This window comes from Haemaphysalis longicornis, unplaced genomic scaffold, assembly GCF_048455015.1.
Source record: "Haemaphysalis longicornis isolate Haplotype H1 unplaced genomic scaffold, Haemaphysalis longicornis Haplotype H1 scaffold_6, whole genome shotgun sequence".
Taxonomy (NCBI): Eukaryota; Metazoa; Arthropoda; class Arachnida; order Ixodida; family Ixodidae; genus Haemaphysalis; species Haemaphysalis longicornis.
The window spans coordinates 70,460,767-70,604,945 of NW_027526407.1; the positions used below are offsets into that span (position 1 = coordinate 70,460,767).

General features: G+C 46.6%; 2 long non-coding RNA genes across 3 annotated transcripts; one reads left to right on the forward strand and one right to left on the reverse strand.

Annotated features, from left to right (window-relative positions):
• Positions 1-6,086: 6,086 nt before the first annotated feature.
• LOC144142025 (uncharacterized) lies at positions 6,087-12,258 on the reverse strand. Its single transcript, XR_013316797.1, has 3 exons — positions 12,123-12,258; positions 11,972-12,051; positions 6,087-6,131 (listed from the first exon to the last, which is right to left on the reverse strand). It is a non-coding gene; the product is annotated as an uncharacterized LOC144142025 (long non-coding RNA).
• Positions 12,259-36,341: 24,083 nt separating this feature from the next.
• Positions 36,342-70,193, forward strand: LOC144141631 (uncharacterized). Of its 2 annotated transcripts, XR_013316658.1 has the most exons (7): positions 36,342-36,445; positions 48,946-49,072; positions 51,402-51,544; positions 51,610-51,692; positions 61,940-61,981; positions 67,672-67,782; positions 69,591-70,193. It is a non-coding gene; the product is annotated as an uncharacterized LOC144141631 (long non-coding RNA). The 2 variants fall into 2 exon arrangements; XR_013316659.1 differs by lacking the exon at positions 67,672-67,782.
• Positions 70,194-144,179: the final 73,986 nt, after the last annotated feature.

Sequence of the window (144,179 nt, forward strand, 5' to 3'; positions counted from 1 at the left end):
AGCGGAAGGTAAAGCGTAGAGCACACCACGCATCTGACAACCTGTTCTTGCACCAACTTGATGACATCATCTTCCTTCATACCCTGGTTTGTGACTCGACTCACCATACGCATTATTTGCGAGGTAGTGTGGTTGAGGCGGTGGGTGGTTAGGATTCTTCCTCCGTCTTGCTGGATGTAAAGTCCCAGTATGCGGATGGTTGGTACTATGTGGATGTCGCTAGGCTGGAGCTTTATTTTTATTGTGGTGGGTTCCAGTGGCTTGCCACGTGGCTTGCACCTCAGAATGATGAGCTCGGACTTTTCCGGGGAGCATTGAAGACCGCGTACACTGGCGTACTGTTGTACTGCGTCAGGGGCTTTCTAGAGTGCATCCTGCATGTCGCTTTCTGACCCACCAGTAATCGAAATCGTGATATCGTCTGCGTAGAGCGCATCTGCGTAGATTTCACGGGATGGTGTTACCTTGTCGCGGGAGCTTCATCATAGCTATGTAAAATAATGTTGGCGAAAGCACGGCTCCTTGCGGCGTTCCTTTGTTGGGCATGGTTTAAAGGGCCGTTTGTAGTGGTCCGATGCCTACAGTTGCCGTCCGATCCGTGAGGAACGCCTGGATATACTGGAACATTCGTTTTACACCGTTAGTGTTGCTTAGGTTGCCGATGATGTTCCTCATTGAAGATGAGCCCTGAGATGTTCCTCATTGGAAATGTTCGTCATTGGAAAGAGGAAATGTTCCTCATTGAAGATGAGCCCTGTCCTTTTCTCGCTCTCTTGCGCTTCACTTTTTTGTCTGATCAATATTAATGAACAATCTTTGCAAACGGCTGCAAGCAGGCCCGTCGTTTAGAAAACGCTCTAATATGATATGCATGTGCAGGCGCTCTCATTGAAGCGCGAACTGCTCGATTTATTGCTATCGTCATGAAAGGAGACTTACTAAAGTAGATACCCGAATAGGTGTTTCGTGCTGAGAGGGATGCTTACATAGCACGTGCAGGGCATCGAACATATTGGTGTTATAGATTTTGGACTCCTAATTGGTGGCAACATTAGGCTGAAGCAGCAAAGAATGGTACAAGGGCTAGACGCGCAAGACAGCGACCTGACTCCTGACCATTTTTATCTAAGCAGCAGCTAAGTATACCCATGCATGCAGGATTCGCAATCCAGGCATTGCTAATGTACAAAGTGACACCGCCTTTATCCAAAACGATAATGCTTTACGGAATGTTTTACGGACTTCTTTTGCTTTTTTATTGTTTCTAATGCAGTGCTGTTTTTTCCCTTTCAATAAAAATGTCTTTTCAACTCTTGAGGTCTTCTACACATTCAAGCAGTAGCTTCAACTTGGGGCTGGGCACCAGACGCTGTTACTAAGGCATTGCGCAGCCCAGCCCAAGGACTTTTTTAGTAGAAGAGTAAAGGAAAAACGGCGTGTGTTGAAATTTCAGCACGATATGAAATATCCAAATGTCAAGAATAAGACGGAGGCGAGGACTATGTCACGCTTCAAAGCCCAATGGCTGCTTTGGTGACATAAACTTCCAAAATATAGTTGTTTAACATTGCCTTAGCACCACTGGTGTGAGCACCGGTGCTCGTCCTAGTTCCCCGTTATAGAATTCCTGAATGATACGTGTACCCAGTTATTTTGCAACTTTCTGTCTGACCATTCTGTGACAGCTGTTCTGTCGGATACCCTGTACGCAAACTGCTTATACGTTTGGGCAACACAACGCAGCTTGTTAGTTAAGGAGCAAATTCTACAAGTATCAGCCATCATATGGCTTTTTGCAAACTTTCAAGACAGTAAGAAATAAACTTCGCCTGGAAATGATGACAGCAGCAAGTTTAGACTTAAAACCACAACACTAACATAATCCCTGTTACCTTAAAAAGTTGCTGCCAATGTCACTTGAAACATCATGTGTATTCAATTGCAGGTTCTGCATGCCGCTATATTTCGCTGAAGGTTCGAGCCAACCGAAATGTTTCGAAAGCAGGCTAAAATTACTTTCATGTGTCTATTAACGTAGCCAGATACGGGAGAAAATACGCCACATATTTTGAATTTCTATTTATTGGACCTCTCTGGGCTGGCTCTAAAAATAAGTATTTATTCCTTGCTTTTGGTTTTGCACATCCTGGCCGAGAAATTGGGGAGTTTTCAGCCACGATGCTTTGGGCATGATGCGGGATGGGCACATGAGAAGTTTTATTTGTATTAGGGCCTATAAAACAATAAATTAAATTTGTTTTAAAATTTGGGACTAATTTTTAGCGGTTTCACTTGCCGTACTTTGCAACATCAAATCTGAAATATGCTAGATCAGATTTTTAAGCATAGTTCTTTTTAGCTGCCCCAGCTTCAGTGGGTCACTTCTTTGAACCCAAACTCTTCGTTATTTAACGAGCGTTGCTTGAAGTTCATGCATTAGCAATTGATATGGAATTAGCACTAACATACTTTGTTTAGATTCATGAAGCATAGTGTTATAAAGTCCAGTTTTTAGTCAATGTGAGAACCTGTACTTGCTTTAGGCTTCAGTGACTTTTTTATCAAATGTCTTGAAGCACTACTCCAGTTTAAAGAATACTTGATAAAAAAGCCCCTTCTGTAGCTTGTTTTGGCGCAACCTTCATTGTAAAGGCTTGCACCATGCACGAGGTGAACACACTACTCCACACTCTATTGATATTCTTGCTGGCAAAAGTACGACCAGTGACGTTTAGCGTAGACAATACAGTGAAACGTTTGAAGCTCACTATCGTCACCACTTTTCTCCGAGGACCACGCATACACGGCGTGCTGCTGTGTTAACCTGAATATATATAGGTTGAAGTATACAATTACTACCTAAAGGAACTAACTGAATGCTTCAACCTCCTCATATTTTATCAGACAAAACAGACCGCAGTGTACGCATTGTCTTTATTGAAAAGGGGGACGATTTTTCAGACGGGGCATAAAATGTAAACAGCCATTTGAACGAAATTTGAACTCGCGTCGGTGATGGCAACTCGCTCTGTTACACAGCATTAGACATGAAAAAACAGCGGAATGACGTCTAATAGTTGGTGGAAGCGGAAACTGCGTGATACCTCAGTCCCATATAACCCGCACTAATACTATGACAACGTCTTATTTTGCAACTGGTGGGTAACCACCAAGAAGGTTATCCAGAAGAAACCGCTACTGCTGAAGTCCAAGTCTATCCAGATCTATTTTTTTTCCGAAACGTTGGTCAGCTATAATTTTTTGTATATGTGTAACGCCACTTCGCTCCAAGTCAGTAAAATGATTTGCTTGGAGATGAGGCCCTTTATTTGCTCCAAAAGAAAACACAACGGCAACGAATATCCGAGGTTGTGTGTTTGACTAAAAAACGTTATTGTACGGGCAGGATAACATTTCACGAGCAAAGCGAAAAATTTCCGATCCGAAAGGGAGTAATACAGCGTGACACCATATCGCCAGAACTGTTCACAGCATCTCCGTACGGAGTATTCCGAAAGCTTTACTGGGGGAAAAATATTAAGGGGAAGCAGAGAATTCTTGAGTCGTTTGAGGTTTGCAAGCGCGATAGTTTTGGTGAGTGAGACTGCCAAACACCTTCAAGAAATGCTTGAGCAACTGGAATAAGAAAGCACGGCCGTGGGGCTAAAAATAAATATAAATAAATGTAAAGTAATTAGGAATAAGCACGCCTAAGTGTCCTCTTCAGCTAAGAAAACGAAACTCTAGAAGAAGTAAAATAATATAACTACCTCAGACAGATGGTTAGTGGTGACCCCAGCCACGAGAGAAATCCTACGTAGAATAGGTATAGGCTCGGATGCACTCGAGAAGTAATGCCAAATAAAAGTAATCTACCTGCGTCACTCAAAAGAAAAATATACAACCAGTGAATTCTGCCGGTGACGACACACGGAGCTGAAACATGGCGCCTCACTGAAGAAATGGAAAGGAAACTTAGGTGTGCTCACCAGGCGATGAAGCGAATAATGTTAGCAGTAACTCTCAGGTACAGGAGAAAACCTTTCTTGATCACAGAGCAAACTCGAGTAGATGACACCTTAGTTGAAAAGTTGAAAGTTGAAGTGAAAAAAAAACGAAATGGTCTTGGGTTGGTCATGGAATGGACAACCGGTGGGTAACGGAGTGAATACCAAGAGAACGGGTCTGGAAAAAGGGGAAGGCCTGTAACACGTTGGAGGAATGAAATCGGGAATTCGGTGGCCAACAGTGGACTCGAGGGGTGCAGGACCTCAGCTGTTCGAATTCAGTGCGAGAAACCTTCGCCCTGCAGTTGGCTTGAGCAGGCTGTTGAATATGATGAAGAATATTAGATGAATTTGATTAAGTACAACACTGGCACCTTGTTCTAACACGACGACTGTCAGGTAGAACTCCGGCAATTTTCTGATAGTTATTACTCGAATTGTAGAATCAAGACATCCCAACACTGGGTAACAAATCTACACATATGAAGAGCATTTTGAAAATGTGTTTAGTAGCCGAAAAGTTTTTTGATGAAAAAGCGGATTTTAGAGCCCGTTGGCAGTGTGAATTTTAAAGTGTAAGGAAGTGCAGCACGCATTGATGTTTCGCCGTTGGCCGTTCAATATAGAAGTGATCCGCTAACAAAGGCATGTTCAATGCTCAACCGTTGCGTGGAAAAGAGAAATAGATTGAAGTATGCTTGTAGAAATGAGGATGCGACTGCATATGTTTGAAAAAATTCGTTTCGATGGTACGCAGAATGTATTCTAAGAACCAATTTAAAATTGTGGAAGCGACAGCAAACGACTACCATCTCCACATTTTTTAAATATAAATTGTTCCTCACGTCCCTTAGAATAAGCGTTAATTTCACTGCTGCTGGCTATTGTGTTTCGGGATCTGGTTGAATTAGAGGACTGTTTTGAACAAGGGTTTTAGGTTAAACTCCATAGTGGTCAGAACATCAATGTTGCTCGGTAACATCAATAACAATCACAAACTGGACTCCAGAGCAAACCTTGTGGCTTAATAATGTCCATATAGGCGCCGATATTTTGAAAATAGTAATTGATACGCCTTTATTGGCATTTATAAGGATATCGGCACTGATTTAAAGTAGGCAGTATAGAGAGTATAAGAACACCACAAAAGCCCTTGTTAATGTGCAACTCGTGCATATATACAAAATGTTGCGATAGGAGCACAATGAACAAAACAGGAATTTGCGCAAAATGCGGTGTATAGTAACGAAAAATATGTTGCACGCATGAGGGCGAGAATGGATAGGCACGCAATATTGGCGCGGAAAATAGCGAAGTTGAGAACGGTGTTAAGACGCAAACGGGAAAGTACGACTTGCAGGTTCCGGATTCAATGTCGCACAGGACACGCCTTCTATACTCGGGAACAAGTTAAGAACAGCAACAGCTCATGTACGGTATCACTCCGCCTAAGCGACGGATTCGGATGTCAACGGGCGCGCACGTTTTGAAAGGGGTTTGCTATGAATGCGTGATATCCTCTGCCTTGTCTCACGCAGTTGGTTTGTCGTCGCTGGAGCCGTTGATAAGCATATTAAGTCCAAAAAATCACGGGAACGGCTCACGCCATGTTCAAAATATTCCCAGTAACGCCCTACTTGCGCCGCGCGGAGTAAAATCCGGCTACGGTGATGAGGCACAGCGGCAACTTCCGGTGCCGTTCTTAAGTTGCAACCGAGTATAGGCGCAATGAAACCTGTTTATTGTTTTCAATGCGGAAGCATTCCGCAGCCCCAGGACAAACTTTACGTTTACACTGTGTTTGTATCGTGCGGGTTCGATAAAGACAGGTATTCGTAGCTCACAGTACGAAGTTGCAAATGGTCTTTGAACTGGTAATACACTCACTCAAGGGGATCGGCCATCGACGATCCCTGGCGCTGTCTGAATCTCTTGGCCTAGTCACCAATGCCCGTTGTCTTCATAATTTCGCATTCATAACACGTGAGGAGGCTCCATTTTCCCCAGTACGTACAATTATAGCAATCATAGCACGACGTTTCTGTACGCAAAAAAATATTTGTTTAAAGTAATACTTACGGGTGAGTCGACTATATAAGTGTTGGTTTTCTATATAGAAGTGCTCTGAAAATTAAACAGGACATCAATAAACTCGTGAAACGTAAGCGTTTTATGTAGCCAAGACTCGCATGCCAGAGGGTGCTAGTAGGAAAAGGATAGGCACCCCGTATTTCTGACAATATTATCAAAGAGAACTGACAGCGGACTATTCTATGGTATTTTTGTGAATTTCGTAACTAGGGTAACGGGAAAAATGTGCGTCGTTTAAATGCTGCTCAAAAATTGTTGTCATATTTATATAATAATAATGTAAAAATACGGTTTGCGACCTCAAAGATGATGTGAACCTATGAAGTGAGAACTGAGATGATGAAACACAACCAAGGATTTAATTCAACGTTCGTGCAAAAAATTAATATATTCTGGCTTATAAAAAGTGCCTCAATCAACCAAGGGAATGTGGTTGGAAAGCGAAGCCGTAAACGACCTCCCAGCGATTACCCACGCGACGTCACTTGAAATAAAACCCGTGGCTCTACAAAGCATCAAGCCAGAGACAAGTGAAATGCCCTGAACGAAACCCATTATTACTTCAAAGAGATATGCTTTGCTGCGTTCAAATACATGCATGATCCTTTATTGGTGGTTGGTTGAGTTGTATTGGTAAAGCACATGAGTGAAAACTCCTGTTTAATAGAATGAAAGGAAGCTCAAACTCAGTGTCAGACGATCTCAATTCACCTCCGTCTCTGCCGCCGCCAACGGAGGCGACGAGATCGGCGGCCGAGACAGAGAAGTGAGATGCCACGCGTTGGTGTAGGCTTCCTTTAATTTTACTAACTCCTTTAGCGCATGCGCAATTCGCGCACACGGCTATTACACCCGCCGAGGGCGGAGAACACGGCGGCGTGAGAGATCGAATGACGCCATAACGTGGCATTCAGCGAGAACGGAGAAGGTAAACTCGCAAATGTGCTAGGGGAGTGCACCGTCTGTCTGCCCAGCCTCCGCGCGGGCTCGTAGCTCAAAAGGGTAGGACAACGGGCTCTCGCTCCGTTTCACTGTTTGTTCCAGGTTCGATTCCTGGCAATGCCAGTAACATTTTTCGCCGGAGTTTTCTGTTGACACCAACGGTCGCGACAGAACCTTTGTGGGCTAGAGGTAGAAAGCTTCGCTTTAAAATACGAATTTAAGCTTATTTCCACGCATTGGGGTTTACGCGTAAGCTTGGTTTCTGTTATGAATAGGACTTCGTCGGTGGAAGTCGTCGCGAGTGCAGGTCATATTATAATTATGTATGCGTGCATTGGCTTTCACTAAAATTAGTTTCGAATGCATTAGGGTTGTGTTTTTTTGTTCTCCGAGCTTTTGTATTCTATGCTGGCTCTGAAAATGATATGCCACTACCAAATTCCGCGTACGTCAATTCTTTTGAAGAGGAGAACAAGCGTATGGTTAAAAAATACGACTACTGCATAGAGCTGTTATAGAGCTATACAACTTTGTGGAAAACGCTGTGGACCGGCACATCCCAAAGAGGTGAATCGCCCTTCTCAGTTCTCATTTTTGTTCAATCAGGAGCAGCGAGGCGCGCCTCGAAAAAAACGTCAATTCGACAGCCTGTTTTAGGCTCACAATTACCTGCCTTCTCTCGCAAGCTTCAAAGAATGGCGTTCCTCAGTGAAAAATCTTGCCCTGGACAAAAAGATATTTTCCGACTGCACTCAATCATCTCTCACGCGCTACCCTCCGCCGTTGTGCGGCCGCCATTGTGCGGCGTCCACACCCCCACTGCGCATGCGCATCCTCCTGCCCCTCCTCTCCTCTCCTTCTCTCATCTCCTCTCCTCTCCGCATTCCTCCTGTCCGGAGACCGTGAAAAGCAGGTGTTGCAAGTACCCGTGTATAGTGGAAAGCTTCACTGGTGATTCATGAGTACCTTGTGCGGGACAGTTGATCGAGGACGTTAGTACGCATCGGCCGCAGAGCTGGGGGTCGGTGGGGGACCCGGCCGTCGCTACTAAATAGGGTACTTCCTGTCTCCGACAGTTGGGGCCCAGTTATCGGACCCTATGGGTGAGCGGTAACCCGTGGCAGGGACCGCATATTTGGCAATTGGCACTGTCTGATGCCCTCGCTGAGCAATCAGTCTTGGAAGAGAGTCAGACAAAAGGATTGGAGCAAAATTGCTTCCCTCATTCCCACCCTTTTTCCCATAACCCATCCCGACGTCCAAGTTCCCGTTCCCAGCAACCCAGCCTATCCGGCTTTTTCCTAGGGGGGACAAGAGGGGTCCCCCCGGGCTCGTCCCCCTGGCGGTGGGTCGCAAGAAAGTCTTTCCCGTTAATTTCTCTCCACCTTCGTGTGGACAAAATTCTCTTTGCCGGTTGGCCGTATTTTTGTACTGTTGCAATTGGGTATAACCGGTTGTACTTCGTGTGGTACCGGGGAGCTATTGAAAGCTCCATTTACTCGATGTCCTCTCCGACCAAATCTAATCGGTGTTGCTCCGACGCTTCTCTCCTCTCCGGCATTCCTCCTCTTCTCTCCTCTCCGGGATTGCACAACGAATGGCAACCCCTGGGACTCCGCGCGCGATATTGCGAAGCAGCTTAGAGACGCGACGGCATACTCCGCGGGGGGCGCCACTCTAGCTCCGCGGTATAAATGACGCGCGCGCACGCTCCGCTCCCCTCATTCTCCTCGACCCCATGGCTGCTTCGCATACTACTCAGGGCTCTCCTATGGGAAGATGGTGAAATTTTTTTTCGAACTGCTCCGTCCTTCCTCTGACTGTCTCCGTGCAGGGTTTCTTTTTTTTCATGGGTGTTCTTCTTTCTGTTTTGAGATTCAGGCTTGCCTTGCGTCTAACCATCCAGTGAACGCTGCTCAGAAACTTACTCATAACCTCTACGTTCTGCACAATACATGGGCTGTCACTTAAAATGAAGTCGATTTTGTTTTTTTTGTATCAGCAGGACTTTTCAATAACCTGTTTCTATTCGTTTTTTCCTGTTCCATTGTTTGTAGAAGAACGTGTTCCTAAAAGCAGACTATTTCTCCTGCAAATCCCCCCAGTGTGTCTCCCCGATTGTTGCGATTACCTATTCCAAACTTTCCCTTTGAGTTTCCTCCGATTTGCTTTCTACCGACTTTTGCGTTAAATTCACCCATAACAATCGTGAACTGTGCTCTTCCCATCCTTATGGCCGGTATTCAATAGCGAGGCAGGCAAACATGCGAATGCGCCGTCACTGGTTACGTCGCGCTCCGCGAGATGGCGCTACTTGTCCGTGTCCGTGCTAAGCGCATGATATGGGTTGGACATTCCAACCTCTAGCCCGCCGAACGCAAATTAATGCCTCGACTCAAATGTGAGTGCGATAAATAACAACTCTGTTGGCACCACCGTTGCGAATCTGGTTGCAACGGAGCAGACGACGCACGCCGGTGTTATTTTGTTCTTCGGCGTGCGGCCGCAGTGGCATAAGCCGCGCCATGTTTGTGGCGCTTCGGCCATGTCCATGGCCATTTCAGTGTTGCCAAATGAAGAAATTGGCAGCTAAACGTTTCAATGAATACCGGCTATAGCTGATCACGTCCTCGTAAAAAATGTCTGCCACTTCATCCTCGTAGTTCGTTGTTTGCATATTGGCTCTATACTATCATTAACCTGTAAGGCTTTTTTAGCTAGATCGCAACGGCGGCGACTGTTTTTGTTAATGCAGAAGAATTATTCCACGTGGCGTGCTAATTCTTTATAGATTTCGAATCCCACTTGGTGTTCTTTCTTCTTATGGAGTCCTCTGCAGCACAAAAAATTCCCGCTAGTCAGCTCCATGAAACCTTCTCCGGCCCTTTCAACTTCGCTTAACCCTATGATATCCCACTCGATGCCCGATAGCTCCTCTTGTAGTACAGTTAAGCTTCCCTCGCTAAACAGGGTTCGTGCGTTGAATGTTGCAAGAGTCAAGTTCCAAAGACGGCCTGCCTAGACCCAGAGATTCTTAGTCCCTTCTGCTGTAGCGGTGGCCTGACCGCAAGAGGTGGGGGGGGGGGGGGGGGGGGCGGTCCGGTGCTTTACAGTTGCTGGAGACTGAAGGCCTAAATTTGCTAGGGCAAATATTCGGAGTTGTCCGCCAACTACTACACCAGGGTGGTCAGATCTTTTTCTGGCGCGGGAGTGCTGTTTGTGTACCCCTACTCAATATGCTTTATCGTCTACTCAATATGAAGTCTTTTATTATAACTAAAACGAAGAATTCAAGTGCAAGACTCAAAACTGTATATTGGGAACGGTAAGTGAAACTAGACGTAGGCTGTTCTGCCCTGCAAAATTTCCCTAGTAGCTGATAAGATAAAAAAACGGCAATCCACAGTCTTAACTGCTAACATAAAAACAGTGAGGCATATATTTGTGACTCCTCATTAAGAGAATATATATCCTTCAAAAGCAATCATGTATCATTTGCCCTTCATACGAGCATTATAGTCACCCTGGAATGATTAGTTGCTATAAAAGTTTGGGGTATTTAGAGCACTTTGCGTGCCTGTGAAACATTCTGGTTATTTCCAGCGTAATATCATGTAAACAATGCTTTAAATCAAATCAAATAAGATCAGATTTAATCAAATCTTTATTCAATATCTTTTTAATGTGTATTCAAGCCCTTCAATATCTTTTGGACTGAACAAGTGGCGTCGGTGTACAATACCATTTTATTGCCATAGGGGGAAATCTATCTGACGTGAAACTGTGCTTACTTTCGCTTAAGCAAGCTCTCCACAAAGTTTGGAATAAAAGACATACGGCGACAAGGTCTTAAGTTTTTATTGTTCTTTATCGCGGTGTATTCGATGGCTAACATATAGTAGAATTGTTATACTTTTCGGCAGTTTTAGCAAGCCGACTGTAGCCATATGTACCGATTGTTTGTAATAAGTGCACAGAAGTAGGAAACAAAATATGATTTTTTCTGGTACAGTACTTAAAGGAGCCCTGAAGACAAAATAGAAGTTTGTTTTATTCAAAATATTTCATGTTTTATAGTTTCCCCAGCGGTTTTCCGGATACAGACGATATTCAATTCACTGAGAAAATAATCAATTGAGGTTAAAATTTTGATTTTCCCGGTAAGTCGTGTGTTCTCGTGGTCCGCAATGACATCACGGGAAACCGACTACCGTGCAGCCGATTCGGAAGCCTTGTTTACCGTTAGTGAACCTAGATGGCGCCACCACACCGTTGCAAGCCGTTTTCTGCATTTGGTTTGTTTTTGACCGTATTTAAAGCTGGCTTGTTCTTGTTCTCGAAGAAAATAATTGTTTCGTGAAACATAGTGCTCGCTCTACAAATACGGTCACGTCAGACCCCGTGCTTGCGTAAATCGGCCAGTGTCGTCTGAGACAAACCCAAAGCCCCGCAGTGCTGTGCAGCTAAACCAAGCATAGTGCGCGCAGTACCAGCAGCAGTACGCATCAGCACTATGTTTAAGTGTGCTTTCGTAACTTCCACTGTTTGTCCCACCATTCTTACTTATATATAAAGAATGTGCGCTAAATTTAAGCGCAAATAGCTCGTTCGGTATGCTGATAAGCTCTGCCTAATTTTTGTTCGCTTTTGCCGGCCTCCGCCAATCGCAGAGCTGGCTGGTATGACATCATAGGTTCTGTTGCGGGAAATGGGCTAGTGGGTCGCATGGCCATTCCATTTTTTCCTAATTATGTAGCTTATCTGAGCGAAGTTTGCGTTAAAAGTGGCGTCAGCATGATTCTAACGAGGCAATCTTTCGAATGAACCAAACTTGTGTTTTGTCTTCATGGCTCCTTTGAGCAAACCCGTCAAGCTTGAAATAACCAGTCGTAACTCAAACTTTTGTTTTCTGCTGTTAACAATATTCATACCTTCTTTTACCTCAATCTCCATGCGATCTGGCGGTTGTCCATAGCGCCCAACAAATGTGCCCAGGAGCAGCTTCCGAACACTAAGCAAAGAGAAAACATTATATACCAGTGCTTACGAGCGAATGCGGCACTAAACTGGGGGTGTTCTTACTTTATTCTGTCGAAGCTGTAATTTCTCCAGAACAGCACACTGTCCCACTTCCATTTCTCGATCTTCTCCACCTTGCAAAACACGCACTCATCTTTAAGTGTGCCGTTCATGGCCCAGATGTAGTCGTGTTGAGTGTTCATAAACTGAGTAAGAAAACATAATCATTGCTCAGCAGATTTCATTACAGAAGAAGAAAAACATTTGTGATACGAGGTGGGGCGGGATACGCCTGAAAACCCGTTCTTTGCACTGGCATTAACATTTTTGACACGGAATCTTCCCCATTTTTCTCTCTTCGATGAATAAAAATAGAAATGCAAGTTGTAATTTATTGATCCTGCTTATCACGAGGTCAGACGCGGGGCTTTCCACATCGCGAGTTCTTTAAATCTTGTTTGGTTGCCTTTTTCGCAGGTGCGCTACCTTCCTCCACTCTCTTAGGACGTCTAGTATAGAAGTATCCCCTATTTGTTTTCTGTTATTATGTATTTATAGCCGTTAGGAGTATTTTTTGCTTTCGGTTCTGTTATTGAAGTTTGTGATTGCGGTGGCAAAGCAACGTTGGTAAGCTTGGCTAGGCAAGATTACACCGGGTTCTGCAGTGTCATCGAATAAAGGTTATGGCAGAGATAGGGAAGTTTCGCGGATCACACGTTCAGCATGTTAAAAATTTTGTTTGCACTAATGTTGCCGGGCGTTTGTCATCGTATCGAGTGCGGGAGACAGCGCTGTCTTCATGTAGAAATTAGTATATAAATGATGTAAAAACGTAAAACCTGTCATGCCCTAACGCTGCCCAAGTGTTCATGGGTTCGATGGCGCAATGTCGTTGAACATTATTTCTTCAACGACAGCCATGCTAAACCCGCGAAAGTAGATGCGACCTAATGCATAACTTTTGTTTATTGGTATGCGCTGATAACCAAGCAAACATGTTATTTATGTACTGTTAGGCTTTTTATCTAGACTGCATAACTTTACCTGCCAATGTCTGTTTTAGTTCATTTTTTTCGATATTCATTGATTGATTGATTGTGGGGTTTAACGTGACGGCGCTACACCAGGACTATGAGGCGCACCGTAGTGGGGGCTCCGGGCTAATTTTGACCGCGTTCGAATCTTTACGTGCGCGGAAATCTCGACAGGCGGGCGTTCTCGCTTTGCCGTCCACCAGAAAAGCAGCCACCGGGGCGGGAATCGAACCCGCAATGTTTGGCTCAGCAGCACAACGCCATAGCCACTGAACCACCGTGGCTTGGTGGTTCTATGCTCATCATATGAAAATAGATATTTATTCTCGACAGCCACGGCAATTTCGAATCCCGTGTCAATTAAGCATAAAGGTGGGTAGCAGAAGTTGAAACGGAAAATTATCCCTTATAGTAATCGTATTCAACACTGGCGAAATAAAATAGGTGCGAATTCCTAAAGACATGTCGATAGCTCACTTTTCTAAGTACGGTGTTTTTTAGCGTTTTTCAGCACGGGTAATTCATTCAAACACAATTACGACATACGCTACTGCTTCGAAAGATATAGCATATACTTACTTCTCTGACGTTAACGAGGTCAGGGTGCACATAGTAACCGAAGTTTCTTGCACAACAGATCGTCGTTATTATAAATAGCCACATAAGTTTTCTTTGTAGCCGATGAGTGTTCCTGAGAAGTGGCCAGGAATTTTGGCTGTAATAGGCTTCAAAATGGAAACACAGGTCACATCAAAGCAGATATTTTTTAAAGGCAGTAAATTTGTAATTGAGGTACGTTTCCGCCGACTAAAATATGTAAGCTGGAATACAATCAAATTATGCGATTTTTAACTCATGAAGTACAAACAGTATAATAGTTACAAGCGAAATTGCCAGTCTAACTTACTTTGACCGGTATTGTTTCTGAAAGATAATAAAAACGGAGAATTGTACCCGTATGCGAGCGAGGTATAAAAAAACCTAATGTTGACTGTTTGCGCACGTTTAAAATATATTTATTTGTCGTTAAAAAATGCGGGATATTTCGGGATTATAAATTTCAGTTTGTAAAAAAAAATACTAGATGGTAACACAAATATTCGGCAAATGCCAAATTTTTGTTTCACTTGGAACCCACACATTGTTACGGTTTAGTGCGAAGTGCTTCGCCGTTACCCTAACCGCGCGCGATACAAGTTGAGTGCACTGCGGTGAGTTTCCTGTGTGGCGGTGAAGTCCACCCCTTTTCACCTGTCAAACGATGCGTGCTCTCGCTGTCGGAAACTCGCACCAGCGGCAGCCGTATGACGCATCTCACAACTTTCTCCCCAACTTCTCCTGCCCAGCGTGTCTCCCCAACTTCTCTTCGGCGAAGAATTCGCTGACATTCGGACATCGCCGCTCATTCTAGGGACATTCCAACACTGAATCTAGGGAACCTGTGTTTTGTATATCGCTACTTTTTGTGTCGCCTATTGAACTGAGGGCCTTGTGATCGTTGGGACATTCGGTTGTAAATTATCGCCCTCGAGCGAGCTGAGTCAGTACGCCGTCTGTATCAGAGTGACACGTCACAGCGCCAGAGTGATGTAAGCACGCCTGCAGGCTGCCTCCTGTATCATCGTTGCTTTCTTCTAGACGTTCATTTAACAGTGGTGTTGCACTCGGCTCTTGGTCGTTCCCAAGCGCGTGAGCTTTCCTTCTCGCTGCTTGTGCACTACGCCGAGGAAAGTGACGGGGGTCGTTCCTGGGACGCCCTCGTCAATATACGCCTCGAGCGCGGCCTGTAGGGGCGCCACTGAAATCCCCCTAGCGGCCCGTTTCGAAAGCAGGCGCGGGAGTCCGCGCGCCGCTCCCCAGTGCCGTCGCTGCTTTTGCGGCACGCTAACGACTGCAATTTACCGTTTGTGGGCGTTTGAAATTCATGTTTGTGTGGAACAGTCACTCTGTTCGCAAATGGGGTGTGTTTACGAGAGTGTAAATGTTTCCGACGCGATCTTAGTGTGGTATTTTCGGTCTGTATAAGCGCCAGGTGTGTGTCACAGGCCAGCGTCGCGGAATCGGCGTATGATGGAGCCGATTGTAGTTACACTGACCTGAATTTACTAGCCGTGTCTCCGTAACCACCGCTTCCTCGGATGTTCATGCTACGGCTATACACTACGATTTAAATCGGTTTTGTGCGCTTACATAATCGGCGGAGCACTCATACCTGACAGCACACCAGTTACGTTTGCCAATATTATGCCTCAGATATTGATCACCACCATTTACAAGCCAGTCTGTGTTAATTTCGGGAATATTCAACAAAAGTACGTTGGACAATGCATAATTATACTCGGGGATCAGCACACGACAGAGTCGTCTTGTCGTGAGGTGCGCGCCCGCAGACCTTCATCTGCTACATATATCCTCTGCGAGCAGCGCGGAGACGGGCTTACAATATAATCCGCGTCCGCGACTAAATGCTTCTTAGAAATATCGTCACATGGCACAGGGAGCCTGCAGAATAAACCAGAAACTGAAATCGGAGGGCCTTATCACATACCACACTCTTCCAACGACACATTTCATCGCTTGTTGAACAGCCTACCCTGTATACTTCCAAAAATGCGTCCGCCGTACGATCAGCTCTTCGTTGAAGCAGAAAAACAAAAGGAAATTGAACGCGAGATTTATGTGTGGGATTACTAAAACGTTCATTGCCTGATTCCGCTCCGCATTTGTACACGGCGTCCCCCTCCCCGCCCCCCCCCCCCCCCCCCCCCCCCACCGATTTCTCGCGAAATAGCAGTGCATTTCGCGTACTATAGTTGGTCTAGTGAAACCTACCTGGCTTAAGTTTAGACGAACGTCTTTAGCATGCCAGAAGCTGCACTGTTTTTTTTTTTTTTTTTTTTTCATTTCCGTTAGAGCTATCATGTTTCTAAATTCCGCATTGGCACAGCATTTATTTTTCTGTGGTTTCATTTTCTTGGTTCTTGCTATATGTCGTGTGTGGGCACATATTTAACGACGCACAGGCTAGGAATATACTTTACATTGTCGCATGTTTTATATTCTTATAAAAGGCTTAAGTTATTGTCCGGGATTGGGTAATCACATCCCCGAAACATATTTTTCTGCAGCGTATATATGCGAAACGAAGCCGCATTCGTTGTCCACGCTGCAAAATGAAGCCAACCTCTCATTGTGCCAGTATCAGGTCTAAACGAGGCGTCAGTAGAATTCATTTGTGCCTGATGTTTTGGAGGTGACATGGGTGATATGTTGCTGCCGTCGCCGACGCCCGGAAGAGCGGCGACGAAGCGCGCAGAACCGCGTCCTCGGGTAACTCTTGCAGGCGATCGCGTACTCTACGAAGACTCAGCTGATTTTTAAGTGACCTAAACGTACTCTTTGCCAATAGTCGTCACCACAAAAAGTTTTTTAGGGCGCGGAAAGGCGAAAAGAAGCGAAATAGAACCAAAACACTGCACGAGCCCCTATCAGTCACGCAGCGCAAATCCCGTCAACGCCGCGGAAAAGCGGCGGCAGGCGGCGCGGCGATCGCGAAGCTCGAGGCGTATAGCAACTGGTGCGAGTGGTACGGATACAACTTCGTGGACTTCGTTGGACTTCGCAGAATTCGCGGTGGTCATTGCTGACTGCGGTACCATTCTAACTGAGTTTTTCCAGGCTTCAAAGGACAGCTGCTACAGCACGAGTCTTTGTCGCAATGGTGATTTGAGCAATATTATTTTGGTTTCGTGATAAAGCACTGTTTTATGCAGACATGAATTTGAAAGCGATAAAGCACCCGTGGTTGTAAAACTTGAAAAGGAGTCGCGCTTTGATGTTTTGGAAGCGCTGAGGAAGCCAGAGGTGATGAATGTCATATTTGCTGCGGGGGCTGACGATGGCGATGTGTCGGAATGCACTGAGCTAATCAATGAAACGGAGACCACTAAACGTCAGGCAGCGGAGGCTGGGCTCCAGAGAGAAAATGTAAAAGAACCCGAGACACAGAGAAACTACAGCATGGGCTCGAGAGAAAGAGATGAGAACATGAGCTCGAGTGAGAGAAACCCTAGCAGGAAGCAAAGAAGCGAGAATTTGAGCTCGAGATAGAAAAACAAGAACTTAACCTCGGGCGAGGGAGACCACGGAAGGAAGAAAAAAAGCGCGTCATCCCTATTTCATATTTGCCGCGCTTTCGAGGCGCTTTTTCAAAGAAAGTGCTACGAGTTGTGCCGCGCCTCCGCCAGATGGCGCCACGGGTCCCGCGACCGAGAGAAGACGCAGTGAAACATCCCCCTCGCGAGGGGCACGACCAAATGCAGAGCATTTCCGGGGGCGCACGACGTTAAGCAGTTTGCGTTACGTTAATGTTGTTGCACTTGTGGCAACTGCTGACGAGAGAGGGCCCGACAGCAGTAATTTGAATGAATCAACAATATAAGGCGCGTTCGCGGCGTCCCATTCTGTGTCGGCTTTGTGGCGCAGTGGGTTGAGCACCATGTACATTGCGTTCCGCCCGCAGGGTCGAGGGATCGAAACCGGGTGCCGGATAGTATTTTTTTATATAGTAGGGAGGGGTGCGGTGCGGACTACGGACGTCACCGCGGGTGACATCGTGAGTTACTGAAATGCTCTGCATTTAAAAAGCAAAACAGAGAGGTGAAGCAGCCGAAACTCTAAATGTCTTGATCTCAGGTTTAGAGTGACAGCTGGGTGCAGTGAGAAACGACTGAGCAATTCGAAAGAGTGACCCTAGGCGGCCCTACAATGTTGGACAGCACATAGGTCTTTATTTTGTACGAGCGTGTTTCGAGCGCACGTGCCAGAAGACCCAGCTTAGCCATGACACTTGGCCACAGCAATTGCTTATGCGTTTTCCGGACGACGTGTCCCACGTGATGTCAAGCTTGTCGAAACGGCAGGTGGAACATTGCGAGACGGTGAAGTCGAACCTTCTCCGTAGGCAAAGGCTGCCTGCGGAGACGTTTCGCGGGGAAGTTCCATGAGGCCCAGTAAGCTTAAGGAGAGTCATGCTCGGGGTTTTCCTGTAGGCTTATCGGGAGTCCGAAAAGTAGGGAGTCGGGAGTCCGAAAATCGGGAGTCCGAGTAATCGGGAGTGAAAACTAGGATTACCTTAAAACAAAAACCTTCATTGGCCTAATGGCCGGAAAAAATGTATTTATGCGCGTCTGTACACACGCAGGCCTACGCGTGACTAAGTCCGCCAGTGTTTGTTCGATCCGGTAGCACACAATGGCACTGTAAGGGTTCGCGCTAGATCAGTATTTGATGCCTCTGGCTTTGGTGGCACGTCATCATCGGAGTCGCTGTCCACCTGCGCCGGTTCGGGGACCTGGCGTACGATTTCGTCACCACCCAAATCGGCACTCGGCATGACGGCGCTAGTGATGGTGCTGCAATCTTCAAACGTAGCCGCACCAACATCGACACCGCCAAGCGGAAGTCGTCGAAAATGTTGGATGCTGCCGCAGGTGGCACCTCGGCTGTTGGGTTCTAGACTGTGTCACTATCCTAGTCCTCACAGCCAACCTTAAATCCCGCATGCCGAAAGCAGGTGCGTATCGTGTCCTCTATCACTGCCCTCCAAGCACCAGGCAAGATGCCGATAGAAGACAGCACATCCACAACGTAGCATTTGTGACTGTCCACACACAACAGCAAACGATTCAGAAGGCGCGATCGGTAATGCAGCTTTAAGTTCTTCATGAATCCTTGGTGCACTGATGGTATTCGGAGGCAAAAAATCCTAGAGCACCGCTGCTGGAGTCTGAAAAACCTAACGGCGTGCTCTGCGGCCTACGAACTATCGGTCGTGGATATACACGTACTTTAATGGGCCACGTGGGCGTGCCGCGAAAGTGTACGACTAAACAAGCGTGTCGGAATTCTCGACGTCCGAATAAACGTTGGGTGACTGTATAAGAGGGATGTATTGAAAATGTTACATATACCGAACGTCCGTGTTTTGTTGAACGATACATTTTTTAAACATTGCGACATTATACTTTTAAGCCATTGTATATGCCTATTCGTAATCTCTGACAAAAACAGCCTTACTTGGTCCCCTGTTGATAAACAAGGTATGGACGACCACCAAGAGTGTATTATGTTCCCGCTGAGTTCAACCAACTGTGTTGTGATTTTTCTATCAGAAATTCAAGATATAAACTATGGAATGTTGTGAGAAATAGATAATAAGTGTGTTTGCCAGCTTACTTCCTGTGCGTTTTTGCCATGAATCGTTAGGTATACTTCGACTGCTCGAACTTGTTCTTCTATTTGCTTTTTTTTGCCATGTATTTGCAATGTTTTGCCTTGTATGAGTGCCATGGCCTGCCATTCAGGCCTTACGTGGCCTTGGCAGCACAAAGGTTTTCGCTGGTTTCAAAAGGGAAATAAACGATCTCATCATTACCATCGTCTGTTCAGGCTACCAAGTGAACGCAGCGTGAGTCTACACAGTGCCGTAATATTTCGGCATTTGTTTCGGCTGTCTCGGTAGGGTGTTAAGATTCTTAAGATTCGGGGAAAGCCTTCGAAATGGCTACCGTCCTGAACAAGGAAAATTCGCGAGGGGATAGATAGGAGCAGCGAAAGTTGATGACGTCGCGACTGAGCACGTCATGTCCGTCCTGTCGCAAGCTGAGGCTTTCTACGACGGCCAGTATTCGGCTGAGCATTTAGAGATATGGCGTCGCATGCGGCTAAGCTGACGGGGCACCTTGAGTAATCTTGGTGACGGTATTGGCGACACCGCGGACCCTAAGCCCCCAAACATCAGCTGGAACCAACCGTGGCGATGCGTTTTAAGGTAAAGGGTAGAAACCTCAAACGGTGGCTGTCGGAGCCCAGGTCAAGCTCCGGCTGGTTGGCTCCCTGTCTGTTTACCCGGCAGGGAGCTCCGGGACCTCTCAGGCTATCAGGGTAACCCGAGCGAAGAAAGTACCCCTGTCCTCTGCTTCTATACTGTGCTATATGGTATTTTCTAAACCCCCCTGTTAAGTTCGGGCTCCTCATTGAATTAATGAAAGCCGCCGGTGGCTCATGCATCGGCGTTGCCTCCGCTTGTAGCTGCTATGCTGTGTTCCTTTCATGCAACCGCACGGACGCGAAGTTGGGAGCCGCTGAGAGCATGGTTTTTGTCCCTTCCTTTTGGGTGGCAAAAGACGCGGGGTGCTTAGCCTGAGTACCTCTTTTGGGTTGCTATGCGGTCAGCTCGACCGGGTGGTCTTAGCGAACGGCGGATGGGTGCACAGCAGTGAAAACAGGTCCGGCGCGGGTCTCCCTCCCGGATGGCGTGCACGCCGCTATCATGGCTTCCCGACATTGGGAGGTGGCTGCGTCGTTCGTCATGACAAGCTGACGGGAAGCGAAAGGATGGTGTCCCTTGGTGTCGAAAAGGCGCGCGGCGTGGTTTTTGAGGATTTGCGAAGCCGGCATCGGTGCTGTTTGTTTATGGGTCATTCGCCTCAGGAATACTCGCCTGGGGTTGAAGGAGCTCTTCCCGCTAGAGAGGCGGCGGGCAGCGGCGCCCCTTATATTCGGGGGAAGGGATTAGCTTATGAATTGCGCCGGCACGCGCGCAGACAAATGCGAGGCAGCACGGTGAGGACGCTGTAAGATGTTATCCGCGCGGAGACCGCTCTAAGCGTTCGGCTTTGGCTTTGAGCAGGTGTCGCCCGCTTAACGTAAAGGTTTGAACTCTCCACGCGGTCAGTGACTTTCGGTGGCAGATGTCTTGTATTTGCTTGTCGGTTGCAATAACGTGCGCAGGAAACGTACTATGAGTGCATGAGAGAGAGGGTTGGGTCACGTAACCGCAGGTGGGGACATGTGTAGGATTGGATGGTTCTTTTGGCCAATCAATGGCTCATGTAAATATTTTGAAAGGGGTTTTTGGTTTTTCTTGAACGCCCCCTTCGGAGGCGTGGTTTTTGGGATCAAAACCGGAGTGTGTCGGTCGAGAGGGACCTAGTTCAGTATAGATCTTGGCCGAACAGGATGCTGCGGGCAGAGTGTCAAAGTAACCATCAATCGGTCCGGATGTTGGAGTAATGTAAATAGTGTAAATAAACATAATATCCAGCAAGAAAGGCCGTTCTCATCCCTAACATTCTTCAAGTATCAGACGTCGGTCAACGGGGCGAGCCGAGATTCTCCTCTCGGGACGAGCATCAAAAGAACCTCCCTATTTCGTCTTCACCACTCATCAGGAAGAAGAAAAGCGAAATTCAACTGGCGCAGTCGACAGGACGACCACCACAGCGTGCTGAAGTTGGTGGGGAACTCGAGAGAGACTCCTGCAATGCAACGTTCAGCTCGGACCTACGACGGGCCAGACTCCAAGCCTCAATGAGGCGACACCTCAGCGGGAGGCCTCGTGAGCTCCAGCTCAAGGCCGCAGCAGCTGTGATCCGACTAGCCGCACCTCAGCGGGAGGCCTCGGGAGCTCCGGCTCAAGACGGTGGCAGCTGCGATTTGACGGAACAACATCTCAGCGGGAGGCCTCGTGAGCTCCGGTTCAAGACGGTGGAAGTTCCGATTTGACGAGGCGACACCTCAGCAGGAGGCCTCGTGAGCCCCGGCTCTAGCCGACGACAGCCGCGATTCTACGGGGCGACACCTCAGCGGGAGGCCTCGTGAGCTCCGGCTTAAGGCGGCAGTAGCTGCGGTTCAGCAACAAGACAACGCGTAGCTGCATTCATACTTGCAACCGCTTTTTCTTTTGCAAAAACAATAAAACAGTTCCACTGAACGTGAAAGCTGTAGGAAGTGTACTGCAATCATTCACCGGAGGAGGTGTGGCGCACGGCTTCTTACTACCACTTCTGACGCAATTCTCCTCTATCTGTCACTCCTGTCTTGATGAATGTAACTGTGATGGAATACAGGCTCTTCTTACGATCCCCAGCATTACGGACGGGAGAATAACGAGACAGGGCACCGGAACATGGCGAAGAACAGAAGATGGCACGCTTTATGGGGTTGGGTAGTAGCAGAAACACGCGGAGTAAGAAGCGTCGGGAAAAAAAACTAAACAGGGCTGCTAACTAAAAGAAGCACGAGTCCGTTTGAACGGAAGTCAAGTTGGCCAACTGCAACAGTCTCACGTGTTGGATGAGCTGTTTGGGAGTGTGCAGATTGGCTGGAGCGTCTTCGGCGCACCGGCGGAACTTCTTCGAACGTGGGCAGGTCGTGGGGCGCTGGTCCGTGCTGTCGTTCCCTGGCCGTCGCCTTCCAGGCCGTCGCAGGGGAACCACGGTCGCGCACCCGGTACTGGAACAGCGGCGTCCGGTCCGAAGGCTGCCCTCTCGCTCACGATCACCGCCGAGCAATCCGGAACACACCGTCCCCTTCGTCGGGATCCTCTCGTACCTCCTCTTCCTCTTCGTGGCACATAGCCCCACCATAAGGATTGGCCATCTTCTCTGATGAAATGGTCTTCAAATACGCGAAGTTACGGCTACTTCCTCACAGTAACATATGTTTGTTAAATAAAATTTTTCCGCACACACAGTGCTCACGCGCCTTCTTCTAAGACATCCTTCTTCTTCTTTGTTTCTGGTGCTGTCCGCTTTTTAGATGCTGCGCTGAGAGGAGCATCTCTTGCCGGTGGCCCTGTCCTGCGTGCGTCCGTCGTCCGCGTCCGCACAGCTACGTCTCTCCTCCGCTCGCCTTTTCTCCTCTCTCCGATAGCGAACACTCTCTCCCAACATGTGCGGTCGCGCCGCGTGCGGCGCTGCGCGCGGCTGCGCACTGTCCGCATGTGCAGTACTCTCTCTCTCCGCGGTCTCCTCTCCTTCGGGCACGCTGCGCATAGAAGCGGAGTGTCGTGCTCCGGCCGGTCTCTCAGTCGACGGTCGTCCGCGCTTGCGCTTGGTCTCTTGCCGTACCCGACGATTGCTTGATGCGACGCCAATGGAATCCCCTTCAGCGTCGCATCACACCACGGTTCCCACGAGGGGAGGTGGGCGTAATTTTTTTTACCTGCCTTTCTATTCGCACGTGCTGGAAGACCTTCTGCGCCGTTATGAACCCGTCGTGTTTTCCTTCGGCAGCCACTTTTTTTTTTCGCTCACTATCTTAAAAATCAACCTAATAAGCCTTCCTAACTAAAGTGCGTGGAGCTGTTGGTTATTTACATACTTTGCCTCAAATGAACCCGCAGTATTTTTTGGGCAAACGATGGGGACATGTATGACAAGTGCAGCTATTCGTGGAATTTGGAACTGTTGTGCCTATAAAAACCTCTTGTTGAAGTCTGATCTCAACGGGACAAGCGGTATATTTTCGAAGTTTCTGTTGGGGGGCGTGACGACGGGTGACTGCGTGACGACGGGGACGAGCTGCGGTAACAAGCCGGGCTCCTAAAGCGCTGTGCACTTAAAACTGCACTCGCACGGCTCGCGCGCAGAAGCGACTTCGTCGTAGTCTTCAGGCAGATCAACGTGGCAAACTTCAGCAGTAAAGCCCTTGCACAGCTCGCTTGTTAAAGGGCTCTGTCGTCGTATCTGGTCAGATCACCGTGGTACATTGAGGCGCGCTATAATGTGCTATGCTACCGGCGTTCTGGTTGACCAGTACGTTACTAGTACGGTACCCGGCGTACTGGTTGATAAATTTAGGCCTAACTTCGGACAGCCGAATATCCGCTTCTCGCAAGTCCTATACTCTTCTTCGAACTTTGTGCAAGCAACACGTGGGCCGCTTGTAAGCCACGTGCAGACATGGCAACTTTATTCTCAACAAGCGTCGGCCTGTGATACCCAAATTTTCACATTGAAAACGGAAGATTATATCACTTCTTCCCGGCCGGAACTAAGCGTTTCTGGAGTAAGTGTTAGTAAACATTTCTGCATAAGTACTCAAAATGCGCGGTAGAAGTGAATTTCAAAGTCTATTGATTTTGAAAAATTATGTTCAGCAGTGCTGTGTTAGTTCCACCAAAATATTAAATAACAAAAAATTGTAAGTTTATGTTCCGTACACTGAAAGAGTGTGCCAAAGTAACATTGACGACCATGACGCCTGAAAGTATTGCACTGTTTCTGGCACACAAACAGGCGAGAGCAAAAATACCTCCTCATAGATAAATGTATGCAGTCTTGTCATAGTGTTTCATTTTTATTTTGAGATATTCGCCGCGTGAAAAACAAGCGTGATTAACTATCCTTAGTTGTCGTTACATGTAATGCAGATGTAGTTTCTTAACGGAAACGGGGTTTTCTGTGAAGGTATTGTACAGCAAAATTTTTTAATTAAATTGAAGTTTATTTTCTGAATACAGAAAAATTGAGAGAAGGTAACAGGCGGCTAGCCTGACAGAGGCCTTCCCTCCGAGCACAGCTGACACGCAGCTGCATTTTAATACAAACAAAACAAAACATGGCAGTTAATTCGCAAAGCAGAGCATATCCGTAAAATGGTTTGCTAGGAAATTGATTTACATACAGGCACACTCCTATCAAAACGGAAAAGACACCGCTGTGTATTGAAAATAAAGGCAGATATCGCAACGCCATTTTGATTATTAATTCATTACAATAAGCTCAGGTTAACAATGACAACAAAAATACCAGTTGTATTTGCGGAGAAAGAAACTAGGCGGCCCATATTAAGTACACACAAGGAACAGAAACAAAGTAGGTACACTGGAGATTACGTTACATTAATATAGTCTAAAGGTGCTTTTCGATCTCTTCTTTTTAAAATCCACGTGCATCCCTACCATATTTAAAAGAAAGAGAATTTGGTGATCTAAATGTTGTCGGCCGTAATGGGTTCTTGTCTTTGGAAGCTTAAGCTGTTGCCGGCGAAAACTATATAAAGATGTTTCAGATACGTTATCAGTGATGTAGAGTTTATTTTTATATAAATATTGCAAAAGCCTAAAATAACAACCTTGGTTTTCCTTCAATAAAGAGGTGTTGGCCAATATTGCGCACGACCCATTTAGCACTCAAGAATGCGCAAAAGCTTTTTATGCAATTTTATCAGCATGTGATAATTCGTATTGGTGGTTATGCCCCCTATCAAAATGCAATAGCTTAATCTTGGACAGAAAAGTGAGTAAAATGCAATAGCTTAATCTTGGATAGAAAAGTGAGTAGTACAAGGAAGGTTTTAGCCACGTGGGAATCAATGAGTTTAACAGATACGGGCAGCCTACTGACCTACTCAGATAAATTGCCAAATTATAAATGTGAACGTTGCAAGAGAGATTTTCTTGAAACCAGGCACCGAAATTTTTTTGTTGCTCTTCTTGTTTTAGTTTCAGAGCTCGAAAAATAATCTCGACACCGTAATTTTTTGGCCTATTGATAGTTGGAAAGATTATGTATTTGGTTTTATTAGAATTTAGTGGGAGCTTCTTTAGAGTAGCCAGTCGGAAAACTGATTTAAGTCCGTATTGACCATGTTTTCCAGTTCAGAAAGGCTACGGGCCGTAAAGAAAATGTTAGGATCATCGGCGTTCATATTAAGTTAAGGTATGATACAATAAGGTATGCTACAAAAGTATGCTACCAAAGTCATTCATATGAATTAAAAAGAGCAAGGGTCCAAGAATAGAGGCCTGGGGTAAGCCTCTTTTAACTTTGATTTCGTCTGACGTGTCACAGCATACACTGACGTGCTGACATCGATCAGTGAGGTAGCTCCCTATTAACTTCAGTACCACCCCCCGTACACCATAATTTTGAAGTTTCTACAAAAGGACATCATCGCACACAAATCCGAACGCTTTGCATAAATATACGAATATTCCTGGAGTATATAATCTGCTTTCAAAATTATGTATTATATCGCACTTAACACTAAGTAAAGCCGCTACAGTAGATTTTCCTTTATGACAGCCGGATTGCCCATTGCTTATAATAAAGTTATTAAAAATTCTCAAGTCGAGTGTTTATGGCACGTTAGAATACTTTAGACAAGACTAGTAGAATTGAGATTGGCCTGTAATTGTTAAATTCTTTTACACAACCACCCTTATGAACAGGACAAATTCGTGCACTTTTTAACTCGTCCCCCAAAATTCCCGTCTCGAATGTTCTATTAACAATAACGGCTAAACTAGGGGATATTATATCAGATACATGTGTATTAGGTACGGCTTTTAGATCATCCAAACCCGAAGCAACAATGTTTTGAATATTCATAATATTTTCCCTGATTTCATTAGGTGTAACCGGGATCAATGAGACGGAATTAGCAATTGGGCTAATTGAGGATATGGGACTCTCAGATTGATCGCATCTATCAGTAGGCGTAATAGCATTAGCAAAGTGTGTTCAGAGAACAAAAAACTTCATATCTGGTTTTAAGGCCAGTAGTTGTCATTATATTGTCACCAACTTAAAGACGACACAGTTGTCTTCAAGGAAAAACACTTTATTGGAGCGAACTTGTGCTCCCCTAACAACTCAAAGGATACACAGGCGGCGAAGCAGCACTCAATAAAGTGACGTGTGCAGGTGAGCTCCGGCGACTCGAATGCCGCGGCGTCTGCTCTCCAGACTTTTATCTTTCGGCGCGAGTATTTCTGGAACCGTCGATTTACATCCAGAACATTGTAGATCAAACAAGATTATTCTGGGCTAGTGACGTTAGGGCCAAACAGTCTGCCCATCTGAATAAGATAGCCCGCGCGGCATAAAAATAAAGAATGGAAGACGCGCTTCGCTGGGAACACAGATAACAGAGGGGGAGCGTGGCCGGCAAGTAAAAACAACAATAAATAAACAAGCCCATACAAGGTTCGCGGCATTACCCCCCCCCCCCTCTAAGAGTGCATCGACCGGATGCTACAATAGAAGACAGTCCGAACAAACAACAAAAAAGTCCGTCATCTTGCAAGGTTTCAAGCGAAACACGTGGACGACTTCGGGCCGCGTGCGTCGTCGTGATGTTCCGGAATCACCATCTGGGATCACTTCGTAGGTAAGTTGACGGACACGTCGTAGAATCTAGTAGGGTTTGAAATACCGTCGCAGAAGCTTTTCACTGAGTCCGCGTCGTCGGATGGGGTTCCAATCCCAAACACGATCCCCTGGGTGGTACTCGGCGTCTCGGCGTCGGAGGTAATAGAGCCCGGTATCCACCAGCTGCTGGTCCGTTGAACGAACTCAAGCGAGCTGGCGGGCCTCCTCCGCCCACTGAAGGTATCCTTGGACGTCGGGGTTGAGGTCGTCGTCTTGTACACGCGGAAGCATTGCGTCGAGCATCGTAGTCGGCCGTCTTCCATAGACAAGCTCGAACGGCGTCATCTGCGTAGTTTCCTGGATAGCCATGTTGTACGCAAACGTGACATACGGGAGCACTTCGTACCAAGTGTTATATTCAACGTCGACGTACATTGACAGCATATCCGCGATCGTTTTATTCAAACGTCCCGTAAGTCCGTTCGTTTGGGGGTGGTACGCCGTTGTAATTCGTTGACCCGTGTTGCTGTAGCGTGATATTCCTTGCATCAGCTCCGCAGTAAAACCGTTCCGCGGCCCGTGATTAGGACTTCCGGGGGTCCATGTCGCAGCACAACTTGGCTTATGAAGAACTTTGCGACTTCTTGGGCAGTCCCCCCTCGGAAGAGCGGCGGTCTCTGCGTAGCGCGTCATGTAGTCTGTCGCTACGACAATCCACTTGTTCTTGGATCGGGATGTATACAGAACGGGTCCAGAAGGTCCATTCCAATCTGTTGGAAGGGCCTTGATGGGACGGCAATCCACTGCAGAAGTCGTTCGGGTCTCGTCGGTGGCGTTTTTCATCGCTGGCAGTCGCGGCAGCTCCGGACGTAGTGGGTAACATCGGATGTAAGGTGTGGCCAGTAGTACTTCGCCTTGATTTTTCCAATTGTGCGGGCTGTGCCGAGGTCTCCGGAAGATGGGTCGTCGTGGCACGCTTCCAAAATTTCGTCCCGACAGTCTGCGGTGATGACAAGAAGGTTATTCGTTCTCGCTCCGGGGATGAAATTCTTCACTAGAACGGACTTTTTCAGGCGGAATGCTGGTAGGTTGCGTTTGAAGGTCCTCGGCATGGCGCCGTTGCATCCTTCAAGGTAGTCGATTATGACGCGGAAGTCGGGGTCGGCACGCTGATGGACTGCTAGGTCGCTCTCCGTCGGGACTTGGAAGAACGCGCTGTCTTCATCAGAGTCGTGTGGTGGTGCTTCGACGGGAGCGCGGGACAGGCAGTCGGTGTCGTAGTGTTTCCTGCCGGATTTATAGACGATTGCAACGTCGAAATCTTGCAGACGCAAGCTCCACCGCCCAAGACAACCTGAGAGGTCCTTCAAATTGGCGAGCCAACAGAGTGCATGATGGTCTGTCACAAGCTTTAATGGTCTACCATACACGTATGGGCGATATTGCGAAATCGCCCATATAATAGCAAGGCACTCTTTTTCAGACGCCGAGTAGTTTTTTTCCTCCTTCAACCGACCACGGCTGGCAAACTCGATGAATGTTTCGCTACCGCTTTGTTTTTGGACGAGAACGTCACCCAAGCCTATATCACTGGCGTCCGTGTGTATTTCCATTTCTGCGTCTTCGTCAAATATGAGCGAGCACGAGCGGGCTTTGCAGGCGTTTTCGCAGCAAGCAAAGTGCTTTTTCTTGGGCGTTTTCCCAGCTGAAAGGGGTGCATCTCTCGTCAGGCGTGTGAGTGGCTTTGCAATGTGCGCTAAGTTTGCAACGAAGCCCCGGTAGTATGCGCACAGTCCGAGAAGTCTTGGCACGCCCGATTTGTCTTTCGGCCTTGGGAAGTTCACAATGGGTGAAGTTTCGCCGGGTCAGGTAGGACTCCCACGGTGTTGACGACGTGGCCCAAAAACTTGAGCTCCTCGTACGCGCAACGGCGCCTTTCAGGCGTCAGCGTTAACGCCGACGTACGAAGGGCCTCGATTACAAATTCAAACCTTGGAGGGTGTTCGTCGGAAGTCCGGGCGAATACCACAACGTCATCGAGGTATACGAGGCAGGTGTGCCACTTCAAGCCAGCTAGCACAGTGTCCATGACTCGTTGAAACGTTGCTGGCGCCGTGCACAACCGGAACGGCATCACCTTGAACTCGTATAGGCCGTCCGGGGTTATAAATGCAGTCTTCTCTGGGTCTCTCTCGTCCACTTCAATTTGCCAGTAGCCGGTCTTCAGATCCATCGCTGAGAAGTACTTTGCATGGCAGAGGTGGTCGACGGCGTCGTCGATTCGTGGCAGGGGGGCACACGACCTTTTTGGTGATTTTGTTCAGTCGCCGGTAGTCAACGCAAAACCTTAATGTGCCGTCTTTTTTCTTCACGAGTACGAGCGGGGCAGCCCAGGTGCTTTTCAAGGGCTATATAATGTCGTCGCTGAGCATGTCGTCGACTTGAGTGCGGATGGCTTCCCGCTCGTGGGAAGAGACGTGGTATGTTGACTGTTGGATTATTGTTGACTGTTGGGTTGGGCTCCATCTTCGGTTATTTTTCCGTGCTTCGCTAGAGGTGTCTGACGTAGTTTTGAGTTCGAAGAAAAACACTCGCTGTAGCGACGCAGCAAAGCCAATAATTTGTTCCGGTGTTCTTGCGGTAGCGCCGGATTCACGTGAGGATAGGGTGTGACGATAGGGCGCAGGTGGGCGAGGTCGACGGAGAGCGGCCGCGTAGGCCATCACTTGCGGCTCGCGGGGAGCTTCTGGCGTCTTTGGAGTTCCCAGCGCTTGCTGCACTTCTTCTCTAATGACGTCGCAAAGAGAAGCGACTTCTGGTTGCGGCGGCGTTGGGAGAAGTTTCCGCAGCTCCTGCCTCACTATTGCGCGAATAGTCTCGCGTAGGCTATCTGCTGGAATCCGCATGCTATCCACGTAGTTCGCATTGGCCGGGCCGACAAAGTTGCCGTCGTACTCCTTAGTACGCATTTCGAGGGACTTTTCAATTGTGCTGGCTTCGGGCACGAATTCGGTGACGGTTTTGGGCGGATTGTGTACAAGTCCAGCAAACAGTTCTTCCTTCACACCGCGAATTAAGAAGAGTAACTTTTTTTCTTCCGCCATGCAAGGGTCAGCACGCCTGAAAAGTCTCTTCGTCTCCTCGACGAACACAACAATGCCTTCGTTAGGGTGTTGGGTCAGCGTATGCAGCAACACTTTTCCCGCTCTTTTCGCACAACCATGGTAAACGTCGCTAAAAATTGCGTTCTGAATTCGTTCCAGGAATCTAGGGAGCTATCACTGCTCTCGAACCAGATCCGTGCTGAATATTCAAGGTAGAAGAACACTTGCCTCAGTGTCTCCGCGTCGCCCCATCGGTTAAACAGCCTGACCCGTTCGACTTGCTCCAGCCAGTCTTCGGGATCCTCCGAAAGGTGACCCATGGAATGAGGGGGGCTCCCTGGGTTGCTGAAGAATGAGGGCAGGATTGGTAGCGCTGGTCATGGTGCCTGCGTTGATCATGGCGGTGGTCACGACGTCTTCTTTCTTCACTTTATCCGGAAGCAGCACAAACTCCGGCTGAAGACCTTGCTGTCGGCGGCTGACACGAGCGGGGCTTGCTTGTCGGCTTGACGAGGGCTTTGGGTGCATTTACCCAGCACCTCCACCAGATGTCACGCAGTCAAGGACGACGCAGTTGTCTTCAAGGAAAACAAGTTTATTGGAGCGAACTTGTGCTCCCCTAACAACTCAAAGAATACACAGGCAGCGAAGCAGCACTCAACGAAGTAACGTGTGCAGGCGAGCTCCGGCAATTCGAATGCCGCGGCGTCTGCTCTGCAGGCTTTTATCTTTCGGCGGGAGTAATTCTGGAACCGTCGATTTACATGGAGAACATTGTAGATCAGTGAACATTATTCTGGGCTAGTGACGTTAGGGTGAAACAGTCCGCTTATCTGAATAACATAGCCCGTGCGGCATAAAAATAAGGAATGGAAGGCGCGCTTCGTTGGGTTGGGTACACACATAACACAGCCGAGCCTGGCCGGGCAGTAAAAACAAACAATAAATAAATAAACCCATACATGGTTCACGGGAATATTTTGGGGACGCAGATGACAGAACCGAGCCTGGCTGGGCAGTAAAAACAAACAATAAATAAACAAACCCATAAATGGTTCGCGGCAATATTTAGACAGCTCCCTTCTGTGTGACCTCCTCTAAGGTTATTATTAGATGCGAATGCATCTCTTGCTCTGAGGCATATCCCTCCTGCGTCGGCGTCGGCGGCGTCCGCACGCCACCTGCGCATGCGCGACTCTCCTCCGCTCTTCTCTCCGACAGCTGTGCCCAACACTCTCTCTCCGTCTCATTATCATAAACAACAGCTGCATGCGCGCGCTTCGCTCGCTTCGCTCCGCTCCCGTCGCACAGGTGCGCGCATGCGCGACTCTCCTCCACTGTCTCCTCTCCTTCAGGCGCTGTGAATATAAAGCGGGTAGCGCGCTGCGGCGGTTCAGTCAGCACTCGCTCTCTTTCGAATCCGCGTGACTTCGATTGATGACTTCGTGCTTGGCTTGATTCTTCCGATGAAGACGTGATGGAAGCGACGGTCCCTTCAGCGAGTGGATTGACGCAATCCAATGCCCGCGTCACCCCAAACGCTCAAGGTAACGTTACGACCATAGAGAATCAACCAATGGAAACGCCAATTGAACCCCCCCGATGCGTCGCATCACATCAGGGTTCCCCTCGCGGAAAGATGGGCGTAATTTTTTATTCAAAATTTTCTTGGGGTCATTATGTATATTCCTTAACAGCCGTTTGTAATGCTCTATTTTTGCTTTTTTCAGTTCAGCCTTCAATTGATTTCGGTATTTTTTAAAGGCAGCAAAGCTATCCCGGTCCTCTGACTGCAGAAAGGAATGAAACATGTTATTCTTGCTTAACTCTTTTTAGAAGCGTTTTGTTATCCAAGGTTTGCGTATTTTTTACATCTTGGCCTGGTTTGGTCTAACGGAAATGCTTGACTTTTTCTTTAAATACGCATTCGCAACCTGTGACATAAACAAGACTACTAAAGTGTTACAAAGATTGGTCATTTATCTTTAGAATATTTTTTCCCCTTGACGTTGACGACAATTCAACGAGAGTGGTACTAGACAAAATACGGTGAAATGGTCGCTTATCTCGGTCAATAGTACTCCTGCGGTGCAAAGCGGTGGTCGTTTGTTTGTGACACATATATCAAGAAGGCAGGCATTATTGACGTTATTCTGGTAGCTTCAGTAATAGCGTTTTCACAAGCATAGGGATTTACTAGTTCCGTGAACTGTCTTGATGAAGGATCATTCAAAAGCATATATTTATAGTACCATTACCCATCATCACGAAGGTAAGGCCAGAACAACTCAGAAACTGAAGTACATTGACTAAGACTTAAACAACCTGCGTGTTGCTAGCTGGTGGTCTACATAATGCAACAATCATAATGCTTTCTACGCGTACGGTGAGGCATTCAACATTGGTAGTTACAGTAGAAAATTCTGAAATCAGTTCATGGCTGGCTGTTTTTTTTGCATACACAGCTACACCGCCGCCACGGTCATGTGGTCGTATACCATCATATACATAGTTTTAAAAATGTGGAGCGTTCTCGTCAGAAGTGACCCATGTTTCAGTAAGAAGCATTACATCAAAAGAGAATGTGAGTGAACTAAATAAATTCAGCAAATCATCATTTGCTGCGCATGTTCTTATGAATTAGTGGAAACTTCTGTCTGGACTGCTGAACTAATGTATTGAGTGGACAGTACGGTAGCTGCTTGGAATAAATGTAGCCATGCTGTTTATTCAGCATTATTTCTGCCAAGCAAAGATTTTGTCTTATTCCGTTCTTATCGTCCGGTCAAGGTCATTTAGAGTTGCTATCCTTATACATGGGACCCTTCGTCTTTTCGTGCGAACACCTTTCCCCCGGCAGTCCACACGAACTTCGAGTTCCCGTCACGCTTTTTTAGACCGCAGCACCGAGTAGTGGCTTGCGTTGCCCAGTAAGGCGTCCATTTACGTATAACGGACTGCTGGCCTCAAAGCCGAGTTCTGTGGCAGTGAAGTTCACCTTTTTTCCCTTGCCAAGGAATGCGTTCCTCTCTGTTCGTCGCACAAACCGGACAATGATGTTTGTTTGGTCATGCTTGCCAGTTGGTACCCGATGGCACAAATCAATATTTGCTTAAGTTACCGGTTCGTGAATAAGTTCCCCGATTTTTTCTAGTACAGCGACTGGCTCTGTATCCAGAGGTATGCCCTTAATTTGCCGGTTGTTGGAGCTCTGGTATTGCTCCATCTCCTCCACCCGACGGGACAGTCTGGCATTTTCGACCTTCAGCTCTTGGTTTTCCTTCAGCAGTTTCTGAATCTCTTCTTTCATCCCCTTAACGTCCTGCAGCACATCCTTGAGTGCCCTCAGCTTAGCTTTCAGTTCCCGCTTGAAATCTTCTTGTGCCTTAGCTGTTTCGTTTGCCATTGTACAGCTGAACGAAATATGCGCAAAAAGAATGACAAGAAAAGCATGGCAAACACAGTAATGCGTTCGGCAGCAGCGCACAGTTTGCAGTAAAAGTACCGAGGTCAAAAATGAAATGCGAGAAATCGCTTTGCTTTTATTGGCCTGATAACGGTCGTGAGGAGGTGTCTTAGTTGTTATCACAGATCATCTTCAGTCGTTCCATATTCCACTCGAAACTCGGGTCGAAGTGTGTTGCGCCTGCATACGAATCATGCACGAAAAGAGATATCGTTTGCGTCTGTTACCGACCGCCTAACACTCCCTCATTGTTATCGTAAGATTCCCCTAATCTAATATCTTTGTTTTAAGCGACTTAAATTACTGCCGAATAAATTGTTCCGGAAGCGGCCCGAGCATTTCTTGTTTCTCGCGCAAAGCCACTGAATTCCTTGACTTCTCTGGAACTTTTCGTATTTCGCAGCTTGCGAAGCAAACGACACGCGCCTCTCTGGTAAGTACTAACGTGAGCGACTTGTTTTAATAACATCGCCAGATCGTCTCCACTCGCTCGCCGTCGCGCCAGGTCCCAGCGATCAGTGTTTTGTTCGCTTTCGGTAAACATAGATGCCAACCAAACTGTAAACAAACTGTAGCTCATTACAGGTTACCGCAACGCCGAATTTTTGGCTAGTAAAGCTGAGCTCAAAGCCCTCATAGGTGAGTGTAAGGTCCAGTTTTATGAACGCACTGTAACAGCTAAGTGGGCCTTTTAAAAGGTAAAGTACGCTCTTTGATGGAAAGTAATTGTTTATTTATTTATTTCTTTATTTAATGGAAGTGCTCACCAACAGCAAGGAAGAATCTCGGGTGATGCACTGGGTACAGGAGTATAAAGTATCCAAAGGGAAACCATATCAGGAAAGGAATAAATCAGAAATCCATTAAAACATTTGTAGATATATACAAATGTGGAGTGTGATTAAAGAAGGTAAAAACGAACCTCTGAGGAAGTGGTCGGAGGTCGTGTGTAGAGTATGAGCGTGTGATCATATACGAGCATAAAAAAGGTGGTGCTTTTGGTGATGAAACACGAAGAGAGGGACACCGGGAAGTTGGACCTCTCCACAAAATGCTTACATTCTTCCCGCTTTCCGTCAGCTAAGGAATGAAAGATTGGTAAGCTAGCCGTGCTTATATTGGCTCACTGGTGAGTAACGATAAAGTGAAGCACATCTGAAGCGCATATGAACCATTTCTAGACGAAGGTATGACGCAGGGCTTCTACAATTCACAACTGCAGTGGCAAACTCGAGCTTAGCTAAAATTAGGGCGCGGTAGAGTCAGAGAAATATCATCGGTCGGTGAATACAATGGTTGCCAGAGAAATCACGCCAGGCGTGTGAAGACGAGTTATTCAGGCAGTTCCCACGAGAGTTCAAAAATAGCTTTTGTATCCATGATTACACCCAAATCACGCAATACAGTACCGGGTTATACGGGTTCGCTGAGGTGAGCGTGCGAAAAAATGAGTGGGAAACTATGATGAATATATGACATTACGATAGTTTTTGAGAGATTAAGCTTTAAACAGTTCCTATCGCGCCATCTCGAAAACTGCGTTCATGCGATATTGCAGCAGGACATGATCGTTCTGAGAAGAAAACTTGCGATAGAGCATCTTATCATCGGTATACGGAGAGAGCTAGCAGTGCCTAGTAGCGGGGTAGTGGTCAATAACAGAAATGTCAGTGAGAAGAGGGCCGAGTGTCGAGCCTTGAAATACACCTGAAATTATAGCGAAAGGCTGCGAGATGACGCCTTTAAAAGAGACACAATTAGACCTGCCTTTTAAGTAACGGCCGAATCACTGGTTGACCAACCGTGGGATAGACCGCATTTAGAGAAATTGCGAAGCAGTAATATTAATTACTGCGTCGAAGGCCTTACAGTCGAAATATGCTGTACCTACGTGTTGGCCAGAAAGCACCGGGGGGCCGATGTCGTTTATAAAACCGACGAGGTTTGGTTCTAGTGAACCTCCGTGCCTGACGCCGTGTGCGTTAGAAACGATTATTGGACGCTTTGCTGCTAACGGGTATCGATGGGTGACTTTTTCGGCGACTTTGAGAAAGGAAAACAGGGTGATTGGCCTATAGTTTGCGGGCATTTAGGCCTTTCCAGACTTGGGCAAAGACAAGATGGCGCCTAATTTCCAGTTAGCAAAAGTTTCTCAATAGGTGAAACACACATATGATGTGACAGAGTAAGGGTCCGAAGACAACCCAATAATGCTTCACAATGAATCAAGGAATGCTGTCGCAACGCGTGGAATTTTTCGAGGGCAGTTTGCGGAAGGCGGCCATGACATCAATTTCGGTAATGTTAGTGATTTGCAATACTGGCCGCTGGCACTGAAAACACAGTTTGTGGCTGGTGTCTGAAGATGTCGAGTAGGTAAAAAATGATGTGCGAGAAGTTAACACTCACCTCTTGGGTCAGAAACACTTGTCACCATCGTGAAGTGTTAGAATTTCGTGGGCGTCACCTGTGGGGAACCTAATATACCGCGAGAACTCGCGACAAAAGCGGGTAAGAGGTAATTCACTGTTGTGACAAAACGTCTTTTGTCCTGGGAATGAATTTATCTGGAAGTATAAGGAAAAGAACTCTTTTTTAGTCGTGCCGACAGGGCTTTAGGAAACCATTGTTATGCGAGACAGCTCAATTCCTCCACAAACGACGTTTTCGGTGAAGCCGGTAACAGGTGTTTTGTCGACTGCATTTTCTTGTACTTCTCCAAATCATCCGATACTTTACCTCCTCAGTTATTTTTTCATGAACCTTGAGAAATGAAATATGGACTCATATAGTTGACTGGACCGAATAGTTTTGTCTAACGGAACGCCATTTGTAACCGGTAATGTAATTATTTCGAACTTTTTTTCCTGTTCATTCGCATCAGGCGTGCCTTAAGGATCTGCATTTTCCCCTGTGCTCTTTGGGATTTACATCAGTGATCTTTCTAGCACCATTACGTCTTCCATCAGATGGTTTCCGGATGATTACTGTACCGTTCTGATTGCGGCTCGTCTCTAGTGCCGGCTGATATAAACAGAGTATTCGAGTGGTGAATTAACTTGCAAATTTGGCTAAACATTAAAATATAAAAAAGGAGAATTTCATTGCCTTTTAATTCTCCTGAGACTTCAATTACAAACTGAGGGGCCGCCAACTTGAAGATACTAAAACGTATAAGTATTTACGAGAACGTATAAGTCATAACGTTTTCTTGGAAAATGCACGTTAAGTAAATAATCAACAATGCTAATGGGACCCTTCGGTACCTCATACGTACCTTGTCTGCTAGGATTTCTGACTTCAAATTGACGATATACAAAATACTAAATCATCCCTAACCTGAGTATGCCTGATAAGAATGTGACCATGGAAACAATTATTTGGTAACCATTATAATCCGCAAGCAACTGCAGCGCACGTTCTGTCTGACCAACTACCCTATGTCCAGTGTAAGAACTATGAAGCTCACCGTAACGCTTTCTCAATTTGATCTTTTTTACGAGTTTGACCATTCTAATCATATTGTGGAAAACGAAATGGTAACTTGTTCATCCTACAAATCACCACGCACTGATCATCCGCCCAAGGTCAACGTTGCGAAATGACAAAGAAAATATTTCTACATCCTTCCATTACCAGAACCATCAATGCGCGTGCATTTCAAGCGGTTTCCGAAAGATACTTTTCATCCTTCAAAACAGTGTTTCCTTCTGTATAGACGTAAATTCTATCACCCTGCATAAAATCTCGAAAGCTTATTGTTCGTACGTCTCACCTGTATTTTGGCAGAACCTAAATATTCCCCACGTGTAAAATGCTTTTGCACTTGCAGCTAAACCACCACCCTCTGCAACGCCCCCTGGGTGTTGAAATTACTCGAATATATAAAATATTAAAAATTCCCTAGGCTTCACAAATGAGGCTTCTCAAAGCATGCTTCACGAATGTGCCAGGAAACCGTCAGTGGTAGGTTAATATATCTTTCCTCGTAACACAAACGACCGGAAACTAAACTTGTATTCTGTAGGAGACAAATCGCAGCAATTTTAATAAGTTCTCTGGGGCACATTTGAAGTATCAAAAATACTTAAAACAACTTAAAAAAGAAAAAAAACATTTCAACCACCGTAGACAAACAATGTTAGCACTGGTTCTGGTAAACCATAGGAAGCGACGCGATAAGCGTTCCTTCGACAAAAAGGAATATGGAACTTGTATACTTGGCTTATATTAGCTTAGCCAAGGTGAGTGACCTTTGTGCCTTAATAAATACATAGATACGGGACTAAACTAGTGGAACACCGCTAAATTGAGATGTAATGTTAACATTCAAGTTTGAATTATTGATCCAGGTATTCGAGGAAAAACACCTTTAATTAGAAATAAATCATACATGGGGGTTTAACCCACCGACGCTACAACTGGGTGATGAGGCGCGGAGTAGCGGAGAGCTCCGGATTGACTTACCATCTTGGTATTGTACCAGCCCGGAATGTCGGCAGCTGAAGGAGGCAAGAAAGAGGACATAGAGCTGGTTTACAGTTTCAAGAGGAGGCTTTATTTTCAAAAGATGCGTACGCCGAGTGCCCGGTAGCCGATATCATCAGGGGTAGGAGTGCCAAAGAACATCGGACCTGCAACCAATCCCCAACCCCCCTATACAATAGTGGAGGAGGCGGTAGACCGGTCAGGACCGTACGTTAAAGCTTGACCGGGTGAAGAAGGCCGGCGCAGCCAGCCGCACACAGGAGATCCATGATTATGAATCCCCTCTACAGGGTGGGTTTCCTAACAGCACCTGTTATTCTTTATGAAGATGTTATTGATTTGTTCATTATGGTCGTTATGGGAAGACCGCGTATAATTTGGACTGCAGTTTCGCTAGGAATTAACCTTTTTATTTATTGACTTATTAATTACGCAGGCTTTTCAAAGCCCAAGCAGGAAAACTTGACGAAATTTATTACTAGCCCATACTCTCTGTGTCAGTTATTACGCTCTGGATAACAACCGGCTAAAGAAACTGGCGTGATAGTTGTTCTTTTCTTGTCTACCGTATTGTCACAGCTGTCAAAAGTTTACAAAAAACTCAGCGTTCGGTTTGCTTACTCAAAGTTTCCGGTGCGCTTTACAGAGAACCCCCAGCTATTGAGTATATGGGGTATAGTTTTGCAGATGTGCTGAATTCCTGCATTTAGGGAGGATTTAAATCGGAGCTCATTCAAATGGCGAGACAGGGTAAACCACTGTGATACGCACTGTCGCCCTTCATCTTTAACGTCACCATGATCAAGCTGCCTCCACTCCTAGAGGATATCCCGGGAATCCAACATAGCCTCTACGAAGATGATATTACAACCTGGGCGACTGGAGGCAGTGATGGGGACCTGGAGGAAAGGCTGCAGCAAGTTGCCGATGCAGTCCAGACCTTGCCTGCTCACCTCAAAGGTCTTGCCGTGGTACACCAGCAAGGAAACAGTGATGTCGGGCACAATCCTGATGGCGCACCCTGAGTTGGCTGAAGAAGCGGCTATTGCGCTCGCGATAGCTAGCACGGAAGCCAAAATTATTGTATCTGATTCGAAGACGGCACTAAGAAACTTTCTGGCCGGACGAATATCCCTGCCAGGGGCCAAAATTCTTTCGATGTTTATTGGCGACAGATGCAGACATGTTAGCCTTGTATGGACATCAGCACTCTTGTCCCTTCCGGGGAATGAACTGTCTCGCGAGGCAGCCCGACTTTTCGGCAACCAGGCTGACCTAGACGGAGACATCGGGCCTACATTCATGGGGAGCAGCGACAGGCTGGTCCCGTACAGGGAGATTACGCACCACTACATGTTGAGCCGCCTCAAGTACCCTGCACTACACTCCTCCCTCAACAGATGGCAGTCGGTTGCGTGGAGACGACTACCGTCAAACACCTCACCCAACGCCGCTCTCTACAACCGATATTTCCCAGACACATATTCAGACAGATGCAAGTGGTGTGCAGACAAAGCCACCCTATAACACGTCATATGGGCCTGCCAACAGAAACCTCGTTCACCTAATAGAGCATTAAACGTCAGGACTCAAGAGCAATGGGAGGCCGCGTTGCTCAGCTCTCACCCCGACTCACAACAACTACTCGTGCAGCTGGTGGAACATGCCGCTATGGCCCACGGGCTCATGGCCGCCATCTAACAGGGAAGGCTAGGTGACTTTCTTCCTGTCGCCCCCTTCCTTCTACCAGTTTGGACTCAAATAAAGTTCCTTCTCTCTCCCCCTACCCCCCTCTCTTCTCTCTCTCTCTCTCCTGGTCTTGCAAAGTTCATTTGTGACTACCCAACAACACACCCCAGTTACGAGGAAATAGTTTTTAGGTGATGATATGGCAACACCCGCCAAGTGTTCACTCACTCACTTACAACATATAACAGCGGAAACAAAAATGAACTGCGCTGAAACAGGGGATTGACCCTTCCAAACTGCTCCTGTCGAAGAGGCTTTTCATGGGCACTGTTATCGCTTTGGTTAGAACATTTGAACCGCACGTGCAAGCTTATTTTGTCATACGTCAACGTGTGACTTAAAGGTTATTGCCTGACGGGCTGCGTAAAAGAACATTAGGCACAGTGAAGTTTTTCAGTAATATTGTTAAATAGCTGACTTTTCTCTTCGTATGTTCGCTTTGCGCATTACAGGCCTTGTTTGTGAAGGGTATTATTCGCCTCAGCGTGCGCACATTCCAATGAAATAAGTTGTGAAACTTATGCTTGTTAACTAGCGTTCCAGAGAAGAAAAGGCGGGCGATATGCCAGCGCCTCGACAATCTGCAAGCTATTCGCCTCCAGCAGGATTCCTGGCCTACCAGCCCCTCTGGGAATGTGGAGCTCCGTGCTTTATTACGCGCTATCATAAGCGAGGAGCTACAGCGGCGTGACGCTCCCTGCCCCCAGAATGCTCCTGTCTGCGCACATGGACTGCGGGACGTGATCAAGGAAGCGCTGGAGTGTATGACCAACATTCCCCAGCCATGTCACACTGCTCAACTACTCATTCCCACGTACTCAGAAGCTGCGTCCCGAGAACCCATTCCCGTGGAAAACATCGTGCATCCCACTGCGCCAGCCCACTTGACCGCCCTCTCTGCGCCATCGATACCGGCACCTTACTCGTCAACGTGGCGACCGATGCGTGCTCCAGGCGACTGGCCTGTGTGCTTCTACTGAGGCATCAGAGGACACATCTCCCGTGTTTGCCGCAGACGCCAGCTAGATGAGTGACGAGACTATGCCCCCTTCGAACGAGACAACCGCTTCAGCAACGCCCCCCGTCAGCGTGGGTACTCGCACCCTCCAGCCCACTCGTCTCCCTCTCCTGACGTCATGGACTATCCCCGCGATTCTCGCCCTATTCGACGTCGTTTCCTTTCGCCATTCCGTCGTGCCTTGTCACCACTTCGACCTGTTACCAATGCCCCCAAGATGAGGATTCGCTCTCGCTCGTACTGCGGCTACCTTCCCTGAGTTGTGAATTCCCCTTCTTGAACTGCTTTCCAGTATATATCCAGCAATACACCGTTATTCATGGCTTCCTCGTAACATCATATGGTGGAGGTTGCGCTGTGATCCCTGTCGGTACGCTTCACTCAACATGGAGCAGTGTAGCGGTCGCCAAATCGGTCTTCAGACCCTGCCATCGAACGAAGAAACAGCTTAAACGGCACCGATCATCATCGTGTACCACTCAAGAGTACCCGGTACGTTCAGCGGCACGGATAATGTCGACGTTGAAGACAGGCTCTGCATATGAGCGCGTTAGCTCTCATAACGACTGGGATGACACTTTGATTGAGAGACCGTCTATTATTCCTTGAGGGGCGCAGCAAAGGCTTGGTTTGACTCCAAGGAGACCACGGCAACAAGATGGGAAGGCTGCAAGCAGGACCTCAGTGACCTTTTGGGGCAGCCGGTAACTAACCACCTTGCTGCCAAACTCCAGCTGGCCTTCCGTGTGCAAACATCTACTGAATCATATGTTGCGTCGACTCAGGACGTTCTCGCACTGTGTTAAAATGTCGACAGCCGGATGTCTGAAGACGACAAAGTAGCGAATGTGTTGAACGGCATCGCCGATGACACTTTCCACCTGCTTGTTTAAAGGACTGCGCGAGTGTCGACGCCATACTCCCGGAGAATGGCATCGACACTCCGCCGCATCGCTCCGCAGTACATCGGCTTCCCCAACAAAACTTCGTCGTGTGAGGACCTTTCCCCATGCCCCGCTTCTGCAGCTGAGGTGAGTCCTTCCCCAACCGGAAGCATCACTAAGGTCGTACGTCGGGTGCTTGAGGCTATGGCTCCGGCGCTTTCCAACCAAGCGCCTGATGGCGGTATGCATATGCTTCCCCTCATCCAGGCAGTCGTGTGCCAAGAAATTGCGAACATGGCTTTTCCTAGCTCCTGCTCGGCGAATTGCGACAATGTCCGCTACAACTACGTCTTCGCCGACCCACGGGCTGACTTCGGCCTTCTTTGCTCTCGGACAAGGAACCTCGCTGAATGGCGCACCGCGGACAATAGGCCCAATTTCTTTACCTGTAGTCGGGTAGGTCATGTTGCCCGTTACTTCCGGTCCCGCAGGCTTTCGTCGCACCAACACCACCACTCTGTTGATTCTTTTCCAGTCGCCGCCACACCTCGCCGTTTCAGGAATCGTTATCCGTCGCCGTATGCCGCGACGTCCACCCACGCTTCCCAATTCAGCCGTTCGCCTAGGGAGCCTACATGCGCCGCGCCTTCGTCGTTTAGGGTGGCGACAGCAGAGTCCAAGGTTTCCTAACGGTGGCTGTGGCGGCCGCCAAACTTGACGGGCCGCCATATTGGACCCCTAGTGCCCGCCCGACCTAGGGAGTCGCAATGCGGCGAGCCTACGCAGGCGCGGAACAGGCTATCTAGCACGACCTGCTTCGAAACGATCGTGCGTGGTTAGTGGTTATCGCCAAGCAGCTTTCCAAAAGCTTACTGCTGCTGGGCACAGTTGAGATCGCGGGATCATTCGTTTAATGCGGCATTCACGTCCTTGGTAAAGGCTTGCCATTGCCTCCTTTGGAGGCACTAGCTGTGCGCAGAAGCGCGCGACTGCGCGATTTTTCGTGCCTGGAGCTCCATGTGGCGTATAGCCGGTGTATCTTGTTTTTCACATGCAGAATCGTGCTACGGTGCAATTATTTTTCGCAGGTCAGTTCGGTGGCAAGCAGGAAATATATCTTAGATTCAATAAAATTAGTCGAGAATTAAAACACGTCGTGAGCAACTGACACAGTGGAGAGCAACGTCTCGAGAGAAAGGCGCAATATGAATGCAGGCACACCAGTGTTCTTGGTTTTGAATGCTTGTTTCAGGCTGGTACTGAGGAGCAGCAAAAGAAAATGTTAGCAGGAAAATATTTCACAGCTTTTTTGAACACACTATAATGTAAGGCATCAATTTTTCTTTATTACAACTGTACGGCAATGAAGTTTCATAGAGACCTTAACAAAGGCACAGTCCTGAATTACGATTGAATGTACCACTCAAGTCGTTCAAGTGTCCTCACATAAAAAAAATTGATCGTAGCTACGTATCTTGTCGGTGCTGTCGGTATCTTGTCGGTGCTGCTCAAAACTTGAGTCTTCAAAATGTGCCTGAAGAAAAAAGTCAATCTTAACAACAATATTTGAAAACCACATAATGCACTTGAATTACTCGCTCGCGAGGCAGAATGCTTGCTCTCGTGCGTTTTTTTGCCTTTTGGAATGGAAATTGATTATGCCCTCTAACTAATGCAGTACGGGAATTTTTATGGGGCGGTTCGCCACAGAAATCTTTGCAGACTTTAGTGACCCCTCATACGCAGTTTGGCAGTGTTGCATGAAAGAATCAATCATATATTCCACCCCCGTGCGGAATATCAGCACAAGCAACGCAGGGGACAATGTTTTCGGCGACCCGATGAATATCCAGCACACGGCAGCTTCAAAGTCGATTGCCGAACGCAGCTGAGGGATGAGACAATACTCTGAATTGCAGCGCGTTCGAAGATTGCGCAGTCGCTCAGCGATCGCTTTTGTCGCTCGGTATCAACCAATTTTTGTCGCAGTGACGAGAATCGCGCCTTTTCTGTCGCAAGCGTGAACGGTCCGGGCCTTTCGGGGATGCTTTATAACCAGGCTTAGTTTTGAACATTCACGTTTCTTGCATGCGTAATCCGGCATAATCGAGCCACGCAAACAATCCAGTAGCGCGCACGCTGCATTCGCACGCTAAATTGCCGCTCGGCTGCGTTCAACCGTCGCTGGAAGCCATCAAAACAGGCCATGGCCTGCGCTACCGGCGCGCAACGGCGCTGCGGCGACGGAGGAGACGTTGAGGACACGACGATGCTCGCTGAAAGCGTTGCAGGTGCAGACCGCTTAAATAATAAAATATAGCTGCAAGTACGCGTGCAAAAAACATGAAGCGAGGTGCAATACTCACAGCGCAAACACGAGAAGCAGCAGTGGGCTCCCAGCGGTCCCTTTTCACTTGAACGAGCCAGCGCTTTCTTCGGTTCGGGCTGGCCGGGAAGCGGAACATCCGTGTGACTTTTAAAGACGATAGTCTTTCTTAGGCTACTTAAACCCAGAAATTTTGGTCTGTCTGTATGTCTGTCTGTCCGTCTGTCTGTCTGTGACTCGATTCAGCCACCCGGCCAAAGTAAAACAATGCCTGCGCAATAGTCTTATATAGTCACATCTAAATGTGCCCGTCTAATTCCGGTGTAATGTTCATACTTGTCAATAATGTTGAAGAACAACAAGACATTACGCATATATGAGACAGCAAATTAATACAGAAGTGATATTTGCAGCGTTCCTTTATAAAAAATCGTACATGTTTGATTTTGGCGAGATTAAATACTTCATCAACTGAAGATAAAAATATCACTCCGCCGTCGCCTGCTGTCGCCCGCGCCATATAGCTTCAGGCGGCATTTGAAGAAATCAAGTGTGAACAGTTACGAAAGGTTCCACTAGATAGATTGCACGTTCTGCTTGGAACGCACGTGGACTTGGGAAACGCGGTTCTATAAACGTGGAAGTAGGGAGCCTCGATTCACGCGCGTCTTCGCCGTACGGCAGCGTTGGCATCGAGACACCCGGTTTGGAGCAGTGGAACGCGGGAAATTTAAAATGATTTAAGCTAAGCTTTGGCGTCTTTACCTTGGGAGGAGCGCGACGCAAGAGGAACAACATGAGAGGTGAGCGGGAAAGCGATGGGAGGCATTTACTTAGCAAAAGTCGATAAAGACTATCGTTTTTGACGACATTTGCAACACAAGGAGCAGATACGCGGCCAATTTTTCTGCAATGGTTCGTACATTGCGGAACGCAACAGCCGGGCATTTTTGGTCTCATACAACTCCCAACACGTTCACCGAGCTGGCGTGGTTATGAAAAGCTTCCCGTGGTCAACAAAAGTCACCGCGGGTCACAGGCGGCAAGGACGCAGCCCTACGCACACGGCGGCAGCGAACCGACTGGGGAACAACATGACGCCGTATCAGCCCCGTTGCTATGGCAACGTGTGCTGGCAACGCTGCCCGACGGCGGAAGGCGGCACGAGCTGTGTCAAAGAGTGGCACCACCCTAAACGACGAAGGCGCGGCGCATGTAGGCTCCCTACGTTCTCCATCTCTACAGCGCCACCTATCCCGCTCACCTCAGCCTCGCCGTTTCCAGTCTCCCGCCCAGAGCGGACGTACCTCCTCGGGAAACTGAGGAATGCAGCTCCCGGAGGTGACGCTACATTTTCAACCCCTGCCCGAAGCTCTCCTCTTAAGATACCGGCTCAGCATAGTTTATTGGAAGTACCCGTAGACGGCGTGACCGTTATGGACCTCATTCCCACTGGTGCGCAAATTTATATTGTGGGTGCTGCTCATCGTCGTCGTCTTCGCAAAGTACTGACCCCGGCCCCTTCTTGTGCTGTGCGTGTCGCTGACGGAGGTTCATCTACGGTTTCCGGAGTAGGAGCTGCCAGTGTCAACACCGCTGGCAAACAAACTGTTGTTCTTTTCAGTGCGTAGGACCAATTCCCATATAACGTTATTCGCGGTCTTGAATTCCCTTCTGCCCAATCTGCCCTAACTGACTGTTCACGAGGCCTACTTCATTTTCAGCTGCCGTAGTGTGACGTCGCAATCGACGAAAGTCGACAGAAGTCATGGTTCGTATCCGCGGTACACACACTGTTACCACCGTATAGTGCCGCCTATGCCCCATTGATGCCGATTCCCGCTGTTGCAGACGGCGTGTACGAGTTTTCGCCCATCTTTGACACGCTCCTTGCGTGCTATGTGCCGCTTCCTCACATTATCGTCAGTGACAACCAGATTGCGCTACCGTTCAATAATTTCAGTGCCTCGGCGCAGCTCCGTCCGAAAGGCATGTCGCTCGCAACGATTTCCCTTCTCGACGACATTGCCACCCTGACCGTCGACGATAACCTTGATCATTCCAACGAGCACCCACCAATTCCAAACCCGACCACCGTTACGCGGCAGTGATTTCCACCGATCTACCACCTACACAAGTCGGTGAGCTCCTTCCTTTCCTCTACTCTTACCGAGGCATTTTTGATCTTGACAACCATCGACGAGGTAAGGCAACCACTGTGAAGAATCGCATCAACACCGGTGATGCGAGCCCTATTCACCGAAGGCGTTACCGCGTGTTCCACACTGAACGTAAAATCACCCAGGAGGAAGTGGACACCTTGGTGCGCATAGATATATTCGAACCTTCTTCAAGTCCGTGGGCTTCACTTGTCATTTTTGTAAGAAAAAACGTCGCAGCTGACGTTTTTGTGTCGATTACCGCAACCTAAACAACTTTACCAAGAAAAACCTGTACCCTCTGCCTCGTATAGGTGATGCCCTTGATTGCCTCCATGGCGCAAAATACTTCTCCTTCGACCTCCGATCCGCGTACTGGCAGATTGAGATTGGCAAAACTGACCGAGAGAACACAGTGTTTGTAGCAACAGATGGCCTTTATCAATTCAAAATAATGCCGGTCGGCCTCTGCATTTCGCAAGCCTGGTGAACTGGTGCATGCTGGACTCTCTATTATATGGCTAAAATAGTCTACATGGCTGTTAAGTAGACGACATCGTTTTATTTTCCCCCGGTTTTGACACTCACCTTCACCGACTTACCGATGTACTTGATGTGTTCTTACGGGCGGGTCTTCAGTTAAACTTGAAGAAATGTAGCTTTGCGCACCGCGATATAACAATTCGAGGTCACGTTGTTGACGCCAATGAAGTAAGACTTGACCCCGAGGAAATTCACTCCGTCCATCACTTTCCTATGCCGCAGTCGGCTAAAGATAAGCACAGATTTTTCGGGCTGTTCTCATAGCTTCCCGGTATATAGAGGACTTTGTGACTATCGCCCGTCCCCTTACCTAGCTTCTTCGCAAAAAAGCGACATTCTCTTTGGGCCCCGATCAAGCAGGTGCTATCTCAACCTTGGTTTCTCTGCTTAGGGCATCCTTTATTTTGGGGCATTTGGACCCATCCGTCCTAGGCGAGGTCCGGACAGACGCCAGTTGCCACGGCATAGGTGCTGTTCTGGCCCAACAACAACATGGTTGCGAGCGCGGTATTGCATATGCGAGTCGTCTCCTGTCCACACGCGAGCATAATTACTCGATCACAGAGCGCGAATGTCTCGCCTTGGTGTAGGCAGTTGCCAAATTCCACGCCTACCTCTATGGCCGAAATTTGTGTTGTAAGGGACAACCTTGCACTATCGTGTTTTTCCTCGTTGAAAGATACTACAGGATGTATGGGCCACTGGGCTTTAAGCCTTCGAGAATACACATTCGCAGTCGCGTACAAACCTAGCCGTCTACATCAAGATGCGGACTGTCTTTCCCGCCCCTCCCGTCGACACACCTGATACGTCTACGTTTGATTCCGATGCGGGCGTCATGGCAATATCTGATTTCCTGCACATAGAGAAAGAGCAACGGCGCGTGAGGATATTGCGTCTGCAAATACCGACCCCTTTGTACAGGCTTTCCTACTCCAGGACGGCGTGCGTGTGCAGGATGGCGCCACCACTTCCGTTCTGATTGTCCAGCCTTCCTACTTCTTGTTATAAAGCACATGCCATTCTCAGTACTGCAGCAGCTCCATGACGTTCCCACAGCTGGTGACGTTGGTTTAACTCACACCTATGACTGCAGACACCCGCTCTTCTAGCGGCCTTGTCTGTACAAGTCAGTGCGGCGCTACATCCACGAATGTGACTCTTGCCAACGGCGCAAGACCCCACCTGTGCTACCAGCCAGGCCACTTCAACCGATAGATGTCCCAACTGAACCATTTCATCGGATCGGCGTCGACTATTGTGCCTTCTTTCTGAATCTAACTCAGGAAAAAATTGGGTTGCGGTTGCTACACAATGCGTTTCGCCATTACTAGTGCCATTCCGACCAGCTGCGCAAATGATATGTTCCAGGAAACGCTGAGATTATCAATAAAAACAACCGTAAAAAACATAATTTTCCTAAGCATTCAGGGCTACGTCATTAGACACATCTGATGAACGCACGCGGAGATACGTGCCGCGAATTTATCTGAAGTTCCCTGCATTCTCACTTTCTATAGTGACTTAAGTCATGCGTGGCTAACGATTCTTACTCGTATGCATAGCTGTCCAGCTCGCCAATGTCGCATGGAAGATGGAGAGGAATGGGGCTTCTGACATATGATTGGTAACACCTGACAGACGTGGCAAATCATGCGGTCCTAGCTCTTTTGTGGAGCCAGCTAGGCTAGCTGATTACTTCTCAGCGGAGGTCATGCTTCCGCTATAGGAGGGTGCTGGCAGGTGCTTCAAAGTGTACCTGAATTTTATAAGGTAATTATTAGGCGATCACCTTGTGGAGTAAAAAAATGCGAGAAGAATACACTAGGTTGTTTATTGCCAATTTCACCACCCATCACGTCGTTAGAGGCATATACGCGTAAATACAAACATTTACAAACAGTTTGTAAATACAAACGTAAATACAAACAGTTCTCCTGCGTGTACTGAAGTTATCAACCAAGATGTGTTAGGATTGATGTCACAATTACGTCGCAAGCGACATGTCCTTCAGACTACGTATTTCTTAATATCATCTGTATTTTGTTGCCTTGGATATGGGGAACGTTTCAGCTTACGAGTTATTAGACTCAGACGTTACCATTTCTTGAACTTGGAAAGCACATCCGCAAAATACGTTGTAATAAAAAGCGCTTTCATACTATCTTGCAGAAAATTGGACATGGCAGGGAGAAATTTGAAGTTCTCAATAGTATTTATACTAATATGTGTATCGGACGCGCAAACGTCTAATCGACGGCGTGATCCCCCTGATAATGCAGACCGCGACATAATACGGGTGAGTAAATGTTGTGATTTTAATAGCTATTCTATTCCCGCCTGTCCGATTGTACTTCCCCTTTAGGCATCGAAATAAGGAACTTTTTCCACTTATGAAGCATTTATGATCTTGAGGTACTCTTTTCAGATAATAGTACACAATATTTTTAATGAAATAGCACATTTCCTGGCACCTACCTAAACAGGCTACGGTGAACATACCGACGAAAGCGTCAAAATACCTTGTAATACCCTCTTGCTAGTAAGACCAGATAAGAATTTAGTGTTACAGTATACGTAAGAATTTCAGCGCCCTTCCACTACGTGCGGAAGCTTTATCAGCCAAGCTGAGCGCGATCTAACGAGTGCAGGACGAAAACACATTTTCTTGTAATTTGCGGTTAAACAAACCTCCCAGCCAATTACCCGGATTAAACTTCGAAGGTCTCAAGATTTTTTTCTAGCGGGGAAAAAATGGGGTGTCCGTTGCGCTCCCGCGCCGCTTGTTATTGTTTCTCGAACCCACCGACCAAAACAGCCCGACCATGAGGGACACTATAAAGGTGGCATTCGGCAGGGAGACGTCCAGGTTTAAATCACCAAGCAGCACAGCGGGCACAGTACTGGTGAGATAATGAAGCCAAGCTGCGCGCGCATGCCTCTTCCTTTCCTGTGGACCATCCACGAAGGTATGAACAGGCACCTACGGCTTTGTGCCTGCTTAGACGTGACAGACATTGATGAAGAAGTCTCTACCACAATGTGCCCGTGCCTAGGCACATAGTGCACAACTGGGAAGTTCAGCAAAGCCCGGTAAGAATGTGGAAAATACGGATGTTGTCGGACGGTCAAACTTCAAAAGGCTACTTCGACCGAGGTGCCGCCACGGTACATAGTGCACAACTGGGAAGTTCAGCAAAGCCTGGTAAGAATGTGTAAAATGCGGAACTTGTCAGACGGTCAAACTTCAAAAGGCTACTTCGACCGAGGTGCCGCCAAGGTACACGGCTGAGATCTGCTCGCATGACAGGCTGGCACTGTGAAACGGGCGCAGTGTAACTATCATGGAGCCTAAGAATAGCGGCTGTGGAGGCACCTCATCTATGCTATGAACAGTAATGGCGAAATTACCAGGACACAGTACACCAGTTAGGACAAACTTCAAGAAATCGAAGGATCGCCTGAAGGCTGTTCAGCAGCGATATCTCGCCGCCTCTCCTCAATATATTGGTCCAGACAACCCAAGCGTGCCGAATCAACATCTCGACAAAGGAATGGATGTGGCGGAAGTGTCTGCTGTATTTGCGAACACTAGGAGAAATACCAGGCCTGGGCAAAAAGCTTTCTTATTAAACACGCTTTCTAATGTTGACCGTTGCTGCATCTTCTCCGGAATGCAAGAGATCAAAGGCTGCTGGGGGAATATCTGGACTGAAAGACAGCCAAGGTGCGACTACAAAACCCAAAATTCTGTTTAACGTTCACAAAGGGGCCAGAAACAGAGAAAGCGCATGACAACAACATGTGTTTCGAGTAATACAAATGAATAATAACGAGAAAAGACCACCACCTGCAAGATTTGAACCAGGTTCTGGCGATGGCTACCATAAACAAAACCTCTTCGCCGCGAGACAAGTGTTTCTTTATTTTCTCTTTAAACAACATCATACAACAAAGCGCAAGCTCAATCTGAGGGTTCACAGGAATGAATACCGCGGCCGTGCTATGAGCAAGCCGTTAAAATTTGTGGTATGTAGTCATAATAAATTACTCGTGATTTTCAATGGGCCATCGTGACACCCTTGTGAGATCGTCACACGCTTGTGTGGCTGGGAAGTTTAGGTGTTACATTTGATCAGTATGTGGTGCCACGTATTTGTAACCACTTGTTTGTATCAGAAGAAATCCTTACCAAGTTCAGCGACTTCAGTTCGTAAAGACAGCGTCCTCAAAAGTGCCTAACTTGTTAGATATTTCACTCCTACGTAGCAAATATTGCTTGACGTCACCCTTTCATAAAGGCGAAATAACGTGTTCTTGATTTTTAAAAATATCATATACTAACACAAATGGTTTGTAACAACTTCAAGGCAATTAGTTCTTGAGATGCTGGCAAGGTAGGTTGTGGCGTTTTTGGTCTTAATCACGACTGTGAGGTCTTTTCACTCCTGAGTAGGCATTTGCTAGTTTGCGAAAGCTAAATCCTCATCCTAATGCACCGCTGCAATCGAGCGAGCTGTTGGTCGGGCCTCACCAAAAGATCTAATAGACATCTCTTCGCAATGAGTTCTACTTTGTTTGCTGTTTAGGCTAATTGAGTGTTTGGTACTGTTGCATCTTTGTTTCAGTTTTACGCCACCCCGCACAATATTTGGACCACAAATGGAACCCTGATTGACGAGTGCGTCACGTGCAAAGTTGACAAAGTAATATCACTCGAGGAGCTTAAATATGTTATATTTTTGCGTTCTTACAACATTGATGAAGTCCGGTAAGCTCGAGCTTTCCTTTGGGCTCATGAGTTGTCCTACATAAAGCGTTTGGTTTTGTCTCCAGAGTAACATTGAAGTTAAATGGAACATTCATTTGGACAAAGCTACGTACAGCACCGGACAGAATGATTGTCACCGTTATGAATGGTATAAGCATTTCTCCTTTGCTTAAAAATTTGAAAACAAGAAAATCCGTTACACCATTTTTTACAACGAAAACGTTTGTGCTTTTACATGATGTATTGCAAAATTTATTTTCATGACCTACTATATCGAAATGTGTTCTGCTGTTTCATTACGTGCGCTGGAAGCTCTGTGATATTTCTAAACGTTTCCAGCGATAACATTTCAGAAAAATAAAATAACCAGCCAACGACTACAAATGTGTAACTACCTACAGCTTTAATGTCTGCACATACAAGTCATCTGCAAATCTGAATAGACCGAGGCTGGAGCGATACTGTTGAGAAACCATACTTTTCGATATCATCTCTACAAAGTAATGCCTAACCGAAACCTGTTGGAAAATGTAGCAGCTTCATTTGTATTGAACACCCATAAATCGTGTGCGGTTCAGTTAGCTTGACATGGACACTCATGAAATCAAGAAACGCTGTTTGCTCACTTTGTTTTTCAACCAAAGCGATCCACAAGAAGGAAAATAACTTGTTCGGTTGAGCCCTATATTTTCACTTGGGAGCAAGTACGGGACAGCGCCGAAAAATCGGAACGCCGCTTTTTTACATGTAGTTGAAATGTTTATAATAATAGCATAGTTTTCAATGTAGAGCAATAAACCTTTCTTGCTGTGTTATCTTTATGTAATCAGGAGTCGTTAAAGTGCGTCAAAGAAACTGACAGACAGCTACAATTCGCAATTCGAACTAATATTTGGAAGTTTTCTTTATTTTTGCTTTGCATAGAACTTAGCATGGTATCATGTGCTTTCGCATTCTGGAATACTTTTTTTGTTTAACAAAGTTTTGAAAACATCTCAGAGCTCAATTTTTCTGTATTGTGGCCAAGCTTGTTATTGATTATAACCAATTAACACAGAAACTCTAATGATGAATTCGGATGCCCTGCAGCAGACGCGTACTCATCGCGGTGAGCAGGCCCCGACCACTCCTTGGCAATGGAAGCTAAACCTGGTCAAATAGCTCGACCAATATTGTCACGAAGCCAAAGACGACGCAGTTGTCTTCAAGGAAAACACGTTTATTGGAGCGAACTTGTACTCCACTAACAACTCAAAGAATACACAGGCGGCGAAGCAGTAGCCAACAAAGTGACGTGAGCAAGCGAGCGTCGGTGAGTCGAATGGCGCGGCGTCTGCTCTGCGGGAATTTATTTTTGGGCGCGAGTGTTTCTCGAACCGTCAATTTACATCCACAACATTGCACATCAAAGAAGATTATTCTAAGCTAGAGATGCTAGGGCGAAACAGTCTCTTTATCTGAATGAGATAGTCCGCGCGACATAAAAATAAAGAATGGAACACGCGCTTCGCTTTGGACACAGATAACAGAACCGGGCGCGGCCGTGCAATAAAAACAAACCATAAATAAACAAACCCATTCATGGTTCCCGGCAATATCAAGAAATTGGAGATATTGACGGTAATATCAATAAATTGGAGATATTGACAGATATTTTTGTGTCTCAAGCTACACGAACCGCACACGATTTTAGATGCGACTGCATCTAATTCACTCGCCTTGTCCATGCAGCGTCGGCGTTGTTGTCGTCCGCCCCTCCCCCATTTCCTCGCCGCGCGAGCTGCGCTCTCCGCCGCTCACCCCCTGTCCTCTCCGATGCCCCTCTGTCGTCCACACCCCTCCCCCTGCACTATAAAAAAAGTAATAGCGGCGCCAGGTTTCGATCCCACGACCATGTGGGCGGAACGCGAGGTACACGGTGCTCTTCTTACTGCGCCACATAACCGGGACAGAATAAAATGCTACGAACGCACCTTATATCCTTGACTCATTCAAACTACGTCAAGAAGCTACTGATACAACCCATGATGGGGCGATGATTAACACTTGCAATAAAAGGAAAGAAGCTTCCACTTACAGCAACAATGATGGAGTAATGGTCGTTGCGACAGCTTAGCCCCAAACATACCACTTAGAGAGATTGACCAAGATTGGCCAATAAAACATAATAATAATCATAAAACGTAATAATCAAACGCGTTCACGACACGTTTCATGCGATTTCAGATTCAATCCAACGGAAACACCAAGTGAACCCCACGATGCGTCACATCTACACAGGGTTCCCCTCGCGGGGAGGTGGGCGCAATTTGTTTTGTATCGGGCTCTCAACACCATTTTCTTTTCGGTGTCCATAAAGAAACAAAAATGACAGAAAAGAATACGAAAGTCAGTAGGGTACGTCCTTGGCTTCTCGAAGTTTTTGTTTAGAATTGGAATTGCTACAGTGTTTCTCAGCACCTTGAGTGTTCACTTTGAATCTGAATTGCTGCAGTCTATAGATTTGCATTTGTTTTCTTTTGACTACTGTGTTTAAGTTCAGCCCATGCACCCTAGAGGGGGTTAGAGATTTTCACTAAAATAAATGCCGGCGTACGCCTCCGCCCCTCCGCCTTTTTTTACGGATCGGTCATGCCCTGGTATCACCAACTCTGAACACGTACGAACATTCAATGTTTATACTGTCCCACAAGTGAAGAGAGCACTGTAAGGAAACCTTCCAGCGGTTCGTGCAAATGGGCGGCATATTTCCATGTTTAAGCAACCAATGAAATTTTGTGCACACGCTATTTGTCACACGAAATTTTACTGGCATGGTACCACAATTTTCATAACTTTTATTGCTGAGTAATTATTCGTGATTCACTTAACAATCCAAGTTATTATTGCAGTAACCTAGTTTAGTTCCACGGTTTACTCACGTCCATCTCTCCATCATCTGACAAAAAGTATTGTTTCGCATCATTTCATTCACTCATGCCCTTATTTCTCTTTCAATCTTCCGAATTTTTTTATTCAGCTTTGATTCCTCTTAACATTATTATACGATCCGTAATTAGTTACTTTATCTTCATAATACAGTTTCATCCACCTTAGTTCCCTTTTGGCTCTTGTGATACGCTTTATATATCTTAATTCCTAAGGCTTTGAAGCCATTACCTAACCAAAGAATGCGTTATAATTTAATTTGACTTGTCTTCAGTCGGATGGATTCTTCCTATTTTTAACTGAACCGTCTTAATTTGCCTTCTCCTTCTTGTGCATTACCTTCACTTTACCTTCTCTTTGCGTCCTGTTGGTTATGTTTAACTAAAAATTTCATTGAATTGGATAGCTCCTAATTTATTCAATAATCTGCTTTATTCACCCAAAGGGTAATAATTCTCTTTCATTCTCTTTTTTCATATTGATTCCTTTCCATTTTGCTGCCCTTCTTTCGTACTTTGGTTTGAAACGTTTTCATTTTCGTTGGCCTGTGTTAAGTAACGTTTATCTACGTTATTTTCTTTGTTCGTTCACTTTAGGTTACAATTATTCTTTCTAATTTACAGTGATTCTCCGTTACTTCTGCATTCTTTGGTAATTCACATGAATTCACTTTATTCACTTTGGATACAGTTATTTCACTTCGATTTGTCAAACAATGTACATTTTGTTGCCCTTCTTTCGTACTTCGATTTGGACCGTTTTAATTTTATTTGGCCCCGTTTAAGCCCCTTTACGCCCCTTTAATTCCCGTTCATTCCCTTGTTCATCACTCTGCCTAACTTTGATTCCTCAGAATTCACATAATTTTACTTAATTTGATTATCCTTTTTTACCTTACTTCGATTCAGCGGATACACTTAGAATTCTGTTAAGCAATGTTTTTATTTATTCACGTTGATGCTTCTTAATTCACTCAGTCATAAACTTCAATTTACTTTGATTCCTTTAACTGACGTTGATTCTTGTAAATTTGTAGTGTTTTCTTCATTCACTTTTCTTCCCGTATTACACTTTGATTCCTCTTCACGTGTATTCCTTCTAATTCCTTTTGTCATTCTTACTAACTTATAATTTTATATGCTAGTCCTCAGTCATGATTTGGTTCACTCTGCCCTTACCAATTAAAAGGCGTTCAGCGTTTCTTTTATGATGGGTGTTGACTGGCAGTTTTCGTTCGGACTTTAAAGGTCTCCCGAATGACACGGCATAGAATGCTTCCCCGCTATCTCAAAATTATCATAATTCATTGTTTTGCGCTGATCACCTATTAAAAACATCATATTGTTATTGATTTTGATACGTTGGTTTGCTTGCTACCGGAACAAAAGTCATTTTGAGTTCCCTCGGTGATGCCTCCAAAGATCATGGTGCGGCCTCTGGCGCGGCCCGTAGGGGACCACACCTTCTCTGTGACACCCCGGTGCGCCACTTCCGTACCCCGGCTTGAATTCCTTTAACGTCGGCGGAGTAGATCCGAGGCGTCATGTAGCGGTTGCCAAGGGAGGTGCTGCGTACATTCGGGCATCCTCCATTACCGACCATCCCGGACGGAACCTTCGTTTTCCTCCGAATAGGAGCTTTGCGAGTCGATGTCCTTTACGCAAAGCTTAATTAATCTTGTCCCTTGAGCTACGCTAAAGTATGTTCTTCATGCTTTCCGGGTGTCCTGAACGTCGGTAGCAGTCATTGGGGAGCTTCTCAGATATGAAATACGGTTCCTTATATTTGTCTTTCCGTTTTCAATATTCGCCGCTGGCTAAAGGTTCTCGCTCGAGTAAAACTATATTTACCCAGCGTAAAGTTAGCCTTGATCCTGCTTCCAGTTTTAACGTATTTGCTGCCTATTTTGGTGGTTACGGAAGTTTTTCATTCATGCGGTTCTTTTATTCTTCATCTTTTTGCCGATAAGTTCCGTGAGTCAGTCATCCATGCAATCACCCGTAATGCTGCGTAATCTCAAGTTGAACAAAAGTCCCAAAAAGCATGGCCTTCGTGGACTGGTGCACGGTGTTATTAGTTTCTCTCTGTACCTGGGAGAGAGAGAGAGAGAGAGAGAGAGAGAGAGAGAGAAAGAGAGAGAGAGAGAGAGAGAGAGAGAGAAAGAGAGAGAGAGAGAGAGAGAGAGAGAGAGAGAGAGAGAGAGAGAGAGAGAGAGAGAGAGAGAGAGAGAGAGAGAGAGAGAGAGAGAGAGAGAGAGAGAGAGAATAAACTTCTTTATTCGCAAAAAAAATGTGGAGTGCTGTCTTCATTTTAGGACCCCCTTCGTGGTGCAGCTGCGACAGCCCTTTCAACCAACCGAAGCTGGTCTTCCGGACTGGAACTGGACAACACGCTCTCCCACTGCTCATAAGACGGACGAACGAGGAATTCTGTCCAACTTGGGGTTTTTCTAAAAACCCCACACCATATGGTAGAGCGTGACAGGTTCGTCACACAACTGGCACAGAGTGGAGTACTGGGTCGGGTACATTAGGCGCAATTTCGTCAAGTTGGGAAACGTATTCGTTTGAAGCAGCCCAAGTATTCTTTCCTTGGCTTTCGTGAAGGATTCGTGGGCCAGGGGGTAAATCCTGCACTCGAGGCAATTCCGAGTTCCAATCCCGACCGGCGTCTCTTTCGGTTGTGCTTGCGACTGCCGGAGTTATGAGGTTGTACCGCTACACTTGCCCGGTTGCTCGTGCCGTAGCACTCGCAGTCCTGACCTGCTTATTCGAAAGCGTTCAAGCATTGCCCTCAACATCGCAGTTTTGAACGTAGTCTCTCTGCCTGTGATTACCGCATTTTGTGGCGCGGAAATGCTAGCAATGTCCCGAAGAAACAGTACCGTTGGTCCAGCTGAGGTGTTACGAAGCAATACGACCAATTCGCAGCATGACGAACTTCGTGAAGCCATCAACAGCCGCAATTATATACGCATTGCCCGACGTGCTCCGAACATGAGCCCAGACTGTCAATTTGGATCGAGATAAATGGCTATTACACCTTCTGGATGCTATGTAGCAGGCTTGGAAAAGGCATTCAACGAAAGCGGATATGTATCGCTTCCTGTAGTGCTTCAAGCATGGGCCCCAGTAGGTCTTACTTAACCTTGATAGCGTGTCTTCCAAAACGAGACGATCGATTTTGTCGTAACAAAGCTTCAGAACTCTTCAATGTGTCTGGCTTAGAACGACCCAGATGAGTTCATCCAGCAAAACCGCGTCTTGAAGCTCCTTGAGCACCTTCCCGTTGTGCAACGGATATTCTTATTCCACGCGCCGATCTCCTTTTCATAATGCGTTGTTTTTCTTAACCTCCCTATCAATGGCATTACTCTGGGATCAATAACTTGAGCGATGGCAAGGATTTCTTCAACCTCCGAGTTCGTAGCGAAGATCTGGAGACCGCCCACAACGTCGGAATGCTAAGGAGGGTTGTGTAGTGAGCCGCTTATTGCGTCGACGTGCGCTATCGTTGCACCCTTTGGATACTTATTATCGAAGCTATTCGTTTGTAGTTGAAGCTACCTTGTGCCACTCCGACGCAGAAGTGTTCTTTTAGATGCGGAGCATCTCTTGCTCGGGGGGATGTCACTTGTCCGTGCCCCGTCCGCAGCGTCTCTGATGATAATTGTGGCAGGATGGCCCTAGAGATTGGCCAACCAAAAAATCCATCACGAGATAGCTTCGTGTTCAACCACCGTCGTCATCGTCCCGTAGGGGAACCGCTGAAGAAGAAGAAGGAGAAGAAGACAAAGCTGCGAAGAGGAGGGCGTGTACGTTGCTCTCAGCCGGTACACCAACGTCAACAACCTTTACCTCACCGACGCTTAGATGCGAAGCATCTCTTCCTCGGGGGCATGTCACTTGTACGTGCCCCGTCCGCAGCGCTCTGATGATGATTGTGGCAGGATGCCCCTAGGGATTGGCCAACCAAAGAATTCATCACGAGATAGCTTCGCGTTCAACCACCGTCGTCATCTTCCCGTAGGGGAACCACTGAAGAAGAAAAAGGAGAGGAAGACAAAGCTGCGAAGAGGAGGGCGTGTACGTTGCTAATCCATCAAGACATAGCTTCGCGTTCAACCACCATCGTCATCTTCGGGTAGGGGAACCACTGAAGAGGAAGAAGGAGAAGAAGACGAAGCTGCGAAGAGGAGGGCGTGTACGTTGCTCTCAGCCGGCGCACCAACGTCAACAACCTTTCCCTCACCAGCTCTGACGAAGACTAACGATTCTACCACAGAGACGACAACATCGACAAGAACATGGTGGACGAGTATCGGCACGTCGAGAACCACCGCTTACTCACCGTCGTACAACAGTACTTGCATGCCTTTGCCACCGCTGTGGACCCGGACGCGGAATTCCCTCTGGCGCTACTACACACCAGATCATTCAACACAACGGCAACACAATGGAACCACATGGAACCACCATGATGCTTTGCATCCTCATCAGGGTTTCCCACGGGAAGATGGTGTAAGTTTTTTTGCTCATGGTTTTGCGGGCATTGTTGCAGTGAAGCAGCATTTTGAAGTTTTTTTTTCTTTTAGGTGTGAGCATAACGTCTACAGCGACCACACAACTGCCGGTGTGTCCACCTCGTTTTAGTGGTATCTTTACTAGAACTCGGTCTTCTTCCGGCTGGCGTACACTGCTGGACGAAGCTCCCCGTTCGCTTGCTCTTGCCACCGAATATCCCCCAATCCATCTTTGCTGGAATCGGTGAGAACTTCATCCGTGACATATATAAGCCAAGATATGATTTTTGATTCGTCTACCTTTCAGCTCGGCCAATACAAAGTCTTGCTTTCCAGCCCACGTCTCGGTTTCAGCCTTGGAATTCAGTTCCCGCTGATACTTAGCAATGGTCGGGAACCTATCAGCAAATTGTCGGAAGTAGCTTGTGAGTCCCAGGAATAGGCGGACATTGTGTACAGTCGCTGGCTTCACCAATTCAGCGACAAACTGAACTTTCAATGTTCCTGGTTGGACCCCTTTCGCAGAAATGTCATAACCAAGGTAATCGGTTTTATCACAGAAGTAGGAGTTACTCATCTGCAGCTGCAGTCCGGCTCTTCGTAGAGCCCCAAAATCGTTCGCAAGTGGGGGTGTCACTCGTGGAGAGTTGCAGTGGGGAGCACGATGCCGTTCATGTAGGCGAGTGCAAGGGAGTTATATAGAAGCCATAGAAAAGCTTCGATCATGCGTCGGATTACCGCTGGTACGTCGGCCAACCCTAAGGGCATTCGAACTGAACCTTAGCTCAGGCTAGGTATACCCTGGCATAGCAAAGTTAAGCCATTGCTATTTTTTTGCTCACTGCGTCGGTACGCGTAGTTCGGATTTCACAAGGTTTGAGCGACGCATTGCTCACGTTCCTTCTTTGCTCTGAATTCCTTGTTCCGTGGCCCACCCATACAGAAACGCTGCAACGCGCTTTCAGCTGTTGAGGGAGGCAATTGCGAGACACATTATCGTAGTAGCTGCAGTAGAAGCGTCGCGACTTCTCTTTTTTGTTTGAGGGCGTTCTTCCTCTGCCTGCGCGAGCGGATGACCAGGCGATCATTTGACATGTTGGCGCCGGTTGCCTTGTTAAGATCCTCGGCCACTTCAAAGTGCCGCTTTGGAATGTCAATGGAGTGCTTGGCGTTTTAGTGGGAATACGGCGAAACAACGAAACAAAGTTAACAAACAACAAGACTATATTCTAGGCGCTTGAGTCAGTTAAGCAATTGTTTGGGTGATTTGTACGTGCGGACGCCTACTGCTGGAATTGTGTCTGGATCATTCAGGCCGGTAATGATATACTCAACGCAGTCGTTGTCGCTGATGTTGCACCGGCATTCTTAGGAATCTTTTCGCATTAGTAAGACTGAATAGGTTCACTGCGGTTGCGCCAACTGACTTTTATCTCACAGTGTAGAAGTTTCATGCCTGATGTTGACGTGAATTCATTTTTTCGTCTGTCTTTCCACAGTACCAATATTTTGTCTACTGATAACAGGGAATAGTAACAAGTTTTGGCCCGGTGTTCCAACCTAGAGAGTGTGTTGCAGGAGGTTAGCCTTTCCAATCAGCCATAAATATTTGCCAAATCCTCGACTGACCGAATCCCCGCGTCGGTGGTAGAGCAGCCTGAAGAAAGGGGTTCGAACAATGGCGCAAGCAGCTAAATCTCTGCCGCAGACGTAACGCGGGGGCAGGTGTCTGGTGCGTTTGAACGAGCGCCATATCTCTGATCGCTTCCCTTGCTGCTGCTGGTACAGCTGGTTGGATGATGGCTGTCCCGTTCAACGCTGTCTGTGGTGTCGTTCAGTCACTCGGGACTTAGTTTTCTGATTCATTGTAGCTGCATGACCCGCGTCACCTTTGACCTGATTGACGACACCGCCATTGCCTTTTGTCTCTTTATATGATCCGTTTCGTGTCACAGGCGCCATCATAGCTGAGAGTGGCGGCTTCTCATGTTTGGACGTTGTGATTTGGTCCCCGTTCAAAACCAGTATTGATCCTGAGAATTTCGTTTGCTGATTAACGTAAGGACGGCGTTTTTATTTCGCTCATTGACTCACAGAAAGACCGCAGTGCGGCCTATCGCTTTGCCCACCGGGAACCAGTCTTCCTCCTCTCTGAGGCGGCATTGCGCAGCCCCGCACACTTGTTCGCATTTCGTAATTGACGGTGGAGGAGATCAGGGACGTCATCCAGCGGGAACCAACAATGGCCCCGCGTACAATATTGATAAATATCGTTGTCGTGCAGCAGCACTTTTCGTTTATGCGAGAAAATACACAACTCGATGGCGAACAACCATCCGCTCACTCTCTGTTCAGTGTGCTCATTCTCGTGAAATCATGGACACTTGAACGACAGAAGCACATCCAAGAAATCGAACCGTCGTCACCGTCGACCAACTACCAACAACGGTGCATAAGGGTACAGCGCACTACACGTGGTGACATGTATCCGGTTGACAGAAAGATGACGCGTAAAAGTTTTTTAAACACAAAGAAATATCAGACGGAAGATGACCCAGCAGCGGCGTGCGCTCAATAACCCCCACTCGGCGTGCGCGACGCCATCGGTTCCGCAAAAACGCTCTTGGCAGCGCAAGCATCCTATGTAGCAGCGGTGGCCAAAAACTGCAACAACGACAGGCTGGTCCTGCCAGGGTGGCCGAGCACGCGCAGATGCCAGCTACTTTGAACCGGGTGTCGCTGATAGGCGCAGTCCGTTGAGCCCGCTGCGCGCCACTTGGGTGTTGAGACAAGTGTGTAGCCATCTCTAAATGGACAATAGGCGCAATTCTAACCCCTTAAACGACCTCGCCGTAAGATGACATTATGGAGGTCTGGAACAGCCGGACTATATATTTGCTTAGCACATATATCATACACTTTCATGTATCCTTTCTCTGTTACAGAAACCTACACAATTGACGATAAGAACTTCACGGCTGCTACACGTAAGCATCTTTACTAGTTATTTTTCCCTCTGGGAAAACGTGTCTGGGAGAGTCGCAGGTGTAGAATACCGGTGAGAATCATCAATGGCAGAGAACTAATACTAATGAAAATGTGACATATACATACCACTAGAAATACTCTATGAGTACACCGAAGATTGCTGAAGAGGTATAGCGCGCAACAGGCAACTATTTTGAAGATACTCGAAGGAACCATTTTACTATGAATTTGGCGGGCTTATATTGAGATGGTTCATGTAGTTTTTGTTCTCATTTTGCGTCGCGGAAGCAACTATTTTGAAGATACTCGAAGGAACCATTTTACTATGAATTTGGCGGGCTTATATTGAGATGGTTCATGTAGTTTTTGTTCTCATTTTGCGTCGCGGAAAGCTTAAACGAATGTCAATTGTGGAGAGAACAATTGATTTTGTAGTGGGCATTGTGGCACATAAAGAAAATTTGTTTCGCTTTACACTTGCCTGTGAGGAAATGCCGTAACCTCAGCAATATTTTCTGACTTGGTTTCCCCCGCAGTCGTAGATTGCTTCTAAAACACATATATGAAATAAATGTTAACTTCTTACAACATAGGATTGCCAAGCAGCTGCTTTTATACAGGATCTGAAACATACCGCCTTACTTTGCGACCAATAAAGAGACAACTAATAAGCATAATGATAATGGGTATTGGTACTTGCAGACAGCAAAGCTGTCTCTAAAGAGTCGTTTTAGCGGTGTTGTCTTAAGATTGTCCCTACAAAAAATTTACTTTTGAAGGTATGTTACAGACTGATTCCTACATATAGGAATCGTGCAACATGGAAAATTTTCTCGTTCTTGTTGCTGTATGAACGTAACGTTGTGTTTCTAAAGGAATCATGCGTGTACTTTTTGCATTTATGGCCTCCTCTAATTGCGACAAAGTTCTGTGACAAGTTGCATGTTTATATTGTCAAGTTGTGCTTAAAAGGTTGGGATTTTCCGAGAACAACACAGTTGTATAGTTATGTACTAAATGCAACAGAATGATTCGAGCGTACGCATTCGCGCTACCGCGGACTAGGGAGATTGAGCGATAGTAATTTTGTAAAAACTGCGACTGGGCCGCGGTACAAGGAAAAGAGAACAAAGAGGAGGGAAAGCGGCGGGTCAACGTTGTCGAAGTCCTGACAGAAACGACTAACATTCGGGCAGAGACCGACAAAACTGCCTACGTGTTTGGTCGTGCGCGGCACTATGCAATCATTCACAGCAAATATTTTTTCAGCATGAGGCTGTACTCCTCTAGCGTCGAGGAGGTGACCCCGAAAAGGGATTTCACGAGGGCAGGAACGGCACTTGGAGCAGATCAGCTGCACACCTGCACGGATAAAAACTGATAAACTGTTGAGATAGACAATATGGACACTGAATGACGGGGTAAAGGATGACGTCATCGAGATAACAAAGGCAGATCGTCCATTATCGCCCCTGCATTAGAACATGAATCACTCAGTCGAAGTTCCCGGGAGCATTACACATTCCAAATGGCTTCACCTAAAACTGGTACAAACCATTGGGTGTGATAGAGTCAGGTTTGCAAATAGCACGATATGAAGTCGCGGATCAAACGTACTGGGCTCTGTAAAGACAGTCCATTACCTCATCAATACGGGAAAGGGGAACACGCCCTTCTTTGTTACCTCAGTCAAGTGGCGATAATCCAACGAGAAGCGCCATGATCCCTCCATCTTTTTCACAAGTACGACAGCTGAGTTGCAAAGGATAGAGGATGGTAGGATGAAGTCCTTCTGTACCACCTTGTCGACCCCCTCTTGGATAACCTCGCGCATGGCATGGGACGCCCTGTGCGGCCGCTGGTGAATCGAGATAGCGTCGCCCGTGTCGATACGATGCTTTGCACCGTACGCTTGACCCGATCGGCGATTGTATGGATACAACTTGTCCAAGTAGGAGGTCGGAAAAGTTAGAAGTTGGTTTGCCGGAGCCGAATACACGTCCAGAGCCAGCATTGGCGTAAAGCAACCATCTGTGATATGCCCAGGAGATCGTCCTATACGGGGCGCTACTTAAGCTAGAGGGCGTCACGGTCAAATTTCTATAGGGTGGAACAAGCGACAAAAGTACATGCCGGTCAAACAAGCTTTATTTATTTTATGGGGAAATGATTCGCGGTGGGGCTATAGAAACCTACCGCATACACATCAGCCGTTCGCCATCATGACTTTCCGCAGCCCGAAACCAAACACTAGCTCTGGATATCAAACCTGAAAGTTTGAAGGAACTTTGGACTCGGTCTGCAGTAGACCCTTCATCGCAGAGTGTTTCAGTCGCATCTCAGGTGGAAATTTTAAAAACAGCACAGAAATCGCCGCAGACACGAAAAGCAGGTCTAAAAGGCTTTACAATCATTCGCGGTGGTGAAAAGAGAATGATATTAACAACCTACCCAGGGTTAACCCGATAAGCCGCCGAACGTTGCAAGTTTTCCGAGAATTCGCATTGAACGTTCCTTCTTGCCGGGTACAAAAGAAGCTTGGCTCTTGGCTCTAGAAACGCAAGTGTTTCTCAGACTAAGCTTATGTCTTCCACTAACTCTGCTAACCATATCCATTCTTATTAGGCTTTTATTAATGAGCCTCTTGAGTGCATATCTGAAGTGCAAACCGTGCATAAAGTGCATGTTTATTTATGTTTTGCTATGACAGACCGGCTGCGCCGCTCTGTAAAAGCAAAACATATATGCACAAACCGAATGCACTGTTTGCGGCAATATCTTCTTACAAGTACCGTGGCCTTCACTTTCAGCGGGGTCTAAAATGCATGCATCCCGTCGAACTTACTCATGCAAGCGCTAACAGGTCTCTCGGTTTGCTGAAGCGTATTTTAAAACAAGCTCCATCACAGTTAAAAAGATTGCTTTGATCACTTTAATTCACTCTTAACCGGAGTAATCCAGCGCCATGTGGCATCCTCATCAAGCCTACTTCTTATCAAATATGAAATCGTCGCAAAACCGTGCTGCTCGTTTTATTTACTCGGATTATTCATCTTTTTCCACCGGCAATAAATTGGAAAACCGTGATGAGCTATTGGATTTGTCCCTTTATCGTAAATATTCGGGTTGATTCCCTTTGCACAAGCTTTACAACCACCAATCATAGCATATGAACGCTTTTTTGAATGCCCCTCTGTTCTCTTTGGACGACGGGATCACGCAACAAAGTTAAACGCCCACTCTGTCATTCACTTGTTTCGCCCAATCATTCATCCCGCGCTCCATTGTTGAGTGGAAATACTTGGTAGCACATCTTACGACAGAAAACCTCCCAAAAAACCCTTCCAGCTCTTGCGCACTACCGTCAATAACTACATTTCTTAAAAATACTGCTTTCCCGGTATTTTTAACCATTGTATTACGCCCTATAGTTGAACTTGCATTAATTGTTCTTGTTTTTGTTGCAGGCTTGTTCAGGATATACTGCTAATTCTTATATTCTTTTTTATTTTTACGTTACCCATAGTATGTGTAAAAAGATTCAAACAAATTCTTAGTGCTCTTGCGTGATATGTTCACAATTTATCTTGTTGTCTAGCGATTGCAAAACGCCGTATTGTTGTAGCTTGTATTTATGCTTTTCCTTTTGTTGTATCTAATCATTGGTTGAACTGAAGGCCACCTGAAGGCCACGTGGGAGTCCTGTAGGTAACGGGTAGTCATTGGCAGGGATGTGGCTGCGGAGTCGGGCTCTAGCACATCGCTGGTAGGTGGCACGGGCTTCGAAGGGGTCCAAGTTGGGGTCGTGATGAGGCAAAACTGGGTGGGAGCGGGTGGAAAGAACATCACTCGCCAGGGCGCGCGCGGCCTCCTTGGTGGAGTTAACGCAGTGCCCTGGCACCCAGTCTACCCGAATTTGTAGTCCTGTTGTACAATGTAGCCTTCGGGAAAGCATCTTGATGGACGCACAGATAGAATTCTGATAAGGCACCCGGCGCAATGCGCGGAATGCCTCCTGGCTGGCTGTGAAGATAGTTGCATGAGGCTGGTTGGTAGGCCAGTGAGAAATTTGAAGTTGTCGGACAGCCAGTAATATCGCTTAGAGTTGGAGGTAGGTAGACGATGGCGCTGTTGGATATTCTTGTTGACAGGCGGCTTGAAATGTCGAGTGAATGGCCGCTAATCCGGCAGTATTCGTGGTGGGGTCCCAAGTGGCGTCGGTATAAACAGCGCTATGTGGAAACCGCTCGCTCATTTCAGATGTGCGTCTGTGTTTGTTGGAGTGGCGAAGCGTAGGACCGGTGACTGGGAGTGGCTTTCGGTTAACGACGATGAAGTCGTTCCATGGTGGAAGCGGCAAAGGGATGGGATGTTGTGGTGCCGCGCATTGTGGCAGTAGCGCGAGTAGCGCGCGGCCGGCGAGAGTGGATGCTCGTCGGAAGTCGTGGCCTTCCTGCGGGGCCCATGGCATAGGGCCGGCCACACCTTCATGTCCTGTCTTCAGGCACACAAGTTTGCGCCGGGTAGCCTGCGTGTATTTCCCTCACTCGGGGGCCGCCACAACGTCGGGCGGGCCACCCGCCGCTCTGCACGCAAATAGAGGCACCTGTGATTTGCGTCGGGGAGCCTCGGCTCGCGCCAACTACTGTCAGTCATGTCAACCGAGCTATGACGCCGTTGCGCCCTCTGGGCGAGACTCCGAGCATCTACCCGGCGGCCACGGGTCGGCGATACCACGGCAACAAGAAGGCATCGCCAGCAACTATCTGTGTTGAATCTTACTATAAATGTCTTACTCCCGTTTCTCTACAATTTCATGTTGCTACGGTTTCATTGTACGACGCGTGCGCTATCCTCGTAAGTAAAAAGCGTCCTGCAATAACCTTTCAGTGCCCCACGTAGGCAAATCTCCGCTGGGTACATAGAGCTACCACATGTTCGGCTTAAATTTACCTTTGTTCAATTAGAAATGTAGATTGTGCCACTAAAACCGGAAACAAATACCTAAGTAATCTACGTTTTTCATTGGGTGGAAAAAGCTAAAATGCTTCCGGAAATAGCGATTCCGCACATTATCCGCGATTTCAGCGTTCTTTACAGAGCATTAAACATGATATTTATTTAGAGGGCAAATTTAATGTAATAGAGGAGTATAAAGGTGTCGTGGGTGGTATAAACATCCTTTTTAGCTACAATTCTACATGAAGGAAGTAATACAACGCGTGGCATTTGTGCTGTGAATATTTTAAAACAATTGTTCAAGAGAGCTTGGAGATTTCGTGTGATAATTCAAATATCTTTTTTCCAGGCAGTTTGTTTATGAAAAACGTGTTACGGGTACATCTAGTTTTCTGGCGCTCAATCTCATTGGCCAACCTTCCGTAACGCTCAAACTAAGCCACAAATAACCTTCCGTAACACTCAAACTAAGAACGTATTTTTGTAAGAACATCAAGTTGTTGAGCTTCATCTTACGAGATAATTCGCGCTTTATTCGACGCATATTCGTCAAAAGAAGTCACCAATAGTGCCTCTTCGCTTGATTTCACAGCGACTAGAGTTTCGTGAATAAGTAGGTATTGCTTAGTAAACCCCATTCAGGATCAACTGAAATAAAAACCTCTTGCATGTCGAAATTCGTACTCTTTATTGTTCAATGGTGAAATTAGCCAAAATATTTTTTCTACAGGACCAACGGCTCATCAGGAAGTGTTGCTATTCGAACACTTTGAAGGAAATTGTGGCGTGTTCTTGAGCAAATTTCGAACATACGATAAAAACCCCCTGCAGTACCATGACTGTAAGTCTGCTACTTCCTTCGATGCAAAAATGTGCATTTACAACATTCGAGGAGCGCCGTATATTCAAGCAAAATTGAACAGAGAAGGTTGTTTTATCGCTAAGCGTTGAGGCAATATTCCAGTTTATTATCGATGCAAATAAATTTCGAAAGATACTTCTGCATCCTGCTTCTAGTGGCAATGTATAGTATTCCTGAAATGTATGAAACTAACACCAGACTATTTTTTTCCTTACATAAGGGATAATTGTGGCCACATCCAAAGCAGTTTCAGTGTGTTAAAATAAAAGGGCGTCTGGAGGTTTCTTGAGTCAGGTGCTTATGATGCAGAAAACCCCCGCGGGTTCTTCTCAGGTGTACAGTGGCGACTGGGACCTGCCAAAGTGCGAATAACTTGACGAAGGCGCTTGCAGATGGTACAAATGAACATATATTCTGAAAAAAAAAACCAATACGCATCAAAGTACAAAGAATTCCGCCCGTCAGCAAACCAGACGCCAAATGTCAGTCAAATATATCTATATATAACACAGAGAAATACTAGTGTTAAAGAACACATCAAAGAAACGTCCCCACCAAATGTTCAGAGAGGTGAGGCGTTGGCCCCAGGGCGTCATGGATGCTATAGCAACGATGCGAACCGAGGCGTTTCGGGGCTATGACGACGTCATCGCGCGTACCGGAAGGTCGACGAAGAAGACGCACCGTTGTCCTTGTATATAACGGTCTCCTCGGCACTCACTCACGATCGTGTGACCTGTAGGAACGGGCAGGAGGCAACCGGCCACTGCCGGTGGACGACGGGAAGCTGGCAGCGGGTCGCCCAAGAGCGCAGCACGTCAAGGTTGCGCTCCTCCACGAGTCAGGGGTACGGTGAGGAGTCGCGCCTCGGCCCCAGGAACCCAAGGCGCCAGGTAGACACTTCTCAAGCCTGGGTCCCCAAAAACCCGACGAGCTTTGAGCCTTCCACCTGGGCGTTGCGCCAATCGAGCCCACTCCGTCCACTCCTCCCGGCGTTCTCCTCCATTCCAGCTGGGTTTCTCCAGCTCCTTGATTGTGGCCACTTCTTATTACCCCACGTCAGTCCGTCGTTTCTCTTGCCGCTTTTTCTTTCTCGGTGAAACCGCACTAAGGGCAATCCCCGATGCGCAAATTCGCGCCACGACTATGGCGTGGCTATGTTCCCGCCACGTTGTGGTCGTCATCGTCAACACGAGCGCCTCACCTCACAATGCCGCCCCCCCTTCCCCCGTAGGAAAGTTTTTTTACTAAAAAAACTGCACAGGGAGGTGAAAGAAAATCACTGGTTGACAGTCTTACTGCCGTATCCGGTTTACAGCCCCGTCCCACACACTCTGGGAACACCACATACCGTCGCGTAGTTCCGGAGGTGCACAGTAGCACAATAAATAGTTCATATAATCGCACATAACCCCCTCCCACAAAAACTTGAGTCCAAAAAAGCTGACAGCTTTACATTAGTAAGCCAATACACAAACGTAATTACTCTAGTAACACAGGGAAGTAATGAGAATTCATTCAGAAATCAACCAAAAGGCCAGCCGGCAGGTAGTTTGTCCTTTTTCCGACCGTGGCTGCGGTGCCACTCTCGGCGCCCTTTGTAGACACGTCCATCAGAGTAGGCAGTAGACTTCCCATTAATATTATAAGCCACGCGAGCCGATGGGAACACACTATAATTTTGTCGGCACCATGCGCGATTGTGAACTTTTATTCTCGTAGAACTTTCATTATCCAGTGTGGCGTGGCAAATTTGTTTTTCAAAATAATTTTGCTCTTTTCCGCAGACATGTACAGTCAAGAAGAGGAATCATGTGAAATACGTGTCAGATACCCCGGAAGGCCTTCACCACCGAGTACTCAATGCTGGGAATATTTTAAACACTATTGCCGCACAGAACCGCACTTTAATGTATATCAGGACTTTTGTAAGCTTCCCCCTTCGGTTTCTTCAGGCCCACCATCGGACACACCCTATGCCCGAAAATAATGAATAATTTGTAGCAATAACAGTTTGTTATGACACAAAGAAACTAGCGGCTGTAGGATGTCGTGTTTGTGATTGCGGGTGAATTGTACTGTTGGAACTAACATTTATTTCGTAAATGAAATGCCTCAACTATTGTATAGATGATTGCACAACACGTCTTTGTTATAAGAGTAAACGTGCCTAAAACTAAAACTATTGACGTAGCGCGGTCTTCTAAAGCACCAATTCGACCATGATGATAAATATAGGATATATGATGTATGGTCGCATCATTATCATAGATATATGATGATGATTCGACCATGAATATAAATATAACCGCAATGGCGTGGCCACGCCGCGAAACTTGACTACATTTTTTCCGAGGCAACATTTGTGACCGTCAGAAAACGGTATGAATACCGACCCTATTTACAAGACTCTTCGACATTAAACTAGATGTTGGGTAGTTTAAAAAGAGAATTTTATTTTCTGCAACAGAATATTTGGCATTGCAACATATTTCAGTGAAGGGTTACCTCTTATATTTTCACATCAAATGTACGCACGCAAGATATGGAGGACGGAAAGCCGCATTTTGCGCTTGTTTATGAATGGTAGCAGTCTTCTGTTAGAAAAAAAACGTGAATGTCTGTCACCAACCAAGATAGCTGATGGGGCTATCAGTGACTAATATTTGTTTGTCTTGAGATATGTGCCCCCATTTGATTTTATTGCGCACAGTTGTGCTGTTTTGTTGTGTGTTATGGCTGTGTCTTCGGAGTTGCCTTACTATCACCCTGTTTGTGTCCTTGTCGCATAGAACTTTCAAGACAGCTACGACAAGGTTCAGAGCGGTCACGTAAGCCCTAATGACATACTTTTTCCAACACCTGAGAGCAAAATATGCTGGGGCTGCGGACTCGGAAACCCCAAAGATGACCGTCAGTATACAGCCAAATGCAAGCTATGCGGCAGCGCGCACCTGACTGCAGATAGAACGTGTAAAGCTGAATATAAAATTTAGTACGTTGTGCGCAAGCACCAGTGGTTGCTTCGGAAAGCCCAACGCCAGCTGCCGTCGGAGAGCGACTTCCAACCGCTCGACACGCGAGCTGCGCGCAAATCAAGGATGCCCTCATGAAATGGCCCACAGTCCAGGGATAGCAGTCGGCAACTGAATCAAAGCAGAAACACGCGGAATGGAACAAGAAAAAGATCCCTTTCACGCGACCGTGTAAGCTGGGATGATGCAGCGCGAGGAATGAAGCAGAACATCCCACGTGACAACAACGCCAATGCTAAGAAGGATGACAAAACCTCGAACAAGGAGCACAAAATCACTGAAGCCTTGAGGGAAGAAAATGCGGCTCTGCGCGCCACTATCCACAACCTCACCAAGGTGATCGCGGACATCGGAAGCGAACTCCGCAGCATCGGGCAACAACGCTGTAATCTAAACAGCAACAGTAACAAGACAAAAGAAGTCATGGTTAAGCAAGAGTCGACGGACAAGGAGACGGCATCGAAGAAACAAGCCGTGGAGCCACGTAAACACAAGGGTAGCAAGAGCATCGACAGTGGCCACAACCTCGAAATAAAATTAGCCAAGCTCGAAGACATCAATGACACGCGCCATCGAAAACTTCCAAAAGAAGAACATACGCAGACTCACCTGCCTGGAGAGAACCCTACAACTAATTGCAAGTCACTCGACGTTCGCATCGATAATCGCGCAACTAAAACAAGGAACACATGCCCCCTCTTTCACGATAGAACAATCCGGTACTCCAACGCAACAAATGTAAGAGGTGGCAGTGGAACTGCCGTGGCCTTACCAAGAAAAAGGCAGTCGTTCAACAGCACATTGAGCACGCTGTGCGCAACCAGGATGTGCTTCTACTGCAAGAGATCCGGACAGATACACCGTCCCTTCCTGGCTACAGAGTGCATTCTGTCCCTCCGAGCGGCGGAGGCATCTGTACCCTGGTCAGGAAGAGACTCAACTTCATCGAACACAGGTTGAACAACATCAAGATTGAGCAGCAGTTACAGAACTTATACAAACAAAGAAAAGGAAACAGAGCATCGAATTCCCCGTAAACGTCTATAGTCATCCATCGCAGACAAATCAGAGTTTTAAAGCCCTCCTCCACAAAGCCAGAACCGCGGTGGGCCATGACACGCTTATAGCCCGTTCTACATGGAGCGAATTTCGCCTGCGAATCCGCTGGAACGAACATTCGCACTTGCGAAGTTCGCGATGCCTGGAATGGTCGTCTACATGGGGCCTGCGAACGCCGCGATTTTCGCATTTCAGATGCGCCTTGTTTGCAGACTGAATTAAGTTTGCCACCAGCAAAGGTTGTTGTGGTGTTAACAAGGGTGGTTTTATTTTACTTTCTTGGCAAGTTGTTTCTTCCTGGTTTGCGGTAAATACAAGTTTATTTGCGGTTTTATATAAGCATCGCCAATTCTTTCTCAACATACGCACACACAGCAGAAAAGACAAACGTTTTGGTGTACCCGCACTTTTGTCGCGCTCATACAAGCAACGCCATCTGGTTTCCAAGCGTGCAAGTGGTGCCGAGCTGTGCTCCTATTGGCCGCAGGTCCGGCCCCTCTACGCCGCACACGCCGCACGAGCGGCGTTTGCTCGACCGCTTCAAATGTTTGGCACTTTGCCGCAGCAACGAAAAAAGGTGGCTTTGCCGCACGAGCGGCGCCGCATCAGCGAATTCGCAGACGAAATCGCTCCATGTAGTACGGGCTTATCTCGTGCGGTGACTTAAACGCAATGGACCGCGCCTGGTGCTACGTCAAAAGCACAGCGAAAGGCGGCAACCTAGCTCAATACTCAACAGAACTCCACTTTACCCTCATAACGGACCCGGCGCACCCGACAACAATTGGGAACTCTGTGCCCTATGACAACCCCCCGATCTTACGTTCGTGAAGAATAACAACCCGAGGGCCGAGGAGCTCGCGAGCATCGACGACGCCAACATACCATCTTCGCGGACGACATAACGGTGTGGGCGGTAGGTGGCAGCAACGCCCACATCCAGTCCACACTACAACCGGCGGTCGATGAAATTGAGGATCAACTTGAAGGCACCGAACTGACGTGCTCGCCGAACAATGGGAACTCCTGATACATCCTCCCGCCAGGAAACGCAAACCAAAGATCAATCCACGAGAATGTAAGGAGATCAAATATCACAACTAGATCAGGCAACGTAATCCCAAAGGTCAGCAAGATCAGAATACTAGGCATGGTAACAGAAACGCATGAAACGGCGACACCATCGCCCGGCTCATGGCAAAAGCAGCGAACGCAACGCGACTACCAAAACGAGAAACATTCAAAAGAGGCGGCATGAGAGAGGAGAGCCTAATCAGGCTCGCCCACTCGTTTGTTATAAGCCACGTCGCGTACGTAGCCGTCTGCCAGAATTGGTTGCAGTAAGAGTGCGACAAGATGAACATTTTAATCCAAAGAGCGCACAAGACAGCACTGGGGCTGTACGAATACACGAGCACAACTCGTCTCTTGCAAGTGGGACTACACTACACGATCGAGGAAATAGCGGAGGCACCACGCGCTTCCAAGCCCGAGCGGCTGTCTACAACCAGGACCGGGAGACAGATACTGGAGAACCTAGGAATAGGATACCCAGACAGGACGGAAACGAAACTCCCCGTTCCCGACAGGATCCGGAGCAACATCCGGGTGAACACAATACCAAAGAACATGAACACCGAGGACAATAAGGGAAGAAGGATAGCGAGAGCGAAGGCTCTGATCGACCTGCACGCCAACGACAGGCAGGCACGCTGCGTGGACGCGGCCGAGTACACCAATCTAAAGAACGGCTTCATGGCAGCCGTTGTTGACACCAGTGCCGGCCCTCTTGCGGACGGCTGGCACCGTGAGATACACCAAGTCTGAACGAACGGAGGAGGTGGCCGTCGCCCCGGCTATCTCGGACCACAACTGTCACATGGTGCAGTGTGACTCCAGACAGGCAGTAAGAAATTACCCCAAGGTAAGGGCATGGTATCAAAGGAAACGGCACGCATACTGCAGGCGGTTGCTGAAAACGGCAGAAAAGTGAGAATCAAGGGGTTCCTTGCGCACGCAGGCAACGGATCGGACCGCAACGAGACGGCACATGCCGAGGCGCGAGTACTCACGGACCGCACCTCGGCAGACCGCCCGACGTGGCTCAGCATGAAAGTTCGTATGACCGAGTACAGCGAAATAACGAAGGCTTTCTGCTTGGCTCGCAGAGCTCTCCACCAACCGTGCCCGTCGTTGAGTCGAGAGAAAGCCGTTTTATTTAGACAGCGTCAGACGGGCTCACTACCCAGCCCATCACAGATGCATCGCATGTACCCTGAGACGCACCCGACCGACAAATGCAAAGTCGGTCTGAAACACATGATTTCAGTTTTCATGATAATGTCCATGCGCAGCGCAGGACACAGACGTGGCAGTTTTAGAGGCGTCCGTATAAAATTCAGAACACTGATATTTCGGCTGCAAATACAAGAAGTGCTGCAGAATTGCACATCGGGGAGCTCGGTTTTTATCTATATGTGTGAAAGATGTGTCGCATGATACCGGGCGGAGGTGCCATGGTGCTATAAAACCTGTTAGAGAAGTTTGAATGGTATCGCAAAAGGAGACAGCAAGCTCTGACGCTTCCTCTTCAACCCTGTAAGAGAAGAGCGCAGAGAACGATGGTTGATTTAGCAGGAGTTCAGTCATGGGGGTATTATAAAAAACTGATTTAAAAGGATGGTGAGGCATGGATGAAATTTTAAAAGCATAAAGGAGACCTGTGCACGCTCGCTGAGGTTGTAGGTTCTATTTATTACACTCCACATAGAGGATTTCGACCAGGCTAGTGCGGAAGGCACCACTTGACAGGCGAAGCCCCACATGAAGCACTGGGTCAAGCATTTTGAGGGAAATTTTACTTGCTGACTCATATACAACACTTCCATAGTCCAATAGGCTTGTGAAAACACGTAAAAGAAGTTGTTTTTCAGCACCATATAAAGTTTGGGAGAGAACCTTGAATATAGTCATAGCGTTTACGCATTTATGTTTAAGTTATTTTGTATGTGTAATGAATGTAAGCTTTTCGTCAAGGACTACACCTAAAAACTTGTGTTCATTTCTGACAGGAATTGAGACACAATTGAGTTTGATGTCTGGATCCGACCGAATGCCATGTATTTTCAAAAACAAACCAGAAGTACACAATCCTGGAATAAATTTAAAACCATTGCTATCTGCTCAGACAGCTAGCTAGCTTGTCAACACCAAGCTGGACTTGGCGTTTGCAGATAGACAGGTTAGAACACTTAAAGGATAATTGCATGTCGTCTACAAAGAATGACCAGGAAATTGATGGTGGCAATGCCTTTCTGAGTGAATTCATTTTTACAATAAACAGAGTGCAGCTTGGAACCCCACCTTGAGGAACGCCGTTTTCTTGCACATGAACACTTGCGAGTGCGCTGCCAACTATCACACGAAATGTTCTTTCGGACAAATAACTAGCAAGACTGTTCATCATGTTACCCGACATGCCAAGACTTCAAATCCAAAAATCGCTCAGGATACCGTACCGCCATGCAGTATCATACGCCTTTTCAAGATCAAAGAATACTGTCACACAGTACTGCTTATGTCGGTAGGCATCATTAATGTAGGATTCTAGCGCTACTAGTTGGTCATTTGTAGATCACCCCACCCTGAAGCCAGCCTGGCAGCCCTCGGGAAGACTGCTGTACTCAAGAAAGCACACGAGTCTCCTGTTTTCATTTTATCGAAGACCTTACACAGGCAGCTTGTCAGGGCAATGGGACGATTACTGCACGGAGAGGAAGGGTCCGTCCCTTCCTTCAGGAACGCCACTACTATGGCTTCCCTCCAAGAGTGTGCAATGTGCCCCGAAAGCCATATTTTATTCTAGAGGTGTAGGAGTGCTCCAAGAGTGTCTGGGTATAGGTGCTGTATTATGGTGTATGTAATATTATCTGCGCCTGGAGCTGAAGGTTTATATGTGATCCCAGCAGTCCTCAACTCATAGAGTGTAAATTCAGAATTGGAGCCAGATTTTTACCTGTCATTGTCATGTAGGGACTTCTTTTCACAAGCGGTTTTGTGTTTAAGGAAAGTGTTTGTGTAGTGTGCAGAGCTGGAAACGTGTTGGAAGTGTTGTGCAAGCATGTTAGCCTGGTCTTCGAGTGTGTCCGCTGTTGTACTGCCCAGGGGCAGGCTATGTGTATGTTGTCCTTTAGGTTTACGTATTCTTGTCCATACCTTGTGTGTCCCTGTGTATGAGTTGATGGAAGTGAGGAAGGCGCGCCATCTCTCCCTTTTCGCCTCACGACGCACACGCTTCCCGAAAGCCTTTGCCGTTTAAAAGACATGACATTATCCGATGTGGGGTACCGGCGAAGGACATCCCGCGCTTTGTTCTGGGCCTCTCGCTTCCGCCTGCAGTCCTCATTCCACCAGGGCTCCTTGGGTTTTGGGACGCACTGGTGGCCTGGGGAATGGAATTTTGGCAAGTGTCGAGGATGTGCGCCGTGATGAGTTTGGCGGCTTCCTCCACGTGTGGGTGTTTTATGGATGTGTGGTGTAGTTTAGATGTTTCTGTGAATGTGATCCAGTTTGCGTTTATTCCATTAAACCTCTTATGGGAAGGTATACTGATTGGGCCTGTACCTATATACGTTAGGGAAGTGGGGAAATGGTCACTACCAGATGGGTCGGTGTCCACACCCCACTCATGACATGGAAAGAGAACTGCAGAACCAATGGCCAAGTCAAGATGCGAGTATGTATTGTGTTCTAAGTTGTGGTATGTAAGCTGTTTTTTGTTGAAAAGGCATGCTCCAGAGGATGTTAGAAACTTCTCTATCAGGCGACCTCAAGCATCCGTTCGGGACGAGCCCCAAAGAGAGTTGTGCGCATTAAGGTCACTGCGAGGATGTATGGCTCGGGTAACTGGTCAATTAGTGCCTGCAAATCGGAGCTCAGAAGTGCAAAATCAGGAGAGATATAAATGAAGCATACCTTTAAAAACTTATTAGATGTTATCGTACGGATCGGTACAGCGTCAAGGACAGTGTTTAAATGGAGAGGGTGCCTTGCTAATGATTTCTGGTTGACAATGGCCACACTGCTCAAAGAGTGAGTGCAGCCAACCCTGTCTCTTCTGAATACCATGTACCTATTTAAGAAATTCGTCTGTTTCGAATTGAGATGAGTTTCTTGGAGACACATGATACTTGGCTGACTGGCATGCAGCATCTGACACACATCGTCAAGATTTTTAAGGAGGCCTCTGCAGTTTTATTGGAGGATGTTTTCTTTTCCCCATTATTTACATTTAGGAATGACTTGAGCGTGTGTGTGTGTGTGTGTGTGTGTGTGTGTGTGTGTGTGTGTGTGTGTGTGTGTGTGTGTGTGCTTGTGTGTGTGTGTTCATGTGTCGTCTTTCGGGGCTTGTACTCTCGGAAGCGCCTTTTTGGGCCTTTCTGTACGCTTGGACGTCGGAGGCCCCTCCTTGCAGTGCCTTGCAGACAGAAACGGCCCCACGTCCATCTCGTCAGATGTCAGAGGGGTGCCCGACAGGCCGGGTCCCCTGGACGTGGACCACATTCAGGGAGCCTTAGTTTGAGCCGCCACCGCCGAAGGCATCGGGGACGCCAGAGGTGGTACGGGCGGTGCGGTGGCGGTGGGAGCTGCCGATGCGGGGCCCCCGGTATCCATCCCCTCGGCACCCTCCAACGTACTGTTAACGACTATGTTACTTCCCTTACTTACGTGAAAGCAATCCTGTATGCTGATGACACAGCACTATTAATCAGCTGTAACTCTGTGGCCGAAGCTTAAACTCTGGCAAATGAAGATCTCGCGAGAACATTAACGTGGTTCAACACAAACAAATTAGTACTAAATATAAAAAAGACAAAATTTATTATTTTTTCTTAGCGTCAAAAACAGTTATCTTACCTATGTAACCTTAAACTAGATGGAAAAGCACTTTGCCAAGTAGATGCATATAATTACTTAGGCGTAACACTGGACACATCAATGGGCACAGCACATAAAAACCGTTTGCCAAAAGGTATCTTTTGGATGCTTTACCCTTATCCAAGCACGGAGACACTTCACGGAGAGAACACTGCGCCAAATTTACTTAAGTATTTTTCACTCACATTTAACCGACTGTGTAGAGTCATGGGGATACACTTACACATCGTACTGCACACCTATCAACATCTTACAAAAGAGGGCCGTGCGCATAATAGCATCAGCAACGAGAACTGCAAAATTTTCGCCAAGTTTTAAGGCGCTGAACATCATGCACTTCAATAAAGCACGAAATTACAAAACAGCAATACTGATCAAGAGGGTCATAAGTACTAACACTCCATACCACTCATCCATTTTAAGCTTTCCTAGTAGAAATACTAGGCATGCTAAAAATGATAACCTGAACCTACCGAAGATACAAAATGTATACGGGTGTCGAAGTCCTTCTTTCATTGGCACAAAAATATGAAATAGCCTCCCACCAACAATAAAATGTATGACACAAAACGATCAGTCAATAAAAACCTACATGATGTCTGACACATATAGTTCATCTAGTTGAAAGTTTGCTCTGCAGCACATAATACGCATTTTCCCTGATACCTTGTATAGTTCCCAAGTGTGTGTACCGTTATTCTTGTTCAAAGTTTGGTGTTTATTTTTGTAATGTATCAACACACCTTCCTTGTTACATGTATTGAACCCCTGATATGTTCCTTGTTCTTGACTTGGATGAAAAAAAAAAGAATGTGAAATTTTTTTGTATGGATCCAAAACTAGCCTGGATCCAGATGCTAATCTGGATCCAGATGGATCCAGATGCTAATGACAGCACTTGTATATATGAAAATTTCTGAAAAATAAAAAAAACGTTCTACTTCTTCTTCTTTTACTTGAGGACGGGGAGGCAGTAGCGGGAGCGGCATCGGTCCCAACAGAGATGGTTGGCGCCACAACCGCTGCTGCCTGAGCAAGCGGCGTGGTGACGGGTTGGGGTGCCTGAATAAACCCAACGGGGAGAGTGTGTGAGGGACCAGGTCATAGTCGCTGAACTGGGTCCCTGTGGAAACGAGACGCTGCTCCGCTCCCCGGGGAGCTGAATCAGCGTACCTCCCCAGGTGGAAGGAGGCGAACCTCTTTCTCGCCTCTGCGAAGGTGATGTTCTCAATGATATTGATGTTTATGATCTTTTTCTCGGTTTGACATTTTTCACATTTGCGGGAGTATGCCGACTGCGGCCTCACGCAGTTCACATAAGTGAGGGTGCTAGATGGACAATTGTCACTCCGATGATCTTGTGTTGCGTATTTTGCACAAGTTGTTTGGCTACGGCAAGAGTTTGTACATGTGCCCGTACCGCTGGCACTTGAAACAGCGCCGTGGGTTCGGGATGTAGGGACGGATGTAGCACCGGTTAAAACCTACATTTATATGTTGTGGAAGAACTGCGCGGTCAAAAGTCAAGATGATGTGCTTGGTGGGAATCTCCTTGTCGTCTCTGCGGATGGTGATGCGTCTAACGGCAGTAACGCCCTGATCCTTCAAGCCTGCAAGGAGATCTTCATCCGTTTCGTTCAGAAGATCTGTCTCGGATATCACACCCTGCAAGCTGTTGAGGCTCCGACGGGGTGTGCCCTAGATGTTTAGATCACCCAGTCTAGTCTGACCTAGAAGCTTTGTGGACTGCTGCTTGCCAGTTCCCTCGATGAGGAGTTCACCAGACCTTTGTTTTTTGGCCTTATAGGATTTTCCTAATGGCTTCAAGATATTTCGCGATCAAGAAGACTGACTGCTATGCAAGAGGGTGGGCTGGACTGAGGAATTCCATGAAAAGAAATCGAGAGAAATGATCCGGTTGAGGAAAGGTTACCGATGGCAACGGGGGAAAAGATACTTCGGTGCGGCCTCTTTTCAGGGACCGGTCACGTGTTGGGGGTTGGTTTGAAAATACCATATAGCATAGTATAAAAGCCGGGGACGGGGGTACTTTCTTCTCAAACATTACCCTGATAGCTTGAGAGGTCCCAGAGCCCCTTGCCTGGTAAACAGACTGCTGAAGCTTGACCTGAACTCTGATGGCCACCGTTTGAGGTTTCTACCCTTCACCTTAAAACACATCACCACGGTAGGTCACAGCTTATGTTTGGGGGCTTGGGGTCCGCGGTGTAGACAATACCGTCACCAAAATTGCTCAAGGTGCCCCATGCGGGAGAGCATGAGGAAGAGAAGACTCAAAAAAAAAACTGGATAGACATAGTGAGTAAATCTCAAAGGAAGCAGAAGACGACGAGCGCAATGACAGGAAACGAGATGGGCCTCTCGAAGACTTCAGCCAAAGAGACCAACGACTCCAAGCGACGTGACGCACCCAAACCGCCACCGCTCCCCAGGCATGACTTCAAACTGGGAACTCGCCCTTCGGATGGCCTCGATTTGCGTAAATACCAAGCATGTACTATCGCGTACAGTATTTTGCAAGAAGCACAACTCACGTTTAAACAAGCGGATATCCAAATCAGGATCGACCCGGCACAGAATATTGCCACCGACAGCACGCCGAACAAGATGGCTGCAAGGAAACTGGATGACATAGAGAAGTTGAAGCTACAAGGCAGGTACTACCACGTCAATGATTACGGCCTCTTCCCGCACGACTCAAGTAAGGGAGTCATTCACGGCCTCCCTAGCCACCACACTTCAGAAGAAATTTTCGGCAACCTTCCGATGCCAGGGTACAAATTCGCTCTAAGCCAGCCCCTAGGACAGTCAAGCTCCGTAGCTTCAGTATCCTCGGCCCGAAGGTCCCCTTCTACGTTTACTACAGAGGTGCAGAGACACGTTGCTACCTATGTAAGAAGACAACACCTTTCAATTACAAGTGCTGCCAGCAAGGACATCGGTCAGACGTTTCCCCACAGCGGACGTAAAAGCGTGCGAGAAGTGTGGGGTGGGTGATCTACAACCTAATCATTTTTGCAACTACAAGTGTGAACTTTGCCAGGGAGATCATCTCACTGCTACCAAGGGCTGCCGTTCGAGGTTTAAAGAGCCGTATCTTGCCCGTCAAAAGCGCCGAGAATGGGAACACCTCGACACGACCAGGCGATCTAAAAGCACGAGCAGGAGGCTCCCAGGCAGCAGCCGTTCAGAAACATTGACCCGAGGTGGAAAGAGCCGCTGAAGGCCCAGATCCAGGACTACAAACTTGCACCGCCGCCGAAGGACGTGGTGGCACAGCAACACCAGGTGAGCAGGTTGTCAATTCTCTCTGCCACTGCTCCCCCGCTAATACTAAACGACGGTGTAATGAATGCCAGAAGTTACAGCATGAGCTACAAACACGTAGACCAGAAATTCAAAGCCTCAGAACTTTAATAACAAAGCAAGCTCCACAGCAATCAGCTCCCCAACCAGCACAAACGGTTGTACTCGAAACGATCAAGCAGCAGGCAGAACAGCAACAGCCCCTCACGCCTCTACAGCCAGCCAGTGAAAAGAAACGTAAAGTAGAGACACCCCAACTCATGGATATCGGAGAACACAATAACTCTGTAACGAAACAAGAATTTCAGAATTGCCTGAGATATATACAAGAAACGGTGCGAGATACGCTCCCTGCAGTGGTTTCACAAAGGAAACAGGTCAGCAGTCAGTGGACCCAACTGGGGGAACAAAATCAAAATCTGATCACCCGGGTAGATCGCTTGGAACGACAGCAGCAAACGCCCAAAAATCGCTTTGCTCGAAGAGAAAAGCCAAACAGCAGACCAGAAACGGACGACGCGACCCCTACGGACTGCAAAAGCACTGGATATGACGATTCCCTCTAAATCCAAGCAGCAACCTAACCTATTTGGCAGTGCAATTGCCGCAGCTTTAAAACTATCAGAGGCAATCTCCAACAGTACGTTCCCCTCCTCTCTGATCCTCCAGATGTCATAGCCCTTCTGGAAACGACTTTAACGCTAAACTGCTGGGCTACTTAACTGTTAAAACACAGAATGGGAGAGACGTATATACGCTCATTAAAAAGGACCTCACGACCATACAGCATCAAATAACCACTCAGAGCCATCATAACATTCTCGTCGAATTGATTCCTCAGAAGGCGAAGAAGAAAACGAGTACTTTTGTCCTCGACGTAAATTGTCGCCCTAAAAACTACGCCATTGGATTGGCGGACATTATTGGTCAGGCTAAGTGTATCGCAGAAGACAACCCTTTCATAGTCACCGGGGATTTCAATGCGGCACACATCGCCTGAGGATACACATCCCAAACAAAGAGGGGCCGCGAACTCTTGACCATCATGGCTGAAGAGAAACTTATTTTGCTCAACGAACACCGCCTACCGACAAGAATCGGCAAAAGCACAGTGAGGGACACATGCCCCGATCTTACGCTGGCAGCCATCGCTCCGAGAGCCACATGGCATAACAGATAGGATAATCTCGAAACTGATCATATGATTATAAAAACTGGGCTTCCACGACCTCAATATAGGAGAAATCTAGGCGCAGCTAAATTACCCGACTACCATAGCTTCAGAAAGGCCAGAAAACAGTCGCAGCTAGAAGAAATCAAGGACATTAAACAATGGGCACTAACGCTAGCCGCATTTGTCAACACCTACACCAAGAATATTAAGACAAGCTTCGAAACGCCGGCAATCGACAACCATCTCGCACACTTATGGGAGGCGAGAAGTAGCTTACCGCGGAGGTGGAAACGCCAACGCCACCAGAAAACCTCCGACAACGTACTGAACAAATCTACACTGAGGCAGCAACATATGCAGCAAAGTTATGCCAGCAAAACTGTGCCCAATGTGCGATGGCCTCAGTGGCAGACTTAGCACCTACAAAACGTGGAACCTCCTTCGCTACCTCACAGATCCGGGCCAAATAAAACTGAAACTTGCAAGGCAATGGAAACCATAATGCATTAATTTCAAGGAAGCGAGCAGTCACTTATCACTGCGCGCTTAGGGACAGATACCTCCCTGAAGAACAACTGCATCAGCTCACTGATTACACAGGAGCCTAGAACTTCAAACTGGACAAGCCCATCACCCAGCAGAGGTGCGCGCAGAACTTCCCAAACTCCGCAGGAATACCACTCCCGGAAAAGACAAGATCACCAATAAAACATGATCAACCTCGACGCCACTTCCATAGTGCTCTACACTAACTATCTGGACGATCGTTGGGCCGACAGTAAGCTTCCCAACAAATGGAAATAAACAGAAGTGCGGCTCTTGCCAAAACAGGGAAAAACACCATGTATAGAGAACCTACGCCCAAATTCTTTAACATCTTGCATCAGGAAACTCATGGAGCACATCGTTCTGCAGAGTACCTCGAGAACACAGATCGCATACGAAACACAGTGTTTGGATTCCGGCAAAAGCTATCGACGCAGGGCATAATACTACAATTAAAAAAACAAAATTTTGAGACCGCAAGCAAAAATACACCCAAGGCAATTCTCGCGCTTGATCTAAATGGGGCATTTGATAATGTAGCCCACAGAACCATACTCAGAAATCTCGCCTCCTTAAATTGCGGAGAATAGACATATGGCCACACTAAAGATTTCTTAACAGCCAGCGAGGTGATCCTCAAAGTAGGCGACCTGCCGTCCGACCCCCCCAAATATGGAAGCAGAGGCAAGCCGCAAGGCGCAGTATTATCTCCGATACTATTCAACATCGCAATGATAAACCTGCCCCAAAAATGTGGAAGCATTCCAGACATAAAACATAGTCTGTATGCAGATGACATCACACTATGGATAGCCAAAGGGTCGAAAGGGGAAATGCTGGAGAGTTTGCAACACGCTGCAGATACTGTGCACACGTACGCGGAAGAATGCGGACTCGCCTGCGCTCCACAAAAATCCGAACTCCTGCTGGCGCAAAAATGTCGTCATGACCCAGGTACCTCGTTCTACATAACGATGGACTGTATACGCATAGAACCCATCGATCACATTAAAATTCTCCCCATGACTTAAGAATACTGCATGAACACCCGCCTATATCAAAAACTGGACTCATCCACTGCTCTGATAACGTGAATGATCTACAGAGTATCAAATCAAAAGTGTGGAATGAAAGAACAAGATACGATAAAGCTCGTTCACGCATTTATCATTTCATGCCTCGCTTACGTAACCCCCTAACGATCCTCCAAGCAGCAGACAAACAAAAGCTCAACAACCTTATTAGGAAATCTTACAAACAAGCCTTGGCTCTCCTACCGACAGCATCCACCAAACGTTTTACAGCACTAGGGATGCACAGCAACATAGAAGAAATCGTCGAAGCCTATCTCATGGCACAGCAAGTCCGGCTCGGCCTCACGAGCACCGGTCGGTCAGTTCTGGCCCTGGCCTCTTTAAAGCTTTACGCTCTCACGGAGACGGAAGACGCGGCCATAGTCTCTCTAGAAATCAGGACAAGACTGAAACTTCACCCCTTGCTGAAGAACATGCACCCCGAACACCATCAAGCACGAAAAGCGGACAGGGCAGAAGCTCTTCAACGTCAGTACGGACGAGGAAGTGGTATACACTGACACCGCGGACTATGCCCGGTATAAAGTAAAAGCTACGGTTACCGCCACACCCCACACCCTCCTCAGTAGCCTAACATTACGGGAGGCAACGACGCTGCAAGCAGAGGAGGCGGCAATCGCCCTCGCAATCGCCCAAACCCGAGCCTCCACGATCATCACGGACTGCCAAGCGACATACAGAAATCACGCGGCATGAAGAATTTCCAAGATTGCTCTCGGCATCATCCTTCAACGCCCACCTTGGAGAAACGTAAGAATAATCTGGACTCCAGCCTACACTTCCCTCTGCGCAAACGGGGCGGCGCACGCCTTCGCTCGAGATTCGGTCAGCCCAGCACCGTTAGAAGAAGAGGAAAGGACAGTATACCCGCTGTCACGTACAAGGACATCACACGGCATTAGCGGCTTGGCCGAATGCGATACCCTAAAGTTTCTCAGCGACTGATCTGGCCCCAACAGACTGCTCTTCGTCAACTCCAGCCGAACACGTTCCCACACCCTACGAGGCTGCACGCTATACACCCCACCCTCTACGATCCCCTCTACAGACACTGCGGCGTCCCTGCCACGCTTTACCACATGGTATGGGAATGCCAGGTTAACCCCCACATCGCCCTACCCAAAACCCCTCCCGAGAGCAGTGGGAGCGAGAACTCGCTAGCTCTTGCCCCAGCAGACAGCTGCAGCTGATCGAATTGACGAAGACGGCGGGTTGCTCCAATGGGGCCCTGGACTGAGGGCTCCACCCCCAACACTTTTCCTAACAATAATACTTGTACTCCTCTTGCTCCTCCTGTTGATTAGGAACGTCCGTTTGACGAGGAATGGTTGTGTGTTTGCCTCCAATGAGCGCCCCTCTTTATAGCATTATTCACCGCCTCCTTTGAAGTCTCTCAAAGTAGAACATGCTTTTCTTTGTGGCTTTTTTGCTCGATTCAATATTGCCCATGGTGGCATCACTGGACCTTCTTTAGAACCGGGGCGTTTTTTTAGTTTATTTTCTACATTGGTATTGGACGCTTGATCACGCGTTGCCTTATTGGGATACGTTCCTGTCTGTGCACTTGTTGCCGCATCGTCGCGGGATGACTCGACCTCGGCAAGGTATTGTGACACCAACCAAAACGTTTGGAACAAACTGAAGTCAAAGCGTTTCGTACAGACTGAAGTTAGGCCACCGACAGCAAAAGGTACCCTCACAAAAAACTTCTTCCCGCCGTCCGCTTCTGTACCACCGCTGCTCATGGGGCGATCTGAAAATCATTTCAACACGGATTACTGTATTTTAAGGTATTAAAGGGGCACTGACACAAAATTTCGAAGGCGAGATAACTTCGGAGGTAGATTGGTGTGAACACATATACATCATCTGCAAAATATCAGCGGCGAATACAGCCTAGAACATATTTAAAGTCAATTTTAAAGTGTGCGAAACGCAACCGAGCAGCCAGCAGACGACCACGCGCAATCGACATCCCGCGGATATTTTGTAAATAAACAACATCCAAACACGTCACGAGTTTGTGTATGCCGCTTCCGCACTGCCGGCGTTTTTCGCCGGCTCTCCCGGCTCGCCGCTCCAATCGGAGGGCCGGAGGGCGGAGCTTCTGCTCTCGAGAACGAACGACGCGATCGTTGGCGGCGGAGGCGCTGTGATTTCGTCAGCTCATCGGGCAGCTGGCTGCGACCAAAGTTCTACAGCGATTTTAGGCACTCTGCACTCTGTTTCTATTACTTGTTATTTACATTGGACGCGAAAACGCGCCGGAGACACGAAAGGCCCACTGAGTGAGCCGCACGAACGCTGTGCAGGCGGCGGCCACGGCCGCGAAGTGGCCCAGGCCTGCGCAGGTAGCTAGAGTGATAGCTTGTTACCGCTGCACGAAATTGCAGCTTATGAGAAAGGAGTTAATGATGCGATGGCGGGTTGCATTAAAAATTGTCATCTGCACCGCTTACGAGAGCGGCACTCGAATATCCGCCGCAGTGCTAAGCCGAACACATCTGTAGGCGGACCTGTAGGCAGATCGGCCGGCTGCTCCCAGCGCGCGTCTTGCCACCCACTGTCTCGAGCGCCGCGCATCGTTCTTTAGCCGCGGTAGCATTTGCACTCGCAGTGCCTACGTCACGTCCACGGTCGCTTTTTAATTAAGCGGCTCAAGAGTTCAGTACGTGGGGGCATTCGAAGAAATTGCCGGCGATGCGGATTCGACAGTGCTACGGCAGATCTGCTCTGTGATATCCCTCCGACGGTCACGTGGTCAGCTTTGTTCACATAAAATCCATCGGTTCGCGGCACCCGCTGAAACCGAAACTGCGACTGGCCGCATTGAAAATGCCTCTGATTAAACAACCGTCGCACGCTGAAGCAAATGAGGTTTCTACAGGTGATAAGTAGGTCACTAGCGACTGATCGCAAAAAAAAAAACAAGATGCAAAATTTTTGTGTCAGTGCCCCTTTAAGCTCCATTACTGAGCCACATCGGCCGTGTTCACTGCTCAGTGGGGAGAGAAGCCTCCTACGTTCCTCCTCGGCGTTCCGCGAGGCTGGCTGTCCCATAAACTTTTCCATCGCACCGCCGCTACAAACAACGGCTCACCGTAGCGACTTTGGTCAGCTGCCGTCATTTTATCAAGTCCCGTTGACTGTTTTCCTTTTGCTTGCGTAACTTCTCTCATTAGGAGCAAGGACGCATTCACGTAAGTTGTGGCACATAGAAGCAGTCTCATAAAGTATTGTGATACACCCATCCTTTCAAAATACAATGATCTCTCACGCCCAGTATTGTTGCATGGTTAAAGAGACCATTTACATAATATACAACTAGGTTCAACTTGAAAGAAGTAGTTTTTGCAACTCACAGGATTTATGTCGGCCGAGAAATAATTCTGAATCGAAAAAAAAACGCAAATGTTTAGCTGAGCGCTGCAGATGTGGCTCGAGGGCCGTCCGACGACCTTCGAAAATTTGATACTAAGTCTGGGACGAGACATGGCGTCTGCTGTTGCCCTTTATATGTTCCGTCTCAGCCTGCTGACATCAAAGGTGGAGGTTAGATTCTGGCTGTCGCCATGTTTCCTTCGTTGCTTTAGTCGAACGTATTGTTTTTATGACTTACGTTTGTTTTTAGCGTTGTAATTTAAATGATTGCTTTCTGTTCTTTATCTTAGGTTAGGTTACGTAGCATTTGGGACAGTAAACGTCTGTCAGACGCGGAATATTTATACAAAATGGCAGTGGATGTCTATTTAATGAAGTGCTTGTAGTACCGCGAAGAGGGGTTCTAGACACAGCCCTTAAAAAGCTTAAAGCAGTTGCACTAAAAGTGAACGCTGCCGATAATGCAGAGAAGTGATTCGCCATACGGGCGCCGTTCTTCCCTCTTTGCTAACATTCCTCACGCTCATCCCCTCTCTGTCTCACTCCTCTCTTCATCAATTGAACAGAGGTTGGTTCAATGTAATTCAATTTTCCCGCCTCCGCAGTGTCGCGCCATCTCGTGGGACCGCACGTATCCTTTCTTTTTTACCTTTTGGTACCTGTTCTCCTGGAACAGCACGAACGGAGTTCTGTTAGTTTTGTGCTTGCTTTCACCTCGGAAATTCTGGAGCCTTTCTGCACCATTTTAAACGCGTCGGGTTTTTTTTTTCTTCAGCGGCCACGTTTTGCAGTACGAGCTACACTGACCAAGATTGAGCACTTTCGTGTGGCTCCTGGAGAGTCGGGCTACGCATGCACAAGGAGCAGTGACGTCACACGGCGTACAGAACGTTGCTCGCTGCCCGGCGTCTCTCACACAGCCCAAGCGCCCAGCGTCTTCGCCGGCCTCCGTTCCGCACGTGGCGGCCCGGTCAACTTGATGATCATGCATGGGAGGGGTGGCCGGGTGTGCAACCGACGGCTCGTGCGTCGCAGCAACGCCGGCGTGCGCTTGTGGAACCAGCTTAGTTCTCGGGCGATTGGTGACGCTACGCCGGAGCCGCTTGAAAAATACACATGTGTCACATAATGCGTACACCGTGTGTGTGTCAGTGCAGCAGCAGTGAGCATGATAATCAAGCTAATCCTAGACTTGAAGGAAAGCTAAAAATAACCAGGCGAACCTTAACTCACGCACGCATATCCTGGCATAGCCGATCTAAGCCACTGCTATTTTTTTCGCTTATTATTGTAAAATCCAGCTGAATGAGCATTACTAACTAAATTGACGCAGGGACTGCCGGGCAATTACTTATGTTTTGCCTCAAATGTACCTTCAGTTTTCTTTGCACTAAATAATGGGTACAGGTGTGACAAGTTCCAGCGGTTCCAGGAATTTCGAACGGTTCTGCTTATATAAACATCCTGATCAAGTATTCTCTTAACTCTTGGTCGGGAGGGTGATTCGAGGAACAAGCGGGTGTCGTTTCCAAACCTCTGTTTGGGCCCGTGACGCCTCATGACTGCGGCGGCAAGATAGTATGACCGCGAACGAGCTACGACGAGATGCCAGGCCCCTGAAGTGGTCTCCACTTCAAACTTAGAGTGACGCAGGACTGTCGCCGTATGGGCAAGCTCCAAAACATAGTTATGAGTATGTTAACTGCACGTTGGCAATCATTTTACACTATTAAAAAAAATAGAGGTCCCACTGACGATCGCCAAATCATGTTTATTGGGGGTGGTTTACTGCGATAGCCGCCAATCACACAAACAAGGCTCTGTGAACTCATGGAAAGATCACTGGAAAGTGGCTACTGCTTCACATGCTTTTAGGTGCGGAGTACCTTAGCACCGCACAATGTCCGTCCGCGTGCGTGCGCAGAGCATTTCCAATCGCAAAAAATCACACAGGCACCGGCAGGATTGGAGCCTGTGTCTGGTGGACCAGACAGAGTCAGTGTCAGCCGTCTTACCCATTGGGCAAGGACCATAAGTAAGTACCAGAGAGTCAAACGTCTTACTCCCTTCCCTGCAACGGTGGTGCAGAGTACCTTAGGACCTCCCAATGTCAGTCCGCGTCTATCCATGCGCCCACCACCACCAAGCGAAAATCAAGCGAATGCCTACTTGAGCCGTGTGTCGCAGTTTCACTTAGGGAATAATCAAGGTGCAACTCACGGCTCAAATCGAATGACGGTCGGGGCGCAAATCGGATGTTACTCGGGGCGCAACTTGGATGTCATTTCGAGTGCCCGTACTCTCCACCCTCGCCATAATCCACGGAGTGGACATGCTGCCATTTTTTGTTATTTATCCTCGGACTGGTTTAAAATTTACTACAAAATTGGTGTCATTGCTACTTTGAGAAAGCTCTTTTTTCAAGTACCTAAACTTGTATTTATCTTGTTGGCTGTGTAGAAGTTGTGCACATGAAACATCCAATGAAGGCTTTGATATTATTACGCTCGTTTTCTTCCAAGCAGGGAGTGCTGCGTTTACTTATATTCCAAGCAGTTGTCGTCGATTTATCGCCGACGATGTCGCCTTTTTTCTGCTTATTTCTTTTCATTCGAGAAGGCGTGTTTTTCAATGGAGTGTGTTTGTCCATCAGTGGCACTCACCTTCTACTCTTAAGATTCCCATAAATCAATTTCCTTATATATATAATCTAAAACATTTCACTCCAAAATGCGTATTCGAAAATATCTCAGTGATTGCTTTGTCATCTCTACGTCAGGTCCTCAGGTTATGCTTTTTGTGGAGTTGTCCCGATGTGGAATCACCGCCGGTAAAAAGGGCGTCCAGGCCAGGGGGAAAACTGTGGTACCAATAGGGCTATATAAGCGGTGGGGAAGTATGCCTCTATAAACGCGGTGCACTTGAGATGTCAATCATCCCTATTGCAGGACACGTAAAATAAGAAGACACGAGTGTTCGTCGCGTAACTTTATTCACATTTCTTAAGTCTCCCCCGAAGGATTGCGCTTTAGGTGTCTTGTGTATACCTGATGAACTTGAGCACAACTTGGTTCTTATGTTGTGTACTGACCTCCGACTCTTCCGTCACGCTCCAGTTGGTACTTCGTACGCAGGAAATATTTAATAATGGCAGTCATGAATTGTTTAACTCAACGAGCAAGGTGGCATGATGCGCGAATATTTCCTCTCGGCATCAGCGTTGAGCGAGCAAGCCACAACATGCCATTTAATCCCAATGACGTCCGCTCGCTGGGCTGCGGAGCGTCGTTGTGAGACCTCAGAATATTCTCAGCACTGATGGCGTCAGAGTAACAGGTGTACCTAAGAGCTACGCAATTGCTCGGGAAAGTGAACCTCTAAAAGAAAGAGCCTCCAAAAGAGAGTTGAGCTTCATGCAGGCTGAGCGGGCAAGGTTAAAATTAAGATTCAGACACTCACTTCCATTGCTGGGTTAAGCGATATTCCCATTATGAAGCAATATCGACTACCGCGAGTGAGACAGGGGTCTCTGTGGAGAGGAATAGTAATGCCGCCAAGGTCGTAGGAGGGATACCTCTCTCTTGCAACATATTTCGGCGTTCGGCCAGGCGAAGCTAGTCTGGCTGACCAGGGTCTCTTGGCAGCACGCCAAATGTTCCTCCATAAGGATGCAAGATTGAGAGGACTGAGATTCGACCAACCGCAGTAGCACCACTTTGCGACGCGGGATAGCCTGGGTTGGGGGCTTTGAATCTGCTTACACTGGGGCATTGCGCATAAACTTCGCGGCAGCTCTGAGATCTGAAGGCAGTCGATAGACTCTGCTGCGCAAGGCGTAAAACGGTTGGGAATTTCAGTCGGTAGATTTGTAGGGAAGATATGGCATTCCATCTCACATTTGCTACGCAATTCGAAGCTGTATACAATGTCTTAACAGGCGATTGTGAGCATTGTTCAACATATCCGTTCAGTTTCACAGGCATCAAAAGTTCTGTTATCCGAACAAGGCGTTACGCCGACCTGTCAGCACTTGTGAAGCTATACGCATTACATACATTAACCATGGGGTTTGGCTGCCCTACCGACAATACGAAACCAGTTTTTCTTGTCTCAATGTAATATTTACTTGTTTGTTAACTCTGCTACTTATCGAAATCTGAATGAAGATTGGTATTCTTTGGCTGCATTTTGCCCTGATTTGGCTGCATGCAGGCAAACTACACGATGGATAATTGGTGCAACCGTATGCTAGTTAATTTTCGATAAATATGCTTGGTTTTTGCTTAAATGAATGTGAGCATCTCCTGTCTTGGATGTACCTACTAGCTATAATTTAGCAAATCATTGTCGCTCGCTATCAGACACTACAAAATTGGAAAAAATCCCCATGCACCGCTTGGGCGAATATTGGGAACGACAAGCATGGTGTATTCATTTACCTTGGAAATAATAATAATACCTTGTAGCCAGAAAATGCAAAGCAGTGAAAAGAAGGAGGCATTTTTGATTTTTTGTTGTTATTAATAATATCATAAACAATCACTTGCAAAATTAGACTCGTCGCTGACGACTGCGTTATGTACTCAGTCATCAGTTATACCAAGTCATCAATCATTCAGATCACATCACGCTAACTTATTCCATAAACCATCTTTCCAACTGGGGCGACAGGTGGTAAATGTCAATGAACCTCAAAAAGCATGATGATAACCTGAGCGGAATTATGTATCCAATATTGTTACTACACGGACACTCGGCTTGAAAAGTGAATGAACCAAAAGATTTACGCGTCACGATTACTTCCAACCTGATATATGATGCGCACTATTTATAGCGTGAGCTACACTGGCCGATGTTGAGCAGTTTCGCGTGGCTCCTGGAGAGCCATGCTGCGCATGCGGGAGGAGCAGTGACGTCACACGGCGCACAGTGACGCGACGGTGCCACCGCCGTGCGCTCCGCCGGTCTGCGCATTCCAGAGAAGTGATGTCATAGCCGCGGCAGACGCACTGGCGCCGGCGCGTGCCCAGCTGTGCGCCTCCGTTGCGCAGTACCCAAGTCTGACGCTGCGCCGAACTACCCAGACGTCTTTGTGACAATAGAGGAGCAACTAGACGTTGACCAAAAAGAAATATGCGTATACCGTGTTTGTGCCACTGAAGCAGCAGTAAGCAGGATAATCAAGCTAATCCTAGACAACCATAAAAGCTAAGAATAACCAGCTGAACCTTAGCTCACGCTACGTATATCCTGGCATATCCGAGCTAAGCCATTGCTAATTTTTATTTAACTCTACCTCAGTTCCTCTGCGCAAGCCGTTTTATATTCCCGGATGTCTTCGACTGGCCTCCTAAAAGCTTTCTGCCTATACTACCTACTTTACTCCGTTATTATAACACGTTAACTCAGTATGGTTTCTTTATACAGTCACAAACATTAAAAAAACCAGAAAACGTAAAGAGAAAGACAGCAATATTCATATGCAACAAATGTAAGCCCACTGGATCCTCAACTTATACGTTAAGAAACTCTGGCCTCCAAATGCTATCGATCAGAGCAGAGCAATCGCGCCTGAAATTTCTTTTTGAGCTGCTTAAAAGCCACGATAAAAGTGACACATCATTGTACACCAGTCTTCCAGAATCCCGCGTTACCCGCGGGAAACATTCACACACACTGATGCAGTACTCATACTACAATGACACATTCAAGCCTTCAATTTTTGCACTTGTTATCAAGAAATGGAGTTGCTTGGATCCTCTTTACTAATATGCGAATTCACTATCGGACTTTGCCTCAAAAATGATCTGCTCGCAGGAATGCTCTCATCCACCGAGTCATTTCATCAAACGTGGGAACATATTAGTTGTCACGTGCTCACAAGAGCATTTAGAAAATAGGTTTTATTTTTCTGTGTACCGCTACATTTTGTGTATTTTTTCTCCTCTCTTTGCTGTTGGTTTCTTCGTCTCAGTCTAATCTGAGGTTAAAAGGTGTGCTTTGAGTATTTCTTTTTTAAGTGTCTGTAAGTTCTAAGTGGTTGTAATGTGTTGTTCAATACTTTTGTTGCGTATTTTATTAATACAATTAAACGTACTTCTTTCGAATATTTTTGCAGTTTACCTTTGTGGTGACTGTCACTGCATTTGTTTTCTGATTCCCCATTACGTAGCGATGTATTTGTGTACTACGTGCATGTACAGTGTGTGCGCCTACCCACTTTGATCTCGGAAAGAGAATTGCAAAATTGAAAATAAATAAATAAATAACTAAATAAATAAACAAATAAATAAATAAATAAATAAATAAATAAATAAATAAATAAATAAATAAATAAATAAATAAAAAGCATGGAATCAACAATTGCCTTTGGGAAAAATCCACAGGGCTTTTACGTCGCCGTACAGTCTCACCTCTGTGCGAAAAATGCATAATTACACAAAATATACTCGGAGTACACCCCTTATGACGACCGGAACACTCATCAGCCTTAATTCTTATAAACCAACCGTTCTGCCAAAAATGTACTGAACATTTACATATTAAACAAAGAAAATTTTGAAGAAATGCCTTTATTTGAAATTGTATAGATTGTACACCAGGATATTTTAGATACTGCTCAGTCTGCATTTTCTTTTTATTTCACTTTACTATATATCTGTCCTGATTATTATGCAGTTAATTTTTTTAATTCAAGTAATCATGCTATTCTAAACAATACAACCATCTCATTGCATTACAGCTATGACATGGTAATCACTTTGTCATAACAAACTTTCGACAGTCCATGTTGAATAATAAGTTAAACTACACTGCGCGTCTGAAAATTATACCGCTTGATAAAAATATGCACAAGACGTATCACTGAAAATATTTCGCGCCAGAATTATATAACGCTTTTAATACAACGCAGGCGCCAAACAGGAAGCCTTTATTTTACTACTGGTGCCTGAACATAAAAAAAAGATAAGAAGATATCAGAAATTACAAGGCGATGTAGCATTATTCTGCGCAGTGTGATATTTGTAGCGGAGACTTCGCAGTTCAGAGCGGTTACAATACTAATGATGATGCAGTGCACTGACACTTATGTACAAAAAGCAAACAGAAGCTTCAATAGGACTCTGAAAAAAAGAATTCCAAAGCCAAAATATGTATCCGCTATACATTTTGACCAAATATTTCTAGCGCCACAGATTACGCTGTTATATTTGTCGATGTGTATGGTCTGGAAGACTAAGTGTCTGCTAGAAGACTACTAACCTCTCGTACATAGTGGTGATGCCGTGACTTATTGTAATGCTGTTGAACGATAGCAACCAGTGCTCCCTTCAACCAATACCCCTAATTACAAAAAACGTGTGATTTATAAACCATACTTTCTGCGTTAGTGGATAGAACAAAAGAAAGATACGGTGCCATTAATTTTAGGTATTGAAATAAATCGATTAAACGAACACAGTATAGTTGTATATTATGGATTGAAGGTTATTACGAACCTGACCAGCACCATTGATGCTTGAAAACAACACGTAAAATGTGGTACGCGCGGCCAGGCACTCACAACCGCGCGTACACTCGCACGTGCGCGCAAACACATAATTTGAATAAGTTAGGCTTGAGGCAAGCAACAATCAACTGAGAATGCAAAAAAAAAAAAATTACCATCTTCCCGTAGGGGAACTCTGAGTAGTATGAGATCCAGCCGTTTGGTCGACTCAAGTAGCCATTAGTTTTCGTTTCGATCGCAGCGTTTCGGGAGGAGAATGAGGGGAGCGGAACGCGGGCGCGTGTCATTTATACCGCGGATCTACAATGGCGCCCCCAGCGAAGTATGCAGCGGCTACCGTCGCGTCTCTAACCATAAGCTGCTTCGCATTATCGCGCGCGGAGCCGCAGGTGTTGCCATTTTTTTGCGCAATCCCGGAGAGGAGCGGAGCTTCGTAGAGGAAGGGAGGCATGCCGGAGGAGAGGAGGAATGCCTCGCATGTTATTCAGTGTTCCCCTACAGGAAGATGACGACGGTGGTTGAACGCGAAGCTATCTCGTGATGGATTTTTTGGTTGGGCAATCCCTAGGAGCATCCTGCCATAATTATCATCAGCGGTGCCTGGCCAGGCATGCGCATTGAAGGTGTGGACGCTGCACAACGGCGCCCAGAGAACGGCGCAGGGAACAGGCTCGACCATAAGCTGCTTCGCGTCTAAAATGTGTTTTGTGCATGCGTTTCCTGCTCCTCGCGCAAGCTTTGCTAGGACACAACCATGCGGGCAATATACACTTAGAGGCCGTTCCAGCGTGAACAGTATCCGGTTAGGGAGGTAACTGATGCAATGTCAAGCAGGATTTGTAGGTGCCGTGGTAGTTGTTTCTGAAATTAAATACGGTACTTTACAAAAGCTTCGGTATACATCAAAATACGGTCCCTTGCAGCGGTGTTTGAATTCATTCATGCAGTTTTTACTCGGCGTGGAAGGTGGTACATCCATTGGCGCTTTTAGGCGCAGTTCACACGAAGTGTAATCTTCTTTGTAATCTGCACAAAAAGAAGCAATATGTTTAGGGTGAGTTCAATGTTACTTTTGTTAAGGTTAATCCTCGTACTATACTTACACTATCCTAACGGTAAACCTCATTAGTGGGAACTACAGGAACATCTGCGTTATGTCGGGCAACAAAGTAGGTGTGATGACTGTACACTTTTTATTGAAACCTTTTAAATACTGATTTTAAGGCAGGTTGAGAGACTTCTTTCGATGATGATAGTTGGGTTTTATTGGCGCAAGGCCGACTATGGGCAAAGAGCGCCAAAGAAGAAGTTACTGAATTGTGATGAGACCGTACATACTGAGACATGCGACTAAAAGTAAAGGTAATGCAAAACAAAAGACAATGGAGATGGCTGGTGTATAGGGCCAGGGTGATTACACATGATATGATAAGAGCTGCAGAAAGTTTACCTCAGCTAAAAACTTAAAACACGTTGACTAGAAAACATTGGTTCGTCGGCTAAAAAGTATGATGGGTGCAAAGGAATGTGTCGTCTGTATAATTCAGGGAAATGTTTGTGTCGTGTTGTGTCAAGTGCCTTGCATGTGATTAGTATGTGGACTACGGATAGGCCCATTCCACACCTGCTACACGTGGGTCCCGAAGTTCCAGTGAGCAGGTGGGAGTGCGTAACATGTGTGTGGCCTATCCGCAGCCTAGCCAGGGAGACTTCAGTGTATCTGTTGTGTGAGTCAGTTACGTAGCGTCCCAGTTGTGGTTTTATTATGTGTAGTTTGTTGTCTGTTTGTTGACTCCAGCGTAATTGCCATGTGTTACGAAGCTGTCGTCTGATGAGTGTCTTTAGGTCGGTGTAAGGTACTGTTGTTATGTCAACTGTGGTCATGAGAGCAGCAGCACCAGCCATTTGATCAGCAGTCTCATTGCCAGGGATCCCACAGTGACCTGGTACCCAGCATATAGTTATTTGAAGATTTGAGGCATATGCAGTCATTAGTACCTTGAAAAGAACATTGATTACATAGTTTTTTGACGACCTTCCTGATGACAATGCCTGCACAACGCTTAGAGAATCTGTGCAGACAATGGACTTTGGAATCTTATGTTCGAGAATGTGGTTTGAAACGAGTAAAATGCCATAGGCTTCTGCCGTGTAAATACTGCTATGAGAATTCATTGTTTTAGTAACGGTAAAATTTGGTCCGTGCGCTGCACAAGATACAGTAAAACCAGTTTTCGACGCGTCGCTATAGAATTCTGCGCGCCTGTACTTGTCCTGCAGGAACAGGAAGTGCTGCAGAATTGCACTCCTTGGTACCCTATTTTTTTCTACTAATGTGAATGATAGGTCGCATGATATAGGATGTAGATGCCATGGTGGAATTAAATTATGGATGGGTGTCTTGTGCGTGTCTGAAAGAGGGACCGTGAGTGCAGAAGTCTCCTCCCTAACTCTGAGAGAGAAAGGTAAGGAAATAGATGGCCTGTTTAAAAAGAGTTGCAAGTTTGATGTATTGTTCATGATGGGATTAAAAGGATGGTTGGTCAGGGACACAATCTTAGATGCATACAGCAGGTCAACATACTCCCGCTGATGCCCTAGACACCACTTGTCGCACTCGACATAAAGGCTTTCGACAGGGCTAGTGCGGAAAGCGCCGCATGAGAGGCGAAGGCCAAGATGCAGCACTGGGTCGAGCATTCTCAGTGCGGTCTTTGTCGCCGACCCATACACGACACTGCCGTAGTCGAGCTGGGACCCCACCAACGCTGTGTACAGGCGCAGCAGGAGTTGTTTGTCGGCCCCATAAGATTGATGTGAGAGAACCTTAAGAATATTCATTGCCTTTAGGCATTTACATTTGAGCTGTTTGACATGAGGAATGAATGTAAGTTTTTCATCGAATAAAATGCCTAAAAACTTGTGCTCCTTGTTCACAGGAATTGGCACATTCGCAAGAGTGATGTCTGGGTCCGGGTGAACCCCACGATTCCTGGAGAATACAGCACAAGAGCTCTTTGGGGGATTAATTTTAAAACCATTCTTGTCTGCCCAGCCGGCAAGCTTCTTGACGCCGAGCTGGACTTGACGTTCGCAGATGGACATATTACATGATTTAAAAGATATCTGCACGTCATCTACATACATGGAGTAAGAAATTGTAGGCGGCAGTGCCTTCCCAAGGGAGTTCATTTTTACTATGAAGAGAGTGCAGCTTAGAACTCCGCCTTGCGGCACGCCATTTTCTTGCACGTGTACCTTTGACAGTGCAGAACCAACTCTGACGCGAAAGGTTCTCTCCGACAAATAGCTAGCAAGGGTGTTAAACATATTACCAGAAACACCGAATGACTTCAGGTAAGTAAGGATCCCATAACGCCAAGCGGTGTCATAGGCCTTTTCTAGGTCGAAAAACACAGTTAAACAGAACTGTTTATGCACGAAGGCATCCTTAATATACGACTCTAGTGCCACAAGTTGGTCATTCTTGGATCGCCCCGCCCTGAAGCCTGCCTGGCAGCTCTCGAGAAGGCCGTTATACTCCAAAAAGTACACGAGCCTCCGGTTTATCATCTCCTCGAGAAGCTTGCACAGGCAGCTGATCAGGGCGATGGGTCGATAGCTAGCGGGAGAAGAAGGGTCCTTCCCTTCTTTCAAGAATGCTACAACTATGGCATCCCTCCAAGACTTTGGAATGTGCCCCGAAAGCCATATCTTGTTGAAAAGGTGAAGAAGTGTTACAAGAGTGTCTGTGTGTAAGTTCTGTATCATTGTATATGTAATGTTGTCTGGGCCTGGAGCTGAGGGTTTACACGTGCTCAGAGCAGCCCTCAGCTCATGTAGTGAAAACAGGGAGTTGTACGAAGTCTGTGATTTGTTGTTGTCGTGTAGGGACTTCTTTTCACAAGAGGCTTTATGTTTCATGAAAGTGTTTGTGTAGTGTGCTGAACTGGACACGTGTTGGAAGTGTTGTGCGAGTGTGTCAGCCTGGTCTTCCAGAGTGTCCCCTGTTGTACTGACCAGGGGCAGGCTGTGTGTATGTTGTCCTTTAAGTTTGCGTATTCTTGTCCATACCTTATGTGCATCTGTGTATGAGTTAATGGATGTAAGGAAGGTGCGCCAACTCTCTCGTTTTGCCTCACGGCGCACACGTTTTCCGAACGCCTTGGCCCGTTTGAACAAAATGAGGTTACCCGACGTGGGGTACCGACGAAGGATACCCCACGCCTTGTTCTGGGCCTCTCGCGCCCGCCTACAGTCCTCATTCCACCACGGCCTCCGCTGGTTGCGCGGGGCACCAGAGACGTGGGGAATGGACTTTTCGGCGGCGTCGAGGATGTACGCCGTGAGCAGTTGGGTAGCTTCTTCAACGTGTAGGTGTCCTATGGATGTGTGGTGTAGTTTGGATGTCTCTGTAAATGTATTCCAGTTAGCTCGTGCTTCATTGAACCCATTATGGGAAGATGGACTGCATGGGCCTTTACCTATGTATGTGAGTGAGGTGGGGAAGTGGTCACTACCGTATGGGTCAGTGCCCACAGCCCACTCGAGGAGAGGAAAGAGAACTGCGGAGCCAATCGCCAAGTCAAGACATGAGTATGTGTTGTGTCCTATGCTATTGTATGTAGGCTGTTTATTGTTGAAAAGGCATGCTCCTGAAGATGTAAGGAATTTCTCTATAAGGCGACCTCGGGCATCCGCGCGAGAAGAGCCCCAAAGAGTATTGTGAGCATTAAGCTCGCCTGTCAGGATGTATGGTTCGGGCAGCTGGTCAACCAGCGCCTCGAAGTCAGAACTTAAAAGTGAAACATCAGGAGGAATGTATATGGAGCATACCGTTATCAACCTATTAAATATTATCAAGCGTATTGCTACAGCCTCAAGGATAGTGTTCAGAGTGACAGGGTGGCAGGCTAAGGATTTCCGGGCAATTATGGCCACACCGCCAGAAGAGTGTGTGCAGCCATCCCTGTCCTTTCTGAAGACCATGTAACTATTCAAGAAATTTGTGTGCTTGGAATTCAAATGTGTTTCCTGGACACACATTACACTTGGCTGATTAGCATGCAGTAGTTCGTATACATCGTCAAGATTTTTAAGAAGGCCTCTACAGTTCCATTGAATTATGTTTTCTCTTCCCATTATTTAGTGTGAGAGCTACTGGAGTGTGTGTGTTTGTTTATGTGTCGTCTTTCGGGGCTGTGACTCTCGCCTTTTTTGGCTTGTCGGGAGGCTTTGGCGTCGGGACGCGTTCCTTGCGCTGCGTTGCAAGCAGGAACGGCCCGACATCCATGTCGTCGTCGGATGTCCGAGGGGTGCCCGACGGACCGGGCCCCCTGGACTTGGCCCCCCCTCGGGAGCCCTTCGTTTGAGCCGCCACCGCCGAGGGCGTCCGGGGCGCCAGAGGTGGCACGGGCGGTGCGGTGGCGGTGGAACCGGTGCGGGGCCCGTGGTGTCCATCACCTCGGTACCCTCCAACGCACTGGAGGACGGGGAGACAAAGGCGGGAGCGGCACCGGTCCCGACGGAAGACGTTTGCACCACAACCGCTGCTGCCTCAGCAAGCGGCGTGGTCGCGGGTTGGGCTGCCAGAGGCAACCCAGGGGGGGGGGGGGGGGGGGCGGGGCAGGGACCAGGTCAGACTCGCTGAACTGGGTCCCTGTGGACACCAGACGCCGCTCCGCCCCCCGGCGAGCCGCGTCGGCGTACCTCCCCAGAGGGAATGAGGCGAACCTCTTTCGCGCCTCTGGGAAGGTGATGTTCTCCGTGACCTTGATGTTAATTATCTTTTTTTCCATTTGAAATTTTTCGCACTTGCGGGAGTACGCTGCATGCGGACCGCCGCAGTTCACACAAGTGAGGGTTTCGGATGGACAGTTGTCAGTCGGATGATCGTGCGCCGCGCATTTCGCACACGTCGTTCGGCCACGGCAAGAGGTTGTACCGTGCCCGAACCGCTGGCACTTAAAACAGCGCCGCGGATTCGGGATGTACGGACGGATGGAGCAACGGATAAAACCTGCATTGATGTGTTGTGGAAGAACTGCGCGGTCGAAAGTCAAGATAATGTGCTTGGTGGGAATCTCCTTGTCGTCTCTGCGGATAGTGATGCGTCTCACGGCAGTGACGCCCTGATCCTTCAAGCCGGCAAGGAGATCCGCATCCGTTTCGTTCAAAAGATCGGTCTCGGATATCACACCCTGGGAGCTGTTGAGGCTCCGATGGGGTGTGACCCTGATGTCTAGATCAGCCAGTCTAGTCTGAGCTAGAAGCTTCGTGGACTGCTGCTTGTCATTTATTTCGATGAGGAGTTCACCAGACCTTTGTTTTGTGCACTTATATGATTTTCCTACTATGGCTTCAAGATACTTGGCGATCAAGAAGACTGACTGAGATGCTAGAGGGTGGGTTGGATTGAGCGATTCCATCACAAGAAATCGAGAGAAATTACCCGGTTCAGGAATTGTTAAAGATGGCGATTGGGGAAAAGATACTTCGGTGCGGCCCCTTTTCAGGGACCGATCACGTTTGGGGGGGGGGGGTTGAAAATGCCATAGAGCATAGTATAAAAGCAGGGAGACTGGGGTACTTTCTTCTTTGACCTTACCCTGGTAGCCAAAGAGGTCCCGGAGCTCCCTGCCTGGTAGACAGACAGGGAGCCCATCCGCCGGAGCTTGACCTGGGCTCCGACGGCCACCGTTAGTGGTTTCTACCCTTCACCTTAAAAACACATCACCACGGTTGGATCCAGCTTATGTTTGGGGGCTCGGGGTCCGCGGTATCGCCAGTACCGTCACCAAGATTGCTCAAGGTGCCCCGTGCGGGGGAGAGACTTATTTCGCCGCCGAGAGAAAAATTTATTAAAAGCAAGTCCCCTGGATCTGTAATGAACTTCTTCCTGCCCCAGTCATTCCATTCAAGGTTCTAAAATACTTTCGCGCATCTTACGCATGCTCGTAAAACGTAAAAGGAATTCTTGTTGCTCTGTGTCGAACGGGTTTCTTGAATGAGCTAGACGTGGCGGCGCATTAGAGGCAGTGTTGCTATTTTCCCTATGGAATCAACAACCAAAATGCTTGCTTTTCAGTATTTTCATGTACATTTGGCATTAATATTTAAAGGGCTCATGACCTTCTAGAACGACCCGGGGAATAGAGTAATTCGATCTCCAGAGTGTAAAACTCTATTTTCAATTCATATGGGATATGTTTCATTAGACACTCAAAGGTTCTTTATAACACCCTTATGAAATAAGTCAACTCTTAGGCGAATTTTATGGGAAATCATTGTATGGGTGTTGTTCTTATGATCCACGACCTATCAAAATATATTCAATGTAGGCTTTGAGGCTCATTTCGCTAACTCACTTATAGAGCAGTGCATGTTCGCGGTTTTAGACAGCTATTCTCGCAGACAACGACCTTCTGCTTTGTTTACTAAGTTTTAAGGAAGCGAACACTAGATGTATGAGTTTAGATGTATGAGTACAAGATGTGTGGGTTTGCTTAGCAGAAAACGTGCTTCTATTTTTGCATTTCTTTTATTTTATTTCAGAACCTACTGCAGGCTATGCAGGCCCAAGCAGGAGGGGCAGGGGGGTAAAAATATTAACTTCACAATATACAAACAGCAAAAAGCAGAAACAATGGAATGAAGTATAAAAAACTCTTCGCCAGGCCCAACTAAGCACGAACAACTAAACGTTTGCTTGTGATAATCCACGAGAGTTAAGAAGGTTTTCGGGTGTATTGTTCCAATCATAATTGTGTTGTGGAAAAAGAGACAATTTAAACAGATTGCTAGAAGCGAACGTTGAGGCTAAGGACAGAGCATGGGAGTGACCGGTTCGGTGAGTAGCAAGGGTTCTCAAGAAGGAACTGCAGTTAAAAGCTAGTTTCTGGTGATAAATACAACACTTTAAGGCGGAGAAACGGTGTGTTGGACTCGAGTGTTTCATTTTTGTTGTTACGAATCAGCGCGGAAACAGAACCTGTGCGACGGAATTTAGAAATACCAAATCGAACAGCTCCTCTTTGAATCTTTTCTAACAGTTTAATATTCTGTGATAAGTGAGGGTCCCTAACAGCGCAAGCATATTCCAGTTTATGCCTAATTAGCGTTGATTGTGCAAGAAATTTAAAATTAGGTGGAGCGTCTCCAAGCTTATGCTGAAGTAAACATAATTTACAAAAGGCAGACGGGGAAACATAATAAACATGCGAAATTGAGCTTAGATTATCTGTTAAAGTCATGCCCAAATATTTATAGTGCTGTACTTAGTTTAAGGAATTTCCTGCGAGAGAGTACGAAAATTGGTGAAGATTCGTTTTTGGGTGATGTGGAATCATCACCAATTTATCTAGATATTCGGTAGATAAACTAATTAGTCTGGTTATGGGCTGCTTCCGAAGAACAGAAGGCTATAAAAACCAAATCTAATATTCGTGGCAACAAAAACCGTTTAAAGCAGTGTATGCTTCAATCGTACGTTTTTGTGGAGGCTAAAACAGCAGAGTTATTTTTGGTTCAGCCTGCTAAATGAGTTAAATTTTAACAAAATAAACAAGAAAACACTGGTGCGTTTTGAAATCGAGGCTTCGACGGACGCCCGTCTGGTCGGGAATGACATTGAAGTACATCATAAAGAATACGCCGACCACAAGAGAAAATAAAAATTATGACGTTTCGGCGCTCCCGTTCGGGGTGCCGAAACGTCATAATTTTTTATTTTCTCTTGTGGTCGGCGTATTCTTTATGATGTACTTCACTGGTGCGTTTTCTTGTTTTGTATACGTTACGGGAACATTAAACCCTTGTAAATTATGGTAATTTCTATACAGAATATAATAAAGTAAAAAGTTTGCTGAAATAAATTAAGAGAATGTGATGAAATAAAAGTGACGGGCAGCTTCCGCATGCATTTATTTCACGTGGACGCGTACATGCGCCACAGCCAGAGTCAGAAAAAACTTTGGCAAGAACGAGAATCCCGATACTATACCCCCTTCAAGATTTGTGGTATCCCAAATTGTTGTTCAGGAAAGTTCATGGGGCAGCAACACCGGTTTTCACACTTTGGGCGTTTTCTGTTGAGCGTTACAAACAACTGCTGTTACCGTGATGAGCATATCTGCAATCACTACACTTCAATATACTGATACAAACCAGTTCGTTTCTTGAATTTCGTGTGCCGATGTACGATCGAGAATGTCACTTTGGGTCAGTTGACCGTAGCTCTTACTTTTAAAAAAGATCCTAAAAACAAAGACTTAGAAAGAAGGGTCTGAGTGGTATGCATAGCCGGGACACTCGTAATAAGCCACTTAAAAAAAACACCAAATGGGTTGGGGCTGTCATACCGATTTTCTCAGCCTTCCACATCTCCAAGTAATGTCACGTTTCATGTACGTCAGCTACAGAAAATCCCGTGTTGTTAATAAGAGCGACGTTAATTCATTTACAATATTTAGATTGGCTCATAGATAATATTATGAATTTGAGATTACTTTCTCATGGTATGTGTGTGTGTCTTAAAATGTTTCTTTGAAGGCTTCTTAAAGATAAAGAAGCCACATAAACCTGTAATCGTTAAGTTTATACACACATACGCCACGTGATTGTGACAGAAAAATTTCGTTTTATCGATGCCTTTTACATTAAACCGGAAAATTCATTTCAAATTGTTTTTTAACAATGGCCACCTATTTTAATGTCAGTGTACATGTAAAACAAACGAAACATGTGGAGTGAATTTTGAAAATTGAAGCAGTTTTGGGAATAAACTTTTTACAGGGGCAAGGTCGTACCTAATAACAACTCGAATCGCATGCGGGCATATTAAACTGGTTCAAAATTTCAATCCACTCGTTAAACTGCGGCTCATCGCATTTGATTGATTGTAGCGTTTGACCCGCCGACGCAACGTAGCGGATGAGGCGCGCCGTAGTGGACGGCTCCACATTAATTTTGACCACCTGGGGATTTTTAACGTGCGCCGAAATCTCGTACGCACGGGCGTTTCTGCTTTTCGCCTTCATCAAAAAAGGGGGCGCCGCGGCAGGGAATAGAACCCGCGTCCTCGTGCACAGCAGCACAACGTCTTAGCCACTGAGCCATCGCGGCGGGTGTTAAGATTAGTATTTGGAAGTCACTCTCAGTGAATGTTCAAATAGCCCTGTTTCAATGGAAGCATTTTGTAGGTGAGTTGTCCTATGAGGAAGAACGCTATTTCAGTTCAGCGACAAGCAGAAAATTGTATGAAAAACAATTACCGATAAAAGCCAACTACCCGTTAGCTCGGTTTCGGAAATTTGCAGACATCTTCAATATGAGTGTCGTACATGTCGATCCTTCAAAGTTGTCTTTTTTAATATTTTCGGACTTGTCGCGCCGCTAATCGGAATTAGTTTTTGACAGCATGTACGAACTGCACCCTTTAAAAGGAGAAAGAGTAAGATAGACAAAGAGAGAGAGAGAGAGAGAGAGAGAGAGAGAGAGAGAGAGAGAGAGAGAGAGAGAGAGAGAGAGAGAGAGAGAGAGAGAGAGAGAGACGCATTTATTGAGTCTTGTGGGAGAGGGGTGCCTGGTAGACGCCAGTGCAGTGTGGGGAATTCACAGCGCGTTCATATATGCCTTCCTAATGAGAATATTTGCTCTGACCATGTCTTCAGTGCTTACCCGAAGGTAGGGGAAGGAATCTGTAATCCAGCTGATAACTATCCGCAGGAATTGCAGCTCCTCCTTTTCCGTGAGCCCATGATTCGCCGAAACTTCCCAGTGGTTTCATTTACATGAGTACCTCTTTTGTTTTGAGAGGTGTTGCCTGGTGCTTACTTGCGCTATATTAGCCGTCCTAGCACTTTGAGGATAGCACCTCCGGAATGAGGTGACCATCGAAAAAAGTTTACAAGTTTGGGGGACTTCGCGATCTGAATTTGCACGATAGAAGGAGCTATCCCGGCTTGGCAGGTGAGCATGCAAAGCCCGCCACCAGAGCTTCGTCGGCTAACGCTTGGACCCCTTGCTGTAGGGTGTTCTCAAGTGTGCGTTACTACCGCGTGTTATATACACATCATTACGCCACTTGCATACAGGCTGTAGTGAAGTTGGGGTATTACTTTAAGCCGTTTGGGAACGTTGAGAATGCAAGACTAAAGAGAAGATGGTGCTAGTACTGCCCTTCGCTGTGTCCGAATGAAAGGCATGTTTCTGATTGATGATTTGAGATCTGGTACTTTGGCAAACGACGTGCCGTCTTGAGAAACATGCGGAGATAGATAGTTGTGCCTTCCGTATGGGCTGTCGATTCTAGTTCGCGTATAATGGTTGCGTGAGAAACCGGAACGAGGGTTTACGTGAGGTTTCTCGTGAGGCCAAAATTGCTGATGTGCTGTGCTTGGCGGTAGATATTAAGACGTTTCGAGATAATTTCGCAGGATGACTTGGGTAGACATCCGAGACAGAAGCGAATAATTAAACACGCAAAAGCAGTGGCTGTCACGTGGGGCATGAGGCCAAGGGAATGATGTGCTCCATGACCCTATGTATTCATGGGTGAGTGAGGTGCGTCTGAGGTGTTCGATGGTAAAATATTTTGCTCGCTTCGGAATGGGAGTGATGGGAGAAGTGCCTCGCGGCCTGGGGGAGATAACCGAGCTTTTAAAATTGGTAAAATATTCGGTACCAGCCGATGTGGAGGGTATTCCAGGTTACGGAGCATTTTGTTGGTTGCTCCAAACGGCCACAGCGTTGACCCGGGGTTCACAGAAATGAGAAGAAAGACCTCCACTTCCTTGAATTGCGTAAAGTTTCTCCTCGTGAAGCTATCAGGGATTACATAGATTTCTGGAATGGTTACGTTTCAAGTATGCGTACTTGTAGAATATAATGGGTACATGGAACTTTGTAGAAAAGTAACTTCGAGTCACCAAAACTTGATAGTGCATACAAGAGGAAAGAGGAGAAAAGGAATACCACACACCAATAACTTCAAACAAGTTTTGCTGGAAAAGGCACACATAATAATATCTACAGTGCTACCGCCATCTATACTCACTCTTACCGCCTTTGGGGACGTGTTTAGGGCATGTGTTGAAATTGTTTCTCCTTATCTTTCAACACCTTGTATTCCTATCTATCCCGTCATGTCGACTGAACAACCATTACAGGTTCTCACGCAATTACAGTGCCACACATGCTTTTATTTCACCGGCCCTCCCACGTTCTGTACGTCTGTGCAAAGACCTGCCCGATCATATCGCGTCTGTTTCTTGCCATGGACGTTTCGGAGCCTCATATCTTATTAATATGTGTCTCAATCTTTTGTAGAAATTTAGTGCGTATGTATTTTACTAGTAATGTGTTGCCCGCCAACAAAAGATATCTGAGAACTTCTAACTGCCCTTATGAGTGTGTGTCCTGTACGGTTTTGTTTATTTTTATTATATGACTACATATATGCTTTAGTTGTAATACAGATAAGGTTAACTCTACTTTATATTTTGAGGCTAGGGCTTATGTCTGATTTTACGTGTGCTTGTTTAGTATACTTGTATAATTATCTGTTGGTATTGTTTTGCCTAGTGGTGTCTACAGTAAAGCCCGCTTATATCGAACAGCGCGAGGATTGTAAAATAGTTCGATATAGCGAAAATTCGATATAGAAAGTGAAGCAAAAAAATTGGCCGCGTATCTGCTCCTTTCGTTGCAAATGCCGTCAAAAGACGATAGTCCTTATCGGCTTTTGCGAAGTAAATGCCTCCCTTCGCTTTCCCGCTCACCTCTCATGTTGTTCCTCTTGCGTCGCGCTCCTCACAAGGTAAAGACGCCAAAGGTTTGCTTAAATCATTTTAAATTTCCCGCGTTCCACTGCTCCAAACCGGGTTTCTCGATGCGAACGCTGCCGTACGGCGAAGACGCGCGTTAATCGAGGCGCCATACTTCAACGTTTATAGAACCGCGTTTCCCTACTCCACGTGCGTTGCAAGCAGAACTTGGAACCTCTCTAGTGGAACCTTGCGCAACTGTTGCCGGTTGATTTCTTAAAATGGCGCCAGAAGCTATAGTGGCGCGGGCGACAGCAGGTGACAGCGTAGTGAATTCTTTTTCTGCAGTTGATGAAGTATTTAACTTCGCAAAAGTCAAGCATGTTTGATTTTTTTATAAAGGAACACTGCAAATATCACTTCTGTATTGATTTGTTGTCTCATATTTGCGTAATGTCTTGTTCTTCTTCAACAATGGTGACAAGTATGAACATTACACCGGACATAGACGGGTAGATTTAGCTGTGACTATATAAGACTATTGCGCAGGCATTGTTTTGCTTTGGCCGGGTGGCTGAATCGAGGCACAGACAGACAGACGGACAGACAGACAGACATACAGACATACAGACAGACCAAAATTTCTGGGTTTAAGTAGCCCAAGAAAGACTATCGTCTTTAAAAAAAACATATATGAGAGTAATCTTGCCGACGGAGTCACGAGCTAACGCTGACCTCTTACCACCCTGCAGTTCCCTGTTGATACGATACTTTCGCGGAAAGAAAACATTAATTTATCGGGGCCGAAGAACTGCGCGAGTGTAGCCTGCTTCTTGGAGCACAACGCGTTGCTGGTGGCTGCTTGCGCCACGGTATCTAAACAGTCGACAAGCACAAGACCGCTGCCTTCAATGGCACTGCAGTATCGCCGTAGAAGGGCAACGGCAGCTACGGTTTCGCTCGTGCTCGGAAGCGGTACGGAGTCCTCGGCGTCTTCGATAGAGCGGAGGCAAGCATGAATACATGCGAATAACGGCGACTCCAGCGAACCGAGCAAGTGAAAGCAGCGAGTGGCGCGGACTTCAAGTTCGGTGACACCGCAGCCCGCAGCCCCCAATGTGGCGCTTTCGGCTCCAACGGCATGCATGCGTGGAGATGGTCCACTCTGCCACGGCCGGTTTGGACCATAGAGTTTCTTACAGTATAGTATACTTACTAAGAAACTCTATGGTTTGGACGCACCCGAGCTCGCGCGGGAGTCTCAAGCGACACCCGCGCCACCGCTCTGCGCCGATGTTTTGCGGGAAAGCCTGCCGCATGCCTAAGGAGAGCGAAAAATCCCGCGCGGGAGAGTTCGATATATCCATTGTGAGCAAAATCACGTTCGATATAAACAGTTTTAAATGCATGTAATTTTTACCAGAATTATACAAGGGTTAGATTTAGGCAATAATTCGATATATCCGTGTTCTACATAAGCGGGCTATACTGTATATTATGCGTGTCGCCTCCGAATACACTATGTGATCCCGCATATTCTATGGCCCCAAAGGCCTGTGAGGTATCTTGTATAAATGTATAGATATATAAAGAATGAAATAGCTAACTAATAAATAAATACTTTAAAAATGACCTACATAAAAACTTAATGAATTAAATAGAAGTACAGTGATTATACAAGCACACACGCGAACCAAGCTGTAATATTAAAACCTGCCTCAGCTATCTCCCTTACATATTGTTCGTGATGTCTCGCTCAGGCTACTCGATAAGGCTTCAGCATTTCTGCGCATCGCTTTAATATGGCAGCATTGGCGACGAGAGTGAGGGGAGAGTGTGAAAACGCTCCAAATATTTATGTGTACGTATTTGAAATGAAACTATTTGGAAAAAAGCGGCGGCCTTCCACTCTTCTGTACGTGCTGTGCGAGCAATAACTTTTTCGAGGTTGATAGAAAAATTTGTCCAGGAATACTTTCTCGTCACCTTTCAACAAATAGCGGTTAATTTGTTCCCTGCATAGCAACCCCCGGGAATGTGTTCAAGGCTCTTTCCTTGATGTTACTTTCGTTTTAAGTTTGAGAACATCTTAAGTTATAAAAAAACACATTTTATTTCAAACCGAGAGAAATTAAACCAATTTTGCAAGGAATTCAATTTTATAAATCATTAAAGATGATGTATCAGCAATAAAAACTTACAGTCATCCTCGCCGTTTGAGTGCGGATCATATCTGGTATATTTCTTCGCTTTATGTAGAAATACGCCACATGAAAAATTCTTTTCAGAGTATAGTAAGAGTTCCTCGTAAATGTACTTGTCTAAAAGAGAAAATCGGCACCGATGATAGGAAGTTTTCAGGCTGATGAAAAACGTTATAACCATATTTTCAGAGGAAGTTTTCCTAAACAATTACAAGTGTATTTATTGGTTTTTTGTACAGTGAATGTTCGTTGGTCTTCTTCTCCTCGCTGGCCTACCGTGGGGTGAGGTTCCCCGTTGTCGAAGGTCGATGGCCTTGATGAAGTTGGGATTAACGCGAGAAAGTTTATATGACAGATACGAGGACCGCATCGGGGCTGTTTATGGAGGACGAATCCCACCCCGGCACCGCTGATAGTACAGCTCACCGTACGGTAGATCAGAATGCTGGGACTGGGCTCGTGCATGAGGTTTTAAGCAATCGGGGTAAATACTCAAATATATTTGCACTTGCGGGAAAGGGTATTCTCGTGTACGGACAGACGGACAACACTTGCTGTGGTTCTGCCCGCTATACTCGGCTCCCAGAGCTCGGGCCTGGCACCACTCCTGAGTGAGATAATGCCGAATTACCTTCAAAGCTGGGCTACACCACACACGGGTACAACTGCGGCGGTCGCTAGCGCGCTTTGCCAGTCGTTAAACCAGTTAATGGATGGCGCAGAAGTCTCTGCCAACAGTTCCCGGCTCGGACACACTGCCAAAACTGCAGCCTGTCACGGCCGAAGCCAGTGATCAAATGTGGAGCGTTTACCTTCTTTGTATCTTTGTTTTTAGCGTTGGCATCTGTTAAATTCCGTCACAACAGCCTGAGATCGGAATAAAAATGGGAAATAAATGTGTTCAAGAACAGCTCCTACAAGTGTATACGCTCTCTTGTCTGCCGGAAGCCTGTCCTTGACCCTGCAATAGCCGGGGTTTCGACGCATTCTTTCCAAAAAGCGAAATCGTGCCTTGGCCTTTTTGAATGGGTTGCTTCGGGCAGTGCACACTGCCTCGCGTGGACACGACTGCGAGTTCCCAGAGTACACGCGTGAAGTGGGAGCAGGTGTGATGCGCGCTCCCGCCCAAGTTGCAGGGCGCCGCCAGAAATTCGGGGAGGACAGCTGACTAATCCCCATACCAAACATCCGTCGCGAGTCCCAGTAACCCGTGGATGCCTCATATATGCCCTACAGACAATTGATTTTTGCGGCAAGGTTGGCATACATGCAAGGAGTACAACGCGAAAGCATACAATGCAGTAAAATAGACTAAAATCCTTGCTGAAGGTTTAGGGTTTGTGTTAGTACATCTTGTTCAGTTGCTGTGTATTTAAGAATGTGAATTTAAATGTGACAGCTATAGCAAAATAAGGTGTTAGGTAATAGGGCTAGCGATGGGGTGCTTGCCTAGTCAAAGAATGTGATAAATACGGTGTGCTGTCTAATGGCAGTTGATTTTTACAAGTCAGAAAACGTTGGCGGAATTTTTTATGTTTACAGTTGAATGAATGGCGCGTTCTGAGCTTCCCTTAGGTTAAAGGGGGAGCCTAATTGGGACAACTTTAGAAAAAACAATCTAACGGCTTTTTGTCCAATGCCTTTGTGATTGTTTATGTTAGAATAAGTGAACGACTTTGGTAATATACATGCGTATATACGCTTTGGTAGAATGGTGAAGGATCGCTAACTAGTTTTACATTTGGTGGTGTTTTGAGAAACTGGTGGCTTAAGAAGCTTAGCTTGTGGAGACCAGTGAGCAAATATTGTCGATGCGGGTATTACAGTATTGATGACAGGCTATAGGCAATTGTTACATCTACGTACTTGCGGTGGGTTAGTGGCGTTAAAGGAGAGGAGTATAGCGTTTTTGCCAATTGTATCAATGTTTTTATGGGTTATACAAAAAACACACCTCTTAGCCTTAAGCACAATGCCCCCCCCCCATTCTTTGCATTACGCTTGAATGTTTTTAAAGTTGCATCAAAGTCACCTTTTCATTAGCACATAAAACACATGTTAAGTAAACACAACAGCCCGCAAAAATTCAGATATTAACACCGGGTATACGATATTCACAATATCATGATATTTAACAAAAAAACGAAGGACTATGTACATTCTGTTCAGGAAGGCCTGACGTCACTGGAATCGGCCTGAAGCGCGATTCGCCATTACTGAAGTAGTTAACTATAGCACTAATTATAATTTATAAATGGTGTAGTGATGTATTTACAAATTAGCGTGTGATGCGGAACCTCGGCGAATGTTTTGCGAAAATCTTAAGGATTTGACTGGGCAGGTATTGATTACCGAAGCCAATGAGGAAATTATTGTTAATAATTTGGTTGCTGTTGCAGAACTTTTCGTTAATAGATGCCGCTAGGGTGTTAACACTCAATGTTCTTGTAAGCAATCGACTGTGCTGTTGGCTTTAAAGAATTTGAATTATTTACAGCACTACGATGTTATTAGATATGGCAGTAGTTTTGGTGCAGTGATTGGTCAGCTTTCTTGAACATCGGCAGCACTCTGGCTGCCCTCCAGTCGTTGTTGATTCATTCATTGATATTGCAGGCCAATACCGGCCCATGCAGGAGGGGCAATACATAAGGAGAAACTAAAACAGCACATGAGTCTGATGTTACTATAGCACATGTAAACACTTCTAAATTTTAATCTTTGTACAAAAAACACAACAAAAGAACACTACAGATGAAATCGCAGTGCCGCAAACAAAAAAGCCTACCACCCTAAAAACGCAAGACGTTTTATACAAAGTAACAATAGTCCAACACTGGTTAGGCTGCGGTAATTCACGACACAACTGATTTTCTGAATCTTGTGGTAAGTCTTTTTGTTGTAAAATCTTAGTTGGAGGGGGGGGGGATTTTATTTATTAATATTATGCACACAGATATTTTCCGTGAAAAATTTTGTTTTAGAAAATAATGGCGCGAAAGAGAAGCTGTCTGGTCTTTTTGCAGTAAAAAGTTTAGGAAAACTAGGTTCAAGTCTGATTTCCCGTATATGTAATAACTGTCCAGATGCTTTGTAATAACTGGATACGACTAATTTTGTGCCTGCGTTCTAGTCAGCTGATTTTATAGCTAAGCTTTGTTAAGGACGGGGAAGCTTTTCTTTCATGTTTGCAAAAGATGAATCTTATGGACTTTCTTGTTTACGCTCTAGATAGATGATGTCCCTGTTAATACAAGAGTCCCAAGCAACCACTGCGTATTGGAGTTTTCATCTCGTCATGTGTATAGCAGACGTCAGCGGAGCAGACCAAGAATACACAAACCTATTCCAACAATATAGGACATCTTCTAAAAAATGTAATACCTAAAACAGTATAAGTAAGCAACACACCAGAGGAGGCAAAAACTGCACCATTGGCTTTACAGAGGTTTGGTCAGGAAAACACCCCATGATAAACAAGACGTGCCCCATCGATTGATAGCTTAGGTACGAAGTTGACGAAAATTCGCATTTTTTCGTTACATCCAGGTTTTCGTTACATGTAGGTTTCGAGTTAACGCTAACGGGAATGAAGCAGAAACGAAACCAATATGCTAGGCATCAGTGATGCTGAACTTACCCTTGTTCAAGGATATATTCCACACTGAAAAACTCCGTGATTGGCACGTGCTGCTCTTCACGGTCGTCGAATTCACAAACGTAACCAAGTATCACTTTTAGATGCGACTGCATCTCATTCACTCGCCTTGTCCCTGCATCCGGCGTCGTCGGCGTTGTCGTCGGCGTCCGCCCCTCCCCCATTCTCCTCGCCGCGCGAGCTGCGCTCTCCGCCGCTCACCCCCTCTCCTCTCCGATAGCGAACACTCTCTCGCGAGGGGCATTGGATTTGATTCGATTGGATTGGCTTGGCTTGAATTGGATTGGATTGGATTAAAGTGGATTGTTCTGGATTGTGTTGCGTCATAGCCGTGGCAGACGCACTGGCGCCGGCGCGTCCCCTCACCGCTATGCGCGCTATAAAACGCGGTGCCTGCGCCGCTCCGCTCCATCGTTCCAGCGCCGTTCCTCCGCTGTCCAACGCTGCAACGAGAACCCCCTATGCGTCGCATCTACACAGGGGTTCCCGCGAGGGGAGGTGGGAGTTTTTTGCTTTTTGATACTCTTCAGTGCCTTCACGCGTTTCAAGAACCAAACTTACGCTGGAAGGGCGTTTATTCGCGAACTTCATCCTGTTTTCTGCAGTCAAAATTGTTGAAGAGATTGCAAGTAGGACACTGTACTGGGCGTGACGTTCTTCTTTCTCGCCGGTAGGACACTGTACCGGGCGTGACGTTCTTCTTTCTCGCCGGCGGATATGGAATTTAAAATGGCGAGCTTGTCTTGAAAAGACAAATCTTTTCGCATTCAGGTAGCAGAAATTATCTACGGACACATACTACAGATTTTGGGGGACACACGCGACTACACGCCGACAGGCAGGCCTACCGCCTAATCGACACCGCACTCACACGTGGAAACGCACGAGAAATCGCTGTGCGGGCGACATTTGCTGTACGGGCGAAAAATTGACAAAACATACGTCCGTCCATTTTCTGAAGGAGAAGGAAATTCATGGATCATGTTTGACACTGATCGCTGGCAGCCTCCACTTAATTTTTAATATTATTGCTGCATGTAGCGGGAGGCAAACGGCTCCTCAGTTCAGAAAAGAAGCGCAATCCTTGTTACCTTCTGGCGCGCGCACAAAACACTTGTTGCGCGCTGATCTAGTCAACTTGATGTAGGAATTCAAAAAAGTAAGCAGATCTCGTGAAGTTGCTTAAGAACAGTTGGGTTGACACATAATGATGTATTGTTTTATTAAATGCTAATTAGGCTGCCCCATGACCAGCGATTTGTGTCAGTGTGTGACTTGCCAACGCTCTCTTTATTTGAGTTTTTCTCCTTTATTTCTTCCAACCTCCGTTCCGTTTTTCTCACCCTCGGTTTTTCGCTCTAGATAGTAAAAAGCCTATACGTTTAACCTTTGTGTCATAGGTTTTCTTTATTAATCTCATGTTACAGTTTTGTATCTGATCGGAATGTTAGTGGCAGGACCTGTCGCGAGGGCAGTTGTGCTGTTAATGTTTGGTTGTTTACCGATGAAATCGGCACACGTGGTCAATAAAAACAGACCCACGATACGAAGGTGGAACATACAGGGTTGCATTATACAACGTTGACCGTGAACAGAAACGTAAGGAATGGGTTGTGACAAGGTGCCATGCAAAATTTGGCTGGTTGGTAGATCCGGTTCCCCTTTTGCTGTTTCGGTGCGGCATGACAACTTTCCTTTGTGGATAGTGAAGCCTTCCCACCTAAAAATTAACTTAGTACAGTGTCGACCCTTTAAAAGTAGCGTATGTTGCGGGTCGCAGAAGGCCGCACTATAAGTTGTGCCTCACCATTGCAAAAAGAACAAACAGGCCAAATGGCAACGTACCGTTCAAGCATTCTTTGTTCTCTCTCTTAATGACGGCACTTAACTTGCCTGGTGTTCATGCCTTTTTGTTTGATGTCACCTGCTGCCTCACGGTTTTTCACATTTCCAGGTGTAACCTAAAATAATTTTTTTGGTTTGCGGTTTCTTCGCGTTCCGGAGAACGGGTGTCATGGGGCAGAAGCACAGCCGGCACTGTTGGGGCAACGGGGTTAGAACGCAAGTCCCCCTTGTTTTGAATCCCTACATTAGGCAGTTTTAGTTCAAGTACGTGGAACTTTCGTATACGTAGAGCTTTCACGTATTACTCGTGCGCATGCGCTGAACGCAAAGGGTCCGCGCGAGTGTTACGGACGTGCGGGAGATTTCCGCGCGTAGAGATTACCAACATGGCGGAGCCCTACCCTCCCGCTTCGCAGGAATGAGAACTTCGTCGCTAGAACCTCGGTTGGATAAAGTAAAGATGGTTGTGGTTTGTTTCCGCGAAGTCCGGTGTCGATCAGGAACCCAATCGCCCGGGCTCCGGTTGATTTGGCAGGAGGCTGGCAGGGCGATGGCGTTGAAGTTCTTGGAGATAGCGGTCGAACTGAAGAACTCGAGGCGTTGAGGTTGATTAAGTGAAACGAAAGTTTATATACAGCTATTTACAGTAGGATAACTGGGTACATGAGTAGTAAAAGGAAAAACTTCAAACTTCAGCTAGACGCTAGCTCCGAGTGCGCACAAATCACTCGAGCTCCTCAACTTCGTCAAACTCTCCTATTCTCGGAGCGTACACAAACCGCTCGAGAAACGACGGCCGAGACCCTGTCTCGCCGCAGGATCCGTCTAGTTGCCCTGTACGGCGCTGTACCCTAAACTTCCGACGCGATCCTAACCTCTAGCCTAGGGGGCTCACAAATCCCAAGCTAGCTTCAACGGTCGAGACTCCTTGTCCCGCCGGGAACTGCCCAGCTCGGCGCTCAGGCAAGAACGATTTGTAACGGCCAAGTTCGGCCTTATAACACCTCGAGCTCACGCTCTCTCGGGAACGCCCCTGTAGCATTCGTACACGCGGAAGGGAGTGCCCAAATTCACGAAAACAGCTGTCATTCAGTGCGCTACGGAATATTCAATGAGGCGCCACCATCTTTGGGTCAACGGGCCCACTCACGGACGAGCAAGCGCGCGCGACCCCGCGGGGTGAGGGCGAAAGGCGGCGACAGTGCACTATGCCGAAGGAGCGCGTTAACAATGGAGGCTCGCGCGGCGCACGCCCCGACGTCGGCAATTACACCTCCGCGGCGCTTCTCGGAACACGGTGGCGCCGTCTGCGTTTTCAATGGGGGATTATCCCCTTGGTATTCGGTCGGCCAGACAATCCGTCTCCCATGCGCGCCGTGACGAATTGGTGATGGCTGCCGCGTAGAGTCCACAGTGTTGAGCCACCAGACAAAGTGGTGGGTTCTCACGCACAGCCTGCGCGCCTGGCCACTGACCTCATAAGTGGTCCTTACAGATATCATGCCCTAAGGTGTTGATTTTGCCTTCAATGTGGCCATTGTTGCCCTCACCCAAAGTTTCAACAAAAAAACAGCTTTCGTTTATTCGATAGAAGGGCGATTTTCAGCTTTTAAGCCTGACGAAGCAGAGTTGATCGTCATCCTAGGAACATAGTCGAGCGATTACGAGAGGTTACAGCAGTGTCTGTGTCTCCTAGTAGATGGCGCTAGGTATAATGCGTAGCTATGGGAGGAATGCGCGTGCATCCCGGCGCCCTACGCGCGGGATGCCTCGCGTACGTGTATCAAACTACACGTATCATAATACATGCGCGGGTACCAAACTACATGCGCTTGGCTACGTATACTTTTTACGCACGTGAAAACAAAACTTTCTATGGTTGGCGATGGAAAAGGTGGTTGCTATCGGCAGATGTCAAGTTACAGAAACCTTTAGCAAGATGGAGGTTCCATTGCCATCTAATATGTATAAGGAGGAAAAGGATGGTTGGATCAGGGTACCTGGACGCTTATTAGTGCAAAATCTTTGCCTATACAACTCACGGGGCGGCCGACTTGTTCCACGGGTACCAGCAGAAAAGGCGGTTGCGGTTATTATATGACTTCAGATAGATTGTTGAACATTAAGTGCGAACTATAAAACAGGGACAAGAAAGAAGGACGACACCGGTACGTCTCCCCTTAGAAACACCGGTGTCGTCGTTTTTTCTTGTCCGTGTTTTATAGTTCACGCCTAATTTTCAACAATATATATTCACCAAGTAGATCGACTCTCTATTTTACTTCAGATAGGATGAGTGAACGAAAAGGAGCACTTTTTTCCGCGCCCAAGAACATAAACGGATAAAGAACATAAACGGATAACCTCGGACAGGTGGTTAGTGGTGACCCCAGCCACGAGCGAAATCTTGCGTAGAAGAGGTATGGGCTGGGATGCACTCGGGAAGCAATGCCAAATAATAAAAAGTAAGCTATCTGCGTCACTCGAAAGAAAAATATACAACCAGGGCATTCTGCCGGTGATGACACACGGAGCTGAAACTTGGCGCCTTACAGAAGAAATGGAAAGCAAACTTAGGTGTGCTCACTGGGCCATTGAGCGAATAATGTTAGCACTAACTCTCAGGTACAGGAGAGAAACTTCCTAGAGCACAGAACAAACTCGAGTAGATGATATCCTAGTTGAAAAGTTGGAAGTTGAAGTGAAAAAAAAAAAGAAATGGTCTTGGGCTGGTCATGGGCTGGACAACCGGTGGGTAACCGAGTGAATACCAAGAGACGAGTCTGCAAAACGGGGAAGGCCTATAACACGTTGAAGGAATGAAATCGGGAATTCGGTGGCCAACAGTGGACTCGAGAGGCGCAGGACCTGAGCTGTTGGAATTCAATGCGAGAAACCTTCGCCCGGCAGTGGGCCTGAGCAGGCTGTTGATTATGATGAAGACTGTTAGATGGATATGACTAAGTTCAACACTGGCAACTTGTTCTAACACGACGACTGTTAGGTAGAACACCGGCAATTTTCTTATAGTTATTATCCGAATTGTAGAATCAAAGCATCCCAACACTGCCGAACAAATTTACACATATAAAGCGCATTTTTGAAAATGTGTTTAGTAGCCGAAAAGTTTTTTGATGAAAAAGCGCATTTTAGAGCCCGTGGGCAGTGTGAATTGTATGGTGTAAGGAAGTGCAGCACGCATTGATGTTTCGCCGTTGGACGTTAAATAGACGACTGATCCGCTAATAACGGCATGTTCAATGCTCAATCGTTGCGTGGAAAATAGAAATAGATTGAAGTATGCTTCTAGAAATGAGGATGCGACTGCATATGTTTGAATTCGTTTCGATGGTACGCGGAATGTATTCTAAGAATCACTTTAAAATTGTTGAAGCGATAGCAAACGACCACCATCTCCGCATTTTTTAAATATAAATTGTTCCTCATGTCACTGAGAATAAGCGTCCATTTCACTGCTGCTAGCTGTTGTGTTTTGGGAGATGGTTGAATTAGATGACTATGTTGAACGACGGGTCTAGGTTAAACTCCGTAGTGGTCAGAACACTAATGTTGCTCGGTAACATCACTAACAATCACAAACTGGACTCGAAAGCAAACCTTGTGGCTTAATAATGTCCATATAGGAGCCGATATTTTGAAAATAGTAATTGATATGCCTTTATCGGCATTTATAAGGATATCGGCACTAACGTTAAAGTAGGCAGTTATAGAGAGTATAAGAACACCACAAAAGCCCCTCCTAATGTGCAGTTCGTGCATATATACAAAAAGTTGCGATAGGAGCACAAGGAACAAAACAGGCATTTGCGCAAATTCCGGTCTATAGTTACGAAAAATATGTTGCACGCATAAGGACGACAAATGATAGGCACGCAATACTGGCGCGGAAAATAGTGAAGTTTAGAACGGTGTTAATACGCAAACGGGAAAGTACGACTCGCAGGTTCTGGTTTCAATGTCGCACAAGACACGACTTCTAGGCACAACGAAATTTGTTTATTGTTTTCAATGAGGAAGCATTCTGCGGCCCAAGGATAACCTTTATTATCTACACTGAGTTTGTGTCGTCCGGGTTCGATAAAGATAGGTATTCGTAGCTCACAGTACGAAGTTGCAAATGGTCTTTGAAACGGTCACATACTCACTCAAGGGGATTGGCCAGCGACGATCCCAGGCGCCGTCTGAATCTCTTGGCCTAATCACCAATGCACGTTGTCATCATAATTTCGCATTCAAATCACATGAGGAGGCTCAAGTGCCCCAGTAAGTGCAATCATAGCAATCATAGCACTACGTTTCTGTACGCAAAAAATATTTTGTTGAAATTAATACTTACGTTTTGGTCGAGTATACAAGTGTTGGTTGTTTATATAGAAGTGCTCTGAAAATTAAATAAGACATCAATAAACTCGTCAAAAATAATTGTTTTGTGCAGACAAAGACTCGCATGTCAGACGGTGCTTGTAGGAATAGGAAGCGCACCCCGTATTTCTGACAATATTATCGAAAAGAACTGAAATGAGACTATTCTATGACATTTTTGTGATTTTCGTAACTAGGGTAACGGGAAAAATGTACGTCGTCTAAATGCTGCTCCAAAATCTTCTCATATTTCTGGAATAATAAGGCAAAAATATGGTTTGTGACCTCAAAAATGATGTGAAGCTACGAAAAGAAAACTGAGATGATGAAACGCAAGCAAGGATTGAATTCAACGTCCGTCCAAAAAATTAATACATTATGGCTTAAAAAAGTGCGCCAATCCACCCTGTGAAGGTAGTTGGAAAGCGAAGCTGTAAACGAAACCCACAACGATTACCCATGCGACGTCACTTGAAACCCGCGGCTCTACAAAGCATCAAGCCAGAGACAAGGGAAATGCATTTAACGACAGCCGTTATTACTTCAAAGAGATATGCTTTGCTGAGGTCAAATATATGCGCGATACATCAATGGTGGTTGGTTGAGTTGTATTGCAAAGCACATCAGAGGAAACTCTTGCTTTATAAAATAAAAGGGAGCTCAAACGCGATGTCAGGCGATCTCACTTCACCTTCGTCTCTGCCGCCGCCGCCGACGGAGGCGACGAGATCGGCGGCCGGGCAGCAAAGTAAGATGCCATGCGTTGGTGTGGGCTTCCTTTAATTTTTAATATCTCCTTTAGCGCATGCGCAAGGCGGGCCATGGCTGTTACACGCGCCGTGGGCGGAGAGCACGGTGGCGTGAGAGGTCACGTGGCGTTATCACGTGGCATTCAGCGAGAACGCAGAGGGTAAATCCGCAGAAGTGCTCGGGAAGTGCACCGTCTGTTTCTCCCGTCTCCGCGGGCGCTCGTAGCTCAATCGGTAAGACAACTGGCTCTCGCTCCGTTTCTCTGTTCGCTCCAGGATCGATTCATGACAATGCAAGGGACTTGTTTGTTCGCCGGAGTTTTCTGTTGACACCAGCAGTCGCGACAGAACCTTTGGGGGCTAGAAGTAGAAAGCTTCGCATTAAAATAAGAATTTAAGCTTATGTCCACGCATTGGGGTTTTTGTGTAAGTTTGGGTTCTATTATGAATAGGACTTCGTCGGTGGAAGTTCCCGCGAGTTGAGGTCATAGTCGTGCGTTGGCTTTCACTAAAATTAGTTTAGAGTGCATTAGGGTTCTGTTGTTTCTTCTTTGTGCTTTTGTATTATATGCTGGCTCTGAAAATGTTATGCCCGTACCAACTCCCGCATACGTCAATTCTTTTGAAGAGGAGAACAAGCGTATGGTTAAAAAATACGACTACTGCATAGAGCTGTTCCAGAGCTATCCATATTTGTGGAAAACGCTGTGGACCGGCACATCCCAAAGAGGCAAATCGCTCTTCTCAGTTTACATTTTGATTCAGTCAGGAGCAGCGAGGCGCACCTCGACAGAGAGAGACAGCAAACTTTATTGAGTTTGCGAGCTGTGTTGCTTAGTCGTCGGCCGTGAGCCCCTGAGCTCTGGCAGCGTCCTCAGTCAGCTTGACAACCCAGAGTTGATCTTTCGGGCTAGAGCTGTGCAGCACGGTCTCCCACTGCTCACTTTTAGTGATTGTGCGGCGATTTGTGATCGCCTGCGGAAATTGTCATAACATGTGCGCCAGGTCCGCTCGTTCCTGACATCTATGACACTCAGGGGAGTAGCGCCCTGGGTAGCAATAGCTATACACAAGTGGGTTTGGATACGAGTGGGTCTCTAGGAGTCGCCAGGCCATCGAATGCCGCTTACTGAGGGTGGGTTGTGCCTCGAAAAAACATCAATTCCACAGCCTGTTTAATGCTCCCAATTACCCGCATTCTCTCGCAAGCTTCAAGGAATGGCGTTCCTCAGAGAAAAATCTTTTTGCCCGGGCAAAAGATGTTTACCGACTACACTGAATTACCTTTCACCCGCTACCCTCGTGACTTATGGAGGCATATTAAGATACGCACACGTCACGCACCTGATAGAATAACTCCTATGGATGGGGACAAGTTAGTTTAAAACGGTGGCTCAGTGGCTAAGGCGTTGCGCTGCTGAGCACGAGGTCGCGGGTTCGATTCCCGGCCGCAACGGCCGCTTTTCTGATGGAGGCGAAAAGCAAAAACGCCCGTGTGTTCGAGATTTCGGCGCACGTTAAAGATCCCCAGGTGGTCAAAATTAATCCGGAGCCCTCCACTACGGCGCGCCTCGTCGCCTGCGTTGCGTCGGCGTGTTAAACCCTACAATCAATCAATTAGTTTAAAACTGAAGGGGTATGTGAACTTTTCGCAGGTCATTTTTCTTCGACGTACGTGACGTCTTCTGACAGCGACAGCGTACTAGGTTTCCAGTCTCATGGGCCGGTATAGCAGATCCCTAGCATTACCTAGAATGATGTCGTGTAGGATATCCGCTGTTTTGTTGCCTTTGCACCTTTCCTCTGTCACATCACACGTTATTCACTTGTTCAGCAACATTTTCCAACAGAGTAGAAATTAGGCACTATATTCCCTTTTCCCACGTCCGGAAGAGCCACTATCCTGACAAACTATAGGGCAATCTGCCTAGTGTCTTTCTTTGTCAAAGTCTTTGAAAAATCCACGTTGTGGAGGTGGTAGGAAAGCAAAGCTTTAAACGCAACACTCAACAATTGCCTATGTGACGTAACTTAAATTCGCAAACGTGAGTCTACAAAGAGTGAAACCAGACGTTCTGCCAGCCTTTACTTGCAGTTAGCGGGGGCGGCGTCCCGAACACAGCAGCAGCGTCGGCCACGGCCGGGCTATAGCGCCGGACGCCGTCGCTGTAGCCCGGGGGAGAGTCGGGAGAAAAAAAAAACGGAGAGAAGCATCTTTCGAAGGGTGAGACAGCGGAACCTAGCCATCCTGATGTGCTAGCTCTGGGATACACCACCGCGCGACACAAGCGCAGACACCGAAACAATTTGGCATGTGAGCTTAGTGATTCCCATTTATACTGATTTAAACTGGTTCGTTTAGTAAGTTTGAGGATTGCGAGAAAGCTGAGCAACCTTTTATAATCGCTATTTATCAGAACCAGTTTTTTTCTTACGCCATGTGTAATACCGGTTAACGAACAACCGAATTGGTATTCAATTTAGAAAACAGAATCCCATTCGTGGCAAGCAGTGCTTTTCTCTAGCGTTTCTCCAGCGGCCGGATGTTTCTATGGGGTCTCTATATTTTGTTTTCCCGCCATGGAAACTAATCCTTAACATATCTTTGCCGTACGACTATATAATTCCGTCAAGACCGGGTTACCCAGGGGTGCTGTCAAGTTAATCAAGCCGTGCGAAAAGAGTGCGCAATAGACGCGGAGCTGTGCCAGAACAGGCCCAAAACAACTGTCGCTAAAGCAGACGACAATTCCGACGGAATGGTCCCGCCGACGCGACCGCCGAGGTAAGCAGTTCCGGCGTGCGGGAAACGCTGGTACGTGCCATCTGTAAAGGGTGGGCCGGATCACGCGAAACGAAGGGAATGCTATTGGTGCGAACGAGGAGAAGACATTGTATTTACAGACTTCACAGGACAGAGGTTTGGATCAACTGCAGAAGGTTACCCACTAAATGTCAGACGAGTATTGTAAAACGGGAAAACACCGGATGGTCCGCTCCAGCCCTCGCAACTACAAGGTCCGCGACCGTCCCCGCGTAAATGTCCCGAGGCCAGAACACGCTCACGGTCGGTTGTATAAGGATGCGGGTGCGGACGTCGCCCTCGTAGCGGTGCTTGCGTCGTCGAGGTTGGCTCCGCAGGTTGCGAAGCCGGAAGAATCTCAGCCGGGTCAGCTGAAGGGTTTGATCCCGCCTCGCGCCCGGTCACGCGCCGTTCGCCACGCCGGAGCCCGGTAGACGGTAGTCCGTGCTGACGACGATGCCCCGGTGGCATCGTCGTCAGTGTCGAACTTTCGATGACGACATAGGTTCGACACTGGGCTCTCTTCTCTTTTACATTTGTGTAATGACATCCACACCGCTATTAGGCTCTGTTCGCTATCTCAGTATGCAAATCATATGCAGTTCTAAAGCACATATTCTCACCGAGTGATTGCATCGTTTTAGACCGTTTACTATTGCACATTCTTGTTATTTATGTGTTGCTGTATGCTGTCCTTGTAAACAGGCGGCGGGAGCTAGTCAAGCTGTCAAGACCAGCTTTTTCTTTCGCCCCCTCATGTCCTACTTGGAACATAAAATAAAAACTAATAGTATTACTACTGTTAATATCGGTGCTCATCGTTCATCGTATTGGTGCTCACGCAACAAACTTCTCTTAAATACTTGTAAAATTAAGGTTATGATATACACAAGAAAAATTGACATCATATTGTTCTCTTATAACATTAACGATGAGGCTCTACAATGTGCGGTGAAGTTAAGGATCTTGGGGTAAACTTTGACAGTAAGGTGAGCTTCTCCCCACACGTTCGGGAATCACTCGGCAGGACGTTCGACCCCTCAGCGTTGTATGTCGCCTACCGAAGGAGTTCAAGTAGTCGGGTTCTCTTCTCAAATTGTACACGACTATTTGCCGTCCGTAACTAGAGCATGCCACTGTGGTGTAGAATAGCACATGCAAAACAAACTGTATGCTTACTGAAGGAATCCAGAAAAAGTTTATATCTCTCTAACCATAGCTACTAACAATTATGATTATAGATAAGCTCTTGTACCGGTGCTACCATGCTTAACGTAAGGGCGCACTAACGCAGATATTTTTTCCTATTCGAAATCGTTCACATCACAGTGTCTTGTGGCGAGTTGCTCCAAGACGTTCAACTACATGTGCCGCGAAAGTATACCAGACAACACAATGCATGCTTTGATCCCAAATGTTTGCATTACTTGCGCCCCATGTTTCGATTGCAATGCACATACAATCAGTACTCTGAATATTGAAATATTGCTAAGGACTCAAACAGAAGGGGATGCTGGCACATAGCTCCAGGGAATCCACGCCGATGACGATGAAGCATTGTGTTGCTCGGGCTCAGCTCAAGATGTCATGGCTGCTTGAACATAGATCATCCTTGTAAACACATCGCTGCACCATCGTCCAATATTCTTATCAGCTTCGCCTTGTCTCCACGTAACAATATATTTAATTATTCGCCAACTCTGTTCCCCAAGCACGTCTGGAAGGTTGTCATTAGGTCCCCTTTTTTATCCTTTCTCATGCGCTGTCACTTGAGTAGGAAATTGTAACGAAGCGTCCTTTCTATCTTTTTCAATTAACTTGTCTTCTGCACATTTATATGGATTATATACATGCTTCTCACATATAAGCTATTTTCAGTGACTCAGTTTTTGCAGAACTCATTATTAGTTATATATACATTTTTGTTATAGGATATATGTATGTGTGGTGTCTGATGCCTTACTGAAAGGTACTGTAATTGTGCTTGTGTGTGGTCATGGGTGTGGTTGTGTGTCGTTGAATGTATATTTGGGCGTAGGACAGTGTGTAATTTTTTTCTGGGTAAGCAACGCTGTCACAAATGGCATTATTTGTGAGGTGTGTGCTCGTATGTTGCTGGTGTTTTTTTCTGGCGCCAGCACAAGCCCCCACCCCCCGGCTGTTCCTGTGCACGTAAATAAACGATTATTATAAATGATAAACGTAAATAAACTATTTATTATTATGGGCCCTTATTATGAATAGGGGCTTTTGGCTTCTGATACGAAGATGGAACCCAGTACAGATATCTGTGTGCTGTGCTCCGCTGTTTTGTACGGCAAAGAAAAGTGTTTTAGATGCATATCGTGCAGAAAACGTGCGCTCTCCATATGTATTCAATTGCCCTACACGGAGCTCTAAGCTTTGAAGACCACTGAGCGGTCCTTCCTGTGCAATCTGCACGTTTGCTGAGCGACGGAGGCTGCGGCTAGTGCCAGCTACACTCCGGGCAAGAGAGGCAGCGCATTCCTTGTGCTTGCAACAGGACGGTGCTCCCCGACCGTGCGACCTTGAAGGAGACGCATCCGAACTCGGCGAAATGCTCTTCAACGCCCTCGAGGGCTTTCTTTTTTTGACGGACGAGGTCGACAAGTTGACAGACGCCAACGACCGCCTGCAAAGGGAGAACGCACGTGTTTTCGTCCAGCTGGCAGACATAATTGCTTCGCTGCGAGCGGAAGTTTGCAGCTTTCGAGGGGAGTGGCTACCATGGGCCGGTCCCTTTCTTCGCGAACGGCCTGCCTCCTCTTCGACACCTGAGCTCTATGGGACGCTGACGACCCCTACCCCGCAGCGTGGCTTCATTCATCTTTCGCCACCATTGTGGCGAAAACAAGGGAACACCTTCCCATTCAACGCTGAGCAGCTGACCCCAGCACCGGCAACCGGAAATATTGTAATTTCTGAAACCTGACTTGATGGTGAATTTTGCCCATGTGATTATTTTCCAAGAAATTACCAAGTTTTCTTTTAAACAAAAGGGAGTGGGGGGAGTGCTAGTAGCGGACGATAGTGCTTTTCAATCTATGCGGCGTCATGAACTTGAGGGTGACAACGAGTCTGTCTGGCTGGACACTCGCCTGACTGGCAGCGAGAAGCTTTTCATAAGGGCGTTTTATATTCCACCTAGTGTTCCTATATCTGCGTTTAATAAGCTCCTTACATCTATAGAAGATGGTTGCTTACCACACCCGAACCACCAGCATATCATTCTGGTTGATTTTAATACACCTGGTGTACAATGAGAACACATTACCCATCAACACTACAATAATTACCTACAGCAGAAATACAGTATGATTTTAGACTTTGTTGACTTCACAACCATGGTACAACTGAAAAATATCAAAAACAGCTCACAAATATCTTAGGCCGTTGCTCTTCAGACATTCAAAACGCGCGAGTATCGTTGTCTGATATCTCTTCTGGCAAACCCGACAAGCTTCATCCTCCTTTTTTAGTTTCTGCTCCCATCTCGATCCAGCGTTGTAGTGCTTCACTGAAGGATAATGAATCCTTTCCCTACTGTTATGCTCGTAATGATTACGTTGACTTGTATAACGTTTTTTCTTCGTTTCATTGGCTGGAAATTCAAGAATTGTCTGATTGCCATGCGCAGGTTGAGCGATTCACTGAAATAGTCAAAGCCGCATGAATAAGTTTATCTCAAAGCGAAAATCCTGCCGCTCAAAATACCCCTCCTGGTTTTCTGATGAACTTCGTAGCGCCCTTAAATAAACGAACGCTGCCAAAGAAAGTATAAGAAAATCGGGCTTGATGAATAGCAAGAGAACTTCCTCTTTTACCGTGAAAGATGTAAAAGTTTTTATGACCGCAATCAGCGCGCCTATCTCGATTCTGTGGGGAGCAGCGTAAACTCCCAACCTTCAATATTGTGGAGATATATTGGATCCCATAACAATAGCTCACATGAGCACATCCGCCTGGTTGATTCCTCTGGGGAAGCAGTTTATGAAGTCACCAACCATTTTGCGCAGCAATTTTGTGCTACGTATGACCAGCGCGATGACAGTGAAATAAACGTAACGTTGAATCAAGTACAGGGTTCTACCTTAGTACTATTGGACGATCAGTTGGTTCTTGAGGGTCTAAGGTGTATGAAACCTTCGCTGTCGTTTGGCCCTGACGGACCTCCTGCTAATTTAAAAACATGCAGCAGCATTTTCGTTCCTCTTTTGACTAGGGTATTCAATCACTGTCTAAAATCAAATATGTTTTCTCACCAGTGGAAAATTTCTCGAGTGCGTCCTATTTTCAAGTTAGACAATAAATCACATGTAAAAAACTTATGATGATGATGATGATTGTGGGGCTTTAACGCGCCGACGCAACGCAGGCGATGAGGCGCGCCGTAGTGGAGGGCTCCGGATTGATTTTGACCACCTGGGGATCTTTAACGTGCGCCGAAATCTCGTACACACGGGCGTTTTTGCTTTTCGCCTCCATCAGAAAAGCGGCCGCCGCGGCCCGGAATCGAAACCGCGGCCTCGTGCTCAGCAGCGCAACGCCTTAGCCACTGAGCCACCGCGGCGGGTGACATGTAAAAAACTATAGACCAGTTTCTCTCCTTTGTGCTGCGTCCAAGCTTTTTGAGAGAGCACTGCAAAAGGTATTGTCAAGTTCTGTACAGCAGTTTTTTACACGTAAACAGCATGGTTTTATCTCAGGAAGGTCGACAACAACTAATCTCGCCTGCTTCATGGAGCAGGCCTCCGCTGCACTTTCTGAGAGAGGCCAGTTGGACGTTGGCTACTGTGACCCGAGCAAAGCATTTGGTGTTGTCTGCCACGCGTTGTTACTTGATACACTTTTGCAGACGGGAATTGATACACCACTCGTGGCATTGCTGGGTAGTTATCTAGGCAATCAGTTGAGTTTTGTTACAGACGTTCCATATTTTGTTTTGAACAGACGTTCCCTATTTTGTTTATTTTATTTATGACATACTGCAGACCAAACAAAGGGGTCCAAGCAGGAGGAGCCGAATCACTTCAGTGCAACAGACTGATAACATAAGGTGAAAAACGGCAACACAGGAAAATAAAAAAATTCACCCCACCTCCCCGAAGGGAATCGTGAGAAAATGCGAATGCATTTCTTTTGCGCGAGAGTGCGCGGAATTGTGTAATGCTCGAACTGGATTGTATTACACTTCTTGCTCGAGGTACCGTTGCCGGCAGACATTCCATTTATATATACTTGCGACCGAGCGAACGGGAGAGTGGGGCGAGCGTCGAGAGGAGAAGCACCGAAGCACAGCGCCTACCCTCGCCTACACTCTCCCACACACGCGGGAGCTCCGGTGAGCTCCCGCGATGCGAGCGCCCTCACACGCCCGAGCGCGCTCCTCCTCTCCGCTCACTCGCCGCTGATCCGCCCGTACCACCTGCTCCGGTTGCTAGGGGAGAGGAGGAGTGCGTGCGCTCGCAGCTGTTGCTATGGGAGAGGGGGTGAGAGCGGAGAGATAACACCTGCGGGCGCGTGGACGCCGCACGGCACCTGACATGGCTCGACTAAGAAATGCATTCGCATTTAAAATAAAGAAAACCCACACACAGACACATCGCTTCAACTTTCGAAATGATAAATTGAATCTATGCAGCTGGTAACCCATATGGGCAGATCATTCCACTGATATATGGTGCGCGGAAAGAAAGAAAATTTGAACACGTTTTTCCTGGCACTGTAGGAGGTTGATGATGCGCAGTGTCGATGTCATGCACGTCGAGCTGTCAATGGTTGAATATACTAATCAGGATTAATTTTAAGTTTGTTGGTCTTCAGCTGGTGAACAAATTTTGGTCTCTCTATTTTACGACGTGCGTGCAATGTTAGGATGCCATGTTCTTTCATCAGATTAGTGGGAGAGTCAGTCATGCGATATTTCAAGTAGATAAATCGAACAGCCTTGCGGTGTATGATTTCAAAAGCCTGAATGTTTTTTTGCTTGCGCGGGTCTCAGACTGTCCCAGACACGTTGTGAGATTTTTTGCCGGAATAGTGTCTCCCTGTCTTACTCCCTTTTGGAAGGGTAATTGGTCGCTTTGCTTGTGTTATTATGGCCGTACATTCCTTATATATGTCGTTTATAAGTCTTTTGTAGGTCTCTTCTATTGCCTGGTCCTTTATTGCTTTTAGCAGGGCTGCGGTTTTTACTGAGTCAAACACTTTCTCATAGTTTATAAATGCCATGCAAAGGCGTTTAGTGTATTCTGCGGATTTTTGCATTACTTTTGCCAACAGGGATGTTTTTCATGGATTCGTGCACCTTCCTAAACCCAGCCGGCTCCCTGGTTTATTGGGAATACAGGCTGTCTCCAATGCGGGTAACTATAACTTTGGTAAACAGGTTGCCACGAAATGAGTGTAGGCTGATGGGCAGCAATTAGTAATGTCCTTGGTATCTCGCATTTTATGAATTAGAATAATGTAGGCGTTTTTCAACGCTATCGGCACGTTTTCTGCCCCCAAGGATTTTTAAAAATAGCACAGAAAGCATTTCCAGTACGAAATCTTCACCCTTCTTCAAGAAATTCATGGTTAAGCCATCGAACCTGCAGCTTTTTCTCTTTTAATGGCCTCGACAGCCATTCATACCACCCCTTTAGTAACTAGTGGTACATCGCAAGTTAAGCTTGCACTCTTGTACTGTCAATAGTTTAGCCCGATCTAACGTCACTGGCATAGTCTGGTGTAGAATCACTGTTCGACTTTTATTATCTCGTGAATGTTATGCGTAATGTTACAACGCTGGTCTCTGAGTTCGTTCATTCCGTCTTTGTCGATGGCCCACTTCCTCTTAGGTACTTCCAAGAGCCCTCAACTTGGAGCATTTTTTTCGATCACTGCTATGTTATATGCAGGAATGGCGTTTGTGTTACTTTAGTTAGTCGATTTAGACTGTTCGGTTAACTCAGCTTGATCCACCACAATTTACACCTTCATGTTCGTACGCTTCGCAATTAGTTCCTCCGCTTTCTTAGTCAGTTTTTCAGTTTGTTGCCTACATGCAGCTGCCCCAGCTGCTGCTGCAGATTCTTCAGTTTCCGTGTTTATGTTGTCATTGAGCGTGTCTACATTATCTTACTTCGCCTTGATAATAAGAGCGAATTTGTCTTCGAGAGTTATTTTGAACTGCTCCGTTTTTACTCTGACTGGCGCCATGCAGGGTTTCCTCGGTTTCATAGATTTTTTTCTTTCTGTTTCGAGATTCAGGCTTGTCTTGCATCTAACCATCAAGTTATCGCCGCTCCTAAACTTACTTATAACCTCTACGTTCCGCACAATACATGGGCTGTCACTTAAAATGAAGTCGATTTTGTTTTTCGTTTGTGTCATCAGGACTTTTCAATGACCTATTTATATTCCCGTTTTTTTCTATTCCATTGTTTGCAGAAGAATGTGTTCCTAAAAGCAGATGATTTCTCCGGCAAATCCCCCCAGTGTGTCTCCCCGACTGTTGCAAATATCTATTCCACATTTTCCCACTGTCTTCCCTCCGATTTGCTTCCTACCGACTTTTGCGTTAAATTCACCCATCACAATCGTGAACTGTGCTGATTACGTCGTCGTAGAAAATGTCTGCCGCTTCATCCTCATAGTTGTTTGCGCATTAGTTCTATACTATCATTAACGTGTTAGGCTTTTTTAGCTAGATCGCAACGGCGGCGACTCTTTTGTTAATGCAGAAGAGTTCTTCCACGTCGCTTGCTAATTCTTTATAGATTACGAATCCCACTTGGTCTTCTTTCTTCTTATGAAGTCCTCTGCAGCACAAAATATTCCCGCTAGTCAGCTCCATGAAGCCTTCTCCGGCCCTTCTAACTTCGCTTAACCCTATAGTATCCCACTCGATGCCCGATAGCTCCTCTAGTAGTACAGCTAAGCTTCCTCCTCTAAACAGGGTTCGTGAGTGGAATGTTGCAAGAGTCAAGTTCTATAGACGGCCTGCCCAGACCCAGAGATTCTTAGCCCCTTCTGCTGTAGCGGTGGCCTGCCCCCCCCGGGGGGGGGAGGCGGGGTTTAGAGGGGGGGTTCGGTGCTCTACAGTTGCTGGAGACTCAAGGCCTAAATTATCTTGGGCAAATATTAGGAGTTGTCCGCGAACTACTACACAAGGGTGGTCAGATCTTTTTCTGGCGCGGGAGTGCTGTTTATGTACCCCTAATCAATATCCTTTATCGTCTACTCAATATGAAGCCTTTTAATATAACTGCAATGAAGAATTCAAGTGCAAGTCTCAAAACTGTATATTGACAACGATAGATGAAACTAGACGTAGGCTGTTCTGCACTGCCAAATTTCCCTAGTAAATGATAATATAAAAAAAACGGCAATCCACAGTCTCAACTAGTAACATAAAAACCGTGAGGCATATATTTCTGCCTCCTGATTAGGAGAGTCTATATCCTTCAAAAGCAATCATGTATCATTTGCCTTTCATACGAGCATTTGTATCATCCTTGAATGATTAGTTGATATAAAAGCTTAGGGTATTTAGAGCACTTTACGGGCCTGTGAAACATTTTGGTAATTTCGAGCGTAATATCATCTAAAGAGTGCTTTAAATCAAATTAAATCAAATATTTATTCAATATCTTTTTAATATCTATTCAAGTCCTTCAATATCTTTTGGACTGAACAAGTTGCGTCGGTGTACAATACCATTTTATTGCAATAGCGGGAAATCTATATCTATCTGACGTGACAGTGTGCTTACTTTCACTTAATCAAGCTCTCCACAAAGTTCGGAACAAAAGACATATGGCGACAAGGTCTTAAGTTTTTCTTGTTCCATATCGCGGTGTATTCGATGGCTACCATATAGTGAAATTGTTATATTTTTTGGCAGTTTTGGCAAGCCGACTGTAGCCTTATGTACCGATTGCTTGCAACAAGTGTACAGAAGCAGGAAAGAAAATATGATGTTTTTTGGTACAGTACTTAATAGAGCCCTGAAGACAAAATACAGGTTAGTTTTACTCAAAAGATTTCATGTTTTATAGTGCCCCCGCGCTTCTCCGGATACAAACGATATTCTATTCACTGAGAAAATAATCAATTTTGGTGAAAGTTTTGATTTTCCCGGTAAGTCGTGTGTTCTCGTGGTCCGCAATGACATCACGGGAACCGACCGCTGTGCAAACGATTCCGAAGCCGTTTACCGTTAGTGAACCTAGATGGCGCCACCACACCGTTACAAGCCGTTTTCTGCATTTGGTTGGTTTTTGACCGCATTTAAAGCTGGCTTGTTCTTGTTCTCGGAGAAAGTAATTGTTTCGTGAAACATAGTGTCGCTCGACAAATATGGTCACCTAAGACAACGTGCTTGCGTAAATCGGCAGTGTCGTCTGAGACAACCCCAAAGCCCCGCAGTGCTGTTCAGCTAAACCAAGCATAGTGCGCGCAGTACGCATCAGCACTATGTTTGCGTGTGCTTTCGTAACTTCCACTGTTTGACTTACCATTCTCACTGATATATAAAAGATATGCCCTACATTTAAGCGCAAATAGCTTGTTCGGTAAGCGTATAAGCTCTGCCTAATTTTTGTTCGCTTTTGCCGGGCTTTTGACATTATAGGTTTCGTTGCGAGAAATGAGCTAGTGGGTCGCATGGCCATACCCATTTTTCAGTATGATTCTAACGAGGCAATCTTTCGAATGAACCAAACTTCTGTTTTGTCTTCATGGCTCCTTTGAGAAAACCCGTCAAGCGTGAAATAACCAGCCGTAACTCAAACTTTTGTTTTATGACGTGAAAAATATTCATACCTTCTTTTACCTCAATCTCCATACGATCTGGCGGTAGTTCTGGGCGCCCAACAAATGTGCCCACCAGCAGCTTCCGAACGCTGAGCAAAAAAAAAAAAAAAACAATATGTACCAGTGCTTACGAGCGAATGCGGCACTGAAGTGGGGCTGTTCTTACTTAATTCTGTCGAAGCTGTAGTTTCTCCAGAACAGCACACTCTTCAACTCCCATTTCTCGACTTTCTCGACCTTGCAAAACACGCACTCATCTTTAAGTGTGCCGTTCATGGCCCAGATGTAGTCGTGTTGAGTGTTCATAAACTGCGTAAGAAAACATAATTCTTCCTCAGCAGATTTCATTACAGAGGAAGAATAAAATTTGTGTTACGAGGTGGGGCGGGATACGCCTGAAAAACCGTTCTTTGCGATGGCATGAAAATTTTTGACACAGAATGTTCCCCATTTTTCTCTCTCGACAAATTACAATAGACGTGCAAGTTGTAATTCATTGAACCTGCTTATCACGAGGTGAGACGCGTGGCTTTCCACAGCGCGGGTTTTTTAATCTTGTTTTGTTGCCTTTTTCGCAGGTGCGCTACCTTCCTCCGCTCTCTTAGGACGTCTAAGATGGAAGTATGCGGTATTTGTTTTCTTTTATTATGTATTTATTCACGTTGAGAACATTTCTTGCTTGCAGCTTTGTCATTGCAGTTTTCGATTGCGGTGGCAAAGCAACGTAGCTAAGCTTGGCTAGGCAAGACATTACACCGGGTTCTGCAGTGTCCTCGACTATAGGTTGTGGCAGAGATAGGGAAGTTTCGCGGAGTACACGTTCAGAATGTTAAAAATTTTGTTTGCACAAATGTTGCCGCGCGTTTCTCATCGTATCGAGTGCGGGAGACAGCACTGTCTTCATGTAGAAATTAGTATGTAAATGAAGTAACAATGTAAAACTTCTCATCCCTTAATGCTGCCGAAGTGTTCATGGGTTCGATGGCGCAATTTCGTTATAATGTCTTTAAAGACAGCCATTCTAAATTCGCAAAAGTAGATGCGAGATGCATCACTTTTGTTTATTGGTATGCGCTGATAAACAAGCAAGCATTTTTTTTCTGCGTTTTATCTAGAATGCATAACTTTACCCGCCAACGTGTGTCTTAGTTAATTTGTTTCCATATTTATTGATTGATTCATTGTGGGGTTTAACGCGAAGGCACTACACCAGGACTATAAGGCGCACCGTAGTGTGAGCGCCGGGTTAATTTTGACCACTTTCGAATCATTTACGTGCGCGGACATCTCGACAGGCGGGCGTTCTCGCTTTGCCCTCCACCAGAAAAGCAGCCACCGGGGCTGGGATCGAACCCACGTCTTTTGGCTCAGCAGCACAACGCCATAGCCACTGAACCACCGCGGCTTGTTGGTTCTATGTTCATCATATGTGAATAGCTATTTATTCCCGACAGCCACAAAAATTTCGAATTCCGTGTCAGTACTGCATAAAGGTGAGTAGCAGAAGTTGAAACGGAAGATTATCGCTCATAGTAATCGTATTCAACACTGGCGAAATAAAATAGGTGCGAACTTGTAAAGACATGTCGATAGCCCACTTATACAGGGTGTCCCAGCTATCATGCACCAAGATTTAAAAAAGAGTAAAGGCGTAACTCGAATGAAACCATGTGCATAATGTTTGCAGTACTGTGAAGAAGCGGTCTGTATTTTTTTTAATTAGACTTAATTAAATAATTGTAATTAATTATCTAACTCGAGCAATACTGTCCTAATCACGAAAGTGTCAATGAGGCACTTGTAGGTAACCACGAGGGGCATCTATCTGCGGTATTTTCAGCGATGAACTAATTGCGTACACATTTATTCTGACTGATAAAGGAAACCCGCGAAATATGAAAAATACCACGTGGCGGCGCCTCCGCGCGCACCGTAAAGCAACGCCCTCAAACAGGCTGCGTCTGAGTTAGTCAGAATGATATAGACAAAAGAAAGAAAGAAGAAATCGCGACCGAGTTTGTTCCTTATCTGCACACGCGTCCCGCGAATCTTGCTGCTGCTGCCCTGCTGCTCCTTCCATGCATGCTATTATCAAGGTGATGCGCTGTCTCTTCAGGCGGGTAACACGCGAAGCAGTTGCTTTCAATCAGCTTTGTTTGGGGACGCTGCTTTACAATGCGCGCGTAAGCGTCGTCACGTGGTATTTTTCATATTTCGCGGGTTTCCTTTATCAGTCAGAATAAATGAGTACGCAATTAGTTCGTCGCTGAAAATAGCGCAGTTATATGCCCCTCGTGGTTACCTACAAGTGGCTCATTGATACTTTAGTGATTAGGACAGTATTTCTCGAGTTAGATAATAAATTACAATTATATAATTTAGTCTCATTAACGAAAAAAATTACTCTCCGCTTCTTCACAGTACTGCAGATATTATGCACTAGGTTTTCTTCGAGTTACGCAATTTCTCTTTTTTTAAATCTTGGTGCATGATAGCTGGGCACCCTGTATAAGTGCGGTGATTTTCAGTGTAGCACTGGTAATTTATTCAAACAGACAATTATGACATACGCTACTGCTTCAAAAGATATAGCGTATACTTACTTCTCTGATGTTAACGATATCAAGGTCCACATACTGAACAAAGTTCCCCCAACAGATCATGGTTGTTGCAAATAGCCGCATAAGTTTCTTTTGTAGCCGATCAGTATTCCTCAGAAGTGGCCCGCAATTTTGGCTGTAATATGCTTTAAAATGGAAACACGGGACACATAAAATAAAATGTTTTTAAGGCCGTAAAATTGTAAGTGAGGTTCTGTTCCGCTAAATAAAATTATGAAAGCATGAATACAATCAAAATGATGCGATTTGAACTCGTGAAGTAAAAACAGTATAATAGTTACAAGCGGAATTGCCAGTTTCAGAGACACAATATAAGCAGAGAATTGTACCCATATGCGAACGAGATATAATAAAACTTTACCTTTGATTATTGACACCTTTGGCACCTTAAAACGCAGAGTGCATCAGCACGCACGGACGATGACGCCCATCACACAGGGAATACACAACTTCCGTCCCAGTGCTTCGACCCCTCGGCATCGTTCACGGCGTGGAGATGTGTGATTTATTTATTTTTTGTCTCCGCATTAGGTCCCAAGAACAAATATTTTGAACGATGTTCCACCAAATAGTTCGAAAATTAAGTTTTACTAAACTACTTCACTCTCTCTTCAACTAGAGAAGTTTTTAAAGATGACAATCTTTCTGGAGCTACTGAAACGTGATAAGTTTGGTGCATCTGCTTATCTATTTACCTGCCGCGGTGGCTCAGTGGCTAAGGCATTGTGCTGCTGAGTACGAAGACGTGGGTTCCATTCCCGGCCGTGGCGGCCGCTTTTCTGATGGAGGGGAAAAGCAAAAACGCCCGTGTGTTCTATATTTGAGCGAACGTTAAAGATTCCCATGTGGTCAAAATTAATGCGGAGCCCTCCACTATGGCCCGCATCATCGCCTGAGTCGACGTGTTAAACCACATAATCAATAATCAATCTGTCTGTCTGTCTGTCTGTCTGTCTGTCTGTCTGTCTGTCTGTCTGTCTGTCTGTCCCTTGATTCAGAAGCTTGGCCAAAAATTAAGAGCATTCTTGAATATAGCAAAAACTCCAAAACTAGCACATCTGGTAGCAATGTTCATACCAGTTGCCATTGTAGAGCAAGAAGAAGACATTTGAGATCTTTGAGGCAAAATAATAATGTGATATTTGCAGTGAACTTTTGTTTGAAACATAGCTTCCTAATTTTTGCACTACGAAATAAAAAAGACGACATAAAAAAAAAGATTTGCACCCAAAAATACAAACAGGCGTTTGCGTGCAACACTGTCCATCCTGGCTGAATTCCAAGATGTCGAACTGTAACGAAAGGTTCTAGTAGATAATGCGCGAGCTGTGGAGTGCGGTAAATTTTATTTGACGTGAGCATAGCTCCAACGTGTTTATCTCGAGAGGATGAAGATGGGAGGAAAAGTACGTGACATGTGGGTGGGAGAGAGAAGACGGGCGTTTACTTGCCACGGGCAGCAGATGACTATCGTACTTCGACGACATTTGTGTCGAAGTGAGCCGACGTCATGCCGTAATAACAGACATCAAAGCTGGATGGGGCAGTTCAAATGTTTTGTAGCGAAAGCTACACGACACTACATCGGGCAGGTTTCACGGAGTGACCAGTTTTGACCTTGAGAGCTTGAGGTCAAACCACACCCTCTTCATCAAGCGCCCGAATTGGAGCGGCGCCCGTTGGCGGGGAGAGATACGCGAGGAGGGAACAAAGAAGCGCGCGAGACCCGTGCCGCTGCCTGGCGGAGAAAGGCGAGAACGCCGCCGCCGCACCGAAAAGTGTGCGATACGAAGAAACGCGACGTGCGCGCAGAGCTGTTTGCGATAGAGTTGGACGAACATCCAGCTGGGGTCGCTCGTACAGCGACGACACTTTAACAATGCCGTAAGGCGAAAAAGAGGAAACACGCTACTGCTGCGTCCAGCTTCGCTACTTCAAGTCGTACGTGTTAGTGTGAGCTTCCTTCATTTGTTTCTCAACATACTAGAATTTCGAAGGTCTCCCTAGAAAGAAAGCTGTTGCTACAGGTTGACAGGGCCATTGAGCCGAACTGGCAGCTCAATGACACCAGTTGAAAGTACAGGGCAGTTATAACAAGGGATACACCATGACAGTACCCTTGAGAAGATTGTGTAAGAATAGGCCGATAAACTTCACAAAAAGAGATATTTCACGGAGAAGGCCAAACCGGATATTGGCAACGTCCTGCCGTAAAATTAACAGTTCAGTGAGTTGGTCAAACATATTGTTGAAAAACGCTAAAGAAAAGTGCAGCCACCAAGGCGATGACATGAGAGGGACGCAAACGGAACGATAACGGCGAGTAACTATAGGTTATTTCAGAAGCTGCATGCAGCAGCATGGATGATACATTATTGTCAGCAGTCCACCCAATGAGTGCGCCTAAGGAAAGCAGGAGTAGGCGCCGGGGCCGTGCGGTCCCACTTGCCGAGAGGTGAGAGAGAAATGCCCGTTCAAAGCTCCCGTCACGGGCAGGTAGGTGGGGTCCGTAGGAGGACTATTGACAACCATACGGCCTCCACAGCGTTATATGCAGTTTCTGAAATGAACTATAGGAAAGTGTATGTAACAACCCTTTGACGTATCTATTCCGAACAGAAATCTTTGTGAGCTGGGTAAACTCAGAGCATTAATCGAAGAGAATCAATGAGAATAATTGTTGAAATAAGGATCAATAACTCTTCTACTAACGAAACAATAACAATCAACATAAGGAAGTGCCAACATAAACACGCCGTCGCATTCTCTCTGTCCTACCTGCCAACCAAGTTATTGCACCATTGTGCAATAACTTCGCTGCTGGTACCTATTTCTCTTTGCGTATGCAACACTTTAGTAGTCTTCTGTGTGCGCTCGCATTAGTCGGAGTTGGAGAAGGGAGCCTTTGTGGCCGACACTTCCATCGCATCCGCTCAAAGAAGCTGGCTAATATGACAAGTATGTGACGCCCCGCGACCCTTATCTTCGTTGGCAACACTCTAGACCTCGGTAGGCAACAATAAACACCGACGAGTGCAGCGGGTATACGAGTGCAGCGGATGCCAGGTTGGGCTATAAAAAGCCAAATTGGGCTACTTGTTCTTATAGTTGGCGGGAAACATTCTTGGTTGGCTTTGTGCCTATTTTTGGGCTATTTTCTATTTTTGCTTCCGACATCGCAAAGATGTAGACAAAATGCCACCTTTAGGCTGCCTTGCAAAAACTCATAAACGAATCAATCGCAGTTTTATACTCTAATCATAGACGGGGACTTCCTGCGCGGCGCAGTAAGTCAACGTCACCACCAACAGGCTGCGGGTCGTCATTCGGCTGGAGGGTGGCTTGACCCTCCCACGTTCACGAATGCGGGGTAAATTGTGACACCTGATTAATACGATTTCTTTGTGCGTGCCTTAAGAGCAACTGTAGCCCCGCGCGCTGCATAAACATGCATGCCAGCTTATAAGGCCTTATCAATACACCACTTTAGGTATGCCCAATTCTGTGGCTGCACATACCTTTCTGAATGACACAAGCAACTCTACAGTATGCTCTAGGTCTCAGGCATAACGTTTGACTTTGAGGGTTTGGCAAATAAGAACCAGACATACGTCAGTGGAAGGTGTCTACAAATAGGTTTTTGCAGGGCCTGGTCCCTTATTCAGCAACGAGACCACGCGTCGCTGGCATTCATACTTGCCACTGCTTTTTTTTTCGCAAAAACAATAAAACAGTTCTACTCAACGTGAAAGCTGTAGGAAGTGTATTGCAATCATTCACCAGAGGGGCTGTGGCACCCTTTTCGCCTTCTTACTACAACCCCTGACGCAATTCTCCTCTATGCCTCACTCTTCTCTTGATGAATTTAAGAAATGTTTGTTAAATGAAATTCAAATTTCCCGCCTACGCAGTGCTCACGCACATTCTTCTAAGACAGCCTTCTTTTTGTTGTTTGTATCTTGTTATGCCTGGAACAGCACAATTGCGAGGTCCGTTCCTTTTGGCTTCCTTTCAATTCGCACGTGCTGGAAGATTTTCTCCGCCGTTATGAACGCGTCGTGTTTTTCTTCGGCAGCCACTTTTTTTCGCTCACTATCCTAAACACCAACCTAATGATCCCCCCTAACTAAACTGCGTGGGACTCTTGCTTATTTACTTATACTTTGCATCAAATGTACCTGACGTTTTCTTTGGGGAAACAATGTGGACATGTATGACAAGTGCAGCTATTCCAGGAGCGTGGAACGGTTCTGCCTATAAAAACCTCTTGTTCAAGTCTGATCTCTTAACGGGACAAGCGGTATCTTTTCGAAGCTTCTGCTTGGGTGCGTGGTGACGGGTGACTGCTTGACGACGGGGACTAGCTGCGGTAACAAGCCGGGCTCCTAAAGCGCTGTGCACTTAAAATTGTACACGCAGGGCTAGCGTGCGGAAGCGACTTCGTCGTAGTCTTCAGGCAGATCACCATGGCAAATTTCAAGTCAAGCGCTTGCACAGTTCGCGTGTTAAAAGGCTCTGTCGTCATCTCTGGTCGGATCACCTTGCGGTGCGATACAATGTGTTACGCTACCCGGCGTACTGATTGACCAGTACGTTACCAGTACGCTACCCGGCGTACTGGTTGATGAATTTAGGCCTAACTTCGGACCAACGAATACCCGCGTCTCGCGCGTCCTGTACTTTTCTTCAAACTTTGTGCAAGCAACGTGTGGGCCGCTTGTAAGCTACTTGTTGACCTGGCAACTTAATTCGCAACAAGCGTCGGCCGCTGATATCCAAATTTTCACATTCAAAACGGAAGAATATATCCTTTCTTCCGGGTCGGAACAAACCGTTTCTGGAGTGAGTGTTAGTAAAGATTTCGGCATGAGAACTAAAAATGCGCGGCAGAAGTCAATTTCAAAGTCAATTGAGTTTGAAACAAACAGCGTCCAGCCGTGCTTTGTTAGTTACACCAAAATAATAAATAACAAACAATTCCAAGTTTACGTTACGTCCACTGAAAGTGTGTGCCAAAGTAACGTTCACGGCGATGAAGCCTCAAAGTATGGCACTGTTTCTGGCACACAAACAGGTGACAACAAGAATACTTCCTGAGATAAATGTCGGTAGTCTTGTCATAATGTTTTTTTTATCCGCGTAAAAAACAAGTGCTAGCGCGATTAGCTATCCTTATTTCCCGTTACTTGTAATGCCGATGCAGCTATTTTAACAGAAACCGGGTTTTCTGTGAAGGTATTGTACAGCAGAATTTTTCAATTGGATTGAAGGCTGAATTGAATTGAACTGTATTTTCTGAATACAGAAAAACGGAGGGAAGGCAAAGTCGGCTAGCCTGACAGAGGCCTTCCATCCGAGCAGAGTTGACACTGAGGCACATTTTAAGGCAAACAAAACAAAACATGGCAATTAATTCGCAAAGCAGAATATATCAAGAAAATATTTTACAACGAAATTGAGTTACATACAGACGCACTCTTATCAAAATAAAAAAGACACCGCAGTGTATTGAAACTAAAGGCACATGTCACAACCTCATTTTAAAGGGACACTGAAGTGAATTTGTCAAGCTCCCGTTTTTGCTTGCACTGCGTAGACTGGCTCAAATTAGCACACTTTTCATCGTTTATCCGGTTGACAAATCGGTAATTATTTTATAAAGCGCGAAAGAAGAAAAACTACCATGCGCGGTTTGCGGCGGCCGCACCAACTAAGGCTGTGACGTTGAGAGGAGGGGCGCCGTGATTGGACGATGCCCAAGGTTAGCAATCACACAAGTTTCGGTTTCGGTTTCGGTTCTGTAAAACATAACCAATGGCTTTGTTAGATGGGCATTCTCAATATCTCAGTAATCATCGTACCGCGCTTCTGCCATGTTGTCGGCTGTAAAATGCACAAGATAAGCCTCCCAGGACGGCTTGTAGTCGTAGCATTCACTAGCCGAGACCTACGCAGTGCATGAACGCCCTCCGCGTACCCGCAGACGCCCAAATGTCATGCGCTTTTCCCCCATATTTGGAGCTTGCCTCCCTCATGCCTGTATCGTAAAAAGCGTGTTCGCACCAGGCCAAGGGTCTGTTCATTCTGGCCTGTGCCCGCTGCCTGCAAGCAGTCGGTGCTTATGGCAACAGCACGCCAACGAGAACTAGCTAGCGCGCCAGTGCCAGCCTGCGCGCGTTTTGTAAACTAGTTCGTGTAGCCATGAACGTTGCGGCCCCAAAAAAGGTGAACTCAATATAGAAAACATCGGCGGAAAACAAAAAAGTTAACTTACAAAAAAGAAGAGCACGTACCCGCGGGGATTCGAACTCGTGACTCGCAAAACATTTGCGGTGAATTCCTAGCGCCCCAGACTGCTAGGCCACGGAGCGGGACGCGAATGCCGTGCTAATATAGGGTATATATTGCACAACCGGTTTACACTTTTATTTAGTTTTGGCATTTCAAGCCGCTTAGGTGACTATTTGTTGTACTGCGATCGTGCAGTAAGCGTCGCCCGAGTTTCCACAGTAGCTCACGTCTAGCAATTGCATTTCGTAGACGGAAAAGCGTTCGCAGATGCGTAGTCGTGCTGCTGACCGCTGTGCTTGTTCGCCCAGCGCAAAATAGTGCTTCCCGCGCCCTAGTTTTACGCTGTACGGTAAAAATATCAGTTGATTTTATTTGCTTAGTACCTATATTGACTTCGCTGACTCTTCTCCCGCCTTCAAGAGGCCTTATATTTTCCTACTGGCGTACCAGTCAGCGAAGCGTCGCATGTGCAGCGCTTGTGTGAAGCGACCTTGACTTGGAGCTAGATACAGTGTACAAACAAACCAAGTAAAGAAAGGCACATTCTTTCATTCACAAACGTGCCCTGGCTTCGTTTCAACTAAGCGAACGAATTGCGACCGAGAAATTTTTTTTACCTCCTTGATTGCGACGACCCGCCGGCGGCCGGCGGACGAAACGCTGGGCCGACTGACTCTGTCGGCCGGGGAGCCGTGCAGTAGCGCAGCCGTGGCGCAGCCAATTGCCAGCTCATCCCCTCCTGACGTCACACGAAAACGCCACAGAAAATGGGCGAGCGTAAAGAGAGGAGGACAGCGTTTTCGAATTAGTTTTTCTACTAAATAAAATCGCGTAAACGCGCCTAGAGTGGTCGAAACATGGCCTGGGGACTCCGGACTACCATTTACGCTAGTAATCCCGCAATGTTTACATATCACTTCAGTGTCCCTTTAATTATTGAATCATTACAATAAGCCCACGATAACAATGACAACAAAAAAAGTTGTACTTGCGAAGAAAGAAACTAGTCGGCCCATTTAAGTAAATACAAGGCACAGAAACAAATTAGGTGCACTGAACATTACTTTACATTAGCATAGTTTTTAATGTGTTATTCGATATCTTCTTTCTAAAATCCCCTTGCATACCAACCATATTGAAAAGAAAGGGAATTTGGTATTCTAAACGTTGGCGGCTGTAATTGGTTCTTGTGTTTGGCAGCTTAAGCTGTTGCGGGCAAAAACTATATAAAGATGTTTCAGATACGTTATCAGTGATGTAAAGTATATTTCTGTATATATATTTAAAAAGCCTAAAATAACCAAAAAAATTATACCATCTCCCCGAAGGGACCTATGTGGTGATGCAAAGCACAATTGTTGCCGTCTATTCAGCTCATCGGACGGTGCAGCGTGTGTCAACCTAAGCAGCAACTGAGGAAGCGGTGCGCGGAGCGGGTTTATTATATAGAGCAGATAGAGTGGAGAGAAGTGTTGTGTCGTGGGCGACGGCGAGCGGCCTCGGCAGCGACGGAAGCGAAGGCGCACCGCGCCGGCCCACGCACAAGCCCACAAGAAAGAGTGCGACCTCGCTGTTACAACCCCAGACAATGAATGATTTATTTCACATCACAACGGCACCACCGGACACGCATACGCACGTGATTAGATCATTAGCATCACGTGCGTCCCACCGCAACGACATCTAGTAACAACCCAATACAACACAAACGCACACAGTGCGCGGGCGCTCCACAGAGAATGCCACTACACCACAAGGAGGAAATGAGAGAGGAGACGCGCATGCGCGCTTATTTCGCAGCTGGCGTGTTGCCGTTATGTTGAGTGATCTGGTGTTTAGTCGGTTTAGTAGCGCCAGAGGGAATTCCACGTCCGGGTGCACACCGGTGGCAAAACGACGCAAGTAATTTGTGTTACGGTGAGTAGGCGGTGGTGCTCGAGGCGCAGAAACTCGGCCATCATGCTCTTGTCGATGCTGCCGTCTCTGTGCTGGAATCGGTGGTCTCCGACAGCGTTGGTGAGGTAAAGGTTGTTGATGTTGGTGCACCGGCTGAGAGCAACGTACACGCCCTCGTCTTCGCAGCTTTGTTTTCTCCTCCTTCTTCTTCAGCGGTTCCCCTACGGGAAGATGACGACGGGGGTTGAACGCGAAGGTATCTCGTGATGGATTCTTT